A 144,179-nucleotide genomic window follows, 5' to 3' on the forward strand; every position below is an offset into this window, starting at 1 on the left:
AGCTCATTTGCTTTATCCTGGTTTTTTTGTTAACGAGACACCATTTTTAGATATAATTAGTACATTTTATTCCTTAAAAATGTTGTAAGTGAATGTCACTGGGAATGTAATTTTTACGTCTGGCTTCATAAGGGAATAAGCTTTCTGTAACAGTTCAGCATGTGTGTCTCTGTGCACTGGTCATCCTGCCACCTCAAAACATGTTAACTATTGACCAGTCTCCACTGAAAAGCACAGAAGAGGAAAGTTCTCAATTATTATTAAGCTCCTACATGACTAAGAAAATAAGCTTGCCATCAGTTAGGAGAGACTGACCAAATTATTTCTTCTTCCCCATCATCCATAAAGAGGAAGTAGCAAAACGATCAACTCGTATGAGAAATAGCGTGAGGAAGGACTGCTTATTAAACCTCAGTCACAGGAGAAGTTTGACTAGAGCTTAAAAAGAGACGAGAACTTACCTTACACAAAGCCACCAGGAACTAGGCCTTACAAATCACAGAACTGATTGTTTAATGTTGTGGTTGATTCTTCAGGTCCTACATTTGCAGCTTATCCATGAATCAGCAGTTACTTTTCAATATTCAGTATGCATCATTAGTAAGTTTTTGCCCCAGCTACTTCCATTTTTCTGATTGTTTTGAGATATGTGTAGAGTAACATCGTCATCAAGTCTTGCTATAAGGTGCCTCTACTTATTCAGTATAAGGTGTTGCTCACAGACGTAAGTAAATCCCGCTTCAGTGGACTCTAGAGTTCAAATGGCCTGGAGCGCTCCTGGGTAACTGTTCTGTCACTAACTGCGTCAAGATTCATAGTGATATGGGAGCAAACCACTTTAAAAATGACCCCAAGAATTCACTTACATGTAGTAGCACTGCTACAAGTGCTTGGAAATCCCAGTCATTCTAAATGTAGCCTCAAAGAGAACAAACGTGCTCAAGAGATGACCAAATATCAGCATCTTTTTATGATAAGTTATTGATTATTGAACCAGAAATGCTACTGCAATATCTCTTACTGACCTGCTTTCCTTGGTAGTAAAGGGTAATTATAACTGTCTTTTCACTCCAGGGTGAAAAATCACATTATTATGAGATTCTGTGAGAGTATGCAAAAAGCTGTGGTGAAAAAAAGGTGATAACTATCTGATTAGGTGTGTCATCATGGCATAGGAACCTGTAAATAAACATAAATTCTGGGATATCTAGTAGAATAAAGCATCACTAAGATCTTTGAAATTAAAGCATTTCTGGATTATTCACTGCTGCAATCAAATAAGCACCTACTCACTGAATCAAAGCAAATTCCTAAATGATAAATGCTTCTGGGAAAAAACTGAAGAGGAAATAAAGATGACTGTTTTGTTTCACATTTAGGTCTGAATTTCCAGCACTCTAATTAAGACTTACTCTAGTCTTGCCTACTTAGACAAAAAGCTGCAACTTTTTAAAACAAAGATCAAAGCTTGATGGTAGGCTTACTACATAAACTGCAGTTGTCACATTTAGAAAGGTGAGCCAAAGGACATGTATCTGAGGTGGCAAGCTTTCTCCTCCGAGTAGCACGGCTGCAGGGAAAAAATGTAGAATGGGTTACAATAGTAGCCTTGCTTCATTTTAAAAGTGGGGGCAATGAAATTTCGGGTTAGTGGCAGTTCACTCATATCTTCATGAGGCGATACTTTGGCTAGACTGTAGCACACTTTGTGATCTAACAATGAATACTTAAATAGAAAATATGCCACTGTAATAAGCCCCCACAGTACAAAAATTAATATTAATGCAACAAAAAAATTGTTCTCCCTTTTGAACCCAGGGAGGACTGCAAAGACAGTGATTATTAAAGAATTCAGCTGGTTTCAAAATTGACCTTAACCTGGAAAAAGCTAGGCAGAAGCAGAGGGAAAACTGATTAAAAATTCAATGCAGCATTTCATGGCCTTGGTAACCTGGGACTGGGGTACTCAAGAGCTACTGACAGCTTGCATTTCAAAGCTGATTTGTAAAGTTGCCAACAGGTCAGTAATCAGTAACTTTACAGAGCATGCAGCTGACACAGAAAGCCAAAAAGGAACAACAAAAGACATAATTGGATCTTAGGACCCAAAAGATGCCATGAATGCATTCATTTTTGGCACTACGTATGCTGCATGTTGCGACAAGATATGGTTATAATGAAGGTGATTTGCATATTTTTCATGAAGTTTGGATGCACTGAATTATAAAAATAACCCCCTAACATGAAGCTATTTCACTGGCACTTGGAAATCTCATTTGAAACATTGACAGAATCACAGAAGAAGTCAGTGATGAAAACAAAAAGGGAAAAAAAAAAAAAGTCCATTAGGTCGTCATAGGCATCTGCCTTCAAATGCTGAATTATTTCCTTCAGTTTATTTGTGTCTTTTGTCGAGATTTAAACGGCTCCAGTAAATAAAGATTACATCAGATCCAGAGGGAAACTTTTTAGCAGTTTAATGACATTCATATTTGCCAAAGGAAAGAAAGAATAAAGGAAATCACCAAAGTAACTACAGACAACTTAAAACTTCACAGCACTTAAATCTTCAGACCCAAATGGGAAAGTTCTTACCCAGCTGCTGCTGGTTTCAGAGAGTTACGAGGTCTGAAAAGGACTAAGCATGTCGTGTCAGGGCCTACTGGGTAAAACTCCTTCCCTTTAATGTCCCCTTGTCCTTCCTCTCCCCAGTTGTCATCAGCCCTGAGGTCTGGATATGATAGTTCACATGCAGAGGTTTCTGGGTTGATGACCATGCGCAAAGCTGCGTCCCATGCCTTAAGGCACTGGGGTCTGCCCTCTCATGTATTTATTTGGTGTTTTTGTTTAACATGGGAACTGCCAGCTCTACCATCTTCTTGCTTTGCACGGTACCGTTCCAGATTTCCAGACACCGAGCTCCTGGAAACACTGCACAAACAGACATGGCTTGCAGAGACTTGAATTGGGCATGCACTGGCATCAGACATGGGCTGTTGGACAAGGGCAAGGGGCAGCACTGGCAAACTCCTCCCTGCTCCCAGCCCTCTGTCACAGCAGCAAGTGCGTAATTAGCAGCTGGGGCTCGCACAAGGCTTGAGGCTTATCACCTCCTTCTCGCTCACGGGACAGGTGACCAGAGGCCTCTGGTTCCTGCTGAAGTGGGTCTGTAGGGACTGAACCTGTGTGCGAGCAACCATACGGCTCTTCCAGGTGGTCTGTCTTTCAGTGTGCTCGGCTTTGACAACCCTTAGCCTCAGCATAACTGGGGTCTACAAAATCTGAGGGGAATTAGACTGTGTTGAGGTATAACTTGGATTGCCATTGTGTATTGGGTTTGTGTGGCAAGATTTTGATAGAGGGGGGGCTACAGGGGTGGCTTCTATGAGAAGCTGCCGGAAGCTTCCCCTATGTTCAATAGAGCCAATGCCAGGCGGCTCCAAGATGGACTCACTGCTGGCCAAGGCCAAGCCCATCAGCAACGATGGTAGCGCCTCTGGGATAACATGTCTAAGAAGGGGAAAATGTTTCTGCACAGCAGCAATTGCAGCCAGGAGAGAGGAGTGAGAATGTGTGAGAGGAACAACTCTGCAGACACCAAGGTCAGGGAAGAAGGAGGGGGAGGAGGTGCTCCAGGCGCTGGAGCAGAGGCTCCCCTGCAGCCCGTGGTGAAGACCATGGTGAGGCAGGCTGTCCCCCTGCAGCCCATGGAGGTCCACAGTGGAGCAGATATCCACCTGCAGCCCGTGGAGGACCCACGCCGGAGCAGGCGGATGCACCCGAAGGATGCTGTGACCCTGTAGGAAGCCCGTGCTGGAGCAGGCTCCTGGCAGGACCTGTGGACCCGTAGAGAGAGGGGAGCCCACGCTGGAGCAGGTTTGCTGGCAGGATCTGTGACCTTGTGGGGGACCCACACTGGAGCAGTCTGTTCCTGAAGGACTGCACCCCGTGGAAGGGACCCATGCTGGAGCAGTTTGTGAAGAACTGCAGCCCATGGGAAGGTCTCACATTGGAAAAGTTCATGGAGGACTGTCTCCCGTGGGAGGGACCCCATGCTGGAGCAGGGGAAGAGTGTGAGGAGTCCTCCCCCTGAGGAGGAAGGAGCAGCAGAAACAACGTGTGATGAAATGACCGCAACCCCCATTCCCCATCCCCCTGTGCCACTGGGGGGAAGGAGGTAGAGAACTTGGGAGTAAAGTTAAGCCTGGGAAGATGGGAGGCGTGGGGGAAGGTGTTTTTAAGATTTGGTTTTATTTCTTATTATTCTACTCTGATTTGATTGGTAGTAAATTAAACTAATTTCACCAAGTCGAGTCTGTTTTGCTTGTGAGGGTAATTGAATGATCTCTCCCTGTCCTTATCTCAGCCCATGAGCCTTTTATTATATTTTCTCTCCCCTGTCCAGTTGAGGAGGGGGAGTGATAGAGTGGCTTTGGTGGGCATCTGGTGTCCAGCCAGGGTCAACCCACCACACATTGTCATGGCCAGCCTTTCAGTTCCATGAGCAGCAAGTCAGTCCCACCACCATGAAGAAGACCCTCACCCATGCTCCCTATGGATGCCTCTAACCAGCCCAGGGACAGAAGTCATCCCTTGAGAAGGCAAAACATGGAGAGGTATTTGCACCACACCAGATACCCTCGTGTGGATGAGACTAAGAACAAACAATATTTCTGTTATATTTATAACAGATCTGGATCTTAAAGGTTTCTTGTTGTCATGGCTGTAGCACTCTTGGCAAATCATTTGGTTCTTCTCCTTGGGAATTCTTGTTACTCCTGTGCCTGTTCTTTCCAACATTCAGTTTGTGAATATCTACCTATCTATCTATAGCTATCGTGTTTCCACTAGGATGTTATAGCTGCATATTTGCTGTATTCACTTCAAAGAAAAAAATGTATAAATATTAACATAGAAGTGCATATTCCTCTGGTAATTTATCATTATTTCGCTCTTTTCAATACACTAGTGATAAATATGTGCCAGTTTGAGGATTAAATAATTTATTTTTAGGGATTTTTTAAAGTTCTTCTTTCCTACAGGTTCCCTGCAGGAATTAAACTGTGAGTATACAAAATTTGAATATGTAATCAATCTGATTTGTGTATCCTTATTTATTAGAACAGCAGGCTTCTTTACTGGGGCTTCAGAGCAAGTAATGGTCAGCTTTAGGTTTTTGCTCTTGAAGGAGTTTTCTCGCAGGTTTATAGGAAAAAAAGGCTTAAGTCAGTTTGTTGTTATTGGATAGAAACTGCTACTTGTGCCTTTTGAACTGGAAGGATTTAAATGGCAAAAGACAACACCATAAATGCAGCAAAAGACCTGCTGGTGACCTATTGCTATGGGCATCCCACTCCTAGGAAACTAGGGTATTATACCATGGTATAATACCATAGTATTAGCCATGAGTTTTTCTAGATGTGCACCTCGGATGCAGCTTCTGCTTGGTTGTTCTGCCAGGTACGCTGCAGCAGAAATGCGAGACTCATGTAAAAAGAGCCGAATGTCAGAGAGCATCCATGGTTTCCTCTACATTTTTCTCAAAAAGTGTTAGTTTAGCAGAACTTACAGGAGGGGGAAGGCAAGGCAAGGCAAGGCAAGGCAAGGCAAGGCATGAGGGGAAATCTGCATAATCTTCCATGGTTGTTGTAAACTGAGTGGTATCAAGGCTTGATGTAGTTATAACAACATGAAGTGTCATGAAATGAATATAAGTAATACAGTTCTGTCATTACAATGCCAGACTCACTCTTCTGTCCCTACCAACTCATTCTGAATCTAAATATATTCATACCAAGCTCTTGTGAAGGAAGAATGTGATTTATTTTTGAATATGCAAGTGCCAAACTTTAGAGATGGAAGAGATATTACACAAAATACGGTCAGAGGATATAGCTATAATCAGTGAGGGAAAATAAAAGAAACCAAAATGAATTTTTTATTGGTGAAATCTTCCTATCTATCAGTAGGAACCTTGTACTTCCATAAGCCACACGCACAGGCCTAGGCATTGAAAATATTGCAATTTCTGGAGCAGTTGGTTAATGAAACCAGTGCAAACACTGAGCTGAAGGTACTTAAATCCATTCAAACCTGGTTTTAATTGAACAGGTCGTAGAACCAGTTTGGATCTAGGGCAAATAATTTCTCACTCTAGACATATTCTTCCAGGTCAGAGGGCAATTTGTTGACACAAAAGGAATAGGAGGTCTGGTAGCAACTTGCTGCCTACACTACTGCCAGGTGTGACACGTAATTCGCAGTGACTTTTTAACCCTTTCTACCAGCATTTGGAAGGAAGGCATGCTGTGATGTGCATGCATGCATGGCTAACTTAGCCACCTAGGGGATGTTCATATCTTGTCAGGTGCTCAGTGAAAGAGGCAGGACTCCACAAGAGGCATTCTTTGCTTGCCCTGCACCACTCGTTCCTATAATTTAATAAACTGATGGCCTGTCTCCCCCGTTTTAAAAACTGTTAATAACTGATTAATTCACTAGCATGTTCACACACACACACAAATGAACAAGATTGTGTAAAAACATGGGAAAAAGTCCAAGCTTACAAACCCTCCTTTGTTTCAAATACTAGTTGATGTTGCTAAGAGACAATTAGTGTTGTTATCTATTGCATCGTTTCCAAAACCAGACACTTAAACTCAAAGAAATTAATAGTTGAGGGTATTAAAAATCTCATACTCCCACATAATAAAATCTGAACATACAATTCCTATCAAATAGAAACAAACACACTACAACTCCTCCCCTACTCTAACCCTAAATCAATATTATCAGCCTGATTTTTCAGAAGTACTTAGTTCTTGCAGCTCTGTAATGTTTCAAAAGTGATTCTTCACAATTGATGCTTCAGAAAGAAACAAGCTTTGTTTTCTACCAGCAGTCTAAATGAATGCACTTCTTTGAAAGAGACTGTGAGAAAGATTTATGTGCATGTTAATGTCATGTATTGATCAACCACCTAGTCATAAGTAATTTTACTATTATTTGATATTATGGTTATTCATTAAATATATATGATTCCAAAGAAATATCACTTACCAAATTTTAGCAAAATAACACATGGCAAATTGACTACCAGATATTTCTCAGTTAAATGCATCCCTTAGAAAATATTTGGGAGGGATTCATCTCACCTAATTTTTAGCCATCTGAAAGTTGGGTGCTTAGCCTAAGCTAGTCACTTAAGTTCCTCTACAAGCAATGGAGAGAGATTGTGATAGAGAGCAATTCATCCAGTCTATCTCAGACACCTATCTTAAAATGGGATGAATTGCCATTTGGAGGAACTTATCGTTCTCCATTTACTATAAGGGTAACCTGGACAAATAGCTTAGATGAAACCCCTAACTTTAGATGGCTAAATGTAGTGAAGATGAATTCTACTCTAAATCAATATAATAAAAATAATACATAAAAAGCACAATGCACAGGTCAGAGTTAAGGCAGTTGTGATGAAATATGTATTTTCTTGTTCTTGGTAAGAAGAATGTAGCAGTTTTGCATGCCAGGAAACTTCAAGATTTGCAAGGACCCCAAACTATTAATTTCCTTGCTTTCGATTCTGCTGGTTCTGAGTGAATAAGTAACTAACTACACTGTTTATCATTGAAGTCTTTTCAAAGTCTTTTCACGTAGTTTTTCAAAAAAGGATCAAGTTCTTGTTATGTGTATGGGAGCAGTTACAAGTCCTGAAGCAAGAATAGCAGCACCTCTTGGATTACCTGCCAGTTATGCTAAATACAGTTGCATCTTTGAAGGCATGGTAGTGATTGTGCTATCCTCATTTCCTTTCAAAACAGTAATTTAAAAAAAAAGTCATTATTCTTCTATTGTAAGTAGACTAGAAGGTCTCTCTTCCCTCAGCTTCAAATTTTTTGTGTGAAAGAGGACTTGTCCAGCAACATTAGCTTGGCGCTACGCAGCTCTCTGCCTCGCATATTGAGACCCCTTCCCTGTTCCAGCCGTCTCCTTCCTGAGACTCTCTTCCCACAGGATTGTCTCTCTGGGCCCCAAAAGCCCTGCTGGTCACCTCCTCCTCCCCACTTTTACAGTGAACAATGAAGAAAGGATGCGGCTTTTCAAATACCAAGGAAAAAATGAAGCAATATCCTGAGGACAGTGAGTTATTAATTGCTGCTTCCAGAGGAAATCAGAGTCAAACTGGCCAGAGGAGCAGATCCTGCAGGATCATGCAGAAGTGCCAGCTATTTTACTGGTTCCCAAAAGCTTAAATTACAGCTTCTGTAAATCTTTGATGGATTGAATCAACTCCTTTTTAATTCTTAAAATTTTATAAGTATTTATTTCTATTGCCATATTAACTGTTCAGAGGTAAAACAACAAGCCTGAAGTTTTAATATCTCTAAACAAAAGTACTTTAATTTGTTTAAAAATGAAGGTTTGAATGGGGCAGAGAGATTTAAAACCAATATCACCAGTTTTAGCATCTCCTATGTAGTCGTTCACTCCATGTGGGTACTACCAGTATTAAAAGTTTTACTCTGCCCACTCTAAATGTAACTTTGGGATAGCAGCTACTGTTTGTTCAGCAAATACGTCTCTGTGTGTTTTTCAAATAGACTACATATACATAGACTGTGGGTAAATATAAATAGGCAGTATACATAATAGACCAGAATGGTCTTGACTACACCCTCTCCTGAAGGAGATTTGTTGTAAATTGAAATTCTGACTATCGAGAAACTTCACAAAAGCTGCTTGAAGAGGAACTTCTTAAACCATCAGAAGGATCCAGAGAAGACTCACAGCAGCGAGGGCAATACTGCTCAATGTGGCAAAGATGATGCTACTAAAAAGACAAAGACAAATATAAACTAGTGAAAGCAAGTATTTTTCTAAAAATTGCTACTGATGTAGGTATCCTGAAAGCGATTGATAGAAAGCCTGGTTAAGTCATACTAAAATCACATTCACTGAAGATGGAAAATACGTCTTTGATTACCTACTCCTCTCATTACAGGTGATCAGAGAGGGTTCCCACCCTTTGTGTATAAATTATTTTTGCCTGATGCAAAGGCAAAGGCAGTGGAGCAGGCATGGAAGTGGGAGGCACTTTGCAGCCTGAGAGAGGCTGGGCAACAACTCTTACATAACTGAACGCCTTCAAAGGGAGACTCTTCGGCACGCACGTGGAGCAGGGCAAGCATCACTATACTGTCCTAGTGACATTAGAGTAAAAGAATTTTGGTTTTACATTCACACCACTAATATCATCAAATGTTTATGGAAATACCTAACAAATAATTAATAACACATGCATGGGCTAATGAAGAAAAAAGGAATGAGAATCTCTGTGAATTTTTAATCTGAAACCTAAAGAAAATTTCATGAATTAGATTTAATGACATTAAATATTTAAAGTTACTTTCTGTTTGACATTTTATTTTTAAATTTTTAAAAACATGTCATTTTTGTACCATATATCTTTTCTTCTTCAAATTATCAGCAACTATTATAACAAAAAATCTTGGACTGAATTGGCAAAACTCCTTCCTGCTGGAGACACCACTGATTAATTTGTCCCACTATCCAATTCATCACATCATTGATTAAAAAATCCTGTTTAGATCATCATTGGAAATATTTCTACTGTTCACTTTTACAGCACATTAAATCCCAGTATCTCAGAGTATTCGGAAACATTAATGAATCTTCACAGTTTAGGTACTAAATAGGAAGTAATATCCCCCATTTAAAAAAAAATAGGTAAACTGTGTGACATAAAGACAAGCTTTGGTCAAATACCAGTTGCTCCACTCAATACAGGAGTAACTAGATGAAATTCTCTGACCTGTTTTATGCAGAAGGATAAAGGATCAGACAAGATGATCTAGTGGTCCCTGAAGGCTTAAAAATCTATGGAACTGCCAAATGACTTCTGCAAGGCCACAGAGTGAGCGACTGAGAGCTACTGAATTGTACGTATCAATAGGAAACAATTATACAATTACTATGTTCTCCTCTATCAGTATAAATACAGCAGGAAATTATTTGCTAGGAAAGGGTTCTCGGGTTATTATACAACTTTGATTACAATACACTGTTTCCAAGGGTGTTGTTCTTAACAAGCAAGTCTACTGGTTAATTGTTAATATTAACATTTTGTTAAATCCAGTCCATCATGGATTCAAACCATATCAACTTTACTCAAAGAACACGTCCACCATAAGAAATAATGAAGTAAATATCTGGATGCATAATCCCACTGTTCTATTTGCACATGTAAGTGAAAAAAAAGCTCTGTAGTCCTCTCTAAGAGGAAAATATGTTAAATAATTTTATGGGACAGGATGGTCCCTAATGACCTGGACAGTCAGACATTCTGACAACGTCAGACTTCTAACAAGGTCACCATGAAAAAGAAAAGCACTGTACAGTAAAAGAATGAAATAGTTAAGAAAATATAGATTAGCATTTTTACTTTTGTTCTTTCTTTATGAGAACATGGTATTGATTATTAAATGTACACTATATTTTACAATAAAGTCCTAACAAAGAACACAGCTCATCTACTTTGAAGGACTATATTGGGTCAAAGTGTTGAACTGTATAACCAACCTGCAATTATTCTTGCTGTATTGTCTCCCAGCCTCTTAAGAATTCACTTGCAAATTCACTTTATAATATATATATTTAATGCAGTTTGCCCTAGACAAATCTTTACAAATATTTAACCCTATTTTCAAAACTTTCATCAAAGAGAGCAACATCAGAAGATATCATTATGTAATCCTCTGGTGTACACATTACATCAGTTCTGCTTTCAGATGGAGTTTTGGATATGCCAGTATAACTTCTTATTTTGCCTGTAACATATAGCTACATGGCTGTGATCCTCCATTTGCTGTTATCCACTATCTAGCTATCCTATTTTGGTATGCATTTGCTGAAAAGTTTGGGTGACAGAAATATTATATCACCATTGGAGAACCAGTTCTTGAAGAAGATATAACACTCAAACCACCTTGCAAACAGCCTGCTCAAGCCTGGCTGTGTTTGAAACCTATCCCTCTCTGAGGCTGACACCATGCAATCCTTTGCAGAGGGCACAGATGTCATCCTAGTGTTGAAAAAGAGCTGCTGCAAAGAGACCATAGCCTCTACTTGTCTGTTAAGTGATGGATTGCTATTCAAAGCTGTCAAAATCACACTGCACCTGAGATTCCCAGCCTGCGCTCAGAGGACATGGTCTATTGTCCTCCCTCCCCAAACGTTAAGGGTAGATTAACTTTAGAAATAAAATATAGCTTCTGAAGTCATAGAAGGCAAGGTGTTTTACTAGGTCCAGTGATTAGTTTTAGGTCACGATTAGTTTTCTACAGTGTGCAGCAAGAGATATCATAATGAAGTTGTCATCATTTCTAGTATTTTACAGACAGCTGTCACAGAGATAGCAGGAATTGTTCCAAAGTGTGGGACAACTTTCCATGGAGAGGTGAAAGCCAGTGAGGCAAGCAAGGGTCATTTATTCAGGATCTGAGGTCAGTAAGTAATGTTAACATTTTGTAAGGGTTTCACTGGAGCACAGTCCCACCAATACCAGAGGAAAAGTCCCATTCTCAGTTCTCCCTGATCTGACCTCTGTTGACCTCTGTCAACAGCCTCACCAGCCTTCATGTTTTCACTCAAATCATAGAATAGATTAGATAGAGGGTTTTTATTAATATATTATTAATTATTTTTAGGATACGACAATTATTAATAAATATTTTATTTACAAAATTGTGAAATTTGATCTGTAAGTAAAATGCCTTCCATCTCCCATTACCAACACCGGGACTAGGCCAAGCCTGATCTCAGAAGGTTGGTTGCCAGATCCATTTAAAGTTTCTGGGTGAAAGTGAGGGTAAACCAGTGAAGATGGATGCCAGTCCTTGTTATTTGCAATCGGGCAGAAGACAAGATGCCATCAGGGAAGCTAATGGTCCGTTAGCTACTCTGTGAGGGCCAGGCAGGGGACAGGAGAATATGGACATGCCAGAGATGGTGGGAGCAGCAGGGAGGGAAAATGCGTTCAGAAACGGGACAGCAAATTGAGTGAGACTAATGTGGGGACCAGGAGGGATGCAGAAGAGGGGCAGACAAGCGTGAAGATGAGGACGCGGAGTCAGAGTGCAGGCGAATGTGCTGTAACAGAGTGGAGGAAAATGCCAAGTAGGAAACTGTGAGGAGGAAGTATGGAGGTCAAGCAGATGCTGCGGCATGGGAGCTATGCGAAAACATGCAAAGAAAATTCAAGCAGGTAGCTGCTCCTGCAGCAGGGATAGAGAAATCTGAGTCTCAGGGGTTCCTAGTAGATAGACTCTCTTGGATCAGTGAGCTGAGAGGTTGCATTTCTGCGGGGGTTTTTAAGGATAAACTTCAAACCTGCAAAAATGCCACAGACTGGGAAGGGAAGATGGGAGAAAGAAGGAAACGGGAGTTTCTCACTAATGCTAAAAAGGAGAGAAAAAGGGACAAAAGGAAGTTTGATTTAGATATAAAATAAGAAGCCCCTAGTGATTTTAGGCAGCCACAAATATGGGGGCCCAAGCTCATTGTTTTCAAAACCTTGGATATGGCAAAACTACATTGTCGTTAAAATTATTGACTATTTTGGAAGCTTATTTTTTACAGATAAGCCATTGTTCTGAGAACTGGAATTGCCAGGCTTTGCTTCAGAGCTATCATTACAGTATATAAACCAATATAAATCAACTAAGTAATTGCCATTGTTGCCTTTCTAGAAGGAGCTCACTAAAGATATATGCACTTACACAGGATAGTTGTAAATTAAATTAAGCCAGATGGATTTCTAAGGTTAGACAGTCTTCTTCATTCTATTACATGAGAAAAATCACTTGTAGGATCCTTCTCTGGAGTTTCGGAGATCCAATGGTGTCAGAGTGTGCTAATATTGTACAGTCCAGTGGCTGCCAAGATTTATCTTTTAAAGGTTTGCCAGTGTCATAGCGTACTGCTATTTTACAGTCCAGCAACTTCCAAGGTTTATCTTTTTGCAGAAACCCATATAAAAGTTACAGCATCTTGGACAGTTTTGATAGGAAGCATCCATAATCACTGAAAGATTGAAAAGTATTTGAAGTTGGACACACTAATAATCTTCATTGCTTTCACAGCAGGTGTCACCTTTTACTTTGTAAATGCATCGTGTCAGAGTCCCCCAAGAAGGGAGACAAAACTTCTAGACTGATGGAGAGTGTTGAATAGGATTGTGGGCAGATGGTTTGGAAAAGGCTTTATTCTTTGGTGACTTTTTCAGTTGTGGTCCATGCGTTAAAAAGAACAAAGTTTCTGCAGAGATCCTGCCTAACTAGCAAGCCCTTTTGTGCCAGGGAGGAAAGCCTTAAACACCCTGTACTCTTGCTCCATGGCACCATGAGTCAAGCAGAAACCTGATCGAAGGCCACTGCATCTTCCTCTGTGAAGGAGGGGAGAGAATAAGCAAGAAGAGCCGGGAAAGCTTTGGTTCTAGTTTCTTCTCCCTTTAGGCAGACCTGTGCCTCCACAAAAGGGGAAATAATCTGTACTAAAAGCAGGTCTGGTGTAGGGTGTCCTTTAAGCACTGAGAAATCAAAAAGAAATGCTGAGCCACAATCGGATACCTGTTCTGCTGTTACAGTCTCAAAAATACTTTGTAACTTTGTAGCAAAGCCAAAAATTAACTGCTTTATTAATATCTATTTTTAAAAACTCAGGCAAATGGATTTTCAGGACTTTGCATTTTTAGTATGTCCAGCACATAATCATTCTAAGCTAGTTATCATGATAGTTTTGAGTTTTCTAGAATGACTTTCTATTTTCTAAACATCTACAGAAAATTAAAATTACACAAGATATACTTCATCTTACTGTGTTTATGTAGTCATTCATAAACCACTGGCTTTATTCCAGTTAAGGAATAGCTGGACTTTGTTAAGGACTTCTCACAGTCCATTAGTCAGGATGTCATCCAATAACTTCTGAGATAGCAAAACTTGAATTGGACAACTTTATTTACATGGTTTAGTAGAATCATTTCATATACTATAATCTGTCCACAGAAATATTTTTTTCAAGATTTTTATCAAAGTGAAAATAGGATGCCACAATATGTGGTTTTATTCATACATCTGCTACTGCTGCTCTTACTTATCTGATTCTTGTAAGCTTTTTTCTGCAATGTCTTAACTTTTATGGTAGGTTTGAAACATAAGCTTCACAAATATTAGCTGAGCAGTGAAGGAGGAGCTCGTGAACACTGTTCTAATGGACCATACATGGAATTCAAAAAGCCCAGACACCAAAATAGCCTTGTTTAGGGCACAGATTAATGAAATGCTTCTCTGAGATCAGTCCACAGACAACATACAAAATGGTATTTCCTTTCTGAAAGTTGGCAAAAACCAAAACGAGGAGGAAAGAGGCAATATAATTGGAAATTATCAGAAATCTCAAGACACTTCTGGAGCAATTTTAATAGATTACCTAATTTAAAAGATACCAAATATAGACATTCAGATTCCTACAAAATCTGTAATCTCAAACTTCAGGTTGCCTGTAGATGCCATCTGTCCACTATTGGTGAAAGGAGCCATGTCAAAGAAGGATCAGCGCTAACAAGGCATGTGCAGAGCTTACTGAATCCGCCTGGTCATTAGTGCCACATGAGAGGGTGGCCAATTGTAGAACTGATGTCAAGTTGGATGTTCACTGAGGGGTATCAGTACAAGGTGCTGAGACATGCAACGGGGATCCCAATCAAAACATTCATTTCAAGAACACAGCGGCAAGACAGAAGTCCCCAAAATACAGATTTTTCTACATGTAAGTATCCTCATGAGCAAGTCAGGCCTCATCAAACTCTCACTCAAAGAACAGAGAAACAAAAACAGCTTACAGCAATAAGGTATACGGCATCATTGTCCTTTATGTGACTCCCTCTGTTTCAAGCAACTAAAGACACCTGTGAGGAAAATGAACAATCCAAGATCATTTTGCAATAAGGCAAGATATGTATTATTGTTTGAACTTCATGACTCAAACCATATGTAGATGTCATCATCATTGTAGAAGACAGATATCCTTGACCATGAAGGAAAGATTTAATCTCCAAAATGTATGGGTTGATTTGAAAGATTTAATCTCCAAAATGTATGGGTTGATTTGTCCTAAGTCCCCAGCACTTCAGCTGCAGTTCTTCTTATTTACCCATTGTCCATTAGTTTCTACTAATTCAGTCTGTATGAAATCCTTTTCTTTGAAGTCTGTTGCCAACTCATTAAATGTTCCAAACTTTCCAGTACCTGGATTTATGAGCAATTAAGAGTTTCTCAGACTCAGTATTCAGGAAATATAGCTCATTATCTACTGCAAAGGCATTTGGCCAATTTAAGGAGATTCTTCAACAGAAAATTTGTTGTGTCCTAACAATGTTGCCCAGTCTCTTCCTTTTCAGATATTTTGTCCTGAACGCTTTTTTTCATACCCTACAATGGCTCTAATCTGAACAGCTATTCCATTGAAAAAATTTTTTATATTTTACCTAGGTGTCTTCAAACGGTAAATTTACTGAGCTCATCTAATGGCTCTGATATAATGGATGAAAAAACTCCGTTGTCTGAGTGCAGGTCTTGAGACATATATTCAGACAAATGTTTTACCTTATTGCCCTTTTCTCCTTACTCCTGGCAATATGTACACAGTAGGTTCATGTTAACATATTTTCTCCAAAATCCAAGGTCCTGCAGTTCTTTCTGCCAACTCTGCCATTTGTTCGAAATCTCTATTCTTAAGTGGCAATTTTCATTTTAGACCTACAGGAAATGGATCTGAGCGTGCCACTATATAAAAAGTTAGATTTTCTGAATCTTTCATCTTCTACCCCTTGGATAATTTTCCTACTTGTGCTAAAGTAGTGTCATTTCTATTGAAAGACTGCTCTTTTGAAATTTGTCACCGGGTGTTCTCTAAACTTTATTAGCAGTTTCTAGCAGTACCTTTTATTTACTGGACAGTTCTTAAGTACTTTAAGTAGCCAGTGCTATAGCAAAGCAATCTCACAAGCAGTTTTGAAAGATTTATTGTCTGAGTGCAATTTTTTGTGAATGGACTCGCTGCTCAGACTATGTTCAACGCTGTTTGCAAAAGCATCACAAAGAAGGGTATCTGAGTTAAGGTCTGCAGGAAACCATTTTAAATAATGCTGGACTCCAGCCAGGGCCAGCTCTCAGCTCTCTGATACGAGCAAAAGATCAAGTTGTGGTGCAGGGCAAATCACATGTACCTACTTGGTCAAGCACAAATCTCAGTAAAGTTATTCATGTACATAAGTGTTTGCTGTTTCAAATCCCATTCTTGGTGAATGCATTTACCATGCTCATCCACAGTTCTAGGTAAAAATCTCAGAGCTCTTAAGAAAAAAAGCAAAAAATATGCAAACTTCTCTTTGGCTTAAAACAAATCAGCATTAAACAATTTATTAAACTATTTTCTTACCTGTTTCATGAACAAAATTTCTGGGTTTTAAGGCTTACTCTTTGTAATCCTTAAACTACTGCCTGAATCTTCCTTAGAAAGCTGGTGAAAAATGTCATTTTATATATTTCCAGAATATGTTCTAAACTGTTGACTAGTACCTACATTTTAACTTCTTCCAACACTGTGCAAGACTACCTTAGGTTTCCCCAGAGCTACTGGTATCTGTATGCAAGATGATTAGCTATAATCTCTCAATAAAAGACGTCAAATCTTTCATTTCGTCAGGGTTGCATTGTGCACAGGCAACTCATCACTATTAAATAAAAAAAAAAAAAGAGAGAAGAAAATAGAATATAAGTTAGTCTATTTATAGGCAAATTAAATGTCTGTAACAAAAAAAATGACTACTCACTTTCTGAACTGCATTTTCAAAAATAATAAGGGTTTCACAGTTTATTGTCCTTCTCTAGATGAGACAAGAGCCTGCCCTCCATCACAAGCAGCTCCTAACTCTAAAGGCTATTGATAGGCAGTGCTAACAGCATTTTACAACTCTCGGTGATTGTGCTGTCATATACATACCGTATATATCATATATACATATTGACATATCATCTAGACGTATATGAGTATAGATGAATATGTGTGTATGAAATATGTACATATACATGTGTATATATGTGCTTATATATGCAGAAAATCAGGAACATCAAAGGGTTATGAATGGTTTCCCAGCCCTCTGCAGTACACATAATATAGGGTTCAACCACCAGCTTTTAAGCATTTCCATTCTAGAGAAAATAACATTCTGTATATAAAATGTTCCCCTTCAAGGTAGATTTTCTTAACAGCTCTTTTCACTCAAAACTCCTTGCCTCACAGTAAGATCTTTCAGTTTCAGTTCAGATTAAAGAAATGAACCAGTGAAAGAAGAAACAAAATGCACCTCTACACAGCCCATATATTCATGTAACACATATACCACACACAAACACTGTCAACAGCCTAGCATCCTGTCCCACAATATTTGTATCATGCAATATGCATTAATAAAAAGCCCCCATATCAAATGACAGCACCTAGTTAAAGCTCCAACATCAATCATGTTTTTAAAAGAATTTTGTTTTGTGTTCCCTAATTGAATCCTTTGAAAATATGCCAGAAAGGTGAGATACTTTTTTTCTTCTTTTCTCTTCTGGCTTTTAATTACCCCTCCCTGAAAGGAACAGACATCAAATAATAGAAAGACTATTACAGGAAACTTTCAATAGAAAACAGAAATCTCTCATTACTGAGATTTTTAAGGGACAATATTTTTAGTTAAATTATCTGGGAAAGACACAACTTTGGAGACTGCAAAGGTAAAACCACTGGCAGAGCACTTGCCTGTTTGATGAGAGGTGCAAGCTTGAGAGCCACCCACGTGCCCCTGCCTTCAGAGGAAAATTCGCTCTGACAAGTGAAGGTTGGCTAAAACGTTTCTTCTTCTCAACCCACTGTTGGGTCTCACTCTTTATGATTCTTCTCTCCTACCACGACAAACAGCCTTAATTGTGACATTTTTGATGCATATGAAGCAAAAACGGCCCAGATTAGCCCTAACTGCTGCAGTCCAAAGGGGTTAGTATATAGGAACCTGGTTTCTGCTGAGAAAACTTCAGCCTTCGCTGCACAAAACAAAACTTAGTTAAGAAATTTAGGGTTTTCATTCCAGTTAAGCAGAAGTGCAGCACTCAGAAAACCATGTGCACTGCAATATGAGCACTTAAGTAATATAATTACGTCAATGCCTACCAAAGAATAATATAGCACGAGTCAATTTTCTGCATCACTCTGTCACTGTATCCTGTACCTTTGGTGATCTGCATAACTTTTAGCTTTATCTTATTTGGCTGCTAAGCCTTCTCAAACAATTACACAGTTCAGTTATTTTAAGTAAAATAGATTTGTCACAATTCTCTCGCTCTCTTTGCTGTTGCTGAATAATGGCAGGTGCGCAAAGGCAAGAAACTGCTTCAAACTCCACCTTGGCTCAACACAGAACGCATGGAATGAAAATTGAGAGATGGAGCCAGATGCCACAGAGGTAACATCCTCTTTCCTTTATCATCTCATCTCATTCCTCAAGGCAGCCAATCTCCTATCCCCTCCGCGCCAGTGACAGTAATCCTGTGCAAAGCAGTGTCACCATATAACCATTAAAGGGAAGCAGCAGTAGCAATAATACTCAAGGTGCCTTTTCTATCTTTCCTTTTAAAAAGATCAAACTTTGGGACATTCTGGGAAATAAGAACAGTTAGATGCGCTCTGTGAAATTGCATCTTCGTCAGAATAGGAAACAGGCAGAGACAGAGCTACTGGCAACTGTTCTGATTAAAAAAAATCATGCTGGCAGTATTACAGAGAAAGATTACAGATAGTTATGTACATGTGTACAAGCACATAAACAGATAATTGAGAGACCAGAACTACATTGGCTTTTTTTGAGAAAGTACCATATGAAAAGATAATGAGTAAAAACTCCAGACAAGTAGTCCCTATAAACCCCCACACCTGGTAAGCCACAGCTCCCATCTGCCATTCTCCTTGCTTTTCTCAGTGCAGTTTTCTTTGTACAGAAATAGGGTATATTAGTGTCATCATCAGATCCAAGCACACTGTTGGGATTTAGATAATAATGCAACTGATCCCTCTTCGGGCTGTCAGCGTGAATGTGTGGCACACTGATGTGCAGACGTGCAGAGATAACGCAAAGTCAGAGGCATGGGCAAAATGTCTGCCTGAACACCAGCCTCTCCCAGCTTGAGCCCTCCGTGGGCTCCTATAAATAGCCATATCCTGACGAATAACACACGATGCTTTCCACGCTCAGACAGTGAAACTGTCATGGGCACAATTGCTTTAAGTGTCGTGTGAAGGAGTGTACCAGCAACTCCCACCCCAACCCACCAGACAGTTTACAGATTTTGCAGGTCCCACTTGCATTGGCAGTGCAAGTTTTAAACTCATCACCTCACTTCCAGTGACATCTCGGGGATCAGTGCCCCAACACTCACCCACAGTCAGGAGCAGGGCACCATTGCCCCTGTCCCAGTCCTGGCTGCGCCAGGCTGCTCCTTCCTGCTCCTACAGCCACCCTCAGGATCTCCAGTGGCTTTTCCTCCAGCTCCTTCCTCTTTTTCCTCCTTCTCCTAAGAACATTCCAGCTGCTGTTACTGCTCCATGTTGGTCCTTGCAGCCTGCTAAGCCAAGCCTAACCAGCTTCTTCCCATACCTTCCTTCTTCTGGAGACATCTACGGGCCTCATGTTGAGCAGTGCCCCATAAAGAAACTTCAGTATAATAATACTGAAGCCACTAGTCATCAAGATCAGTCTCTGGGTTGACAGTCTTCTTTTAAAATCCATTTGTATTTGCTCCAGTGGCAGATTTTGTCCCTTGGGACAACTTACCAGTATCCCCTTTCCCTAGATAAAATACTAGGATTCGACACACTGGTCTCTATAAATATAGACCTCAGCTGCTCATGTATTTTCTTTGACAAGAATGGCTATTAGGATGATAAGATCTTAAAGCTTAAACAACCAGAGGACGGCTTATCTGAACATGCTAAATAACATATTTCCTGTCAACTAAAAACTATTTTCCACCCCTGTGGAATAGAGCTGAGAAGATCTTAATTCCTATGAAAATATTGGTGCATACTTTTGTGAATCAGTTCAGAAATGCATCAGAGAAAAATGTTTCCACTAAATATTTTTCTCAGAAAGGCTCAGCCACATAATTTACCCATGCAAAAAGATGTTTAACTACAGTCAGTGAAGAACCAGATTTAGCCACAATACATTCAGTGCTTCTGTTAGATTCAGGAAGAACATTCTTAATAAGTCAATGACTCTAAATAGTTGAATTCTTTCTAACCTTCCCACTTTAAATACAATTAATGTTTAATTATTTTCACATTGGGGAAAGGTAATAAATACTCAGCTCCCCAGGGAATTATTTGGTTGGCTATCAATTTCAGAGGCAGCCAGCCTCAGGACTTATGACTAGCAAGTCAATCAAAATAGCTACTTCATTTAGGTACTGCCAAAGTTCAAATCCACCCAAAAGGCTTGTTGGAAACATTGTTTAAACACTGAGATAGAGGTGATGATGGTGTCTTCTGCTTGGGCTTACCTTCTCCCAGTAGGAAAAGCAGCACTGCCACTGGCCTAGTGGCAACATGTCCTGGTGGGGAGCAGATCTGCACCCTTCTCAAGGGTCCTAAGGAGGACCTAGTATACTAATTCTCACCTGGTTATAGGTTATGATTTCCAATAGGTACTATATACGCGCCACCCTGACAATGCTTTAAAAGAAGCCCTAAGGGCCAATTTATGCATTTTATATTACTGAATTCCTGTATTTAAAAATAAACAAACAAAGCAGAAAGAATCCAAGTGGAAGAAGGCAGATCTCTGTCCCTTCCCTTTGAATTCCCTCATACCTTGGCTTCTGAGCCCAGCTCCACGTCTGACCACGGCCTGGCCCGATGACTCCTGCAGTCTGGCTTCCACCGTGTCACAGCTTGCCAGGGAAGCTGGAAGGTACTTTCTTCTCCTCCGAATTTGTTTAGTCAGCAAATTTAATGTGTACCCCAGGGACACATAAGGTGGGACCCTTGAGGAGTTCTATCACCTGCTTCCATTCTCTGCAGTCACAGAATCACAGCATGGCTGAGGTTGGAATGGACCTCTGGAGGTCATCTGGTCCAACTCTCCTGCTCGAGCAGGGCTACCTAGATCAGTTTGCCCAGGACCATGTCCAGATGGGTTTGAGTATCTCCAAGGAGGGAGACTCCACAACCTCTCTGGGCAGCCTGTGCCAGTGCTCAGTCGCCCTCACAGTAAAAAAGTGTTTCCTGATTTTCAGATGGCACCTTCTGCATTTCAGTTTGTGCCCATTGGTTTGTGTCCCTCTGGTTCTGTCACTGGGCACCACTGAAAAGAGTCTGGCTTTGTCCTCTTCGTACTCTCCCTTCAGGTATTTATATGCATTAATAAGATGCCCCCGAGCCTTCTCTTCTCTGGACTAAACAGTCCTAGCTCTCTCAGCCTTTCCTGCTATGTGAGGTGCTCCAGTCCCTCAATGATCTTTGTGGTCCTTCACTGGACTCTCTGCAAGAGCTCTGTATCTCTTTTGTACTGGGGAGCCTGGAATGGGGCCCTGTACTCCAGGTATGGCCTCACCAGTGCTGAGTAGAGGGGAAAGGTCACCCCTGTGATAGCTTATACAGCCCTTGCTTTATCCATCTTAAAATTCTGGAATTATTTCTACATCTTCTCCAGCTTAATTAATAACTTCCTGTAACATAATTCAGTGCAGTTCAGATAAGAACACAGGAGTATGAGGATGGTCATACTGATCAGACTAGAGGTCCATCTGTCAATAGCAAATGTCTATGAAGAAGAATAAAAATGGACTGAGTATACAGCTTTACTTCCCCCAAAGTGTCTCCTTACCTCCATAAATGTATGGCTCACAGAGTTCCTAATTGGAATAGGTGTCTATATATTTAATAGCCTTGGAGGGACTTTTCTTCAATGAATTTTTCTGATTGCTTTATGAATTTATGTAAAATTCAAGCACCAACAACATGTTGTATCAAGGAGTCCTTCAGGTGAAGTGTGGTAGGTTAGATCAACTGTGTTTTCTGTGTCTAAAAATAAGCTGCTTTGCCAGGGATATAGAGCAGACTGGTCTGGCCAAATTTATCTTTAGTAAACCTTTTTGCCTCTTTACCTTCCATTTACCTCCATGTCTTCAATTTTTCCTTCCTTGAACTCGGACAAAAGTGCCTGTCTCTGTTAGATCACTTTTTCTGTCTACTTAAATGTAAGGGCTACATTTGCTATTCTACAAACCCCTCATACAATCGTACCCTGCTTAAAAATCTTTTACAGGCTGGATCACGAACAATCCCACTTCTGACTGTGCATCAGCTCTTTCAGAACACCAAGCGAATTCAACTCTTTGAATTTTGCTCCCACCACATATATAGTAACTTCAATTTCATCCTTATTGATAACTAGTTCTCAGAGCAGCAGAACTACTGAATCCTGGTCTCCTATCGTTTTGTGGAGCCCAATGTTAAGATCCCATGATCATTTTCTGATGTCTAATAGGTGCTGAACTCATGTTGCAGATTGGGAGCAATAATAGGGCTCTTCAATTTTATCCAGTCATCTATTATCTTTGACAGTTCTATTCTCCTTCCAAATGTGGCTGAAATCAGCCAGTGGATTCGAAAGCTGTCTCACGGACAGCTGGAGTGAGGCACAGGACTTAGAGATAGCAACATTTAGGGGTTTTTTTGTAAATGCAGAATTGAGTTTTGACTGCTGTCACTAGGAATCCCTTCTATCATTACAAGATTGTTTCTTTTTCAGATTACAGACAAACTATTTGTGTTTCATTAATACTAGCACTGAAATGGTAGACTTGTTGCAAAGGCTGAAGTTTATACACCCTAGTATTATCATCTGGAACATCTGGAAGGGCTAGTCTTAAAAAGTTTATAATTAAAGACAAAAATTCAAGATTTATATCTTGCATACATGTCTGATCAAACATTACGGTCATTATCTCATGGAATGAATAAAGGAAATGCTAAGTTTTATAAAACTTTCTAGCTGGTGAGAACAGCTCTTTTATTTATGTAAAATCTATATCAAACTCTACCTAATACTTAACTGTTCGTAAGATTTAATCTAGCTTTAAAATATATATTGCCAAGAACTCCTAGAAAACTGGTCTAACATAAAAAAATGAGTATAATTATTAGAAATGTTTACTTTATTCCATCTGTAGCCTTGCTACCCACTCTAGGTTATTTATGTGCCCATCCATGCGTTAAGGATAGGTTAAAATGATGGTACTTAAACACACCATCTGCAAATACAAAGTACTAGTATGCTATAATGCTAGTCCTGCTAAGTAGGACAAAATAAACCCAATTTTACTGCTACTCACATAGGATAGTGAGCAGATGATAGTCCCAAGGATTCAGTCTACATTTGGTTGTTAAAATGATGTTTTATTCCTTGATAACTGACAAAGGCATTATTTGTGAGTTTTGAGTCATTATTTATGTATCACTGAAAGTTAATCTTTTACCTACTGCTATATTAGCCTAAAATGATAAAAGCTGGTGATTATTTCTTCATTCATTCCTTGATATTTTTTAAAAGCCAGATTATTTCTACATGTTTATGGAAAATTCCTCTATAGCTGTCGGTGGAAGGAGTGAAGCTTGTTAAGTAATTCTGAATTCATTTTAGCAAACTTCTCTTTCGCTACATAGAAGCATATTTATGTTTTTAATTAAAAAATAAAGAGGCTGTAAATTGCTGGTCAATTTTGCAATGTTCTGTCACCTCCCATTAATGCAAATATAGAAGATATAGTTCATAAAATAAATATACGGAGCAAGGATGCATGTGGCAGTCTGATAGTCTCTCTTTTTACAGTACCTAGCACAACATAGCTATAACCTAGCTGATGTCTCTCAGCTGTACAGAAATATAAATGTTAATAAATTCCACCAGTTAAAATGTGATGTTCAGAGAAGGATTACTAAACAGGTACTTACATAAGCATTATCCAAGAGTTGTACCTATTTTATATAACTGATCAGTCATTAAGCACAATAGGGAAAAGAACAATACACAGGGGACTTGCATGGCATTTCGCTTTTTTATATGTAGGCTAGCAACTCGGATAGTATTCAGAAGAGACACAAAGATTATAATAATCAGATTTGCTTTTTCAGTGCTGTCACCGTTACTGGGTTAGCTGCTCATCAGATCCCTCCTTAGTCCCTCCCTGTCTCACATGTGCCTTCCTGAGTGGCGGATGAGCTGCTCCGTCCCCCCCGAGGTTAAATCCTGCAGATTCCTGACTCACAGCCCCGTCCCCAGCTGCAGCGGGCTACCCGGCCAACTGTGTCTCCACAGCAAACCCCGCTGAATTCAGTGCCTGAATGGGACCTTTTTTCGGTTCGACTTCCAGTAGGGGATGCAATGACTCAGAACAGCTTTTTCAACACAGAAGTGCAGCACTAACACCATGTGACGATAAAAAATGTCCCAAAACCAGAAGCAAATGAGTAAAGGTTATTTGATCTAAACCTTAAGTAGGTCTAACTCATGTCAGACACTATCCCTAGAGGATGGAAAGTCACTAGGATGTAATAACAATCTCTCTATTCCTCTTCTCTCCCTTCCCTGTCAGAGCTCAGGATTTTTCAGATGTGCAAAACCCCTCAGAGCAACCGAGTTCCTAGTTATTTCTCAGCAAGATACTCCAGCAAGGGACACATGAAAATCATTGAAAAATACTATTTCTTCTATTTTCTTCCCATCTTAAAATTTGTTTAAATCTGAAAAATTTACTACATAATCTCCTTACCATTCCCACAAAATTAATCTGAGTCAACTCAAAAATCTAAAAAAAATAGAATTTAAAAAACCCTGCAAAATAAAACTAGACATAGACTCTTATTCAGCAGGTAAAAAAGTGCCCTAATCTTAGCATAATCAGAATTCAAGGATGACAAAAGGGTCTGTCAGGTTCAGACAAATAGCTATGGTTCCAAATAGAAATTATCAAGGAGTATTAACTCACACTTTTGCAATTACAAGATTTTTGTTTATTCATATACAATGCAGGAATGTAAACCCACAAAACTCAGGGTCTGGAAGAACCATCTCATCCTGCAAGATTTCTCAAAGCGAGGAGTGCAGCCTTCTGCAAAGGCCACAAAAATGAACAGAGGCTGGCGAAGATGGGAGCAAGACACACATCTCTGAGTTGTTCTTCAGGGTCCTAAATAGTATAATGCCAGAATGATTGTTTCAGGCTCTCCCTAGTTAGAGAAAGGGAACTTTGAAGTATCATTTACTCAATAGCCATGAAGCCCCCTTCACCTTACGACCCCCCAAAAAGTACAAGAAAAACCAAATCAATGGTAATTTATTTAATCATGGACCACCTCGACTTTTAAACCATTAGACTGCTCAAAGAACGTTCATAAGGGAAGGCAGTAATCCCATTATTCATATCTGCACATAGTGGTATGGTACACCCAGTATTGTTTTTGCTAAAAGTGACTAGCATATAAAAATTGTGAATTGCTGCCCAAAAGGCAGATTCTTCCATAATTGATCATTAATGTGTTTCTTGTACCTTCTTCTGAAACAGCCAGTATTGGCTGCTGTCAGGGACATAATAATCTATTAGACAAACTTATACCGATCCAGTGTAACACAGTGATTCCTAAATGTTGGTTTTGCTTAACTGAAAACAGAATATTAAGTATTTATTTAAAGACATAGGAAAGCAGTGTTTAATGATATCCTATGGAGTTCACAGACAAACATGTTTGCTATTATTGCTGTTGTTCCTTTGTGGAGGCTCCTGATGCTGATTGTAAGATATCCAGTCATTTTTCATCCCCTGCCCTTAGCTGTAACTCTTGTGCTATTTCTAACAAAAACCAGAAAGCACTGACCCCCCAGAAACAGAATGTAATTTGGGATGACAAATTCTGTCATCGTATTGTTGTAAAGACACAATTTAAAAGCGTTAAAATAGATATGCAAATCACAATGTCTAGTATTCAGAAACGTGCCTGCAGGAACATCAGGTAGGTGCAATCAAGGAAGAAAAATGTTGCTGTTCTAGGGATAGCACCTTGAATTTAAAGACAGGGCTCCAGTTGAGGGCTGCAGAATGCAAATTCCTTTGTTAAACTGCTCATTTATATATATTTAAAAGCAGATACCATAATTCAGAAAAGCACCGTACATATTCTTAAGTCCATTTCTCCTGGGAAAGAGGAAAGGCCATTCACCACGTGCCTTCCATGACTGACGGCGGTCAGTGAGAAGAGTCTGCTGCTGATATCCATTGACAAACCCGTGCTGGCAGAGCTGGGATATTTGACTGAAACAGCTATGCTGGCAGTTGCTCCCAGTATTGATGTAATTATCCCTCCTTTCCAATGGTATAACTAATTTCTTTTCTAGGATGTGACTTTGCTAATTTTACAAGGTACACGCATCCAAATCTCACTGCAACCGTACAAATATACCAGCATCTTTGTACTAATAAAGGCCTGTAAGAGACATTTTCTCAAGTAGTTTGCTATGTAAAGACACTTTCCAGAACTGGAAACAAAGAAATGAAAGCGTAGAAATATAAATATATTGTTATTTAATGCCAGCTGAATTCCAAGGATAAAGTAAAAGAAAATATACAGCAGGCTGCTTTTCTTTGGTGAAAATCTTTCAGTTGCCTGACAGAGTTTTCCTGCAGAACAATAAAATACATATCTGTTAAAAGATGAATGGCCAAATTTGAATGATTTACCAATGCCAAGATTCACAAACTCCTTTTTTAACTGCCTGTTTGTCAAGTCAGTCCTGCCATATAAAAGAGGCATAGATGCCAGCCCCAGCCATGTGCCCCAATGCACAGGCACGCACTGGTCACACGCCAGCCCGTACCCACCAGTCCAGGCGCCTGCTCAGGGGGCAGACACGTGTCTCCTCATGGCACTGGAAAACAGGCAATGCACTCTTGGGAGAAGACTGTTGGAAACAAGCCTACAAAATTAGCAACATGGTCCGGCCTTATTCCCAGTTTGCACCTGAAGTCCCTTTAGTGAAAGGGAGTAATGGAGCAGCTCGGGCTGGCAGACGAGCAGTCCTGGTGTGTCACACAGCTACAGAAGTTAATCTGTGACATTGTAGGACTTGTATAACGGAGATCTTATTGGTTCCTTCTGGCTCTGAACCTCCGGAAGGACCTGTGATACACAGATAATATAGACTTTATTTAGAAAATAGCTCCCACTTCAGTAATAACAATGGCTTGGATGAAACCAGCCATAAATGTGTGTCTGCAGTCACTATATTCTGCAACTGGCTTCAAAGGAAGCATTAAAGAAATTATCACTGTAAAAGTTCTTTTCTTAGTGTCAACAATTTCAATAAATTCCATTTACTTGAGTGCTTTTGTCAAAGGCAATTAATGTAATCTATTTCATTTTTCTGTTAACTGTATGTTTACAAGACTATTTTTTGTATAGTAAAATACAATTTGGTTTGAATAAAATGTTATAATTTGAGAATTTTCTGCATAGTCAGTCTTGCAAGTTGTGATGGAAGTCTTGTCAGGCTTTAGTGTATTTTAATACTTCAGAAAGGTTTGGTTTGCAACTTTTTGTGACAAATACTAATATCACACATTTAACGTCTTGAAGAGACTTAAAAAAATAAAGAATGGAAAGAGTTTGTGGACAAGAAAGACACAATTTCCAAGGAAGGTATGTACTCATGGAGGTAAAGAAAATGGTAAAAGAACAGGTTTTATAAATTGAATTAGAGTAATCTTTCCAAGAGTAGAGTTAATGATGACACACATAATGTCTTAGTGTGCATAAGTGTATATATGTATATACATACATACATACATACTTGCTATTATCTTTCCCTTATTCTCACGAAGGCATGGAAACTTGTACAGAAGTTGGACGGTTGGATAGTGCCACCAAAAGAGCTTGCTGAAACTGACCCGTCTGGGCTTGGACAAAGCCTGGATATTCTGAGATTGGAAAATAAGGAGAAAAAGGCAATATTTTGTAAAAAAAAAAATTCAAAAAAGGTTTGTCATAAAAGATAAGAATATTTGCTTCTGCTTTACTATTTCAATTTCTATATTATAAATTATATCAAACACAGAATGCACTGACCTTTTAAAACCAAACATTTTAATAACTTCCTGTGAGACTGGATTAGAGATACATATATAAATATCCCTTGTGCAACCTTCCAACTTTGTTGAATCAGCACTGTCTGTCAGAAAAGCTGTTCCGCAAGAATTTCTTAATTAGCTGTAGCCCCACACATCACCCACACCTTAACAGGTAAAAAAGTGGAATGGCAGCATTCTCCCCTGCTTTGGCAGGTGTAGGCAGTGCAGGTGGACAAGCAAGTGGGCAATCGTACATAGTTTCATGCTTCTCCTTCACTCTACTTGTAACAAATAGTGAGGAGTCCAAATTACTCCCCACATATAATGCCCCAATATCTGCTTAATCCCTAACATAGCCAATCCAAGTACTAAAATCTCTTTGATTTGCAGTTTTCTTTGTCAAAGTCATAATGACAGGTGAGCACCAGAACACCACTTTTGTCTTTTATACAGTAGCAGAAGGTGTCATTCCCAGGGATATCGGACAGCTGAAGGCCTATGCAATGACAGAAGTAAATATTGGGACAGAGAAGCTGATCTTCAGAAAGGACTCAGTGTACAGGAAAAACTCGTAATATCATTAGACCCTTGAGGGAGAAGTAAGAGTGGAAGAAAACTGACCATGAGGAAGAGCATTAGGAAGGAGGGCAATGTATAGTCTATCTTCTCCCTCATACTTGGGGTTACATGAACAAGTGCATATGAGACTTAATATAAGGATTAAAAAGAGTGGGGATAGGCAGGATGTCACAGGTCTTCACTACTGTTGGATTAAACTACCACAGAGCACTTAGCTTAATAGTTCCTCTATTAAAAAAAAAAAAAAGAAGGAAAAAAAAAAGAAAAAGCAAACAAAACCCAAGCTAGTAAATTTCTTCCCCCAGAGCTGACAGATGCATGGCTGCTTTTACCCTAACTTCTGTGGGCTGTATAAGTCATTGGGAGACTCGAGAGCAAGGCAGAAGGTGTGTAAAGCAGTGTAACAGTGTGGGGTAGAAAGGACATAAATTATCCGGCTTCTCCAAGGCACATCATCAAATAACAGCTGTTTGGTGGTGAGGTCACTCGTTGACATGCTCAGGAGCTCCAGCATGCTTCCTCCCCTCTTTTGAGCACATCAGAACTTTTAAATTATCATCGATCTCATTATATTTGATTACACATCCTATGAAAAAATAGGGCAGTGGATTTTACTAGAATACAGTACCTCTGGGAAAGTCATTCACAGCAGGTTTAAATTCAAGTTCCTTCAGTTTCACAACTACGAAAGCCACTGCAAAGCAGACCCCTGTCTTCTGCTGTTGGGTTCTGCTTCGCAAAGTACAGAAAGCTCACAGTTGCTGTAGCACTGCATCTTTATGGAAGAGGGTGGTATAAATGGCCTCTCCACGGCACTCTGGCTGAAAATATCATAGAAAATGCGGAAACACCCCTAACAAATTCAAAGCACGTCATTACTATTTCTATCAGTCAATTTTGAATGAAACACATGGTCTTGGCCCAGACACGCAACATCTAGAATTTCTGCCTCTTTCTGGAGACCCAAGATCTAATTTAGCACAGGCAAACACATAACACAGACTTTCATTTTTATGCTCTCACACTGTATTCACTTAGTTGTAAGAATCTGACAATAGCAATGTAGAAAAGCCATAAAGCATCTGGTTTCTCTGCAGTCTATCAGCAAACTGCAAATGTCATAAGAATTGCTTAATACTAGGAACAGGACAGATGCACAAAGTTCCTGTTTTAGTAGCCTTTACCAGCTTGAGGAAGTAATACTGGTAGGAGCCAAAAGTGGATATCAGCTTTTGCCCAAACACAAAGGCAAGCTTGTATCGGCAGAATGCTCCCTTTAAAATATTTGGAGATTTTAGTCTCAAAATTTCTTTTACTTCATCAGATTATCTTAAATACCAATTAACAATACAAGCCTAGACACATAGATGTCTTGAATATTTTTTGGGGTAGCATAAAATTTAGGATTTGTCCTTACAGGAATTTTTTTCAGTGCCAGTATAGTTAATTATACTGATACAGTTAACTGTTAGCTCTTCTAACTGTCCCATGTGGGCACAGTTACCTGGAATATGAGTATTTTAAACCTTTTCAGATAGCTTGAAAATTGCTTCCCAAGTGGCAAACTGAAGTGATTGGAGGCAGCCCTGTGCCCATAGAATAAACTAATTTTAAACTCTTGTCCTACCTATATGACTTTCTCATGTAGAAAAGCTCCTGGGACAAAAGCGCTTTAAAGTCTATTCCATAATACTTACTTCAGTATAATTATTCTTAAATGCTAAGAGTGTCCACATGAGGATTTAGCCCAGAATAGCAATTTCAGTCAATATGCAAGTGCAGATAGATACGGACACTTGTAGATACTTTACCCTTTCACACCTAATGAAGGCAGCAAGGTGGTGCGGACTGCGGTTCCAAGGAGGAGATGCCGAGCAAACTTAACGAGCGCACACCCCGATGAACGATGTATGATGAAATGAATTAGGCTAGCTAAAATAGGATAAGCCATGTCTCCACAGATCCAATTCTTGTACGTGTCAGCAGGAGACTGAATGAAGTAATGTAGTCTCTTCCCTTGTACTGGGAATTTCAAGCCTTCGACAAATCCCTCATAGAGACTAGTAAGGAAACTGGGTAGTCATTGGGCGAGCGGCAAAGAACTGCTATGGATTAGACACTGCCAAAGTAACAAAACAAATAGTCAATTTTCACCTTGGCAAAGCCTCTATGCTAAGTCAGTGTTGAAAATATTCATAAATAAATCAGGAATTAATGAACAGCAAGATGTAATCGCTCTTGTAATGCAAATAGCAATTAACAACAATATTTGCATTTGACACAAAGCTCTGAGGATAATAGAGGCTGGAAGTGCCTGTAAAGAATCCCACCAGTAGACAAATGGGAAGCACAGTGGCAGATAAAATCTAGCACTGACAACAGTGTGGCACTACAAACTGGGAAGTATACTGGTTGTCAGAAATTGATTGAGAGCCCAGTAACATGCTGGATTAGCTCAGTCTCCTGATGTAAAAGGTCCACCAATGGCTGGGTGAAAACAGGGCTGCAGAGGTTAAGACAAGGCACAGAAATAACGTTAGCTTTCCCTGCAATTAGGAAAGTAGTGTTGGAAGATGTTAAAAACGACCTGTATAAAAAGGTAGGTATTAAGTACTGCACTACTATTTGTGCAACATGGAAAACATTTAGCAAAACCAGAAAGCATCCCAAGATGAGTGGCAAGCCAAGAGGTCTAGGTGACCCTGATGGTGTTGACGAACATGTGGACAGACCGCCTAGAGCTGAAAAGTAAGTTAAAACTGGTAACAAACATTTACTCTCCCTGCTCCCATGCATCGCAGAAGAACTTGTGGAACTCACTGTCCCAAAATCATCATCAGGCCTGAAGGGATTAGTCGCATCCAACGTTATTTACAGCTGTCTTGAGGAGGGGAATCACAGCACTCCTTGCCACCATCCGCTGTGAGTCCCTGTGGAGGCCTGGAGGCCACCCGGTCTGTGCTGGTTTTGGCTGGGATAGAGTTAATTTTCTTCATAGTAGCTAGTATGGGCTATGTTTTGGATTTGTGCTGAAAACAGTGTTGATAATACAGGGATGTTTTAGTTACTGCTGAGCAGTGCTTACACTGAGTCAAGGCCTTTTCTGCTTCTCACACCACCCCACCAGCAAGTAGGCTGGGGGTGCACAAGAAGTTGGGAGGGGACACAGCTGGGACTGCTGACCCCAACTGACCAAAGGGATATTCCATACCATATGACATCATGCTCAGCATATAAAGCTGGGGGAAGAAGAAGGAGGAGGGGGAAATGTGGAGTGATGGCGTTTTGTCTTCCCAAGTAACTGTTACGTGTGATGGAGCCCTGCTTTCCTGGAGATGGCTGAACACCTGCCTGCCGATGGGAAGTAGTGAATGAATTCCTTGTTTGCTTTGCTTGCATGCGTGGCTTTTACTTTACCTATTAAACTGTCTTTATCTCAACCCATGAGTGTTCTCCCTTTTACCCTTCCAATTCTCTCCCCCATCCCACTGTGGGAGAGTGACCAAGCGGCTGTGTGGTGCTTAGTTGCCGGCTGGAGTTAAACCATGACACCATCCCCAGCACCCAGGCTTCCCACGGAAGGAGACAAGGAGCACAAGCCTGGAGGGAGAAAGGGGGGCTTCCCCTGCTGCGGAGTGGGGACATGGGCACCCCTCTGTGTCCCTCAGTCACAGAGGGGTATGGGTGCCACCACTTCAGGCTTACTGACGGGAGTTAAGAAGAAATTTTCTTTTTGAATAAATTATTCCATCAGGTGACTTTGATACCTTCTCTTGTATTAACTAGCACCAGCCACTGTGTTGACTCAGAGGGAAGATCTATGCCATTAATGCCATACTCCTCTGACGAGGAGGATGACATGGAAATGTCGCAAGTCCTCAGGGACCAGCAAATTGCTGCCAGAAGTCGTTCTCATTCCAGTTGGTAGCAGCGACACCAGACACTTGCCATTTAGACTGAGAGACATGCAAAGGAAACAGTCAAAAGTCTCACAGGCTGGAAAAGGCTAAAGTGCAATTTCACCTAATTAAAAACTGAGACAAATTAATAGTCTACAGTTCCTTCAGTGGCCCTTTGATTTTGAGACATCTGAAGAGGGTTATAATTTTTAGAAGAGGAGTGCTCAGCGCCTTTGAAAAATCCAGCCCTGCAGAAGGCAGCCTGCACCCCCTGAGGTGATAAACCTCCTCCATCCCTCCATTACCTGCCACATCCCTACTTATATATTAAAATGTGAATCAACACCCTGGAAAGAGAAAAATGTCAAAGTGCTGACACCATTAACAAATATCTTGAGCTTACAATGAATGAAATGGTCAAACCACAAGTACTCCAGTTTTTGGGATATTATCAGCATTCGACCTCTCTGCTGTACGTACATCTGCATATGAACTGGAAGACCAAAAAAAAATATACAGATGTTCAGTTATTATCCAAATAACAAAAGAAAGCCCCAAACAAAGCTTATAAATATTCTGAAAGCATATCACACCTATCAGAGAGCAAACTGCCCCCCTCCCTCCCCACCGCACGTCCTAATGGCTCCCTCCTTTCCCTGGCCTGCAAAAGCAGGGGTTTAACAGCACTGCCATTGCCCACGCTGCCCCCAGGGGCATTGCTCCATGTGTCCCACCGCTGCTGCACTGGGCAGAGCCTGCCCGCCACCGCAGGCAGCTCCGGCTGGCAGGCAGCAAGCCTGGGCGCCGTGTGGCAGCAAGCCAACACAGCATAACGCTGCCAGGGCGAGATGGGCAGGTTGACACCGGCCGGGACGGCCGAGAGATAGGAATTACAAACTTTGCCTTGTTGGATCGTGCTGTTCTCCTCCCCATGCCCTACCTGTGGGAGAGGAGCAGGCTTTGATCTAAGGTGGGAGACACTGAACACGGGACGAGTTGGATTTTAAGGACCACACGTCAAGAGGATTCAAAAGTGCGAGAGAAATACTAGTAGCAAGACTAGAAAAGCTCGGGGATCTGGAGCGGGGCAGGGGGTTGAAGCAGCTCAGGGCTAAGGGGGAGGAGGGAGGAAAAGAGTATCAGAGGGAATAAGAGAGGATAAAACAAGCTTCTGTCATAGTTCAAATATCATGGTCAGAATAATAGTGCTCTGAGGTGAGACTGAGGTTTTCTACATAGCATTAAAATGAAGCATTAGATAAAGTTTGAAGAAAAATGCCAGAGAAAGCCAGGAACTAAATGATGCCCATCTGCTGCTTCAAAGAATGCAGAAAAGGATGGATCCCTGACTGTTAATCATGATATATAAGATGACAGTGTTTGATTGAGTTCAAATTGTAAAAAGCATATATATTTGACTTGTGATAGAGGCAGGGAGGACTTACCTCATCTCTGAGCTATATTTTTAAAGCTATGCCTTAGGTGAACCTTTAACAAGGAACCCTGTTACCAAAAAATCAGCTGAAATGTAAATATTGACTAAATACTTTTTTAAGTGTTTTGAGCTCGGAAACTAAAAGTAGTTCCCTTTATTAGTAGTCCAAATTTTGTTAATTAATTTAGTAATTTCACTAGCTTTATATGTCAGGACAATACCAAATGTAAATACATAGTGAAAAAAATACCCTTTCCTTGCAGAAAACCCTTTTCAGCATGCAGGAAAGAAAGGCTTCCACAGATGAACTCTGGTGGCTCCTGCAGTTATCACTCCAGCTGTGTGTTTCACCTTTTGCAGAGGTTACCTCTCCCGCAGCAGAGCAAGCAGGAAAGGAGGACGTGTCAGCGCCTCGGCCAGCCCAGCGCAAACAGCCTGGCTTGCACGGGGAGGGAAGAGGAATCTCAGCTACCACACCAGACTTTGCCTGCAGCAGCCGAAGCGTTGACACACGATCCCTTCTGCCAGCTCTGTTACGGGGATGCGATCTCCAGCAGCGAGAAAATTAAAAATAGTTGGGGACTGAGCCATAAAAGCTCTGCAGTTCATGGGGGTTTGTTCTTAGCACTCGTTCATTCATTCATTTGTAGGCTTCATTTCGTTTTAGATGTTGTTATTTTTTTATGAATAAAAAAACATTCACACCATTCCAATAGTAACATTTCACTCTTGCTGTCTGCAGATTTGACAAAAACACTCTTCTGTCTGTATAGGCAAGGAACTCCTCCGCACAGATCTTTTCTATACACATACTTTGTTAAAGAAAAATATTTTATAAATTAAAGTTAACCTTTGCCTTGCCAAGATAAAATATGTTTTTAATGCATTACAATCTCAATATAGATGAGGCGCTATTCATTTGGACACATTTCATCCAGTCTAAGTAATTGTAAGTGAGGAACCTAACACCAGGCAATTGATGGGTATTAAATTACAATTCGCGCACCTACAAAAGGATGGTAACATGGTTAAAAACACACCTTTTCCCAGGGGAGACTTTAGTAGAATTCAGATAGTAAATCGAATTATGGCAACTAATGAGTTACAGCGCTTCAGCTCCAGTAACTGTTTCTCTGCCTATTTTCCACCAGCGCCCGGGGAAGGACACGTGCCTCTCCTCAAGCCCCGGCGAAACCCCCGTGCAGCTGGGGCAGGCTAAGGCCGACAGCCCAGGAGGGCATTAGGCACCGCTACCCCAGCAGCATGCGGGGCTGAGCTCTGCCTCCTCAGCACACTGCTGAACCACCGAAGAAACGTCACCATGGCAAGCCTGGTAATTTAGACTGTCTGGACTCAGCTACACCCATTAGCTAGACCCATTAGTCCAATTTCAACTAAAACACTTACGCCAATGAAATTAAACTGGTTTATACCTGGTTTACAGAGATTTAATTGAAACCTGTAACAGACTGGGGAGAAGGAGGGTTTTCTACCATGCTTGGCATAACGAGAGCATCTAAGGGGCAACTGGGTAATACCAGAATAGAAATGTGACTCCCCCAGTAACAGTGAAAGTAAGCAAGGGACACAATGGATTTATACCGCTTGAAAATTTTGAATAAGCTATCTTCTTCAAAGGTATGCTCTAGTTTTAGCCTGGATATGGGAATTTTTGGCTGAAGTCCCCAGGCTTGTGCTATATGGAAAACTGGAGGATCCAGTGATTTCTCTGCCTTCAAACATTCATGTTTACTCGTAATTGAATTAAGAAAAAATGAAGTGGTCATAAATTTATTTAAATATGCCCATAAAGGGTCAGTATTCATTTAACTAAATGTATACGCATTAATAATTTTTCACAATTAATGTGAAAAATTGCAGTTACAGAAGAAATTGCATTTATCATGTACCTTACCCATGGTATTTTGTTCATTAAATCATCTCCACCATGATCCTGTGCACATTACAAATCCGTATATGTATATGTGCTATAATATGTGGTGGCAGAGCACAGTTTTATACACCAGTCTCAAAGCTTTCAGCAATGTAGCCACGGGAGAGCTATAGAAATGTTTGTCACAGCCAGGACAGGAGCCTGAAGACAGGTGATGCCAGCACCTTTGCTCCTCCCCAGCTGGAGTTCCCTTAGGAGAGTCGCTGTTTAAACAAATCCAGCCAAATCCTTCCAAAAGGCACCAAGAGCAGAAGCAGACCTGGGGAGAAGGGGAAAAACGCAGCTCCTTCCCCATCATCCTGCAGAGCACGGGCTGTGATGACACACGTGGTCCCCACCGCCTCCCCCTTCCAGCAGCACCAGAAGTAGGTGCAAGAGGGCACCTCGCAGCCTCCGAGGTCCCCCGATGTCAGCAGCTTTTTGCTCTGATAAAGGTCAGAAGTGCTCACTCCTGGGCCCAGCGCTGCGCTGCTAAGGTTCGCTAGCCAGACTCTGCTTGAGGGAAAGGCAAGAGGCACTGCAGGGCACATATGCTTTTGTTTATTGAACTCTGCCTGCCCGTGACCCACTTGCTTCTGCTGCTCAGACAGGCTTTCTCATCCCAAAGCACCAGCATCGTATTTTCCTCCATCAGCCTCAGTTTCCTGGATACATGCAATATTTTAAATTAATTAATAAAATTAATACATAAAATTAAGTTATATTTAGATCTCCAAATGTCAATAATTTTTTTCTGTGGCTATGCAGCTTTTGGGGGGTAGAAATTAAGGGGTTTTTTTCCCAGTTTGTATTATTTTCCCATGATGTGCACAACAGCTTGGCTTTAAACTCTGGCAATCACACACCCCAGCACAACATTGCCTAGAGACAATCAGAATTTCATCCCCTGATTGGAAAATGGGCTGAAAAACACTGCATAACCTTAACTATGGAAATTCAAATTCCTCTGATACCACGGAAATAAACAGGTAGAGACAGAGGGGCGGGGGCAGGGGGGCTCCCCCCTCCAAGCCCCTAAAATGAATATTTGGAAATATTAGCCCTTAACAGTTTCATATGTGATATAATATTCATAACCCTTTTTATCACAGTAATCCTGTTTATTTGAGCCATTTTCATATTATTTTCATCTCCTACTTTATTGGAGAATGGTTGAAAGAAAAAAGGTCCATAGAAACCATTCAAGACAATCCCCTTGACACTACTGTAACCTGCTGATAACTGCTCTGACATGTCTCATAAACCCTCAATAAAAAAGGAGGAAGAATGTGTCACAAGAGCCCATGGTACCACTTAGAATTCTACCTGCAAACTACCAATTTACAGTGAGAAGGGAAAAAATCCAAACCAAAAAAGTGGTAAAACCTGTGATATTATTATTATTATTATTATTATTATTGTTATTATTATGAGATACTCTCCAACCTAAATCCTAAAATCTTCTTTGTGGAACAGCATAGACCTATTATTTAATCCTAACTTTTTTAGTTGGTCCAGGTATAGTATTTAATTTATGATAATATAGGATGTCACATGATAAACATGAGAGATATAACAGGGTAAGAATATGAATAGTAGTTTAACATATGTGAGTTACTATTACAGGCACTTTAGGTTAATTTAGCATTAGACTAAGTGAAAGTTATAGGATTAGGAAATGTCAGAGGTGCAAGGCAGAGATGAGGTGGGACTTTCTTTGCGTAAAAAGAAGCAGCTCGGCTGGCAAGTCGCCAACAAAGATAATTTTTGCCTTTGCTCAGCTGAGATAATGCAGATTGATTATATCCAATTAATTTGTATAGATTGAAAAGTTCTGTTTATTGACCAAGATAACCAAAAAGGGGTTCAGCATTCCTTGTTCAATCTTTCCTTGAAATTTAGTTGCTGAACACAAGTTAGGTGAAAATTCAACTTAGCAACTCCTTTCTTAGTTTCTCTGAAATAATCTTAATTTTGATCTTCAGTATCTTCCTCTGTTTTTTGCTTTTTCTTCTCTTCTTCATTGACATTATCATTATTGGTATGTATTTTGTATCACTGTTGCATATTAATTTTCCATATCAAATCTATATTGCATTATTCTTTATTTATTTACTGTGTTACATGATTCAGTTATTAAATAAAACTCGTTTCAACTGTTATTGTGAAAGCCTGCTCTCTTTTGGTTTCTTGAACTTCTCTCGTTTCCCACATAATGTCTCAGGGTCAGCAGGAGAGGGAAGCAGAGATGACTTAAGCTATCTGATTTTGCAACGTTTGCATTGTCATGGCCACAATAAACTGTCCGTACTGCAAAAGGGAAATTCCTCAGCGTGAGAGTCAGTCTCTGCTGCTCTCCAATGACTCCTCTATTGGGGAAGAGAAGGATGTACTTGAGCAGGGCATGAGCAGAAGGGGAGAGAAAATTCCCTTCAGGAAGACACCACCTACATCAGTCCCAACATTTTAGCCACAAGTGCAAAGGAACAATTAGCTCACAAAGACAATTAGGACAATTAAAAACCAGTATCTACTCTAATATCCCATTTTACATGCCTCTATATGGAGAAATACATACTTGTAAGAATAAAACCAAACATTTTAAAGCGCAACTATTATGCAAAGTGCTGCTTTAAAAAAGGAGCTGTAATCTAGCCCTTACATGTCGTTTCATAAGTGAGATTCGCTGTAGTTTTCAAATAGCTGAATGAGAAGAATCACGTAATACAGGCAGCATTTCCCACACGCGGGCACATGCTTCAATTAAAAAAAACCACAACAAGAAATCCACAAACACCTCAAAACAGTGAATAACTTTGAAGTCAGTTATTATTTCTGCTATTGCCATCTGAATATTCTATTTCTTCCTCCCGTGCCGTTGCCCGTTGTCACTGCTGGCACGAAACGGGAAGCACTACAGAAAGCAGAACTAAGACAGATAAAAGGGTCAGTTTGCTGAGACAAAAGATGATATCACGTCGAGACAAATTACAGAGGTGCTGTGTCTAAATGTGTTGAAGCAATAACTGCTATACAACAGCCATATCAGCAGGGCTGCTCTGTGCCTCTTGCTTACGCATGCTGCATGTAAAGCAGGGCCCACAGCCCAAGCGCTGCAATTCAGGTCACACACATAGGCAGCTCCCCGGCAGCTTGGGAGACAGCTAGCTACTAGGCCACCTGCAGGCCATCCTGCTCAGACACAGAAATCGCTGAAGCAGAAGTCATTAGAAGTGACAGGTAGCCCGACGCTGGAGGGCAGAGCCCCATCCCGGCGCCTCGCAGCCGGACCCGCATCCCTCCAGCGCATCCCTCCAGCGCATCCCCACTGCCCGAGCACCCGCTCCCGGGCCGTCTCTGTGCTTCCGTACACCCTGTCCGTCTGAGAGTCGAGGGGGTAAGAGAAGGCAAATATCTTTTCCTTTTTTTTTTTTTTTTTTTTTCATTTAAAACCAGCTAGGAAAAATACAGGAGCTTTCAAGCATGCAGCATCTTCATCAGGTCTTGCAAAATTGCTGATCAGCTGAGCAACTTGAGAGGTAAAGGGTAGTTAGCACCTGTGAAAGATCAAAAACTGCTAGCAGGCATGCTGTTAACCTTGACGGAGAGAAAACTGGATAGTTAGCACTCCTAGAATAGCAAGGTGCCATGGCTGGAGTATAATGGTCACAGAAGGAAAAGGAAAAAAAAAAAAAAAAACGGATACATACATAGATAGATCAATCAATCTCACAGTACATTGTTATCAGCTTTCCTCTCCAGTTGCTGTTTGGGATCTTCCTTTCTTGAAAGAGTATCAAGCTTCAACAGCAAATGGTTATATAGCTTGCTAAGGCAAGGGGGGATTGTATGAGCTCTCCAATTCTTTGCTGGAAAAGGGAGATCAGCCTCTTCCACAGGCAGAGCTAGGACAGGGACACCTGCCCTGACATCATTTTTGCCCCAAGACACAAAGCTGCCTTGTTTCTGGCTCCAAGTTTAGGCTGATTTGATTTCCCATTGCTGTGCCAAGTTGAACACTGGTGGCACAACCTCCTGAAAAGGGACCAGAGTTTTTACGAGCTAGTTCAGAGTACCTGTGATTTTAGCAGCTGTCGTTACCAAACCAGGCTGAATCGCCTTCAGTGCTAAAATTGCTAGGGCTAGAGTGAGTTATCTATAGGATTGTTGCACAAAATTGCAAAAGGAGCACCAGACTACCAGAATATTGCTCACATGACGTGGTTCTGACCAACGGGGAAGGTCTAGAGCTGAAATCTTCACCCAAATCAGTCGTGTTGTTATAATCTCAACCCTGTAGAAAAGATCAGCACCACATTTTCTGTGCCCTGCTGTGCTGCCACTCTAACTGGCAGGATTGCTGTGTAGCAGCAAGTACTAGGATGTATTCAGCACTGCTGATCTAGGGAGGACCTTTTCCAATTTTAAAATGGTTGAAGACTGGAGGTTTTGGGAAGGTTTTGGGTCCTCAGTAAATGAGTTATTTTAGATGCATGTCATCTAAAAGATGTGGAGACCTTTTTTTCCTTTAGCTGAAGACACCTAAGATGTCTGGAATTATCCACACCTCCAGATGGATAAGGCAAGTCCAAAAGATGGACAGAAATTGTTGGTTTAGCATAAGAGGCCTCAAAAGAAACTAATTTGTGGAGATACCAGAGATTTCTAAGGAGGGGAGGAAAGAACACGCTTTATGCTTCATCTCTATGGCCCTGACATATGGATTGTATTCTCGCAAAGCCATGAAAATAGATACAAATGCTTGATCCCCCAAAAGGAAAGTGTGTTAATTGCTAATATAGGCAGGATGCTTTGAGGCCTGGAGAACTCCTAATGGTCCTTGGAAGACTCCATTACCCTTATAAGTGTTGTAATTATTTGCGGAGGGGGAAGAGGATTTAATCTGCGAACAAAGAATTGTTGGTTACATATTGTGATTGCCTTGAAAAACATATTTGTTTCTAGAGCCCTACGTTCTATCCACTGAAGAGTTTACAATGGGAAATTCAGAAGCACTGAAATCAATTTATCAAAAATTACTGATATATCTGGGGTGATCAGAATATTTTGAAAACAAATGCGTAGAGCACTAAGTGCCTATTTTCCAAGTATTTTCTGTCAGTCCCTGTTCTTTTGTCTTATTCTATCGATCTTGAAAGCATGATAATCAATATCTCTACTTTTAAAAACATTCCGTATGAGGGGAATGACTTCCATTTACTTTAGATAAGTAGTTTTGCCAGTGGGGAATCCTCTGGCACTGAACTGCCAGTATCAGTAATACACTTCAGTATACACCGAGGGTTAACGAGGAAAAGAAAATGCAACCAAATCTAGGAAATAGCAGAGTAACAATTTCAAAGGAGCAAGGTGGCATATTAAATCTCATCCCAATTCTTTGAATCCTAGGGTGGAATTATTAACATCCTGGGGGTTGTTAAAGCGTCTGGAGAAATGATCAACATGAAACACGAGACACTGCATGCAGTGTATAGGTCTGTGGAGTGAAATGTTTCGCTGCTGTGACAGATCTTCAAAACCAATTGTTTCTTCCTTTAGAAAAGGTTTCAGGCTTATATAGTCACCTTGAATTCTGCAGGTTCTGAGACTGTTTTTCAAATCATATGCAATAACATAATATAACTGGAGTCTCTGCTTTTCAACTTGTGGTAACCAGAACATGAGACAAACAAGAGGTCAATGGTCCATCATGGAGACTCACATCCAAAACCAAATATTTAAGACACCTATTCAGGAACCAGATGCACAAACCCCTCTCTTTGCCACTCCCATTGGGTGTAGAGGTGCCTCTCATTCAACTGAAGGAACTCTTCAGCTGTTGTGTATCACCTCCCAGAGAACTGAATTGTCTCAACCTTGGGGAGTTGGGCGCTTAATTCAGCATGTTGAATTTCATGATTAGAAGTGGGTGCTCAAAAGTTATCTGTGAGCAAGCTCAACGTTGTCATCCATCTCCCTGCTTCTACTTTATCTCTGAAGTCTTCACAAAATGAAGAAGTCCTCTAAATTTCAATACATGTGACACAAAGATGTAATGCTATCCTGTCATTTAAAATTATGCAAAATGATACTCTTGTAACATAAAACACACCGCTATACAAGTCCTGTTGCATTAATGAAATATCAGTCACAAGGGTAGAGGTAAAGGACAAAGGGTTATAACTTCCATATGCTCTGGAAAGCTGGAGATATCACGGGCTTCCTGTAGTCTCAGGACTGTTTTTATTCACCCTGTTAAATGTTTTTATGTGACACAAATAGGTACACCATCTAAAAAGACCTATTCATGAGTGTAGCCCTTCAAGGTGGGGGGGAGGGGGAGAGAATATTCCAATAAACTACTTCACTATATTGTTAACTTTATTTTTTGTAAGTTTTATTTAATAGATTATTACCTAAGTAGCAGTGCCAAACAGAGAATCTGGATTCAGACCTTGAGTTCTCAATTGCAGAAAAGCGTCATTGCCTTGATAAGTTTGTTATGTCATCAGGTTTAAATGAATAATTTATGCAGATTAAGAAGATCCCTTTTTTAACCTGGAAAGTTTTCACATTAGTTTCCACAAAAGTTTTATAATTTTGCTATATTGCAAAAGCTGATACGAATTTCTCTTGCTGATGAGGCCAACAAGCTTATAATCAAAATCTCTTGACAAACATTAAAAATTGGAAATCATTCTGGACAATGTTTATGTAGCCAAGCTTGCAAAGCAAATTCCACCTTAAAGACAGAGTAGCTTCTTTGGTTCTATGAAGATACTTGTTCATCCTTCAGTCAAGCAATTTTGGCAGTTAGAGGCTGTCATCAGAATTTCTTGGGACTCAAACTCTGGGATAGGTTAACCTCCATTTCCTTTAGGTCTCTTACTTTTTAAAAACATAGTTTGAATTTTCATATACAGGTGTTCTCATCTATGTAACTTGTATTGATCCTAGCTAATACTTCAAGAATCAGAAGAACTTGAAAAATAAATGTAAAGCCCTTCTACTGGACAATTATGTGATTTTTTTTCTGTCTCACATTTGTGTCAGTGGTGACTTTTTTTTATGTAAGTGTACCTCATGTTTTAATCCTCTTTTGTTCTTTGGTCTCTTGTATGCTGAAGCCACGTGTAGACGAGTTCCACAGGTAGTGGCACAATTGTGTCCTTCGTTTGTTCATTTTTCATTTTATGTCTATCAATTTAGTTGATAGACACTTTTTAACTTTGTTCTTATGTAAGAAAGGCTAAACAGCAATACCCAATTTACTTTATATCACAGTTAACATGCCATTGAGATGAACAGGAACAATTCATATCCTTTTGGAAGTATTTTATCTCAGTCTCTAGGGATTTGTTTAAACAACACAACATTCTGTTCCCGTTAGTAACCACAAAAAATGAGAAATTTAGATTTCAGTGACAGTTAAGATTTTGCATAATTTTCTTTTTCCTGCGTTAGGAGAGAGATTTGTCAGACAAGTAAGACAAAAATGTGGGGAGTCTTACAGGTAATCACAGCATTACAGACATACACTCATACTTAAGACAGCTATGTTTTGATATAACCTTGGGTATTGAAATTCTTAGGTCAGACAAAAGGAAAAACAGAACAAATTTCAATAATCTCTTGAAACAAACTGTCTAATACTCCAAGATTAGCTTCTTTTATACCTGTAAAACTTCTAGTTAAAAAAGGAAAGTGTAAGTGACAAAAAATGTTTCTCAGTTGAAACATCTGTTTTCTACCTAGTCTTGCCAAGGACCTGACCCATTCTGTTATCAAGGTCTTCCTGTTAATTACAAATTCAAAATTATTCCGAAAGAATGAAATTATTTAAACAAAGCTTATTAATGGAGGCTCCCTTATCAATGCTGTCACTTAAAAATATCAGATGGCAAAATGAAAATTGTATATTAAAAGCCTACTGTTCATGAGACAGAGTAGTTGTTTTGCAATGGAGAATTAATGTTTTTGCACTTGATAGAAGTAATGCATTTGTTTATGATGGGCAAAGTGTAAGGATTTATTATATTGTCTACTCATTTCTTTGTTTTTCAGTGCTTAGCTTTTGTAAAGGGTGTGATAGATGCATAGCCAGTCACTCAGCACCTTCATGTGCTTTCAATTAAAATTTTGGGTTTTGTTTTTATAATTTACTGAAGATTCGAAAAGTAGAAATACAAAACTTAGCAAAACCTAACAGCACTTTTTCTCTTTTAGCAGGCAAACAAAGTAGTATTGATAAGAAAGGGAGACATTGTTGCTACATTGAATTCAAGGGCAAATTTCATGCTGATTTCAAAAGAGCTACAATTTCACCCATAAAGTCCTGCAGCGATGTGCTCTACTGCAGCTGTTTGTGCATACATTTCCCCTTCTCAATAGTTTCCCTGTGCTTATGGTTCTTGCAGTACCATGACTGCCTCCCAGGTTTTACCCTCCCATTGCTCCTTCCTTACCGCCAGGCTTGACAGCTCCCACCCTGGCTGCGAATCCTGGCCTTGCTCAGCACCTGACCCACATCTCCCGTCCGACCCCTTGCGCGTGTGAGATCTTGATGAATGTATAAATCTTTATAAAGCACATGCATATTGCAATAACGATACAACATTATATAAAACACTTAATGCAACATCAAAATTATAGTTATACATAATGATATAATAATTATAATTGCAAGGAACTAACCTAAAATGCGTTATAATTAATCAGTTAAGTGGCCTGTCACAGAACACTGGGTTTCTTGTGCTTTGCCCATTTTGTTAGTGCTAGGTTTCCGCAATTCGAATAGTACTGAGGTTACTGTTGGTCCTAGTCCAATTTGCTTGCCTGCTTTCAGTTTCCAAAGCCAAGGCACTTTGGCTTATAGATGTGGATTCTTTGTTTGTATCCCTCTCCTGGAAGCTGAAAATAATGGTCCAGTTGCCTGTCCCTTCTCATACTCCATATCCTAAACTCTCACTGAGATTTCCAGGCATCCATGTGGACCATGCTACCATTTCTCCCTTCAGGGACATGTGACAAGGGTGAACAGCCTTCATATTAATCTAATGAATCTACATTCTTGACTTAGAAGCACAAGAAAAAACATCAAGTTATTAAGATGTTTTGATCCATATTTCACTGAAAATGGCTCAAATCAACGTCAAGGATATAAGCAAAACAGGGCAAGATAGGTGAAAGCTGTCATGATTTAGGTCCAACCAGCAACAAAGCACCATGTGGCCGCTTGCCCACTCCTCCCCCCGCAGTGGGATGGGGAGGAGAAAATATAATGAAAGGCTCATGAGTCGAGACAAGGACACGGAGGGATCACTCACCAGTTATGGTCACAGGCAAAACAGACTTGATTTTGGGGAAAAATAAACCAATTTAATTTGTTACCAATCAAATCAGAGTAGGATAGTGAGAAATAGCACCATATCTTAAAAACACACCTTCCCCCCACCCTTCCCTTCTTCCTGGGCTCAGCTCTGCTCCCGATTCCTCTACCTCCTCCCCCGCAGCGGCGCAGGGGGACAGGAATGGGGGTTGCAGTCAGCTCATCACACGCTGTTTCTGCTGCTCCTTCCTCCTCGGGGGGAGGACTCCTCACATCTTCCCCTGCTCCAGTGAGGCCCCTCTCATGGGGGCCAGTCCTCCACGAGTTTCTCCAACACGAGTCCTTTCTACAGGCTGCAGTCCTCCACTAACTGCCCCAGCGTGGGCTTTCCCACAGAGTCACGGCCTTCTCCAGGCCCACGGCTGCAGGGGAATCTCTGCTCCGGCGCACCTCCTCCCTCTCCTTCTTCACTGACCTCGGTGTCTGCAAGGTTGTTTCTCATTTCCTCTTCACTGCAGCTCTTCTTCTTCTTCCTTCCTCAGCGGTCTTTTTCCCCTGCTTAAATATGCTATCGCAGGGGCACTGCCACGGTCGCTGATGGGTTTGGCCTTGGCCAGAGGCAGGTCCAACTTGGAGCCAGGGAAGCTTCTAGCAGCTTCTCACAGGAGCCACCCCTGTAGCCCCTCCCCTGCTACCAAAACCCCGCCACACAAACCCAACACAAAGCCCAACCAAATGTCAGCCTGGGAATATCAAGGTGAAGTAAAGCCCGTTAATGAAATGTTTGCTGCTTTTTGTAGATTTGTTGGGAGTTGGTCCAGAGGGAAAGAAGAGAAATTATACGTACATGGTTATCCACCTTCAGGTATGGTCTGCTCAAGTTTCAAATTTTAATTAATTCAATGGCTCAGAGTAAACTGTGGCTCACTTTCAACTATTATACTTAAGAAAAGTGAATTGGATCCAAATAATCCAACTGGAGACTATATCTTCCAGTCAGCCTTTCTCAGCAAAGTAAGAATAGTAGCTGAGAACAAGTACAATATGATGGGGTTTTGAGCGTTGCGGGAGGTCGATTGAAACCGAGTCATTCCCTTCGCTTGACCTCCAGGGATTAACTCTGGGTCTTCCAGAGTTCTTCTGAATGAATGAGGCATCCCACATCACCTATTAGTTAGGTTTTTTGGGTTTTTTAAATCATGAGTCCCAAAATTGAAAAATTGACCATATGACCCCAGCCTTCCCTTAGTTTTCCTCCTGCAAGTCCATTTAAAATTCTCCATCTTTGTTTCTCTTGCTTGGGAAGTTTCAGGTTAAATGTTCTCCATTATCTGTAGTCTAGTGAATAAGTGTTAAATTTTTAATTTATACTGAGACATTTTCTACTACAAATAAGAACACTTCCATGATATTAGGATGTAAAAAGTGAATGAACAAATGCCCCAAATCCTCCCATGGGGCACAAGCCATTTCTATTACCAACCAATCTTACACTGCATAAAATCCCTCCCCCCCTCTTTTTTTTATCTTTGTGATCCCATCCCCTATTTACTTTAGCAAGCTCTACTTCACCTTCACCATAAGTCTCCTGAATGACCGGTCCCAAACTCTTTCTTAGACTTGCTGCTGCTGCTGCCCTTACAGGTGGAGTGTGGGAAGTCACATTCACCACCCTTCAAGAAAATTCTGCAGGAGTAGCATTCGTTCAGTCAGGTTTATCAGGTGCAGCCTATCCTCCTGTTCTACAGCATGAGTGAACCTAGATCTGTCCCTTTTCCAGACTTAGGCGAGAGCTGGGGGCAGCTGGACAGTGAGACTGGAGGCAGGGTAGATGGTACATGGAGATTTTTCCAGGAGACAGATTTAAGTACGGCTATAGGCAGATGCAGTGAAGGATATGGTGCAGATCTGTGAATCTTAAAAGTGTGTGTGCAGCAAGGAGGGAGTAAGAGAGGATAAAGAACCCAAACTTCAATTCTTCCTTCTTTGCCCCCCCTCTGACACTCAGCCAGTCCCTGCCCTGTGGTTTCCCAGCCTCCTCTTCCCTTCCTCTCCTAAACCCTGCTGACCTCTACTCTGTTTTGTTAACACCACAAAACAAATTTTGCTAACTTGGAAGAGCAGAATTAAGTTTTATTCATAATGCTGAGATGACTCTGATGGGATCTAGACACTGGTGTAAAAAAGGGCAGGATTTAGCCCTTTGCCATTATCATTCAGAATCAAAAAAATATAAATATCATCTGCCATGCTACAACAGCTGTTTGCTGCCTTTTTGCCCTCTATGCTTATTGTTTGAAAAATTAGAGGAAAAACTCAGAACATATTATTGCTGGAAAGAGCCCCAGGGCCTTGTGCAGTGGTGAGCTCCCCTGCAGCCTCTCTGTAAAGTTTAAGCATACGATATGAGGCGCTGCACATTGTTAACTTCCTGGATATAGCTCTTGCTTCAAGCATTCATACTGATGCTACTTTTCCTTCTATTGACTTTTCCTTTGCTATATTTTTTTTTTTCTGAGAAGAAAACTTATCATCTTTTGCAAGAATGGATGATAATTCCCCTTCTCCTCCTCCTGTTACTCAGATTCTGAGGTTCCTGAGATAACTTTGTTCTTATACCTGTTACTGCTGTCTCTGGCTCGCTGTTGGCACCAGAGAGTAATTTGACTGAATTAAGCTTATGATGAGCCTTTTACATTTGCTGTTATTCCATTATATGGTTCACTACCTTCCCCCCCCCCCAAATGAGAAAAAGTGCTCCTAAAAGGTTCTTCCTATTTCGCTTAAACATACTGTTAAACTTTTCTTTTTCTTGCAAATCAGCAGAGAAAAAAGGGAGAGTATAAACTAATTAATATCTAGCCACAAAATTTCACAAAGCTCGACTCTTCAGGCTCTCTGTCAGGTCTGGTTGAGGGATTCAGAAATTTTGGCAAGACACGGACTGATGCATATTTGCAATACAATTGCCTTGCTTCTTTCCTTCAAGCTAATCTAATTCATTAGACTTGTCTCAGTTTAAATATTAGGTCTTTGTTAACCCAGCTCATCTTGACTGAAATGGATAGAGTTTCACAAGTAGCTCCACCAGCAGATTTGAAGTTGCCATCTCCAAAAGTGTGGCAGTGGTAAGTACTTGAGAATAAGCTAAAGGGCAAGAACTTCTTCAAGGCAGTATAGCTGCAGCTATCAAAAGATACATGTCCACAGCCAAATATCAAAATACATCATGAAACACCCACTACATTGAAAGGGATAAATATAGACTATTTTGAGACATTTAAGATATTACATTTTCCTCTAAACTGGAAAATTTTTATTCTGCATGTGTATGTTTGAATATAAAGTGATTAGGCAAACAATTTGACCCATGTGGTTATAGTATGATAACCATTTGGCTGGGAGCCCATCAGGCTGCTTGATTTCTCTTACCATTTTGTAAAGTAAGATAACAAAATTCCTGACCCTTTGAAGGCATTTGCCTTTTGCTTAATTATAATAATCACCTATTTATTTTCTTATCAGGGGCAAGCACCCAAACTCTGATCTAGTTTTCAAATACTTAGTTATAATGGCAAATAAAGGTGTGGTTTTATTCTGGCAGAACTTTAAAGGATAACAGAATATTAAGTAAATAAGGTCCCAATACTGCTATGTAGAATAATAGTTTTATCATTAAAATAAATGAAACTATTTGTTAAAAGAAATAATATTCCAAGTGCACATGTGACAGATTCTGATTCAACGTGACAAAAATGAAACATGAGTTAATATTTCAACATATATTTTACAAACGGTTGCATGAATTTTCTATCAGAAAAGCCACATGATAACCTGAGAAATATGCCAAAAGGCAAAGCTTTGGCATTGCTGTAGAACTGAGTTAATGAATAGTGAAGTACATGGGCTTTAATCAAGGAGATGGACTGAAATCAGGCTCTGAAAAGTTGTGTACGAACATCTAAATTACTTACTAAAATTCTGACTGTGCATGTACCTACAGCCAAATATCAAAGCATATGGAAGGTGTCTGAAAATGACTAGCATACCCTGAGCTGCTGATTGCAATCAAATTCTGTATAACCTTTTAAAAGCAAATGCTTATCAAAATTCAGTTCATGTTTTGGCACTATCTAATGTTTCTGTCTTCTTAGATGAATATAACCTGAAGGCAGTCACTCTGCACCAAGAAAAGGATCCAGACTGAGGTGCAACTGATTTCACTGGTAATATACTCGGCATATACAGAACAACTTGGGAAAAATGCTTATTGTCATTTTGTGCCAAGATCCCAGTTCATGTGCTGCCTAGTTTCCTGCTGTTTGGCTTTTCCTAAACCTTATCTTCTCACTTTCGTCAAAATCCCCATCTTCTATAGACTCGTTCTTTCGCTCACCTTTGAGGTTGGCTCCTGATCCTTTCTTATTCTGCTTGAGTCAGAGTCTGGCAACTTTTGACACTCACTGTTACTTCCTAATTAAAACTGACTCTATTGATCCAGCTCAACCCTTCAAGTTCCTTCTAACCAAAGACCTGGAAGCCCAAGCTAGACTTTATTGCAGCATGTTATCCTACGATCACACCTACGAAGGAAGGGTGCCTACGGAGGACAATGCAGAGCGACATCTGTAGAACAGTTATTGTCCACACAGGGCAATTTGTTGCCTGCAAAGAAAACCTGAGGGTTTTTGTGGTGAAATGGTAGCTTTTTATGGTCAGCTCATTGTTTTTCCTACATGAGTTTCCTATGCAAATCTGTTGGACCCAAATGCCTATGGCTATCTAAATGGACACTGTCAAGCAATAGAGATAAAATAGTATGGTTTACATCAAATCATATTTTTTTAATTAATTGAACCATTTCCCTGTCAAATTAGAAAAGACACGGGAGTGGACTAGGAAGGCCAGCTGGCCTGTGTGTTCAAACTGAAGAAAACAGATAATATGAAACTGTCACTAACACAATAAGGTAGGCTCTGAATATGTTTATAGCCCACCTATGTAAATGTTAGCATCACAGCTATAAACCGTGAATTTAGGATGCCGCCAGCACTAGTTACATGTTGGTTTCCCAGCACCCTCTCTACTAAGTTACTGCTTTTAAGATTTGCACCTTCAAGAGACGAGAGCCTTGTGTTTACCCTTTAGGCAGAACAAGTGTCTACGGGTGTCTGTGTGTCTGCTATGTAGGTAGGAGGTGGGTTTGGTTCCTAGCAGTTTTTAATTTCATGCTCTCCTTGTAAAGTTAGCTGCCCCTCTTCAGACACACATAACCATGTGAATTTTTGCAGATGTCCAGCAGGTCTCTCAAATTATCATGTTTTTTAATCAGCCACCACCCTGATTCTGCAGCGCATTATCACAGAAACAGAAAGATAAATAATCTCAAACTTCTCCCTTCCTGTGGCACATCCCCCAAGACACATCAATCCATGTCTCCAGGCAGATGAAATAACCTGTCTGCTGCTGATCTGGGGCTCATGAAATAACCTGGAGGTAGGGGGGCACTGCCTGAAGCTGCTTTGTTTCCCCATGGGTCCTCCTGATTGCTGCCGCTCTCTCAGTACCTCCTGTCCTTCCAGTCCTTCCTGCCTGCCTGCACTGGCTAAGTGAGCTGAGTAAGGCGGTCTGGATTAAGAACAAAATAACCATACTATGAAAAGGTGGGGTTTGGGTTTTTTTTCACCTGTGTCAATGTATCAAGACTGTGCAGACAAACAAGCTGATAGAAATAAGAGGGCAGCTGTCTCCTAGAGAGAGGTCACAGGGGCAGACGAGTGGGTCCGCTGTAGGTGACGTGTTGTAGGCACGCATTGACCAAGCACCAAGGACATGAAGGAAGAGCTCAGGTCATCGTGACCCCAGCACCAGCGGTGCAGTCACTTCCCATACAGAGGTGAATGACTCCAAGGGGGCTGAGATAACAGCCAAAATGCAGCAATATGGGATACTGCTTCTTCCTCTCCTCCCCACTGCTAATTTGTACGCAGGTCCCTCATGGCTGCTGTGGTGTGCAGGAAAGCCAGCACGCTTGCTGCAGCATCACATCCGTTAGCATCCAAGCTGTCTAGCACTTATCTATGCATGATGCAGCCATCTCTCAGGTTGACCCAGCAAGTACCTTCTTCTTTTTACTCTGTCTCTGGAGAGCACTTGATGACTGCCCGTGACGTGGAGAAAAATCTGTCATTCTGCACTTGGCCCCGATGCCAGCTAGAGCTATCGTCTGGATGACTGAATTCAATCACTAATGGCCCATTTACTTTAAGGAGCTCATTCTGCAATTCAGAAAGATATTTTGCTTTCAGAGGGGTGATTTTGCCAGGGAATATATGTACAGCTCCTTTTCTGTTGGTATGCAGTAGGAAAAAATCATTTCTAGCACTAAGACTAAGCAAGCTTACAAAGCCCACTTCTTAAATATTAGATAATGTTTGGCCACATTGCCACAAATTTAAAATCATTGCAACTGCTATCAGCATTTTCTCATCAATGTTATCAGGACACTGAAAACCCATGACTTTTCTGCAATTTGCTGCTGTCTAGATTGTTGTACAATAAGAATTCTGCAGTTTGTCAGTCCATCTTCTCTCTCCCTTCTTTTCACTTGTATGTTGGTTTATTTACATATTTTCATCTCATTTCCAGAACAGAAGCTTCTTGTATTAAGTGATATCCCTTTCCATAACTTCATACAGGATCTGGTGCTCTAGAAGGCAGCCCTGACCCTAGGAGGCTTCTACATGCTTGAACAGTTTGCATTACTGGTCTGAGTTAACTCTGCTGGCTTCAAATGAATTGGGAACCACCTCAAACTATACCCTGCCTTTTCTGACTTTTAGGGGCAGCAGAAGATAACACAGGGCTATAACATTTCAGCCAGTGGAGACAGTGTTTATTTGACCATGGCCTAAAACATCGCTCTGCTTTTTATGCTTTTGAAAATTTCTGGTTTAAATTTTACTCAAGACTTCTATACAAAAGCTTTCTATAAAGTGGTCCCTCAGCAAGGCCAGGTGCAAAGATACAGCATGAGGAGCACTGGGAAAAAAAGGAGAAAAAACAATTCAGTAACAAGGAAGGGGATAGGGGAGAGAAAAACAGTTCAGTACCTTTGTGGTTAAGTCATTGGTGGGAGGGAGGGAATGCTGTGCCCTTCCCAGAACTGCTTCTGTATTGTTGTATGAAAGAGACTACATTAGAAGTTATGTATCAACAGGCAATGAAATGCAGCGTGACGCCTTCTGCCTGCCAAGTGAGTTTCTTGCCCACGAGGTGAAAAAGTCTTGCTCATCCTTACAATCTTCCCTCTCTGGTCACTGCAGCCAGTGCAGCCCTGACGAGCAGGGAGTGCGCTTCCTTCCCCGGGGAAACAACCACCAGGCAGCTGGAGTGTTTTCCTCGAAAAAAAAGGTGAACCTGTTTCTAGCTTTCTGGATAAACGTTGTGGCCAAGAGGCTATTAGAAGAGGAGTGCAGCGTAGCACCTTGCTCTGCTGCTCTGGCGGTGGTACAACAGAAAACCCCTGCTCGGTGTCAGCCAGAGCTGAGAGCCCCGAGAAGGTGAAGGCGAAGTAAAATCCATGCTCATGGCTCTGAGGAGGGGAGAAAAGATTTAAAGATTACACCCTATGTCTAATTTCAGGCATCGGATTTCTTTTTTTAGGACTTGCACCTACTAAATAGCCTGTGATTAATGCTAGTACCGCTGGAAAGCAACACACTAAAGCAAAATATAAGAGCTATCTCATGGTGAACTATGATCCCTGTATTCTGAAATCTCTCCTGCACAAAAAGGATTACGAGAGGCTTTCCCACATGGTTACAGAAATAGCTTTTCTTTTTCACCCCCTTCAGTAAAAATAAATAAATAAACACATTGCCTGGGTATCTGACAGCTTGACTAATTGCAAACAAGTTTTCAAATGAGGAACAGAACAGCAAGATTTTCAATCAGGTCTCTCCACAGTATATCATTTTAATTTGAAATTTATTGGAAATAAATTAGTGTAATTATCCACAGAATGTAGCATTCATTGACAATGAGAGAGATTTTAGGCCAAATGACTAGAATTTAGTATTTTAAAAAACAACACTTCCTGTGCAAAGCTGTAATACAAGTGAATTTACGTTAACAATCAATAGTGGCCTTGGGTTTAAGCAGCCAATGTATATAAGTCCCTAAGTTCCCCAAGATCCTTCATTGCACACATTCCCTGACTTGTCATTTGGCCACAGCCTCGATCTCAAAAGTACTGACCTTTTTGATATCTAACCTAATAGTCATGGTTGCAGCCTGTGGCTGAGATTAAATCCTGCTTTGCAGTCATCTCTGCTTGAGAAGTCTAGCCTCAGCCCTGCTACCTGGTTTGCAAACCAGCTGCAGTCCCCATAACATTTGCATGACACCTGGGAGTGATAAATGCATGCAAAAAACATTACTAATGTATCAACCAGCACATCAGGAGCTGATGAGGCACTGAAATGAAATAATGATAGTAGATCACAGCCTTCAGCGAGTTGCTGAGCAGCGACATGTTCCACACCGCCTAAATTAAAGCGAGTAGCTCAGGTCAGAGAAAACAGATCCTTAAGAGAAAAGGTGGCTGGAGGGTGAGGGGAAACTGGCTCAGGCTGCAGAGGTCTGCTTCGGAAAGGGAGCCTTGCAGATGTGATCCAGTCCTGCATCTGCCTAGTAAATCTTGCATTAGGCTCATTCACAAAGCAATTGGGATTGACTCTGGTCTCTCTGCATGCATTAAAAATTTCCAGTGAAACCCAAGATGACAGGGGACACCGGTGTGACATTCTTCTTTCTGAGTCAGAGCTGAACAGACAGAGCAGCACGATGCTGGAGAACACTGCTGCTGGACAAGACACAATGAGATCAGAAACACTGACAATCCCACACTGCTGCTTTACGAGACTGTTTGCTCAGCTATCCTCGTCAGACTCCAACAAGAAATTTACATCCTGCAGACCAAAGTCCCCCTTGCAGTTCTACTGCAAATGACATTTCTCATAATGTTCTCTCTAAAAATTTATATAGCAATGCTAAATCATTGCTGTATTTCAGTCTGGAGATGACTGCAACTCTGCACAGAGCGAAGCAATTCCCGTATGTTGTTTGTAGAGCTTTTGGGACTCCTAAAAGGTGAAAGAAGCTATACTGTTAAAATTTTACTCTATTAAGAATCCCAAGAAACTAACAGAGAAATCAGATTTTGCAATAATTGTGATGATGATAAGATCTTTAAACAGAAAACAACGGACTATAGCATTTCATCTCAGGATAACAGTTATCTTGAAAAGCTTTGGACTCTTTCATGGCCAAGGAGTGACATAAAAACTACTATTAGATGGTTGTTTTGGTGTTGTCAAAGAAACAGATGGGATTAGGACCCTTTTCCTCTCCTCTTACCACTCTTCTGGATACCTGGATATTCTCCCCTGGGGAGCTTACTTTCTAAATCCTGGCACTATGCAGCGGGTGCAGGAAAGAGCAGAACCCACAGGGCAGAGTGAGTATCACAAATGGAGCAAATACCTTGTTAATTTTCTGATACATCTGATTTGGGATTTTGGAGGTTAGGCTTAGTTAGGAGAGGCTAAACTAATGGAAAGTCTCAGTTTCCCCAAAGCAGGAAAGAAAATCCCACAGGCACTAGTGCTGGCCCTTTGAGTGCATTCAGCTTCAGTGCAGAGCACATGCTACACGAAGAACGAAACACTGCCAGAAGCAAACTTGCAGCCTAGGCTGGCCAGTCTCCAGCACTAGCGAACTCTGAAAGCCATTATGCACTTCGATACCACATTTCGTTATACACATCTTAAAAGGCAGTACTTGTTTTGCATAAACGTAAACCAAACTGGTTTTCGCATGGGTTTGTGTGGAGTTTGGGGCTGAAAGAGCAACCTTTGCAATCTCTGTTGTGGTAAGGACTCTGGTCTCCCAGCAGAATAAACGGGAATTCTTGCTACAAAGTCACAGAGAGAAGGGTGTGAAAATGGGGTGACAGCAGAAGGAGGCCTCTGTGTGTCCCAGCAGACAACAGGAACTTAAAGAGCAGCACAACAAAGGGATGTGCCAGCTACAACGTTTGCGTTGAAGATGTCTCCAGGCATTGTGGAAATTCTGAAATTACTGCAGATGTGGAGCATATGAGCTCTTTCAGATTAAGAGACAATATTGTCCTGTGAAGGATAACAAGCATGTGCTGTTGTAAATGAAAGAAGAATTAGAGTCTTTAATACAGTTAGCCAGAAATGCAGATAGGCCAAAGGAAGTTTTTGTTTACAAAACAACCAAAGGAAATGGGTGAGCACAGTATAAATGAGACCCCTGCTGAATCAGAAATGGCATATCTAGTTTTCTCAGCCGCTCAAGACAGAAAGAAATCAGGTGGGAAAACTACAGAAGACAACAGAAGAGGCTGCTATTTGTTCAGGAAGATGAAAGGCATCATGGAAATCAAGTTTCCACTTAGCTGAAAGGAGGGTGGAATAGGAGCAATGTGTAAACCTCAAAGAAGCTCATGATTCAGAAAACAGGCCAAATCCCTCTATGAATTCTTCCCAGACAACAGCATAAATCCAAAGAAGAAAGTAGGGTTTTATTTAATCTGGTAAGAGTTTGGTCCTTGGTCTTTTTCTAAGGAAATAGAAACCCAAACTACTATTCCTCTCAGTATTAGAGTTAAATTGCTAATGTTTCTTACATAAATATTTGCTTGGAAGATTTAAGCTCTCGCATCAGAGATGCCATGCCACCCGGAGGATGTGGAATGCATACTAAAGGCAGGAAAACTGATTGTAGTCCAGTATAGTATGTTGTCGATGGAGAGTGAGAAGTCTGGGACTCTGTTCTGAGCTCCATCGGAGACTCTCTTTCATATCCAGGTTTCAGTTTGGGTGCGCCTCAGTGTCTCCATGTAAACGTACTCAGTAAAACTGCTGTGTACCCTAGCTCATTTGTAAAGCGTTCGCTGCCCTTAAGACAAAAGTGCTTCATACAGAAAGGACAAATCATTGTCCATAGAAAATAGTTGTAAAACGTTAAGTTTTTCTCCCAAATGTAAAAAAAATCAGCTGTAGTGTTAAATACAGCCAGCAGATCATGTACAATGTATTTCAATACTTCACCATAACATTATGTTCCCGTTGATCCATGAAGTATAGTTCATAGTTAAAAGTGGATTATTTGTTAACTGATGTTGCCTGTGGGTTTTTTCCAGTTACAAAAAATGAAGAACACAACATTATTATACAAAAACCCAGAAATTTTGTTCTGATCATTATTTCTTGTGCCTATAATAGGCAAAATTCATACGATCTCTTGATTGCAGAAAAATGACTGTATGACTTTGAAAATCATTATGTATGGTGTCTTAGACACTGTTTGCTTTTAAATAGCAGACTGTCAATACTTGGATGTCAAGCCAATGATGGAGAACTCTGTTGTGAAAGAACTGACCTGTCATGAGGCAAGAATTAACTGACATACTAAAAAGTTATGAAAACCAGCAGTTATTGCTACAAAATCATTATGTAGAACTTCCCAGGATTTTTAATGAATCCACCAATCTTAGAGAAATGCAAACCAGAGACAGTATGTCCCATGAGAAGTGTGGAGGATCTCAGGGTACTTTGCAAGTCAGATGTATGTTCATTGTGGAAGCAACAGTGCATCTTCTGCGAAAATATCTGCTGCTTAAAAACATGCCACAACATCACACAGACATTTTGGACAGGAAATTAAAAATACATTCTATGAGACTGCTAAGGCTAACTAGTTAAACCTAATATAAATGCACTACTCAATCAGGCTTTGGTCTGACTTCCAGAGAAAACCTTGTTTCTTTTGAAAAAAAAAGCGTTTGATTAACAAACTAAAATACAGACACCCAATTTTAGTTCAGCCATTCAGCTCCTTCAGGATCCACGCAGCTAAGAGTCTCTGAGACCCGCATTGCCTTGTGGGATCCCCATCAGGAGAGCACACAGTAGCACAGAGGTAGAAACAGCACATCTGACTGCTTCCACCTGCCATTTCCCCAGCCTTTCTGAACCCACCAGCACCCACTGGGCCCCCCTGAAGCTAGCTGAATAATTCACCATTTAGCAGCTAGAGGCATAGGGAGTTGCTGGGGCAGCAGAGCAGCCCAGGGTGCTCCTCTCTCTGCTGCTGCCAGGGCCAGACCCCTGGACAGCCAGACAGACTGCACTGATGCTCCTGAGGAGGGGTCAGGGTACGAGCTATTGCTACAGGGAGGAGGAGAAGGAACAGAGACTGCAGCAGTTATTACCCTGAACTGTTTGTCGGCAGCAGGGACAGCAAGTATGATTCTGCAGTGTCTTCCCCCAGCATCCCAGTTCAGTCCCATCCCCCTACCTCTCCTTTTCCTGTGACAGCAGACACCCAAGCCCAGCCCATCATCCTAAAAGTAGAAAAAATACATTTTGGTTAAACTGTTGAAGAGCCCAACACATTTGTTAATTCTTAGGAGGAACAGGACACACACATTTGCATATCTCCGTAAAAAAGGCTTTGGCAAATGTCTCTGTAGCATCTATACTCACATTTATTTTTATGTTAGGACACAACTACATATTCAGTTGTGTGCTTGCCCAACATGAGTCACTCTGTGAGGAGCGATTGTACTCTCCCACCAGCACTATTCTGACTCTCCAGGCTGAGAGCAATGAAGCAGGCAAAGGAGTAAAAGCAAGCACCAGAGCTCCCATGTTCAAATCTAACAGATGCGTGTGGAAGGATTTTGGACACCTCCTTCCCTTTGTTAACCCAAGCTAACAATAAATAAACCTACTTTACTGTGGGACCTGAACCAACAGTGATAAATCTAATCCACTTATGTTGCGGAATAAAAATAATTGCTGTAATGTCTTTGCTTCTACTGTTTAAAGAAAAAATTTCATGACCTTAAATAGTTGGTGTAGCAGAGGCTTAAGGTCTGTTAATAATTTATATTTCATAGCAAGACAAAATTGTTAACAGATTTTATATGGGTCACGAGGGTATGATCCAGCTCTGGCAGTCAGGGTACTGAACGTGAAAATCACGCACGATCGCGTTGGCTGGGAGAGGATGGCTCATGGTGGGCAGCAAAGTGGACTGTTTAAGAGGTAGAGAAACAGCCAGTGGTGGCCAAGAGACAATGTTCCTTGAACAACAGTCAAAACTAAACAGTCTGTATGAGCAAACATTTCTTTATGGAAGTGTTAAAGTAATTCCTTCCTGACACAACAGTGAACTCTGGGAACAGCTGGAACTTGATAGCTTAAAGGATAAAGAAAGATTTTCTTAGTAAACAAAGGATACTGCAGGGTTGACCAGGGATTTTTTTCTAGAAATTCAAGATATTCATAGCTTAGTTGCAGAGAAAAGCAGAAGAGGAGATTCATTATATGAGATGTGCAACATTAATTGGGGGGAGGGTTGTTGCATAAGCCATCTCTTTTGGGTTACTATCACTACGTATTTTACGTTCTTAGTAGACATCCTGCTTGCATTTGTGACCATACCAAAAGAAGTAAATATCTTCAGGCACTCAGATTCAGTCCCGGCAAGCAATGTGGTAGGAGTGCTAAACCTTGATTCCCAGTTCATGGTTGTGCCTAAGCAGTGGTCAACACAGTGCAAGGACACCTAAGCTAGCTTCATATCAGAAGACTTTCCACATACACAAGTCTATTGATGGCAGCACAGAGCTTCATCTCAACAACATTGCCGGGCCAGGAGGCTCTCTCAGCATCTCTACATTGCAGCAGAGTGCTATAACCATGACCTCCCTGAGATGCAGGATGAGCAGAGGAGGGAGTCAGAAAAGGCTGAATCCCGTGAATGCAGGGAGGAGTCTTACAGAGAAGAAGCTGAGTTGGACAGATCAAGTGACCTCTGGAATATAACTACAGAATTTAGCATTCCTATCCTTTCTTGTATACATTCAAATAAAGTTAATAGCATTCTTATTGGTTGGCATGTTAATCACACATGTAAATTTAACACAAAGCATTGCACCTTTGTGCTTCAGCTCTGTCTCTACGCATATTCGTGACGCGAGGGAACAGCCAAATTCCTAATTATGTCGGCACAAAGACCCCGATGATACAATTCAGAAATTCAGCCTTATATCCCAGTAAACCCTTTTATGTCCTGTCCCACCACTACAGATAGTGGTGTTTTGAAACACACTTCTTAAATAAGGTAAATAGGTGTTTAACAACGATTACGTTTAGATCACAATGGTTTGAGAGAGAGATGGACAGACAGTTTTGTCCCTATCAAGTGACTGTATAGTGCATATACTGGATTAAACATATTTGTTACATTGTTGGAAGCCTCTAGCAAAAAGCAACCCATGATCTACACGAGCTCAACCATTTAAAAGTACAACATTTTGCTACCTGCAGGGTAACCTCTATTAGCAGGACACAACGCTGCAGTTATTGTGCCTCAGTTTCCTTGGAAGGATTTGCCAGCTAGTCTAATAACTTATAAGGGAGACCTCATGTAAGGTCATCAAGAAGTTCAAACCTCTCCCAACATAATAAAGAGGTATAGTCAAACACAAGGTTCCTCTGGCTCAGGTGGGCTAGGCTTTCAGATTCTGGACTGATTTATATCGTTGCTATATTGATTCATTACTTTGATCCCATTTTTGCCCTTCCAGTCCCTGTGCAGCTCTGACCAGTTCTTGACAGTAACCCCAAATGTGAATACTTCACCAGCATCCCTGTCACTCCCAGTCCCAAAGCGCCTGTTAGCCAGCCTGTTTCCACAGTCCTGACACCCACGTGCTCAGCAAGCAAAGCCAACAGTGCTTGCTACACTTCATTAACCCTAAAAGCACATACAGAATTTGTTGACAAGACCAAGCCTTTGTCTAAAATGGAAAAATGAATCTCTGCAGCCACTTGAGGTGACTAGATATAGCAGTAGAAAACAGGAGATAAGTATCTAGAGAATGTTGCAGTTAAATAGCAAAAAGTGGTGTATTACTGGAGAAAAGTGCACTGCTTTGGGATTTGGGTTAGGGTCTTAATAGTAACAGCATATTTGTGCTCTAGATATTTGCAGCTTACATCCACTCAGCCCTAGACAAATGTGATGTTGCAGACCTGGAGCCTTCTTGGTAGGTGTGATTACAGCTTGAGCCATGTCACACAATTCCCTATTGCCCTGAACTAAAAAATTAACCCTGTTACTGCAAGCTGCAAGGGGTCAGAGTGCCAGCACTAAAACAGGAAAGCCGTTATAAAACACTGAGAGCAGGAAGTGTTTATGAGATATCTTAGTGCAGAGCTACATATATGTAAGTTGATTTAACACTACTCAAAACTGAAAAGTTGGGAGAAAAAAAAAAGAAAAAGAAAAAAAAAAAAAGGTCTGCTTGAAATAAACATTGTCAATTTGCTCAAGAGACCAGAGGGGGGAAGGGGGAAGAATCACTGTGGGTCAGCCAAAACATTTTGTTTTGTGTGAGATTTTACAAAACCCTTTCTAAAAATCTGTTTCTAAGGACAATTTTCAAATATGTCATTTGGCAATACTAAGATGTTTTCTTTTGAAGAGACTGAAATGAAGCAGATTTTTCTGAAGAGAAATTTTCCTTTTTTTGTTTTGTTTATCCAAAATGGTTTGCCAAATCCAACAGAATTCATAAATATTTTTGGTCAGCCTGGAATCATTTTCTGGTCAATAGGCTTTCTGATGGAAGAGGGATGCTTGGTTCTACTTTAGATGCTAGCGCTTGACAGGCCTTCTGCGTTTGTATCCAAACTGAAGGCTTGCAGAGCCCTGAAAAAACATCTACCAGGAAGCCATGCCAGGATGCTTTTAGCAACATTCTGAAAAGACGTGGGCTTTATTACATATCAAAGTAGACCAGAAAATAAGAAAACACAGAACTGAGAACTCAGTTCTAGACACAATGTAAATAAGGTCTGATCTTTATTTCATCAGCTTCGTCTCTTACCCAGTTCCGTGTCTATCCTCTGGCTACATTTTTCTAGATTTTTAATTCAGAAGGTTGAATGCCTTCCAAAAGTGCAAAGCTCAACCCAGCCATAACTCCAGCCATCATTGCTCAGCCGCCATGCTGATACCTTTTTGGCTAGCATTAACTCTTGTTCCAACCTTCTCACCCACTACCAGTGCAAATAAGACTGCATTCATTAAAAAAAAAAGATAAAAGCCCCACATGGCTCATAAACATTTTGTCACATCACAGAATTTCACTTGAACTCAGTGCGGATAAGAACAGCTTATAAAGTGCCCTCAATAGTCCATTATTTGGCAGTCCAGAAACTTATTTGTTATTTGTATTTTCTGTAATTTCAATACAAATCGACTTCTCCAAGAGTGACAGCTACTACTGGGTCTCTGTGCACAGACCTGGTGAGAGTGGCAGCTTTCCTATGAGTTTTCCTAATAATAAATGCAACACAGTGGGTGGTCAGTAGCTTTGGATTCTGTGACCTATATTTTCTGTCAAGGCACATGTTATGAGATTGGTTAGCACTTACTTCCTTTGGTTGCCCAGACATATGTACAAAATAAGTACAAATCAGCTAAGTCTGACTGCATTTAAAAAAAAAAAAAAAAAGAAAAGCACTGATGTTAGCCAGATTTCTACCACAACCTGTGAAATATGCTACTACTTTGAACAACTTGAATAACTCTCTATTTCTTTGGCTGGAAATGGGAAAAAAAAAAAAAAAAGACAGCCTTTCTTTTGTTATCTTTTGACATTTAATATTACTTATAATATTACTAGCAACATGGGATTATCACACTTAAATTCTCAACCATGCTCCAGCTCCAGTTCTGAAGAGTATCAAAAGGCAGCTCAGAACATCTGAAGATTTATACAGACAGGAGTGAACTAAAGGGCTCTATTCTTCCTTCAGTGTTCATGTTAGCTATGCACAGAAATCCCTCACATATCACCAAGAGCCTCCTGAAAGCACTGAACGAGTGCAAGAAATTTAGATGCCATACTTTAGAAAATACATAATAGAACTCAGGGAGCCCCGAAATGCTCCCATGCTAAAAACATTTTATGTGGTTCCTTGCATTTTCCTGATATTTATCTCGTTTAGGTTAGTTTAAATATTTTTCATGTTATCAACTGAAGCAATGTAAAATTTCGTGACCAATCCAAATGGCTGGGGAAAACTCTGTAGTTAAACATGTACCTGTTTTTTACACAGCCTTACAAATCCCTTATCAGTGTCAAATATAAGGCAGTCTTTGGGGAAGAGGGAAGAATAGTGTAGTAGCCACATTGTAGGAAAACCCTGGGGCAGATGTTAACGTGTAGCAGATTGAGGTATATAACGCAAAGTGCCCACAACTTAGGAGGCTGTTTTAATAGTGTTTATGTATAAATAACAACTTCTCCTCCTGGCAATTCAGGGTGTGAGCTTCACCCATGTTGTGTTCTGAACTGCCCTTTGGAGGCAGCTCTCTTCTCCATCGGCTAGAGTATCTAGGGGCTACAGCATCTAACTTGGGTATCTAAATAAGATTGCTGAAGTTGGGTAGTGTGGAGCTCTCCCACAGAAACTATAACCACTCTCTCTTTTATGGGCATTTCCAAGACCATTCATGTTTTCTCTCCTGTTATCCTAGGACCGGAGCATCTCTGAGACTTTGTGCAATCCTATGTGGGTCAGAATGATATTTCCACCCTTGTTTTACAGAGATGGCACTGAGGTAGTGAGAAGAAAATATTTGCCCAAAATAACCCAGGGGTTCTGCTGCAAAGCAGGGCATCCTGCTACTGCCTTTCAAGTCCTACCCTAACAATACAGGCAAATATTCAAGCACAAATGATCATTACTAGAGCTGTCCTAAGCCATTTTGTCCTGGGTATATGTTCAGAAGAGACTACTTGCACAGGTGAACAGTTAAGATATCTCAGCCTAATTCATTTCATACACACTCACTTCAGAGCCTCCTTGTTTACAAGAGAAGAAGAAAGATTTATTTAGACCAAACGTGATAAGGAATTATTCAGCGAGTATATTTGATGTGGTACCAGGGGGAGGGAGTGCACAAGTAAATATGAATAAAAATAATAATTGCATCTTATTAAAAAGTCATGACATTACTATAGTCTAAGCATCATCTCTGATCCTTCCAACGTGCTAGAAGACTTCTGAAAAACAGGAGCTTTCAAAGAGAAAGTCCCATGATGCTTTCTGTCAGCCTTTCTCATAGTTATCACCAGGCTGCCACCTGCATATTTGTTTATGTCTCTTCCTCTGCCATGTCAATAAAAATAGATACAGGAGGATATATCTAGAAGCTAGCCCTGTCTTCAACCCACATATCAGTCCTGATTTCTGTGAGGCTGTTAACTACTAGCTGCCCATGGAATATTTGTTTCACGAAGTTCAGAGTAATGAATGTTGTACTTTCAGAAGGAATTAGTAAATTTCTGATCACTACACATAATAAATTCTGGTTTATTTAGTTCAAGGTCTTAGACACTAGTTTATCCAAGACTCTTCCACCATCAAAACCAGAACCTGGATCTTCAAAACAAACTTAGGTGATTTCAGTGAGTAATTAGGCACATAAATCTGAGGCTGTGGCCAAAATGCATCTTCTAGAGGTAGAACTTAAGAGCGCTTGAGTGTATGTTTGCATGGCACAATGTGGCACTGCCCATACTCAAACAAGAAACAGCATGAATACAGTCAATGGCAAGGCTGATTAACTTGGACTCAGCATTACGCCAACTGCACTTACATGGCTTTCAACCATCTTCCAGGACTGGCAGAAAAAGCCAATGTTTACCTGCAAATTTTTGTGTAGGTATATCATGTAATTTTCCCATGACCATTTAGGTAGCAGCAATGCTAAGCTCACATGTCCATTTACAAATTTCTGTTTTCACTCTTCAAGTGACTGTTTCTCTTCTAATCCTTATCTTCCTTAAACAGGAATCAAACCCAGAAGGATCTTTTTTCATTCAGTGATGGGTCCTGTTTTTCTGGGAATCAACGTTTACAGGATAAGGCTATATTAGGTGAGGGACTATTCTACCGAATAAGACTTTCTGCCAGTAATTTTTCTTTACCTGAATTTAGAATACATAAAATTTTGAATATGTCTGAATTGTTAGGGAATGCTAATATCCACATACAGGTAATTTTTCACACAAAATTGTGAAATATAGCCTTAATGAAACACCTGAAATATAATTCACTTCTAATATAGGCTGGTGTCTAAAACTGAAACAGAAAGCCCAGACAGAGTGTAATGATGATAAAACAACGTTTGCAGAAGTTGTACTGTCTTCATGGAGATGTCCATGAGGCACTGACTTTCTATTTGTCCTTCCATGAGGAAAAAGAAAGAATTCTGAGCTGCTCTTCTTTTGTTCTGTGCACACTTTGTGTAAAGAAGATAGATGATAGCTACCACACAGAATGGAGAACAAGGTCTCACTTCATTCTTATCCAGAGGACTGATCCTGCATCATACTGCTACTGTCTCAGGTTATCTTCTCATTTTCCTTGTGCTTACTTGATGCTCAAAGAGGTTTCACTTTGACTCTGATGGAAGTTTGTATATGATCAGATTTTAACTGTCTGAATGAATACACATGAACATAGCTAAAATATATGGCCAAGATGATAGGTTATTCTTTGATTCACATGAACTTCCTGTTTTAAATTACCCACACATATGCTTATTTAGCATAGGTCTAACCATAATTCCATATTTAGAGCAATCCTACAAAAAGCAATGGAAAAAAATAAATGGACAGACAGGCAGGCAAAGAAGACATACAGCCAGATAAGGCAGATCAATAATTAGAAACAAACCTCAGTAAATTAAAAAAAAAATAATTACCCCCCCCCATATGTCTGTAAATTATTGAGCTATTCTGTATTTCTCATGATATAAGCAAAAACTTCTACTGCAGTGTAACATTATCCTTACCACCCCGCTATAGTGCTTTTCTGAGCCAAACTAGTCTGTTACATAGCTTTGTGTTGGCAGTCGTTCCTGGTTGGTACATTGGTTCATGTTCAAGAAGATGACATTATGAAGTCTCTTCTCCTGCTCCTTTTCAGGTCAGGCATATTCCAAAAAACAGAGTATAAATCTGTGCAGTCACCAAGAATTTTAGTGTCTCCCACTAAGTAATTAAACCTTTGGCAACTGTTGATCATGTAATCACAAATGAGACAGGCATATAGAAAAAGGTATATCTTCGAGTGAAGTATCCAGGATTTGTGATTGTTCAGTACAGATTCTGACCCACCACACCTGCCAATTAAATGAACTTAAAAGTTCCTGAGACAGTTAAAGGGGGGAGGGGGGAAAGTAGCACAGAAGAGATAATTAATGCAAAGGGGAAGGTTTTTTCTGAGATTTCAGAAAACAATATCACACTTAAATTATTTTCTTATGTAAATCTATTCTAAATTGTATGGCTAAATGAGGATGTAATTGCTTCCCAAAGAAAATGGCATTTTATATTGAATATTTTATATATATACCTACAAACATAATACATTTACATCTGAAGTTAAATACATGACACTGAAACATTTTAGGGATCTGAATAACAGACTTCCCTAAGCTCATGTGTAAATCTAAACATCTCTTACAGATTGCTTTTATACACGTTTCAGCCATCCTAAACTTTTTGATGGGCAATACTATGTTTATAAACATGCAAAGAAGGCAGCTGAAGTGATCTAAATTATGTCTTCATTAAAACCTAGTTACGTTTAACAGAAAAGACATAACAATCTTATCATTAAACAACATCAGTAGTAATCCATTGCTAAATAAATACAAATAACATTAAAAAGGCAAGCAGGTTTTAAACCATATCTAAGTTTATATCACAGCTCAAGTGCAGACCTGATGTTTGATATGTCTTCTGGTAATAGGAACTTCTTCCTTCATCCGAATGTTAGGTGCTGAAATTGGAACTGCCTCTCACACCACTTCACCTGTTTGACAGCATCCCAATGAAGATGTGACTTTTCTGTTTTGTGATTTTATCTCTTCATGCACATATGACTTAATATAACAATAAGTTCTGCATTTTAAACACTTCTGCTTTCCTATTTAAGAGAGTAAAGGCCTGGACAAAAATCGCAAATTTTCATTAATTTCTTTCCTTCAGGTTTTTCCCTCCATTCAGACTGTCTTTGTGGATTATTGTCCTGGTTTCAGCTGGGATAGAGTTAATTTTCTTCCTAGTAGCTGGTATAGTGTTATGTTTTGGATTTAGTATGAGAATAACGTTGATAACACACTGATGTTTTTAGTTGTTGCTCAGAACTGTTTATACTAAGTCAAGGAATTTTCAGCTTCTCATGCCCAGCCAGAAAGAAGACTGGAGGGGACACAGCCAGGACAGCTGATCCGAACTAGCCAAAGGAATATTCCATACCATAGAACATCATGCTCAGTATATAAACTGAGGGGAAGTTGGCCAGGAGGGGTGGATTGCTGCTTGGGAACTAGCTGGGCATCAGTCGGCAAGTGGTGAGCAATTGCATAGTGCATAATTTGTTTTGTATAATCTAATTCTTTTATTATTATTATTGTTATTGTTTTGTTATTATCATCATCATCATCATCATCATCATTATTTTCTTCCTTTTTGTCCTATTAAACTGTCTTTATCTCAACCCATGCGTTTTACTTTTTTTTGATTCTCTCCCCCATCCCACTGGGTGAGAGGAGTGAGTGAGCGGCTGCGAGGTGCTTAGTTGCCAGCTGGGGTTAAACCACGACAATTATCTTGCTCTTGATCTCAAGACTAAGTTGAACACCCATACTGCCTCTTCTATGAAAATATTTTTGTCTCTTCTCTCCTCTCTGTCTCTGTTCATATCCCAGTGCCAAAATCCGGTTTCTTTGTTCTTCTACTGGAGAGGAGCATCCTTAAGTATCAATTATTACTGTTTATCAACAAAAACTGGTCAGAATAGTTATTTTCCTCTAAGCTAATTGGTATACAGGTAAACAAACGAGGGATTCTAAAACACAGCAATTCAATAGCAAACCTGTAACTTTGTTTAGAATATGCACCTAGAATGTAAAATCCCCGTGTCACCAGCATCCGACTAAACATAAAGCAATAAATGTTTTGATAAAGGAGAAACAAAAGGGATTTTTTAAAACAAATAATAATTTTAGTGACTAGGATAGATAGGATAGGATAGGATAATTCCAGTTGGAAGGGACCTACAACAAGCATCTAGTCCAACTGCCTGACCAGTTCAGGGCTGACCAAAAGTTAAAGCATGTTGTTAAGGGCATTGTCCAAATGCCTCTTAAACACTGACAGGCTTGAGGCATCGACCACTTCTCTAGGAAGCCTGTTCCAGTGTTTGACCATCCTCTCGGTAAAGAAATGCTTCCTAATGTGAGGTCTGAACCTCCCCTGGTGCAGCTTTGAACCATTCCCATGCATCTTATCACTGGATACCAGGGAGAAGAGATCAGCACCTCCCTTTCCACTTCCCCTCCTCAGGAAGCTGTGGAGAGCAATGAGGTCGCCCCTCAGCCTCCTTCTCTCCAAACTAGACAAACCCAAAGTCCTTAGCTGCTCCTCATAGGACATGCATTCCAGCCCTTTCACCAGCTTTGTTGCCCTCCTCTGGATGCATTCAAGGACCTTAATATCCTTCCTAAATTGTGGGGCCCAAAACTGCACACAGTACTCAAGGTGAGGCCACACCAATGCTGAATACAGTGGGATAATCACCTCTTTTGACCGGCTGGTTATACCGTGTTTGATGCACCCCAGGATGCCGTTTGCCCTCTTGGCTGCCAGGGCACACTGCTGACTCATATTCAGCCTGCTGTCAACCAGCATTCCCAGATCCCTTTCTGCAGGGCTGCTTTCCAGCCACTCCTCTCCCAATTTATACTTGTGCCTGGCGTTACTCCATCCCAGATGTGGAATCCAGCATTTGTTCTTGTTAGATTTCATGCCATTGATGATTGCCCAATGCTCCAGTCTCTCTAGATCCTCTACAAGGCCTCTCATCCCTCAAGAATCAGCACCTCCCAGTTTGGTATCGTCAGCAAATCTGCTAATGGTGCATTCAACTCCTGCATTGAGATTATCAATAAAAATATTGAACAGAACTGGCCCTAAAATTGAGCCCTGAGGATCACTGCTGGTGACCAGTCACCATCAGCCAGATGTAGCCTCATTCACTACAACCGTTTGAGCCCTACCTGTCAGCCAGTTCTTCACCCAGTGCACCATGTACCTGCTTATCTCACAGTTGGACAACTTGTGCTGTGAGGGACAGTATCAAAAGCCTTACTAAAATCCAGAAAAAATACGTCCACCGCCTTCCCTTCATCCACTAGGCAGGTGACCTTATCATAGAAGGATATCAAATTAGTTAGACATTGAGTTCTCAGGTATACAGCCAAGAGCTGGTTTTGAAATTTGAATTCATTTAATTTAAGGGGTACAGAAAGTATGCAATCAATCACAGTTGTACTTGAGTGACGCTGTAGTAGGACTAGGAACCAAGCTCGAAAGACAGCAGAAAGCAGGAGTAAGTACACGTAGTTCACTAGACTAGCAGCTCAGTTATCTCTTTTCTTGGCTCCCTTGGGAATAATACTCCCTCACTATCACAATGCAAACAGTGTTATTGGACACAGTCCAGTGGCACATCTGATTAATGCATATCTTCCAGACATGTATCTGAACTTGATGTGAAGATAGAAATGGCAATTCCTCCAATTTTCCTACTGGTTTGATCCACTGGTTAATCAACAACTGTGATAATACTGTGCCTCATTTCCCACTTTAACTTGTCTGGTTTAAATTTCCAGTTGGTTAAACTAAAGAGTCTTTAATATCTAATATCTCTTCTCTATGATGGCACTTATCCCCAAGGGTCAAGCCACTTCTCATTCATTGCTGCACTAATGGCGCCTGGATGGTGACAAAACGCACCTCAGGCTGAAGCCAGGTCATCATCTGTGGAGTTCAAAGGAGGTCTGCTGTTCAAACAAAACCAAAATTATCCTTAGGTGAGAGCAGGTGATCTGTGATAAACTTAGGAGCCATTTATCTGACCTGCTGACCAGAACTGAGCCTAATGAGAGAATGTTATTGTGAACTTTCAGAGAGATTTTGACCCTCTGCCACTCTCTGCCAGAATAAGCCCACTTTTACCTAAATTTGGGAAGGTTAGGGCATTTTAGTCAAGAATTGGCCCACCCTGATATCCGCATACTTCATGAAGTACAAGGGCAGATAAGCATCTCCTTCTGCTTTATCCTAGCTGGCAGCGGTACACATCTCCCAGGAGAAGTTCATGGGCGTCCTTCACCCCCTTGTAAATAACCACTTCCGAGAGCACAAAGGACTCATTCTCCACAATTAAGACCTAATTCAATACCCACTGAAATCAATGGAAGTTTTTCCACTGACTTCTGTGTGCTTCAGCCCGAGCCCTGAAACCGACAATCATCTGGTGACATTTGTGTTATATTAACCCAGCCTTTAGGAACTATATTGAGGTCTCCAACTCATTTCACATAAGCCACCAAACAGTAATAATTTTCAGACAGTGTCAACCTGACCCAGATTTGAACTGGCAATCTGGAGCTAGAAAGCACTATAATCCATTACTAGCCCCGTGAACCATCTGGTCACAATATCTCAAGCAACTTATATGGTACTTAGTAGCTGAGTAGTTTACTGAGACTTGTAGAGTAAAAAAACAGAAAGTGTGTATGTGTGTGCATGTATGCATTTAAATATAATTAGGAATTTTCTCTCATCGACAGAAATACTTATAACTGACACTAATTTTCTGTTCACTTATATAGACTAGTGTGCAATGAAAGAACTAATTTACAGTTTTTGTATTGGAGGGACAATCAGTAGGAAAAAACAAAAGGACATAGGATAAAATGCTAATAAAGGCATCGTGACCAACTACAGTCAGGCATACAGATATTTTTGCAAGAATCTCCAGCGCTATATGTGTGTGTTTCTTTTGAGTACATAAACACTTAGCCCGATACATTCTTTTTTACAGTTATACAAGGAGCCTGTTTTGCTTTTATAAACTTTTCCCACCAAGAATTGAGCTTGCTGGTTACACCCAGAATGTACTAATTTCTGCCACCATCTCATGTCTGTATTTCACAGAGAAGACAATGGATGCAGTTTTCCTCTGTTTTGCACCTTAAGCACTCATCTGTATTTAAGTAAAGTGAGTGTCAAAGGCTACTAGGTTAAGTGGTGTTATTTTGAATCCATTTTGCAGATGTGTAAATGACTAAAAGATGCAAGCCAGTGAAAAATAAGATCCAGAGGGAGCTTTGTATGAGGACGTCTTGGAGCATAAGTTTGTTCATTAAAGGTCATCTTTCAAAAAAAGTATTTAGTCTTGAAATAGCAACAAGAAACATCTTCATATGATTCAATGTATATACTTTGATATCTTAATAATCTGCCTGGTCTCAAAGCCACACTTCATTTAAGCTATATTTTACAGTAGCAGTCAGGGTCAATTTATAGAAGAAAACTCATTAACAATGTGATAGACATATGAATATAAATGCACCACAAGAAAGTCAGAATAGAAAAGCACAGACAGAAAGGCAGTATATTTACTGAGGTCTCATCTTTAAACTGGCTTTTACAAACTTCTTTTACTAGTGTTATAATGACAGTTTAAAATTAAATACTGATGCTGCTTGGCAGTCAGAGGGTTTTGCCTAACAGATGAACATGTACTTGTATATTTTACTACAAAAATTTTAAATAAAGCATGTGAATTTCCACCTTATATAAAAGAAGCTCCTAACATTCGTCCAAGGTCCTACTTTCTCCTTCTTGAGTTCTCCACACTAATGCCACAGTACACTGCACACAGGTTATCCACAAATACGTAAGAATAAGCCTTTTGATGTGTCTGACTTACTTACAAAACAGTTCAAGTGCTAATACATTTATTTTTCTACGCATTGCTCCAGGAAGCCGCAACAAGAGGTAGGAAATAAATGTCCTGATTTACCCCTTTACCACTTGTAAGTTCTCTTTGTGGCTAATCGAAGGTATTTGATACTCATCTGCTTAATTCTGCAAATACTGCCCACAGAAGCTATCTTTCTCAGTTTGTTTGCCATCCATCTGCTGCTGATGAAAAGATCCACTACATACCGAGCAAGGTGAGATCTGTAGAGAGAAAAGAAATAGCATTGTAACTAGAATAAATGACGGCAGGGGAAAACATTTTTGCAGACAACTCATTTTTCAGGACTTGCTGAAGGAAAGAAGCAACCCCAGACTCAGATGGATTCAGCCTCTGACTCTCAGGTGACGGAAGGGTAACAACTTTGGGTTACACCTCAAGTACCTGCTCATAAAAAGCAAAAAATATTTGAGTGTGAGGAAAGATTTAAAGATGTCTTGGCATCAAAATAGGATGTCATTAGAATGTTTACCTGCTTCCCGGTCAGACCTCATTTTTAACAATATTTGAAAGCATAATACATAGTCTTGGTGAAACTACCAAGGCACCAAATAAAATATCCATACACTGGGACACAGTGCAAAAAAGAAAAAACATACCTTATTAGGTAGTTGCTGAAATCAAAATTCTGCTTGAATATTCTAAGAGAGCAGGTGATATAGGGAAGGCTCATATTTGATACTTTCATAGATTGCTAATATGCTTCAATTAGCCTTAGTGTGTTTATTTCTGTGATAAGATATGGTAGGATATTGTCCTGGTTTCATCTGGGATAGAGTTAATTTTCTTCCTAGTGGCTGGTACAGTGTGTTTTGGATTTAGTGTGAGAATAATGTTGACAACACGCTGATGTTTTAGTTGTTGCTAAGTAGTGCTTATCTTAACTTAAGGACTTTTCAGTTTCCCATGCTCTGCCAGCAAGCAGGTGTGCAAGAAGCTGGGAGGGAGCATAGCCGGGGCAGCTGACCTGAACTAGCCAAAGGGGTATTCCATACCATGGGACATCATGCCCAGTATATAAACTGGGGGGAGTTGGCCAGGAGGGGCGGATCGCGGCTGTGGCATCAGTCAGTGGGTGGTGAGCAATTGCATTGTGCATCACTGGGATTTTTTCCTCCCCCCCCTTTTTTGGTTATATTCCTTTTCATTACTATTATTAGTAGTAGTATTAGTATCATTATATTTCATTATTATTATTGTTAATTTTATATTTTACTTTAGTTATTAAACTGTTCTTATCTCAACCCACGAGTTCTGCTTTCTTTCCCGATTCTCCTCCCCATCCCACCGGGAGCAGGGGGAGGCGGACGGGGAGCAAGGGAGAGTCTGTGTGGTGTTTGGCTTCTGATTGGGGTTAAACCATGATAAATAATTATTATAATTATATTTTTATTATTATTAGTTAGTATTATATTTTATTTTACTTTAGTTATTAAACTGTTCTTATCTCAACCTACAAGTTTTACTTTTTTTTCCTGATCCTCCTCCCCATCCCACTGGAAGCGGGGAGGGGAGAGTGGCTGCGTGGTGCTCAGTTGCTGGCTGGGGTTAAACCATGACAGATATTAAACAGAATTTCTTTATATTACAGCTTTAAAACATATTTCAAAAATCAAGATGGGGAGAAAAGTAGCATCCTCCTCTTCTTAAGGTTTCTCATTGTTTTAGTACATACATACAAATTGCATACATAGCATTGAGCAAGAATCAAGTTATTTTTCTCTAACACTTGCTGTAGTATTTTGTTTTATCTCAATTTTTATTATAAAGGCAAGAATAAGGCACTTTTAATATAAGGCAAGGATAAGAATTATTCATCGGTAGAACACCTTTATTCTACAGATCAGCAAATGCTTTACAAATATTAATGAATTGTTTCACATCCTTACTGAAATATTTTTTTCTATTGTACAGCAGAGAAAAGAGGCAGAACAACCTGAGATGTCTCACTAAAGATCACCTAGCAAGCCAATGTCCTAGCTAGAAATAAAGTCCCTAGGTAACCTGACTCCCAGTTATGTGTGCTAATCACTAGGCAAACTTCTGCCAGGAGATTCAGAGAATCAGTGAGAGCCGTGAGTTTAGCAGACACTGTTGCTTACTAAGGCCTGACTTCTGTGGCATTGCTGTGTCAGTCAGAGTTGCATCCCTGAAGCTATACCACCTGGACCTGTAGCCTTAAAGAAAGCAGTGAAACTAGACTATTGGTGTGTTTTGGTAAAGGAAGATAGATTTGCCACTTTGGTACCAAACACGACTTTGCTGATGTAGCTCTGTTTACATTCAAAACACCTTTTTGGTTGTGATGGGTTGACCTTGGCTGGCCTCCAGGTACCCACTAAGCCACTCTATCACTCCACTCCTCAACAGGCTCAACTTCACTCATAACTCTTCTACCTCCTCACACCAAGTAGTGCAGAGGGATGGGGAATGAGGGTTGTGGTCAGTTCAAAACACTTGCCTCTGATGCTTCTTCAACCTTGCGCTCCTCCCCTGCTCCAGTGTGGGGTCCCTCCCATGGGAGACAGTCCTTCATGAACTTCTCCAACATGTGTCCTTCCCACAGGCTGCAGCTCTTCAAGAACTGCTCCCTTGTGGGTCCTTCCCATTGGGTACAATCCCTCAGGAATGGACTGCTCCAGCATGGGTCCCCCACGGGCCGCAGGTCCTGCCAGAAAACCTGCTCCTGTGTGGGCTCCTCTCCATGGGCTGCAGTTCCTGCCAGGAGCCTGCTCCAGTGCAGGCACTCCATGGCTGCAGCTTCCTTCAGGGCACATCCATCTGCTCTGGCATGGGGTCCTCCATGGGCTGCAGGATGGATATCGCTTCCACCATGGACCTCCATGGGCTGTGTCTGTAAAGACCCATTTTCATGAATGAGTCCTGAACATGTTCCAGCTCAATGTTTGTCTGAGCTTGTCATGGACAGTAAAACATACTAGTACGCTATCAACAGCTAAGATTTCTCTATCGTTCAGTTACCCTGACCAACAATTAAAGATCAGGTATGAAGGATACTCTGTATTTTTTATTTAAGATGCCATATTCAGATCAGTAACACCTGTCTATCTATATAGATATACAGAATTATTCAAGATAGGCTTTGACCTACCAGAATTAAGTATACAATAAAGCAGTTCAGGATACGTCTACACAAAGGGCTGCCAACGGTCACATTTCCACTCTGTCCAGTTTCAGAATCATCCAGATACAATCCAGTTCACATCAAGATGTGTGTTAAAAGAACATTGTTCCAGCCCTAATTAGCCAAGCTAAGAACAAGGATATGCCAGCCTGGGGTCTGCAGCGTGCTTGTGTTTTTAGGAACGCTTTGAACCCGTGTAATTGTTCTTCGCTGGTCTCCTCCTCAAGCTTTGTCTCTTGAGCCACTCTGGACACCTACCACTAGGAAAACCCAGACTCGTCTGACATATATTTCACTTTTGACACTGACAGTGACATTGTTCTATTGGAAAAAAACACAGCCAAAAAGAAAAGGAGGAGAGAGAGGACAAATGCTGTTTGAAAAACTCAAGATGCCAGTATTTGTAAGTTTTCAGATGTAAGCCTGAACAATTTACACAAATGTCAGTGGAGCTGGTTGATTCTGAGTTCTGGTACCAGGATCTCTATGTCTCTTAAACAGCTGAGTTGTCACACTGGGACCTCTGAGATAGAGCTGAGATAGTGCTCTGAGACACAGCTCAAAACTGGACTGGATGGCAGAGATCAGTCCTGCAAAATCTGCTACAGAGACAGCTGAACAAGAAACCAGGTTACCTGAACAAGCCCAGAAGACTGAAGTATGGTGGAAAATTAAATGGGTCTCTGTAAACTGCATTCTGCATCCACATCTAATGTCGGCAAGCGAATGAGAAGGTTGAAAAACTGGAAAAGTTTCTGATTAGAGGTTAGATGATCACAGTTGTCCTTTCTGGCTTTAATCTTTCACTCTATGAATAAACAATGAGAGCATTTAGAGTGCAGAAGGAAACAGGGAAACCTTACCAGCAGGTGCTCAGTTGGCTTAGCAATAATATTCACTGCTGGATATCCTTGCTGGTCGGGGTCCACTGTTAATTGGATGGTGCTGAGAACACAAGGATGGGCAAGAAATGATCACATTTCCCTTGGAAGCCTGCGGAGGGCTATCACCCATTGCAACTGGGGCACCAGGAAACTTTTAGCAGAGTTGGCAGCCAGGGCCCTCAGTTGACAGCTTCTGTGTTTGAGGGAATTAGTGGAGATGGGTGAGTGCTTTTTTTTGGGTCTGAGGGAAAAAGGTGAGTGGTACTTTAGGGAAAGCTGTGAGAAGTGTGTTTTTGCTGTTGATGCTTACTATGCTTGTGGCTGCAGTTTACGTGCCTGTTTATTATAATGCACTTTTAAAAGATTAAGCAAACTGTATAGCTATACAATTATTAGGCAAAGGTCATTGCACTGTGGATGACTTTTAGGATCCATGAATGCTGAAATGTAAGCCCACTTAAGCATTCACTTATTTTCACAGTGATCTCTGTTCCTCTTGACGATGAACTAAAAAATTCCATTTATGTAAAGGTGCAGTTCTCTTGCAGGTCCAGTCCTTGCACAGGAATCACAGCAATGCTGAAAGAAATGTGCAATGAGAGGGAAAGCTCTTTCTTTCAAAAAGTTGACTCCATTTGCATGTACCTTTTAAAGTAATATGCAGTACGTCTTTAAGCAGATAGTATTGGTACAGGATTTCCCTATGTAATTTGCTTGTGCAAGACTGATATTTTATAGGGAAAATAAAAGACAAAGAGAAGGGTTAAAACAAAAATGGCATGTATTACATTCCTTTTTGGCATAAGACTGCAGCCAGATTGAGTGTCTGAGCATCTATTTTTCAAAAAGCCTCCTGCAGTATTAGCCTGAGCATCTTCTGAACTAGGATATGTACAACATGTAGAGAAAGAGCAGCATCTGCTTAGTTTTCATATCTTCCCTCATCAAAATAGTTTTAAAAGCTATTTTCCAGGATTAAAGGGTTTATTACAAATAAAAGTATTGATGAACAAAAGATACAGTTTTATTCTGCTGTCATCATTTCAACAAAAGTACGTAGCCAAATGAGGTGAAAACACTTCCCTTTGATTCCATCAAAGGCTTTTCTTAGTGTCATATTAACCACTTTATCTTGGGTTTTACGTATCACACTAGCTGAGATTTAGCTTTCACAGTTAAGCATTGTAATACCTTTGTGAGTTTGTCTATAAACAAATGACTGGACACCTTCAGTTGTTAAGGTCAACATTATGATTAATGAGCATAAAAATCCTCCCAGGAAATGTATTATCCAATTTTGGAACTGAACATTAAAGGACCAGTGTATACAGAGTGTTAACGGAAAAGGAACGAAACTTACGCTGCCATCACAGTGTTGCTAGCTGCATTTGTCACAGAATTTTCTCTTCTTTAACTCACTCCAAATACAGCTTGGGTGGGGGGAGTAACTTTCTGTGGGAAAGTAAGGTAGATCCAGTATAGCACACATTTAAGTAGCTTTAGCTTGAGGATTACCCATAGCCTGTTTCCCATAAAAGTGTTGAATTTCAGGTTTGAGTTTTATTAAGCAATACATCACTTATAAGTTCCAATTTATTAAGAAGTAATACATCAAAATATAATAAAATAAAGTCTTAGCTAACAACTATGTGATTACTCAGCTACTTACACTGGATACTTGATTTTATATATATGTAATCATGGGTAGTGCTAGTCAACTCTGCCAAAAATGCCTATGTATTGAAATTGTAACTTTTCACAGAAGTGTACTAGTTCAGATGAAACTTTCATTGAGAAAGGTTTCTTTGCTCCAGGACAGAATTTCTGATCAAAATGAGAGACAGACAGGAAAGAGAATAGCCTAGTGGTTGTAACAGCCACAGAAATCCAACTCCCTTAAAAAGACCCAAGTCAGGAGTCTGGTTCTCTTGCAGTCCAGGTTCCCCGCTGGAGCACTGTAATCCTGTATCCTCTCTCTCATCTTCAAAAAGTTGCGATTTTATCTTCTGGAATAAGAAAAGTTTTGAAATTTCACCAAACCGCAAAGGCGTTTCCCACACTATCCTATTGCTTCTTTATCATTTTGTAAAGAAAGCTTTGTAAAATGAGGAGTCCTGAGACCAACAAGGAGTTCAACCAAAAATAGTTTCATGTATGAAATTAAGTAACCACTTATTAAACTAGCAATTTAGTTGTCAGATAGTGATGTATCATGGCCATGCATACTTCAATATATGCCTAACTGTTGTACCCAGTTTTCTGTGAAGACAGGTATCATAATACTTATGTTTGTTAGTTGCCCAACACTAATTTATACACCAAAGATTAGCTAATTAAAAAGAAAACTCATATTATTAAGATGTATCACTCCTGTGACAGATATCAGAATTTAAGCAAAATTATTCTTTTTGTCCATTAGGTTCTGTCTAGAAAATTCATGACAACTTTCAGAATTCATGTTGTCACGGTTTAACCCCAGCCAGCAGCAAAGCACCACGCAGCCGCTCCCCCACTTCCCCCCCACTCCCCCCCACTCCCAGTGGGATGGGGAGGAGAATCGGGAAAGAAGGCAAAACTCACGGGTTGAGACAAGAACGGCCCGATAACTAAAGTAAAATACGATACTACCAACAATAACAATGAAATATAACAACAATAACAATAATAGTAATGAAAAGGAACACAACAAAAAAAAGGAGGAAAAAAAGGGAAAAAAAACCCAGTGATGCACAATGCAATTGCTCACCACCCGCTGACCGATGCCCAAGCAGCGATCCGCCCCTCCTGGCCAACTCCCCCCTGTTTATATACTGGGCATGATGTTTCATGGTATGGAATACCCTTTGGCTAGTTTGGGTCAGCTCTCCTGGCTGTGCTCCCTCCCAGTTTCTCGTACACTTGCTTGCTGGCAGAGCACGGGAAACTGAAAAATCCTGAACTTAAGATAAGCGCTACTTAGCAACAACTAAAACATCAGAGTGTTATCAACATTATTCTCACACTAAATCCAAAACACAGCACTGTACCAGCTACTAAGAAGAGAATTAACTCTATCCCAGCCAAAACCAGGACACATGTCTTCATAGAAATTGTGTTTCCCATTACATGTTTTAATCATTATTTTCATATAAAGCTTAATTGTATAGTTCAGTACAAGGCAATTAGAAAAACCAGGTTATTTTTCTTTTTCAAACTTACTGGGAGTTTGCTGCTAGTAGAACAAAAGAATCTGGAGGAGAAGAGACAAGCAGAGACCTGCCATTTCCCATCTGAAGCCTACAATGGAGATTGACCCCCCCATGCTGGAGAACTGCTAATGAAATGTATTACTCAGCAGGTACAGGTTCTTAAAAAAAATAAAACAAAACTAAAAATCAAAAAGTAAAAAAAAAAAAAGGAAAACAAACACCATATTAACACAAAAATAACTTCTCTTTGATTTACATAATCTGCTGGTACATCACTATCACTGCCCTTCACTGTACGATTAGTAAATTATAACTATGACTAACGTTGTCATTAAAAATTACAGCAAAGGACAAAGCATATCAAAGGAAAGCAGAAATATGGTTTGATCAGAAAACTGGGAAAGGTAGGGGGTAGGGCTGGGAACATGGATGACACCAATTATTTTTCTGTTGCTATTCCAACTTAGAATTCAGCCAATCAATAAAATAGCTCTAACCGCAGAAGTTCATCTCTACATTGAAGACCAGATGTTCATAACATGTCTCAGGCATGCCTCTAGCTTTTCTCTCTTTACAGTATCAAATTTATGACTGGGCTTAGTATACCCTTCTTGATACAAACACTGTTTCTCTTTTATCCAGTTGACATGTTGAAGGCAGACAATCCTAACTTGTTTCTTTGCCTTGAATAATTAACAGCCTTCGTACAATTTCCAAAAGCATCTTTCAAAAACAAAACTATATTTTCTGTGATGGTGCAATTACTAGCCATCAATGAAGAATCTATAGGAAAACTATATAAAATATTTAAATTGGAATTAAAATTGAAAGAGTAGGCTAGGTATATATTTAGGCTTATGCTTCAATAATTTATTATAATTGCAGTAATGTAACAGGGGAGCTGCTACTGCAAACATAGCTGTAGAATTACTGCTAGAAAGTAGCAAGAGTTTATGTAATAAATAGTTTCTTAAATACAAACGAAGAAAAAGAAGTTGTAAATGTTACTTATAGTTTCATGCCCCAGCTCTTACAATGTTTCATCGCAAGCCACGCGACTGAAATCAGATGGTCCAAATGAAAGATGGTGACTGTGTTTCCTTTCAGAGAAATGCCATTTATCTCATGATTTCGGGCGAGGCCTCTGCTCGCAGATCCCTTGGGAGCTGGGTGAAGCCCAGGGAAAGGCAGGATGAAGTGGCTGCGAGCTCCGGCCCAGAGGCAGGAAAACCACCTGCAGCTCTGCAGCTGTGACACCCCCCCAAAATGTTCCCACTGTCCCCACGCTGCGCCTGGCATACATCCGAACCCGGGACTGCAGGCAGAGCCTCGCAGGAGAGCTGTGGCTGCCTGCCGCCTGCACCGGGGAACTGTCACTGGAGGAACAGAGAGATCATCCAGAAAGGAGAGCAAGAAGCAACGGAAGGATGGGATAACAGAGCAGGTGTGAAAGGACAGCCAGTAAAACAAAAGCAAAGACCAGAAAGCAGAGCTTAGCCCTTTTATTTAGCATAAAAGAACAAGGGGAAAGCTGAATCACTTTTCTCTTCTGTCCAGCAGTCACAGGCAGAAAATCAGGTGGAAAACACGACTGTGCTGGGATGACACTGATTTTCTGGACAAACAATACATGAAAGGTCACGCAGCTCTGGACGTGTCTTCACTGAAAAATCTCTGGTTTTTTATCTCATGTAATGAATGCACACCAGTTGTCCTGAGGTAAATATATAACGATGGTACAGTACTGGAGTTTTAAACACAACTTGTATCCAAATCACACACACACACGGTAAAACTAAATGGACCCTGAGATCTTCCTTAGACAACGTCGCCTCGAAGCTGCACACCTATTACAGGGATAAAGTGCATTACTCAAGGAACTGGAGAAGGGCTGTATTTAGGCTGCATTCTGCGTCGAATGCACCAAAATTCATGCTGAGGCCATGTAAGGGACAGGCCCGAAGTGACTATACTGTAAGCCTGGGAGACGCCCTGAGAAAGCATTAAGTCATGCGGAGAGGCCTAGCGTCACTTCTCTTGACTTGACTGATGGATGTCTCAACCATCTCTGTCTGGAGCGGGGTGGGAGAAGATTCCAGAAGTGGGAGGAGGAAGCCGGGGAGGAGGCCTGGTGACTGACTGGTATCTGAGCCACTCCTGAAACTGGAGTGAGTGAAGGTTCCAGAAGTCCAGGGACTGGGCCAATAAATAGGGGCACGCCCGAGCCCCACGTGGGGACTCTCCACACCGAACACTCCCTGTTGGCTGGTTCAACGCTGGATCCAGGATTGGTGATCTCTTTGTCTTTTCCTCTGTTTCTCTCTTTCCTCTCTCTCTCTCTCTCCCTTCTCCTGAAGTTGTTAACATAAGGCTTACCTTGATTTCGTGCAAAGCCGCATAGCTTAGGTATGCGCATATCTCGTGCATGGGCCAACGCTTACAAAATACTTGTTTTATGGAAGTTTCTCAAGTTCTTCATTAAAGTTGATGTTTTTGTACGGACCTTGAGTGTTGTCTCACCTTAGTCCAAACCGAGGGGATTTGCGAATCTGAGTCACTCCCCCCTTCCCACAGGTGGGACGTGACAGGCCACTTCCTCACTCTGGGGGAGGAAGAGCGAGGACCTGGGGAGAGGCATCATCGAGTGTCAGCAGCCAGTGATTTCAGGGTTCAGGGAGACACGCAGCACCGGAGACGGGCTCGTCTTTATCCAGCCTCTCTCTCGCTTCCACCACCGGAGTAATTACTGAAATAAAAGGGGATGTTCTCAAATTTATGGCTATGCAACAGAGATCACAATTTTGCCCAAACTTTAACAATTATGATAATTTAGAGCACAATCCAGCTTCCACTGAAGTCAATAGTCTTCTAATACAGCAATCATCTCATGGGCACTTCCACACTGTTCAGAGTAAGCTAAATAAGGTCTGTAGCCCTTTCTGAAGCCACAGAGAAGGTAATTCACTCAGCTTACTTCTTCCTAATGCCAAACTGAAGATCTGAAAACTGAAAAAAAAAAGAAGTCCCACAAAATAGCTGTCTTCAAAATAATCCCTACACCCAAACATTTTTAAAACAAAGCAAAATAACTTGCAGAGCAGGAAGCCATCATCATTTCATTCTCACTCTGCAGTGGGATGATTGGCAGCGCTCACTGAGAACACACGCCAAAAGAAACGTCTGTAGACCCAATGCAAGGAAAGCAGCAGGGGGAAGAAAGGGGTCTCTGGAGCAGCCTGGTTTCAACGGGTCACTTCACAGCTTGAAGTGACTGTGAGACAGCACCAGGACAGAGTTTAAGCTGGAAAGAGGAGGTGCCAGTTTTCCTTAGGGAGCTCATACTCAGCCTTAGGAAGCATCACCCCTTTCTGTCTGGGACTGAAAAAGTACTTGGTTTCAACTGGTCTTCTAAGGAAACAAAGTTTACCTGGTTTGTATGTCTGACTTCCACTTCCCCTCAGTAACTTGTGAATCATTTTGCCTGCTTAAGCTACCTCTGACACAGTGTGAGAAGTATCAAGGATATTAACTTCCTCCAAGCATCACAGAAGTACACAGCCGGAGAGAGACTCAAGTCTGAGTCCCCACAACAGGGACTGGCAGGAGCTCAGGTATCATTTGGACACCAAAGCAGCCAAAGAGACAAAAAAAGCTCTTAGGAATGCTCCAGCCATAGGAAAGTTCAGCGCTTGTCTCTCCTATTAGCTATCTGACAAAGCAAAAATGAACAGAGCACCACAGAAAACCACACTGTATATTTTTTGCTATTGCTAAAGTGTTTTTTCCCCCAGAAAGCCCTTTGAAGCCTTAGAGCTGGCAATCCTCCCTGCCATGTAAGCCTGATGAAACACCTTGCAAATTCTATAAGCCATGATAATTTATTTTCTCCAGTTGGTTGTTCCAAAGCAGGAATTGACATTAAATGCACACATTTCAAAATTTCATATTAGGCAAGCCTAATCTGTATATATTTACACAAAATGTAATAGGTTCCACAGCCCCAAAGGTTACATACTCTACGAACTCAGTTGCAGTAATTATTTATATTAAGAAGATATCTTCACAGCCAGAAGGACTAGAAATAACTTAGATTCTGTTCAAAACTTTCTAACCTCTAGCAAAACAGCTTCATGACCCTAAAGTCAAAAAGGGTTAAAAAGCACAAATACGTAAATAAAAAACCCTACAGTTTCAGAGATTAGTATAAATGACATTACAGTGAAATCTGTAACTTCTAATGGCACTTCAGCAGTGCTTCTGCCAGCACAAGCAATAGTGATTGTATTTTAAAGTACTATACTTTTCCAAAATATAGCTTAAATAAGAAATTCAATCATGAAATTACAAGTTTACAAACATCTGACCTGGACCTATTTGAGGCAAGCAATAGAAAAGAACAGCTAGCTATTTTTTCTCTTACTACTTTTTATGGCATTATGCAAGAGTAATTTCCCTAGATTATCATAATTAAGCAATACAGATTGTACTTTTGTTTCAGCAATAAATATTTTCACATTTCCATTTGCACCAATAAGTAGCTCGAGCAATATTTGCATTCTTTGCACTGTGCCATGTAAAAGCTGTAACAAGAGTAAAACAAATTGTTGGGATCACTTTTTAGAGCAATAAAAGCTGACAATATTATTAAATGAAAAGTACAATTTTCTAGTAGCATTTACAGAAATCCAGACCAAAATTTTGAAATGCCACTCTGGGTTTTGGGAGCCCAATTTGCACAATTGTAAAGAGACATGAACTGTCAGTCTTGCATTTTGAAAATGCACACTTGCTAGATAGATACCTCAGCTCTGCACATCCAAAAATGGTTATTATAAAACAGTGGGAACTACCAATAATCCTGACCCTATACTGTGCATTACCTGTACATAATACTCTAATGTGGAAAAAAACAACCAAAAAAAATGTTTTCTGGTATATTTTATTTATTTCACTGACCGGCGAAATTTGTCATCTCACTTGCTTGTAACTATTTTCAGCTTTGATTTTTCACTTAAGCAGATGATGGTTTCCTGCACCCTTTTAATCACCTATTCTAAGATGTGATTTTTGGTTGGGATCATTAATATAATGTAAAGACTGGAGCAAAGGTATTCCCCTTACCAAATTCATCCTTTCAACCTGTTTTTCTAAGGCATGTGTTGTAATTATTATGGTTTTGCTCCTGAAAATATACTTGTTCACTTAGCAACAGTCTATTATTATTAAATATCTATCAAAAAGGTAATTGAGTTCCTTGTGTTTTCTTATCTTTTCCCTTTTTCCTTTTTTCTTCACTGATGACCTTAGAAAATGGTAAAAAGTGTTACTTCTTTTGATTGAAATGGTCAAGCAAAATATGCAGTCTTCCAAGAGAAGAAACTGATAACAAAATCAGGCACTATACTTACAGAAAATACATCCCTTTTCCCCAACAAAAGTAATGCCAAAATAGCAGAGAGACTTTTTCTTGGCTTACAGATTCAGGTCTTTTCAGCCAACCCCTTGCGAAAAGCTTTCCTTTCTCATTTTTTCTCAAGACCACACTATAAGAGCTTTCTCTCTGCGCCCCTGTTGTGATTAGCTGCCTCTCTGTCTCACACAAAGCTGGCTTCACATAGTTCCTTGTCTCTGTATTTTTTACAAAATCCTTGAAGAAAAACACCCAACCGAATGGTCTGGCTCATTGTCCAAATTTCTGTGTGGGTAATGGTTTTCTGTTGTTTACCAAAACGGCATTTCATTTTTCCTTTATCTACTCTAAATAAAAGGTGGTTTTAAAAAGGTAGTTCAATGCATCCACATCCTCTCTCCTCCTCCCCCAATATTAATTTCATCCTTTGCCTTCATAGAAAAAAAAATAGCAATTTCCCCTATGGTGTGATGAGAAAGAAAGTCACGATTTCTAGATGATACAAATTAAATATGGATATAATTGCATGGGGGGGGATTATATCAGGGCAATTTTACCTCAGCCCAAATTGGTTTTGTGGCTCTCCAAGACTGCCTCACTGCTTCCCACCCAATTTGCTTTCAACCACCCAGGATGGGCATCTTTCACTGAGCCCCCGAGGAATGCCTATTGTTGCTGTGAATTCTGCTGCCTGAGACAGGTCTTACTCATTTTGTTCTAATGGAAAATTCATCTCTGTCACAGGAGTATCCTGCCATCAGACTGTGCCAAGAACTCGCATCGACATCAATGGGAGCTTCGCGTGCATTGTGCAGGTAGGGTATCATCATCATTATTTATTAAACACTAATGGAATCCCAGACCCAGATCATTAAAAGTTACAGTCGAGATGCAGTCAGTATAAAATCGGTGGTTCTTTAGGAGTGGTGGTATTTTCTTTTATTCTCTGTTTCTTTGCTCTGTTTCCACTATATTTAACATGAGAAGTGGGTGGTTTTTTGCTTCAACACTAGTCTAAGTGTGACAGTGAACTACTGAAACTATTTGGGCAACCAACTAGAAAAAGTGTATTATAATGAGTCTTCTAGAAGATGACCTGCATTAAAGGCAGAGTCGAGTTAGTCTTGTGTTGATATCTGTACTTGTTTGATAGGGATCAAAATTTATAATTTGTCTATCTCATATTTACCTCTAGTAGGATTATACAGTGTTCTGATCAACCCACCAAAGTCTTCCAAGACAACCAGACTAAATGAGACAACTAACATTTATTTTATTAATCTCATAAAATTCATCCGCCTCATCATCTTGTACAAATCGTGATTTTTTTCCTCTTGTTGTTTCCTTCCATTTAAAAACCAAATCAGTCTGTGAAGCTCCTGATCCGTCCCCAGTTTTCTGTGCTTTACTTTATATGCCTTGGTGATCACAGGACTTGACTAAGGTGAAGACAGCAGCTCGTGATGTGGAATTATTTCAAAGACTGTTTAGTCCAGAAATTAGTCTCCTGAAGCACCGAGCTGTTGCAGAGTCTTAGCACATTGCTTTTGATCCAGCCAGATCTACTTTTTCTTGTTCTGTTATTAATGAGGAAAACCAGACCTGAAGCCTTATTTTGTGCTATTGATCACATTTTGCACCACAAATCACTCCTCATGCACAATCCTTCAGCTGCCTCCTGTGAGGAATTCAGCGAGTACAGAGTGAATTTCTAATCAGCTGCGACTGTTCAACGCTATGGCTGGTAATTATGCTACCAGTGCCTGTATCTGCAAGTGTTATACATTTGTATTTGCTTCTTGCTGAGATCACACAGTTGGGAAAGCGATCATGCTCCATTACTCCTGGTTTTGACTCTTGGCCCATATGGCTGCTTGCGGACAGTCTTTCAGCGCTTTGCTTCATTTATAGCTAACACGGTTAATGACTCTTTGCTTTCTGCAAGTCTCCTGATCTGCTGAAATTTGCAGCTGTTCTTTGTTAGCGGTGAAAGCTTTCCCTCTCTTACGTTGCAGACTTCTGTTCTACCTAGTGATAACTGGACTAGCACTCTGTTTTGGGATGTGAGGAAAGGAAAGATGAAGCAAGTGGTTGCCCTTTTACTACCAGCAATTTTATCTGGGAATGGATTATATGAGAGGTTTCAGTCTGGCTTCAGGGAGTACCACAGTCCTGGGATTGCTTTACTTAAGGTCACAAATGATTTATCACCAGCTGCTGATTCAAGTTAAATTACAGTACTGCTGCTGATGGATCTTTCTGCAGCTTTCGATACAGTAGATCTTGGAACTTTGCTGAATCGTTTGAAGCAATTGCTTAGATTATGAAGCACCATCCTGGATCAGTATCGTTCAGAATTGATGGTGTATTATCAGGTTGTAACTTGGCAATTGTGGATCAAGTTCTGCCTCACTGGTCACATTGCTCCTCAGAATATAATATCCTATAATTCTCTCTCTTTTTTATTTGCTACAGATGTGGACAGAATTCTCTAGCAGCATAATATTAATTTTCACTGCAACACAAACAACATATAGACGTATTTGTCTTTTACAGTTTAGCTTCTTGCTGCAGTTTGGACCACATCTGTTTGTTTTACCAAAGTGTGATCTTGGATGGTCACAAATGGTTTGAAAGCGAACTGAGATAAAATATAATTGCTTTTGGCAAATACTGTCTGTCTACTAGGTGGTTCTTTCTAGGCAATCGAAACTATCTATGCATATCTAAAGTATGCATCCGGAGCTAGTCAGAACATTTCCATTAAATGAAATCTCATCAAAATATGCTGCTTTGTCAGAGCCAAAACATTTTGCAGAAAACATGTCTTTAGGTGAAGGTTTAATCAGGGAGGTATTCAAGATTCAAGGCTATTGGTCACTTCTGATGGCAGAGACAGAGAAAGCATGCAGTCCAGTTTGAAAACCCAAGATTTTTCATCTCAAACCAATCATTTCAGAAAAACATTCCAGAGGTTCTGGTTTTGTTCCCATGCCAACTGAAAACAATGTTGACACCACAAAAGCTGCCATGAAACAGAATTGCCATCCTCTGAAAGGGATGCTCAGAAAAGCTATACCTGCATTATCACATCAGCTGTGCAGTCCTCCTCCACAGAGCACCACGTGTAGGTTACGGTGAGTTCAGAAGCTGGAGGGCTGGAACGGCATGGGGCTCTGACGTGGTAATTGGCAGTTTGCCGCTGGTCTTTCACTGCCCGGGAAATTGTAACCAACAGGAACATCTGCTTTGTGATGAGAGATTCAGGAAAAAACACTTTCCATCCCTGAAAAAATAACTCCTAGTCAGAGAAAAGATAAAAATTCAAAATCTAATATTTTCCAGAAATTAAGATCTGGAGGAAAATTATGTGGCCAATCAACATGCACCAGTACTTATAAATTTTAAATATGTTTTTGATATTCCAGGGCTTTTTAACTGCTTAATTAAAGTTTTAAAACTTGTTGTTATAAACTTTCAAGTGAGAGAAATTAGCATATAAAAATGCTTAATCGCTCAAAATCTCTACCAGCCTTTACAATTTGCCATCCTTTAGCATTTATTCTTATAGGTTTTTCCGTTTCCTAATCTCAAGGGTAAACCCAGCTGAATTCTGTCAAAGAGAAGTAACAGACACTTGTCTCCAGGAGAGGAGTCTAGCCATGACTCATTTCCCCAAGCTCTGGACAAACAGGACTCGTCAGACACAATTCTGTTTCTGCTGCTCTTCATGGAGGCCAGCTTGGTGAGCCTGTTCATCACCCCATGAGGCACACCACCCTCCCTAGGCCCTGCAGCCCCAAACATGGACCTCACGAATCCGTGTGCCAGGGCCAGGCACTGCAGGGTGCCGGGCCTGTGCAGCACTGCAGTGCTTCAGGAGCTGCAGCTCTGTGTCTGGAAACCCAGCACCATCTGTTTCAATAGACCTCTGAGTTCTTCAGGTCAAGCGCTCACCTTCAAGCAGAGGAGCGCGTCTGCTTCCCAGTGTTTTAGGTAGATTTATCTCCTTTAGAAATGGAAGGGAGTGCTTTTAGCAAGGCCACTTCAAGATCAGCCAGTGAACAAGAGACCTGCGCAGCAGACAAGGGTGGACACAATCGCTGTTAAACGGCAGAGCTGTTGCTTCCCCGGACCGGTGCATGCTCTTGAGGCATGGACATACAGATGTTCCTTTTCCCCCAACACTGGGTCAGTTCCCTGTGGGAAACTGAGGCACTTTCCTTGTGGGACACAAGGGCATGTTGGGAGAAGGGCAGGAAATCCCCTTAATCCCCATCCTGCCCCTTCCCCAGGCTGGGTAGAAAGCATGCAGGTGATTTGCTTTGTTGTAAACTGCTTGGTAACAAAAATGTCTGTATATCGGATTAAATCACGTAAATAATTGCCATTTGGAATGCGTTACACAATGCACAGCAACAGGCTGCTCGGGCAAACAGCGCTCTGAATAATTTGGTAAAACAAAGATTGCAGAGGAATGGAAAAATATTTTATCTTTACATACATGCCACCCCCACATAGCTGCTGCTGGTCACCAAATGCACAGTTCTGCTTTGCGTTAGCCACAGTCTGCAGGGTCAACTGGTTGTTACACACTGGAAAAACATTGCAGATGCCTCATTATAACTCGGTGCATTAACACTAGCAGTCTGCCACTAATCTCCAGTTATTCCCATTGCTCAGCACCTGACCTTGAAAGGATTAGGAACACGAAAAACAAACTAAAACAAATTGCACTAAAATATTTAAATAAAATGATCAAGAAATTCATAAGACCATTAAAATATTGCAGGGGAAATACCTCTAATGCATTTTTAAAAATTCTTGCAGTGGCTTTATTCTTTATTCTTTACTTTATCTCGACTGTTGCACAGTCCTGAAGATCCTCATATTTTCGTGGTTGTATACAAGGTGCTGCAGAGTCTATGCTTAGTTTTAGGTTGCTTGATGTCAATCACTTTGTTCTTGTAGATCCAGAAAACACTACCCACACCTACTACACTATGAAACATAACAAGTGCCAATAGTAATGCACTACACTTATTAACAAGCATTTGTATTCTCCTTTACAACAATTTAAGTAAGCATAGTTTAAACAAACACAAACTGTATAGGGGAACAGCCATATTAGGTTTATTCTAAATACTGGATTATTAGACTAGCTATAGTAATAGTCTAGAATATTTTGGAAATTAAAACCTCCTTTCTCCCACAACATTTAAATATCATTCTGTACCAGGTTGAACACACACTTTCTTTTGTAAAAAAACAAAGGAATTTTAAAATCTAAATTAGTGAAACAGCAAGCATCTACTGAATTTTTTTTTGCTATATGTATGTAGAAATAAACAACAAAACATTTTGATTCTATGAAATTAACAGCAACCTGACATGAGATGAATCAACAGGAAGAAACCTTTTTATTGGAGATAATCCTTACCCACCAAGTACAAATTGGTTAGAGTAGATATATTTTCCCTATACACAAACCTTACTCTTACTACATGATGGGAATAAGTCCATTAATATCAGGATGCATGGGGTTAGTCCTGCCAAAGACTAGAACACAGCTGTACAAGTGGAATTATTCAAGTGGAAGATTGCACAGCTCTCTTGTTGCCCAATACTATATTGTATTTCAGCAGCAAAGCTCATGTCTTGTACCCTACGTTACCCCATCTTCCAAAACAGTTCAATTTTTAGTACTGAGTAGATTTGAATGGTTATTTTGACTCCAGACCATCTGAGTTATCCAGTTCGGTGCACAGAACCATAAGCATTTACTAACACATCTGAGGGGGCAGTGAATTGGTCATGGATCTTGGGAACTTTCAATCCAGCTTTGCTGCCAAAGACAACATATCACATAGTGACACCCTCACATTTCAAACCATAAAAGCATCGGAAGGGCAAAAACCTTACAAAATGTCTCCTCAATTAGCTCATTGGCAGAAATATTTTCTTTCCTTATATTTGCTCCCCCCATTCTAATTCATAGTTTTCCCCTTCAGTCTCTGAGATGATGCTCTTGCTCACTGGCTAAGTCTAGCTTGATAACACACAGTCCAACACTGCTATCAAGAATACTGATTTAACTGCTACAGACAAAGAATATATTTTATTTTTACATCAAGTGGTCCTTTCTGCCTCTGTCTTCGCTGTTTGTTGCCTTGCTCTGGTTTTACACTCCATTGTTCTATTTTTATTATTGCATTGCCTAAAACTACTTCAGAGAGCGCAATATTCCCTGTTCTAATGCCTCATCTTTACAAAGTTTCCTACTGGAATACGTACGTGGGATTTTTCAGAAGCGTTTAACATATTGACAGTATCTTTGGCATCATAATTTGAAAAAATAATTTTTATATTTTAAATCTTAGCTATGTACTTATGGGCATGAATTGATCAAATCTGGTTTTTGTCTTTTGTCTTGCATTTTGATACTCCAGTTAGGCACTCTGCTGATAATGACTTGACTTGCTTATTTATACAAATGACTTCTTATACATTTCTCAAAGGCATCAAGCATTATCATGGTCTCTGCAGATGTGGAAAGGAGCTGGTAAGACCTGACTTTGTTGCACAGTGCCTGAGTAGGAGACTCCAGCGCTATTGCCGGTACTTTAACAACTTTTGATCTTAATTTGTAAAAGTCCTTCCCAGGATTTGGGTATGTCAAGAAAACAGAAATCAGTGAGACTTTATCCAGTTTGAGAACATAACCAGTGTATTCAGGGCGGCTAGGTGAACAGAGTAATTTTCTGGAAAAAAACTTATCACTGAAATGCCCAGTGGAAATAAAGTCCACATAGGATGTATGAAATGAATAAAAAACTACATACAATTAGGACTTACATTATAACCATAGCTGTTCCTCTGAACAAAATAAACTCTCAAACATGGGAGTTTACAAATCTCTGAGAAAAATTCTGGAAGCAAATTAATCAAATTCCTAGTCTACTGCTAGTCAAGCCTCTCCTGCTGAATCTTCCCTCTACACACTGTTTAAACCTAATTGTTTTATAGGTTTTGGGGAGCGGTCATTGGGTTTGGAGTTGGAGTTTTGTTTTGCTTTTGAGTTTTTGTTTGGGGTTGTTGTGCAAGGTTTTTTTTGTATTATTTGGACCAAGCCAGATTCCCATTGAAACTGCCTCCACACTGTATCTGGTGAGGTTCCTTAAGCTTCTGTTGTGGTTTAACCCCAGTCAGCAACTCAGCACCACGCAGCCCCTTCCCCCTCCCCCTCCCAGTGGGGTGAGGAGGAGGAAAGCAAAGGAAAAAAAGTAAAATTCGTGGGTTGAGATAATAACAGCTTAATAACTAAAGTAAAATATAAATTAACAATAGTAATAATGAAATATAACAATAATAACAGTAATGAAAAGGAATATAACAAAAAAAGGAAGGGGGGGGGGAGAAAAAAAAAACAGTGACGCACAATGCAATTGCTCACCACCCGCTGACCAATGCCGAGTTAGTTCCTGAGCCGTGATCCGAACCTCCCGGCCAACTCCCCCCCTGTTTATATACTGGGCATGACGTTCCATGGTATGGAATACCCCTTTGGCTAGTTCAGGTCAGCTGCCCTGGCTCTGCTCCCTCCCAGCTTCTTGCACACCTGCTTGCTGGCAGAGCATGGGAGACTGAAAAGTCCTTGGCTTAAGATAAGCGCTACTTAGCAACAACTAAAACATCAGCGTGTTATCAACATCATTCTCACACTAAATCCAAAACACAGCACTGTACCAGCTACTAAGAAGAGAGTTAACTGTCCCAGCCGAAACCAGGACAGCTTCTCACCCAACTGCTCTTCTAAAATTTGTTTCAGGCTGCAGAATTACTTGCTATGTAGAATATGTGCCAGCCTTTTGCTCCACGTCATTTGTACTTGCATCAGTTTGCTTCTGACAGTTGGATGTTTTGGTACCACAGCTGCCTCTTTGAGTGCAACTTCATCCGTGACATTTTAATTCTAATATTTTGGGCACTAATTTATGTAACACCAGCAATATCAGTATGCTGACAGTATAGCCTGCCACAAACAGCAGCTAGGGAGTGGGGAAAGGTAGGAGAGAACTTTCACAGTGACGGGAAATGGTGGTGAAGAGGTGATTGCAAATGAAGTTGCTTACAGAGAAGCTGGGTTGCAGTGTAGGAGCCCAACGAGCCCCCGACGTAGCTATATGGATTTATAGACTGTGGATCTGAGTGGTCTGGCAGAGACCTAGGACCTACCACTATCACTGCCCAAAAGCACTGAGGGGAAATTCTAATTTGTGACCCAGCTCCCCCGGGTTTGCAGCTTGACCCGCCTCACAGGTACCCAGGGCAGAACGGCCCTTTGGGAAGTCATCGCATGCTTGGCTTGAAAACCAGCAGCCCTGCAGCACTGGCAGAGACAGCACAGCATTAACAGCTTCTTTCTCAGAGATTAGGGCCAGGGAAGATTGCTTGATCTGAACTCCTGGGACCTCCAGCCTGTAATTAGCCTGATTTCCTGCCTTAACCTTTCTGCCTGCATATTCCCAACTAGTGAGGCTAATTAAAGCTCCTGAAGATGGGAAGTTTCAGACTGGCCTGCAAAGCCTACTGCAGCTTCCCTGTACCCATCCAGCCCTACAAACACTGGGGTAAGAAAAGACATGTATGGGAAGACCCTCCTCCTAGCTGGGCAGGGCCAGCGGCAGGTTGTCCTCCCTCCAGCCGATCTAAACGTCACAGAATGGAGGTAAAAAGCACAGAAGGAATGAGACCTACAAGGAAGTGACCCAACTGCCAAAATGTACAGTGGCTGTGACTGGAGTGGATAATTTAGTCATATTTTGCTTGATATCCTCCACTTTTACTCAAAATGGGACATGTATGTATATGGTCATGTGAACAGAAGGGGACAGAGCCTGTTGTCCCCACCTGCCACTATGGGCCCATGTGGCTCACCCAGCTGGAACAGGTTAAGCATCACTGTCCTACACAAAAGACATAGGAAAAACCCATCTGACAAGCAGTTTTCCATACTCTTCTCAGTACTGCTTAGTAAAATAAGTACGGGAGAAGCATAAGACCTGAAACTAAGCAGCACTTCACTCCCTTCTCCCAGATACTTTTCCCTTTGGGATCTTGACTTAAAGCACAAAGCACCACAGGGCAGGCACTGCTTTAGGGTGATCCTAGTATGTAATAGTGCTAACGGCTTGGAAATGAATAGCATATGCCTGGCTGGATCAGGCTGGCCAAACAGCTTTGAACATCAAACTACCTGACCCTTGACACTAGATAGGTTGATTTATTATACTGTTAGCCCTCCTGACAACATGCACTGTGGGCTTGGCACTGTCTGGTCATTTTTCAAGCTCTTTGCACATTACTGGCACCTACATCCTCTAACATATTACATCAGACAGCTCAGGTACAGAATGCTAAAAGCCCCTCTCTTCCTCCATCACTCCCTCCTTCCCTCTCTCTCTGCATCCCTCCCTTCCTCCCTGTCTGTTTTCTGAAGTACTGAATGAATATGTGAATCTAATGCAAGATAGGAGGTTAATGTTTGTATCAGCAGAAAGAATAAATATGCATGCTGTAGGTAAGGTCAAAAGGGTGGAGTAGAGGGTGTTACAATATTAATGTATTTGCAATTATGCTTATTAAGTGATGTCCAATTACCCATAAAAGATGTTCCCTGGTCCAGGAAATAAAAAGTTCTACTTTTTGTGTACCAGGGAATAACCCAAGCTAGGGGACAATCCAAGAACAGATGTATGAGTAAAAGAGTCACAATATCCTCTACATTTCTAAGGGTTAAAAACTGCTACTGTTCTGTAGGAGTAAGGAACTACATTTCATCAATGGCCACAGCAAGAAGCACCAAGTTTGCAGACCTCAAGGACAGAAAGGCTTACCTCTACAGCAAGGATGAATAACTCATAACCCTTGAACTGCACGCAGCTTGTAAATGTGGTTTCAGTATTCATCATAGGCACCATGTTCATGTGCTACATCACATGCAGGGCTGGCACGGGGACTGCTGAAGAATATCAGTCCACAGCTGCAGGAGGAAATAAGTCAGCTGTAGCTGTTCAGACAACCATCATTGGACCATTGTCCTATTCGTTTTCACATGATCAGGTCAACTGCACACCACAACAGAGTTGTTCCTTGTGTAGCCACTGTTTAGGCAATGAACCAGCCCAGAGGTCATTTGCTCTCCTCACTCTCTGAAGCAGACTTTGCACCCGCCACCTGACCAAACACTGACATCGACTGAAATTCTGGCCACTACTTGCTACAAAAAAGACACAAACCTTGGTGTGGTCCTGGATAAGGCATGCAACTCAGTTTAGGAAGTCACTGCCAAAGAATTGTTCTGTAATACCAGGGTGAACTTCAGCATCCTTCTAAGAGTGAAAAAGAAAAAAGAACCACCCTCAGTCTAACAGCACTGAGATTAGAAATAGGGAATTGCATAGAAATAAGGAAGTCCACTGAAGGCAAAAAAAAAGCAGCTAAAGGACAAAATGCTTGTAAATAGCAAAGGAGACTGTTTTAAGACATCACAGTGAAAGCACACTACACAGCAAAAAGATTTTAAAAGTCTTTTTCCCTCAGCCCCACACATGTACATATCACAGAAGGGTGGTGAGAAGACAGCCTGCTGAAAATAGAAACTTTGTCCGAATAAGGAAAATAGGAAATGGACTAAACTAGAAATGTAAATGTAGAACGGCCATAAGGAAAGCCAAAAAGATTAAGGGTGCAACCTGTTAAAGGCATAAAGAGTATGAAAAACCACCTCTTTCCCAACATAGAAGTAGAAAGCTTGCCAATGGTCACCCAGTGGTGATCAAAGTGTCAAGGCGAGGTAAAAGAAGACAAGACCATAACAGACTAGTTAAATGAATGGTTTGTATTACTGTTCATTATACAAAAGGTTTCCATTTTGCAGCCCTTCACTGCAGGGGGAATATGCCAAAGAACTGCTTCAAGGCTGAGGGTCAGCAGAGGGACTCCCAGAACAGACCAGCCCAGACCGTGCTCATTCATGCCTTCTTAAAAATCTGGGTATTGTGAGTTGTAATTTAATATTTACATTAGCTTTGGCACTGAAACATCATGCTAATTTTTTTAGAGATCTCAGAGGAACTGGAAACTGCACATACCGATTTTCATGTTGGGTAAAGTGGTTACACCGAGAAGAAAGCACAGAATTAGAACACGTGTTCAAATACAATACAACGGGTAAGTGTCTAATTGACTTTTGTACTAGGAGTCATGTCTCACAAATCGATTAAATTTCTTTGAAGGAGCAACGAGCAGGTGGAGCAAGATGATACAAAAGGATCTGAAGACATCCGTTTGCAGAGACTCTTAAAGAAACTAAACTGCCACACGTTACAATGGAAAGTCCTTGCATACATAAATTATTTTTGAAATGACAGGGAAAAATGATCAGGAATAAAAGGCCATTTACACATTGGAGGAATTTTACTAAGGTAGTCTGCCAGGGAGCTACGATAGAGGCTATGCTGCTCAATATACATGTAAACGGCCTGTAAAAGACCATTGATAGTGATAAAGTTTCAGGATGACAATATGTTCACTAACCCTACAGGAGAGGCTTTCAAAAGGTCTCCAGTCTTCAGCAAGTGGGCTGTCAGCTGAACTGCAACACTGACAAACGCAAAATCATCATCATGGGAAAAACAGCACTAATATATTGATGGTCTATCTATTAATTACTGCTGCTGAGGAACATGGCATAAGAATGGCCTTTCTGAGTCAGGTCCATCTAGCCCAATATTCTGCCTGACTGAGGCCAATAGCAAAATTTTAGAGAGAAGTACGAAAAGGCAGTTAATGGTCCTTTCCCAGTATACTCTCCCAGCTCCTGACAATCTGTGATGCATGAATCTCCTGAACCAGCAACATTCCCTCTGCATTATTTAATAGCCACTGATGAATTTTTCTTTCATTAATTTCTGTAATTATTTTTTTAATCCATGTAAATTTGTGGTATCTGTACTATGCTATAGTAACAAGTTCCTCAGTTAAATACTACATTTCATGAGAAGAAATTGGGACAGTTCTCTGAAAATGACAGCTCAGTCACCAGCAGTCATCAAATGAAGCAGCTGCTATTAAAAAAGGGAATTAACTGGAAAGGTGTAGCAAGCAAAACAGGAAACATCATAAAGCCACTGTGCTGATGTGTGGCGTGCCCACATTTTGATCACTGGACCCAGTACTGGTCATCCCAAGACAGATAAGGTGGAGCCTGTAAAAGAAGAGTGTAGTTCAACAGAAAGATTACCATATGGGAAGTCTTTCATAGGAGGACATTTTAAATAAAATAAGATACTTCAGCTTGTAAGAGAGATGAGAAAGGAATGATGTGATAGAAATCTATCAGAACAGTTTGAAAAGGGAAGAATTCAAATGTAGGAGTGAGAAACATCTCTTTGGTTTCCATAATTCTTCAGTTTTCACTTCTCCTAGATAACATCTATAGCGATTGGAATTTTTTGAGATTTTTCAAGAAGAGCTGGAATAAGAGGAGCACAAAGCTGTAAGTAGTTGCCCCTGACACTTCAGATTCTACTGCAGGAATTGGGAAAGTGGAAAGAAATCCTAGCTGTAGTTTCTGCTATTCCAGAAAGCTCACAGTGAGACAAAGGGTTTCATTAACATGAATTTTAAAGATATTTTAATATACCACATGCTTCATTTAACAAATCCCCATGCCTCACTAAAGGAATGTGCCTTCTGATTTGAAAGTTCTTGTCCCAGACAGCAACAGCCTCACAATACTTCTAACCCAACAGTGTATACAAAAGTGTTTTGCTTTTTCATTGTATTTTTTCATTCTGTAATAGGCAAGCAAAGCGCTCTAACTGGAAAAAAAATTACCTGTTTTGCTTGAAACTTGGGTACCGTGGTTATATTTGGAGATTCCTAGCATGAATCAAACCAGACAAACCACAGGATACCAGCTAAGGCATGGCAGGGAAGCCAATAATTCCATCATTTATGTAACACAAGAATCACTATATGCCTGAAAGAACTGAGGTGAAATTCTTTGCTGAAATCCTTATGAAATACCCATTTTCTGTGTTTAGAAATACAGCATTGTCTCTGTTCATGAACTATTATACTAACACCATTTTGTTTCTTCATGAACAAAGTAAATTATCTAGCTAATCTAAAATTCTTCTGAGGATTAAGTGCATTTGCACTACATGGAAGAAATAATACCATCAAAAGTTATACATACTAAGATATAGAAAATATGATAGAAATCATAGACATGTTTTCGTAAAAAATGAACATTCAAGCCTTTATCATTTAGGGACAAAAGTGCTGAGGAAGAGATTCACAACTGTGGATTTTGGTGTATGTGTGGGGACAAAAAAGGAGTATCTAAGTATCTTATCCCCTGTCGTGGTTTAACCCCAGCCAGCAACTAAGCACCATGCAGCCAGCTCCCCCTCGCTCCTCCCAGTGGGATGGGGAGGAGGGAAAAAAAAAAAGGTAAAACTCATGGGTTGAGATAAGAACAGTTTAATAACTGAAGTAAAATAAAATACACTACTAAGAATCATAATTATAATATAATAATAATAATTGTAATGAAAAGGAATATAACAAAAAAAAAAGAGAAATAAAACCCAAGAAAAGACAAGTGATGCACAATGCAATCGCTCACCACCCGCTGACCGATGCCCCAGCAGCGATCCCCCCCTCCCGGCCAACTCCCCCCTGTTTATATACCAGGCATGACGTTCCATGGTATGGAATACCCCTTTGGCTAGTTCAGGTCAGCTGCCCCGGCTCTGCTCCCTCCCAGCTTCTTGCACACCTGCTTGCTGGCAGAGCATGGGAAAATGAAAAGTCCTTGGCTTAAGATAAGCGCTACTTAGCAACAACTAAAACATCAGCGTTTTGTCAACATTATTCTCACACTAAATCCAAAAGACAGCACTGTACCAGCTACTAAGAAGAAAATTAAATCTATCCCAGCTGAAACCACGACATCCCCTTTTAATAAAAAAGACTCTTAACTAATTGCAAGGCCTACAATTTAGAAAGCAAAGCAAATCCAATCCTTGTTTGGACTGGGCCCTGCCAAAGTGATATAATGACACTCTGCAAAACCTGTGCTTTAGCCCTTGTAGACATGTGCTAGTCCATTAACCCCATTCTGTTGACAGTGGTCCTTATGTCCTTGGACCACTGATTTCCACTAGCTATTTCATTCCTTCACACGTATTGCTCTGGTCACCCTGTGCTGCTGAGTCACAGCCCACTTCTGCATCTTGTTCCCTCTTTTGCCCTTCAGCTTCTCTCTTTTACAGTTTTCCATGGATACTTGCTAATAGCTGACACTTAACAGTTTAACCTGGAGCTTGTGCATCTTTCCTGTACACTTCCTCTTCCCTAGTTCCCTCTCCCTGATAAGACCTTGATCTTTAGAATAGAATAGAATAGAACAGAGTAGAATAGAATAGAATGGAAAGGAATGGAACGGAATGGAATGGAATAGTTCAGTTGGAAGGGACCTAAAATGATCATCTAGTCCAACTGCAACTTTGTTCTTCTTTCTTCTGGATCTGTCATGGACAAGCAACATCCAAATCGTATTACTCCTCTTCCTAGTCAGATTCAACCCCAGTCCATGAATGGTGCTTAGAACTGCCTCCATCACTTATATTTCTGGCATCCTCGTCATCCCTGTCAGCCCACCTAGAACATTAGCAGTCTTTCCTCCTACAAATACTGACATATTTTCCTCCTCCAAAAGGTCACACTCTAAAATTTTTGTTATGGTCCTTTGTAATTCTGCCTCTGCTGATACGATAGACCTTCATCTCAGTCTATTTGTACATGTGCACACAGATCTTCCTGGGCAATGTCACTTTTGAGAGCCTACTGTCTGTCTTCACTTTCGATTGCAGTTTTCCACACTGCCTGGACATGGAACTCCGTCATGCCCTCATGCTCTTACTGTCCCTTTCCCTCTTAATAAGCTGATTTCTGCCATGATGAACATAAGCAGCAACTTTAGAACTACATGAAAGTATTGCTAAAATCTAGATTTTTCTCTATGTTCTTCCCAAGAGTTCAAGCGTAAGCTCTTCAGGGCAGAAATTAACTTTGTGTGTACTGGACAGATAAAGCACTGCTTAGAACAGTGACTGATAGCAGTACTAGTAGTAGTAGTAGCAGCAGTAATAATAATAATAATGAGAAAGATTTATGAGAACTCCATTCATTTATACCTCTACAGCTCTGATGGTAGGCAGCTTTTGAAAATGTTTCACTACTTTTATCTGGTCTCAGCTTTGTTCAGTACATATTTTAAAATACCTAGTTTGCATTTCTCATTTTTGTAAACTAAACCAAGTTCTTCTGAATGTGTTATGTAGTCATGGATCCTGTATTTTCTACGTGACAGATTCTTTCAAAGAGTTTGTACAGAGCTCAGTTCTCCAACGGGGTATTTGCTGCCCTGGTTTTCTAGCGGGCACCCTCTTGATCCTTTGGGAAGAGAAAAGAGGTTGGGAAATTGAAAAAGGAAATACCCGTATACAACTGTGTTATGAAATAAGGACTTTCTGAAACATCTCTATAATCCAGCTGTCCTCTACACAAACAAATATTCAGAGAAGAATTAGCTAAAGTAATCTGTAGCATTACCGTGATGTAGTAAGAGGAAATGTTTATGTATTTAAAGAAAATTTTTTCAACGTAAATTTAGTATTAAAGAGGTATGTTTCTGAATCATTGCCATACCAAAAGCACAAAGCACTGGGGAGGAGTGTATAACCAAAAGGTTTTTTGCTGTCCTTGTTAATTTAAATTCCAAATGCATTTAGAATCACTCTTTTAAAAGAGTGCAATATGGTCAGGAAAATATGTAAGGAAACATTTGATTCATGTCAGATCAGGATGTGACTCTAAGAAGATGTGTATGATGTGAATGTTGTGTATCATGTGTGATGTGCATCATGTGAGTGATGGATGATTGTGACTCTAACAATCCAGTGTATCCTATTTCTCTTCCCCAAAAGCTACTGATAACATTAACACAATGGTGCTCCTTACTGCAGTCTCATGATGCTTTTCAAAATGAAGAAGATTTGTGTTCACCAAAGAGTCTGATTTTTCATTAACCAACTGCCAATTGGCTGAAGGTCCTTTCCATGTTTGTAAAGGTTAGATTCTCCCCATATGTTTGTTGCAAGCTACAACCTATTTTCTTTTTTCACTTTTACATTTCCTTTAGCTGCTTTTTTTGAAAGGGAAAAAAAAAAAAAGGAAAAAATCTACTGCAGATGAGCCACAAATGGAAGCTTTGAACACTGGCCATCATAGAGCAAGTTATTCATGTGCTAACGTTATAGCAAAGCAAGTAAGAAGAGTACAAAGAGAATTCATAATGCCCAACTTCCATTAACTAAGTCTTTAACTTTCTATACATATGGCTAAAGCATGTCTTAAACTGTGGTGATCCAGCATGCCTCCTAACCCTTTGGTATATTACTTCATCCTGACAATGTGTGTTACGACAGGATGGGGATGGTCACCATCCCTCTGCATGCCTCGACAGAAACTCAGGTGTCTAAGTTGGAAGCAATCTGTAGTCCACCAAGGAAAGATCCACCAATCTAATAGGACTGCAGGATACACAGGAAAGTGTATCCAGCGCACATGTTAGAGAGAGACAGAGATAACCTGAAGTTACTTCTAAGTAACTATAATTATGAAAAAAATACCAAAGAGTCAAGACTTTGGAAACTTGGAAAGCCTGAAGTTCCATCAGATAGTAATATATGCCTATGGTGCTTAGCATCAGACAGATATTGCTGTAAATTTTACTAAATTATATCAAATGTTTTAAGAACTGATCCATAAGGTAGAGAGATTAGTATTTCCTTCTGAAACTTCTGCTAGTGATTTCTCACATTATATAGCAATCTATGTCTCTCTTTCTCCCCCCACTCTAGCCAACCTTTTTCTTTTTAAAGAAATCACTAGTTGTATTTATCCTACTTGTCATATAAAAACACTAGTCAAATTACAATGATCAAACTGGGTATCAAGACAATATTCTATTAAGTCACCAACAAAGAAAAAGATAGGAAAGTAATGATGACCAGAATGGAGCCTACTATTTTTCAAAATAATTACAATGTTCTTGTTTTCAAGCAAAGAAGAGGCAGTCATCTAACATATATGGATTTCTGGATCATATGGGAAATTGTTCTTCAAATTGAAATATGCGTGGATTGCTGTGAAGTCTGTAAAGTTGTCAACACAGTGATTTCACTTCATCTGCATTTTCTTCCAGGTTCATTTGAATGGGATGTTAACAAGCCAAAGAGAGAGAGAGAAATAGCAGAATTCGCTAAGGGTAAATTTATTTAATAAGACCGATCCTATTTAGTATCTTCATTAATGACTTTTAGAGGGGAAAAAAGGAGGATAGTGGTCATGAAATTTGCTGATTAAACAAAGATAACAGTCACCATTGAAGCAGAAGAGGACAAGGAGTGATGGATGACCCTGGAATAATAAAAAAGTAGAACAAAATGTAAAAGACTAATGACAATAATTTTTGCCATTAGCCCATCAGCTGGATGCAGTGAAGAAAGAGCAGGGTAGCGATATATTGACTGATCACAGAAGTATGAACCATCTGACAATGCATCTCCATCATTTGCAGTCTACAGGCAGATGACATCTAAGGCCTGATGTCCACATTCCCTCTCGTCCCCCAGTTGGCAGCTCACAAGCCCTGCCAGCTGCAAACCGACTCCGGCAGCCCAGTGGAAGTGCAAGAGACCACACAGGTACTGCACCATGCTACATGGCACTCTTCAGAGGCAGAAAGAGATACAGGATATGAATTCTCTCATTCAAGTTAAAACTGAAACTAAGGCTTCACTCCCCTGGCAAGTGCTGCAACTACAAGGCTACTGCTTATAGAGGGTGAGGAGGACGAAGTATCTGGAAAGCATCTTTGTAGATGTCTGTTCTCAGGCAAGGACTATGACCTGGTGATAGCAGCATGACCTGGAGATGTGACCAGGCCCATCCATCCTATGTTTTGCTCCGCTCCACCTTTCACATTATCTTGGATGCTGCATGACATGAACGTATAGAAGCAGACTCTGTGCTGACTGGTGCCTGAGACAGTACACCCTCCCAGGATCTACCTCAGTGGGACTGTGACATGGGCATACAATTAATCATCAGGAATCATTGACTCCAGGAAGAATTATCATCTCAAGCTCAATTCTGTCAATGGCAGACCTAAGCTGGCAGTATACAGACTTATTCAGAGGTCTCTCTCTGCCATGTGCTACACAGTACCTGCGATATCCAATTTATACCATTTTCCAGGATAACCTCCTCATTACCAGAGATAACAGAGATTGATAGTATTGTTCCAAGGATGTCAAACAGGTTTTGAACTTATTAAGAAGTTGAAAAGAATGAAGATGGCAGAATTTGAGACACTTGATTTTGGGATATTACATGTTTCTACAGTATTGCACAGAGGCTTTCCTTACCAAATATGGGAGAGCTTATTTATTCCTGGTATAAAACATATCAGAAGACAAAATACATCCTTTAGCATATTTGATGATATTTATTTGACTGATGAACTGATAGCTGCGTCATAGTTTTTAATACCAAAATCATTTTAAAAATCTATAATTTCTACTTTATCTGAAATGGGAAATATAGAGCTCATTTGTCATTTGCTAATCTAACTTTCTGTTGCTGTCACTGTACAGAAACGGCATGTGTTCCAAAAAAGAACAGTGAGCATCCATTTAAGGTCTCTGCAAAGGAGATGCAAAAGGTGTAATTCAAACTGGTGTAAACCACTGAGATGATTGCGTTTCAAGAGGAAACCTCTTGTTCAAGGCTTTGCTTTCTACCTTAGTTTTTCCAAAGGGATGGAATTCTTCAGCAGCTAAAGAGAATCCTGCCCCTTCTATCCAAAAATATGTCCTCAGAGATGGCAGTCATCACAGACACAAATGCATAGAAACCCAATGATTACACTTTAACCTGTCTTAGAACATATGGATGCCAGATTAACAAGGACACACCAACTACTATTCACAAGGTTTCACACCTGACACTGTGGTTTGGTAATAAAAAGAATGGGCCTCTATGACAGTCTGCCAGATCATTTTACATGTATATTGAGTGAGGGGGATAAAGAGAGCCCCTACCTAAGTAACTGGGTTTGAAATTCCCCTTTAAGACTGTAGGTTTCATAACCCATAACAATACTCCAGCACATTTAACACTTACATTAACTAAAGCTCATGGAAACACTTTCTAACTTTTTTTTTTTTTTTTTTTTTTTTAATGTAGGGGGGGAAAAAAGCAGATTTGTCAAACCTGGAACATTTTGCAGAAATCTTTTATTCCAATAAAAGAGTTCTTGGCCTTGGGATAGACTCTGTCCTTGTGGCCCAGGACATCCCCTCCTGAATGGCCAGTGGGCACTCAAACACCACAACCTCCATGGAATCCCACATCCAAGTCCCTGTGCTATCATCAGACCATCTCTAACTGAACTTTTTGAACATCAAATATATAGTTATTAATTGAAAATGAAACAGCACTGACAAAGATTTGGATGTTCCACCTGGAAAACCCAGAGATGGTTTCCCGACGGGGAAAACCCATTCAGAGGCATGTTCCTCTTTGTGGAAATATTGTTCTAATTATCTCATAGCGAGGTGGCATCACCTAAAACAATTTTTAAATGTGCTTTTTATTCCCTTCCAACAGAAGTGATAGAGCAGGTGATTAGATTAGGCTAGATTTTAAACCAGATAAATAGTAACCATTTTACTGATGAGATGTCAGTCTTAGGTAGGGGGATTTTTACTCAGTTTTGAAATACACTATTTACTTCGACAGTCAGTCTCAGATGTCACTCAAAATCCTAGACTGGGAGTGGCAGTAGAATTTCAATTTGTTTTTGAGGTATGCCACAGCTACCCTTATCAGAGCAAATGAAAGTCAGAAACACTACAACCACAAGAAAAACGAGAAACTGCAATACACTAATTTGTAATAGAGCAAGGAGGATTCAGAAGAACGCTATTTAATGTAAACTGTTATGTGAGGATATTTCATTTTGATTTACTTAATTAAAGAAGATCCTAGAAACTCAGTAACCATTATTTTCCTCCTAGAGAACTCCAGCAGAAATTGTAATTGACTGTTCACAAGAGATCATAATTTCTCTCCTTTTGATCAAGTGTAAGTCATACATCTAATTTGTCCTTGTTTTGGTTTATAGAGAGAGGTCTGTTTAATTCCTTTAGGTTTTAGAAGGAGGAATAACTTCCACTGACACCATTTAGTCTGTTTTTAAACCATAATAGGGTTTCATTGAAACCATTTTGCCATCATAACCTTACATTGTAATGGCTTCATAATGGCACCGTCAAAAAGGTCCTTATAGACTTGCTGTGAAATAGTTTTCCCATAATAACTTCATATCTCTGACTGCATTGTAATGATTTCATCATGAGGTCATGGACTAGCAATGAATCCCTTTTGCCATTGAAATCTTACAGTTCCTCATTATAGCCTCAGTCACCGTGGCATTGTTATGGGGGCTCCACTGGGTAGCAATGAAACCATTTCCTTGTGATACATCAGGCTTAAATAATATTATCACCCTAATCATATAGTCAGGGGTTAGGAAAGAGTAAGCCATCCCCTTGCTCATTTCAGCGTCTCAGTTCCACATTTGATTCAGGGGGGTGAGGGTGTGCAGTATGGCTACTGAACTACCATCCCTTCTCTCGTAATGAAAGTGAATGGTGGCTACACACCTTGCAGGAATAGGGAATTTTAAAAGAAGAACAAAAAACGTAAAAGAGCTTCTTTACTGCTTCTGGGCCCCAATTCAGCAAACACTGAAGTTCATTCCTCTTCAGCAACAAGTCTAAATATGTGTTTAATTTTGAACCTGAATTCAAATCTCCTTAACTCCAGTGAGATCTAAACACATGGGCAGGTGCTTTCTTGTATCAAGACAGGCTCAGGAACATTGTCTGCAGCACTGAGCTCATGTTCTCACATGTCAGACATCTCGACCTAGCTGGTGCAAAACAAATCCTGAAAAGTGATGCAGGTTCTGGACTCCCACCAGGTTCAGTGGAATTATCAAACCCTACAGGTATGGATTTACAGGGAGTGCTCTGCAACAGCCTCAGCTCTCCCATCAAATCCACAGCCCTCTGATCCCACAGCTCTCCTACAGGAAATTGTACCTACTGTGTTTATTCAGCTTTTCTATGGCAGCATGAATACTCCTGATTGATAAAACATATTTAATCAAGCTGACCTAATGAAGCAGACTATTCCCTCTAGCCTCTCACCACAGGCCGTGTTCTGCCAAACTCCTAAAATCCTTGCTGTCCTATTTGCTCTTCCTTGTGGACTTGGAATAATATGGTTTCAACAGACTTGCACTTTATGCTACTGAAATCCTGAATTACAATGGCTCTGCAACCTTCCCAGCACAAGTTCCACACAGATTGACGTTCTTTATGCTGCCACTGCTGTTGCACTAAAAACCTTCTACCTTCACATCACTTGTTAATGCTGACTAGTCTTAAAGAGGAGGAAAACCAATTCCCAAGTCAAAACACAAGTTATCTATGCTGTCTGCTCCCTCAGAGAATAAGAAAGTACCCCAGGGGTGCTGCTGCATGTGAAAGCTCCTTAGAACTAAGAAGGAAAATCGGAACGATATCATTGTCTTAACATCTCCTCAGCTCCTCTAAAACCGATGACAGGGGAGCCGGGCAATGAGGGCAAGCATGGGCACAGCCACTCTTGCCATTTTCTCCTCCAGTTTGACACAGATGGTATTATTAATGAAAGTGGTAATGGTAGATAGTCTCTAGCTGTTTTTTTTTTTTCTTTTACTGTTGCAGCCATCTCAAATGTTATTTTTCTAGGGGTAAGCATGGCTATGCAAATATGTCCAGAATAACTTTGCAAACCTGTGGATGCCTTTACAACTGGCATCCACCAAGAAAGTGATAATCTGCAGAATACACTGTGAATAAGGAACTTTTTTAGTTAGCTGCCAAACTGAAAAATAAAACAGAATCAGATCAACTTGAACAGAATATTTTTCAATTATTTAACCTAAAAAAAAAAAGTAAATGTTGTTTCATCCAACACAAAATGTCCTTTTGAAATCAAAATGAAATGCTTTCTTTTCAGACACCTGCTAAAAAAATTACAAAATTTATTTGAGGGACAGCTTTAAAAAACCTGTGTTCTCATCCTCCATTTATTTGCCCAATGGCTTAGCAGCCGCTGGATGAGAAAAGCTTGGTTTGATACCTTCCATCACCTCCAAAGAAAATGTTGTCTACCCAGTTTCACTAAGTCCACTCAGGTTTTCCCAACTTCAATGCCAAATTTTCTCCTTTTTTTCTTCAAACTCTTTCCCAACACATTTCTAAACAAAGATGAAGTGGATATCTTACCAAATACCCTCATTGTCTCTTCTGCAAGCTGCAAACTTCCTGAAAAAAACATAAATAAATTTACCAAGGACAGTAACTCACAGTTACGTCTCTTCCAGAATAAAAGAAGAAGCAAGAAAACTAATATTTCTCCTGTGGTTTAATATGATCTACTGGTCCACTTAGAAAAAGATTATTTTAAAGAAATCGTATGTAAATCCATAAAATGAACAAAGTCTCTTTTCATGAACTCCAGTCAAATAATCTGAAAATAATCCCATGAAGATTTTATTTAGAGAGCTGAGCACTTCCCTGAAAAAACACACACACTGATGCAGACAAATGACTTCTAGTTTCAAAGGTGTATCTACACAGTTTTAATCTTTATATTGACTTTATAGCCAACAACCTTAATTCTGCCCTAATATTCAATAAAAATAGTCAATACTCATTATCGCCATGTGAAAACGGTCTTCCTGGGCCAGCCATCTACTTAATATAAGCTCTTACCAAACCCTGTTACTTTTGGTTGCATAGCTTTAAATATATACGGTTTAAATCTTCACTATAATTTATAGTGCATGGCACATATATCCAAGTCAGAACGGCTATTACAGAAAATGGTATCAGCAATCAAAATCCCTAAAAAATTGGATAAATGAAGTCTGAAATCCAAAATCCTTCTGAGCTAAGTGAAAAACACTTTCTCTTTTTAACTGTATGCAGTTGTATTGACTCAGGTGTTAGCATTCTTCACCTCTGCAATTTTTATGATTCAATATATTTTTAAACAACAAAAAGAATATAGCCCCAGCTGAAAAAAGCCTGGAAAACTAAGGGTCAAAATAATGCAAGATGCCCAAAAGCTGGAAGAGGTAAAACGTATTAAAAAAGGGGAGTGGAAATTCTATAATACTTCCAAGTATACAGAGAATATAAAGCACTGCTAGACAACAGCATCACCCAAAGAATATTACACAAATGACCTTATGGCAAAAGCACCTGTAGTGAAACTTAATACCAGCCTTTTCTATGCACTCCATGGTATTAGGTAAATTGGGGAACAAAAAGGAAAAAAAAAGACCTGTAGGCCAGAGTATGGGAATAACCAGATAAAGAATAATTAGATAAGCAAGACATGTTGAAGAAGCAAGCTGCATATTTGCTGCAAGGTTAGGGAATACCAGTGCCTTCCTTGGAGTGTCTGCAGGGAGTATTACTTGCATGTAATTTTGCTTGAGTGTTTACTATCTCTGAGCAAAGCAGGCAAGACTTACGAGAATCTCCAGGTTACTAATTTCTCAACCAGCGGAAGCTGCCACTGGGAAGTGCCCTTTGATACCACCAAGGAATGTTCTGAAAAAGCACATTCCAGAAACAGAAAATATTCGAGACTGTGTCAGTAGCTGACATTTTAGTCCTGGAGGAATGATATACCAAAGCTCTGCTTCAATTTGAGCTAAGCTACCAGTGAATCCAATATAAACAGGCATATCAAATATGCTTTAGCAGCCTAGAAGCACAAACTTCTTCGGTTTTCAGGGAGACCGTATATCTTAAATCATGTAGTGCTTTTAAAAATCTCAACTAAACAGACTTACTAGAGGTTTATTTTGCAGATTAGATTTGTTGTTCTTTTTTTTTTTTTTTTTGAAGCATAGACCAAAGAAAGAATTGTTTTCTTCAATATAAAACCAAATATATTTTATGCCCTTCCACCTTTCTGCCCATGTATATGTACTTCAACACACTGGGTTTGGTCCCAGACTACAAAATCAAATGAACTGAGTCTAAAGTCATACCGTAATGAATGAGAAGTGACTTTGCTGACATCAGAGCCATATAAAAGTAGCTTGGGGAAAAACTGACACCATTGCAGACATTTTGAGCTCCATATTGCATGTATGCACAGCCACCCTTAATTCTGCACCTTTTACCAAGAAAAGTATCAAAGTGAGGAACAGACATTGAAAACCAATCCCTCCATGTCTGCCCTAAAGCTAAAACAAAGACATGACTTTTCTTGAAAAAATTGACATCTAAGCAGCTCTAGTTCTGGCAGGTTCTTCCATTCCATGATGCTGAGCTTTCTTCACCTCTCATTCCAGTACCCACTGGGATGAGATGTAGTGGATGTGAGCAGAGGTTGCAAAGACAAAGTATGCTGTGTATTAGATAGGAAAATACATTCTTTCTTGTCTTTTCCACGCCAACCAATCCTTAACTTCCCTTTTACAGACACTCAGTAACCACCTCTGCTCTGCTCCAAAAGATGGATCAATGCATCCCTGCCAGGTGACCAAACATGAGAACACACATCCGAGAAGAAGCAATTTGAGGCATCCATACCTTTCCCCTATTTTAGGAAGCAAAAAAGCTGGAGGGAAAAAAGAAGGGAAAGATCTCCCCAGGCTGAAAGTACAGATCAGATCCCTTACCTTTACTATGTCTACTGTTCTGAATGCAAGTGGTTGCTACTAAAACAGTGATCACCCAAAAAAACACTCCACAATAATATCTTGAGAGTAAATATGGAGAGTCCCTCCATCCAGAGGGACCTTGACAGGCTTGAGAGGTGGGCCCGTGCGAACCTCATGAGGTTCAACAAGGCCAAGTGCAAGGTCCTACACATGGGTCGGGGCAATCTGAAGCACAAATACAGGCTGGGCGATGAGTGGATTGACAGCAGCCCTGCAGGGAAGGACTTGAGGGTATTAGTGGATGAAAAACTGAATATCAGCCAGCAATGTGTGCTCGCAGCCCAGAAAGCCAACCATATCCTGGGCTGCATCAAAAGAAGCATGACCAGCAGGTCGAGGGAGGTGATTCTCCCCCTCTGCTCTGCTCTCGTGAGACCCTACCAGGAGTACTGCATTCAGCTCTGGGGCCCCCAACGTAAGAAAGACATGGACCTGTTGGAGCGAGTCCAGAGGAGGGCCACAAAGATGATCACAGGGCTGGAGCACCTCTCCTATAAAGACAGGCTGAGAGAGTGGGGGTTGTTCAGCCTGGAGAAGAGAAGGCTCCAGGGAGACCTTATAGCAGCCTTCCAGTACCTAAAGGAGGCCTACAAGAAAGCTGGAGAGGGACTTTTTACAAGGCCATGTAGTGACAGGACAAGGGGTAATGGCTTTGAACTGAAAGAGGGTAGATTTAGATTAGATGTAAGGAAGAAGTTCTTCACTATGAGGGTGGTGAGGCACTGGAACAGGTTGCCCAGAGAAGTTGTGGATGCCCCATCCCTGGCAGTGTTCAAGGCCAGGTTGGATGGGGCTTTGAGCAAGCTGGTCTAGTGGAAGGTGTCCCTGCCCGTGGCAGGGGGGTTGGAACTAGATGATCTTTAAGGTCCCTTCCAACCCAAACCATTCTATGATTCTATGATTCAAATATAAATATTAGAGAGAGATGCCAAATCTGCAGTGACATGGTGGCCTTTGCAATTTCTGTGAAGTCATGATGCTCACCTCCTGGAAGGTAAGTGTTAATTACAGTATGTGGACAAAAGCTAATGATTTGTTTTGGAGTTAATGTCCCATTCAGAAAGGATTCCTGTTGTTACCAATGACATCAAGCAATTAATGGCACCCATAATGCTTAAAAAATTAACAGTGGCAGCATAGTTGAGTAACTATTTTGAAAAACTGGTCATTCCTTGGAGATTAATGAGCAATTTTCTGTCAGAGTGCAGGATGCACTCTGGCAGAAAACTGACAAAAGAGGCACCATCCTCGGGGGATTACTTTTAACAATCCATTTTGTTGTGCATATTTAAAAGGAAATTTGGTAGATATCACTGCTATTCCAGAAGTATATTCTCATTTATTTTTCCCTTTAAACTTTATAAGCCAATATATGACAAGTTACACTGGACTGGATATGTAGAATCTAAAATGACTAATTACAAAGGAATAACCAACAAGGTGTAAAACACAGCATAAGGATTTTTTTTCCAATTGCTTTCATTTAGGTTTGTTAGACAAATAAGTATCAGCAATGTAGGCAATTAGGTTTCACTTAAATCAGTCACAATTGATTAATGTGACCTGTTTCACTATTTTTGCTTAAGTGTCTCTAAGCAGGTACTCTGTTTTAAAGGACAAAGTTTCAGAAGAGGCCTGTCTGATTAAAGAAATGTAATTAGGACTATAATGAATGTGATTCTTACTAGAAACTTGAAGTGTGATTTTTAATAACATCCATATATTCTTTCTATAAAGAATTGCCCTACTTTAAAACTTTGATTTTTTTGTAAACCAAAACAGCCAAGATTCTATTTTGTTTCCCCACTTACCAAATTGACTTACACCTGCACAGAGTAAGACTGATCAAGTGTGTAGCATCCGATATAGACTTAGCACGAAGTATAGAATGGGCCAGCAGCTCCCAACCATCCCAGCTCACAGTGATATTTCATACGAAAAAACTGGCTGTGTCCCACAGCTTGTGGCTTTACAGTTCAAGTCCAGGTCTGAGTCTCTTTTTTTTGCCTGAGGGCTGCTGCCGCTCCTACCTTATTTCTCTCCCAGAGCTCACCGAGTTCATTAGCTTCAGCTCTCCAGTCCACCTCTAATAAAATTACACATCACCACCAAGGGCATCCTCTGTGGGCCTGGAACAGACTGGCATATATAATCAGTTTACAGGCAAGAGGGAAAAAAGTTTCAGAGTGAACATATTGCAGATCGATTTCTGTTGCATAAAAGTCTTCACAAATTAAGCTCCTCTTCCAGAGGCTGCAGAATTGTTATAGCTGTTCACAATGTTCACCTGAGCAGACCCCATCCTGCCGTTGAGCCTAGGTCACAGGAGAAACAGTAATGAACTGGCTTCTGGAGAAAGAGGAGTAAGGGTAGAAAAGATGAAATAAAGAAATCAGGAGCCACTGACTCCCTCAGATAAAATTCTGCAATGGTCTAGGCTTTCCTGAGAATGACCAGGCAGGTGAAAAAAGGAAAGTATAAGTGAACTAGGCAAGTTTTAACAAGGATGTTCAGGGCCACTTGGGAAAATGACTTACTTTTCCGAGGACCTTTCTGAAAGCAAGTAATTTTTCCTTCTTTCATTCAGGATTTATACATTGCAGTCCCTAAAAGTAGACCAGCACAGGGTCCCTGACAGTGTGTTTCTGAGCAGTTTCCCTCCACCCCTCGCCTTGGCTGCCGTGGCTTTAGCTGCGAGGCTTGGCAATGGTCCACAGCTTTGTCCCAATGTTCTGGCGGCTGCTCTCCAGCATATGGCCTATTCATTTTTCCCCAGCTGTTACTCAGCCAGGGAGACCATGCTCTCTCCTAGCTACAGACCTTTGTTCAGAAATGGGGAATCAATTTTCTCCTTATTAAAGGGGCACGAGGGGCAGAGGGGAAGTGAGCAGGTATTTGCATCAACCTTACACGTTGAAGCTGAGTGCTGATATAGAAGCTTGCTTTCACTGAATAGTCAGTCAAGCCTTCAGAGGGCAATTCAGACTCTTTGGTGTGGAGCACTGTTTAGGAGTATGTGGCAACCAGTCTCCTCCCCTGTCCTTCTATTTTTCCAACTCATTTATCCTTCACATTCTCCTTCCTCCACATCCCTGGTTGTTCTGGAGGCTCCAATGACTCTTCGGGAGCTTAGATTCCTTAGGGACTAAATTGCATGGTGCCTATGCCAAAATGTGTGCTTATATGAACTTAAAGTAGAGGGACCTTCTGCGTCTTTCAGTAGTGGGCAAGATCAAATGACCAGAAATAGAAAATTGACTCACCTATCCTTGAATTGTGGGGGTGTGATTTGACTAACCAGTTAAGGTAAAACCTTACAGCAACAGTGCAGGAAACATATCAGACCTTACCTAAGAATTGCCTTAAGTACTCTGCAAATAAGGACCAGCTAGTTAAAATGTGTGAGACCATTTGACAGGTAGAAAAGGTACACTGAAAGACTCGGTGATTGGCCCACACCTCACAAAGCCAATGGAATAAAACTCCAAGGAAGAAAAGATTGGGGTGAGTTGAAGAAGGAGAAAAAGTTGGTGCAGCAGCAAAATCAGATCAGGTCTGGAGTAAGGGTGATTTTTACAAACTCCCATTAGAAAACTGGTTATCTACATGAAAGAGATATTTCATGACTCGCTCACTCGGCAGCTTGCCACCAAATGAGCAAGACCAGTAGCTACTGGAGTTGTTGGAAACTTCTTTCAACCAATAACCTTGTTGTTTGTTTTCTGTTCCTTCTAAGTAAAATAAAACAAAATATTATCAAGCACCAACAGCCAAACAAAAAAGGGGGAAATTTGCACATAGATTAATAGGGTGCTGAATTAAGGAAGAGAAATTACAAGCAACAGAATAAATCTCCTCCTTCTCTCAGCCAGAGAACAGAAGGATCAGAAGTACAACAAACATCAAGAGACATTTTCATTTAGTACAGAATCTGGGATTTTTGCATTGTCTGGGACAGTGCTGTAAGAATAACAGCATAAAAGTCTGCCCGAATAATAGATTTATGAACAGAAAAATGCAAGGGAAATGGATCACAAGCTTTACAATCAGTTCAGATGTAGCTGGAGTAAGCTTTTACTTCCACTCCTAAATTTTTCACATGTGTAAATCTGTCTTGGATCATACATGGCAGAGGATGAATGGGAGTCAAAGGGAAAGCCCCTAGTATCTCCCTGCAACTCCATCTGAGGTGACCCAGAATATAACAGTACAATAGTTTTTCTAGCACTTACTATATTGATTACTATCTGGGAAATGTTGCCACTCTTGCTGCTGTTTCTTCAGTAACAGTCACAAAGATAGTGGCAGCCATTTACTGGTCTGTGACTTTGACTCTGCTGCTTCTTTCTCCCATAGATTTGTCTCCAGCAGGTCCTCAGTATCTTGCCCAGCATAACTTCCAGGTCATCAGGTCATGTCAGTTCTGTTTCTTCTTCCTTCCTCCTCCTGCTATGGGACTCGCCAGTGTTGACCCCAGATCTTCATCTGAGAGAGCAGCCCCAAAGTTTGTGGATGAGGGTACATGGAAGAGTAAGGAAAGATTGTGCAAACTCTTGGTGGATGGTCAGTTACCAGACTTGCCCATTGCTGTGGTTTTCAGAATTTACACCAACCCCTATTTCTTTTGTCCTGAAATAAATTGAAGCCCCTTTACCATCCACATACATTTGTGTGCTCTCACTAAATACATACATTAGCATGACACTAGGCTTTGCATTGAGAGTACACAGAGAGAAAACAAAAATACCAGGATAAGAGAGCAGGACAGGTCTATATGAAGTTGCAGTGAATGAAGTTGCAGTGAATAAAGCAATAACTCCAGAGGTGAGTGCATGCACTGAAAGGACACTTTGCTCTAGTTTTCATTATTACAAGACTGCAAGACCACAAGAGTCAGTGACCAGTAGAAAGTCAGTGGGGAGGAAAGAAATCTTCTCCTTGGAGTGGCAGATTAATTTGTGCTGCAAGAACCACATCAGGGTCATGACTCAACAGATAAGGGGTTGCTACTGAAAAGCGTGCTGGCCTTTTCGGAGGTGTCTTGAAGCCCTTGGCAGGATGCACAGTGACAAATTTTGCCTAGGTCCCTACATCCCTGAATTAGGAATCTTGGCCTTCTGTACAAGAATCAGTGGAGGGTCCAGAGGACAACTCAAAACATTTTGTTATGAAATACTGTGTGGGGGTAAATGGCAACAATTACCTTTAATCATGAAGTCTTTTTTCCCCTGTCCTTCCTTTCACTCTTCTTTTTCCTGCCCGCCCTCTGGCTCATTTGCTGCCCACCTCCTTCTGGATGTTCCACTTGGGAACTCAGGCTTCCAACTCAGCTTTCTAAATTAGAGGGCACAGATAAGATACTTCAAGATGTGCTTATGTGTGCCTAGTGCACAGCCCAACTTTTGTCTTTCCTCCAGAGGTGGGCAGAGTCATTCACATGCTCTACCTATGAGTATCATCATGACTGACTTAACAGTGTTCTGGTGAGCAGTCGCCAACCTCAAACAGATTTTTTGTTTGTTTGTTTAATTTCTAATTTCATGAGGCAGAGCATCTGAAATGAGGATTTAAATGGTAACCATACACAAACATATGCATGTAGTTTCTGGTGCAGGAGGAAGGAAAAAGGTCAGAATTTCTCAGATATAGAACAGAATTGGGGAAACAAAGTGAGTTTCACTCACATGCTCACTGCAAAGTAGATGGGCTAGAACCATTCTTAAAGCACAGCACAGACTTTATCCTATAGCTCTGTCTGAGCGAATATGTCGATATTCAATGGACAGGCAGGCAAGGATTTAAGGGGATGTGAACAGCAGGGGGGGATTTCGGGTAAACCTCAGATAACAATGTGGATTTCACCTACTGTGAAGGCCTATCCATAGGAACCACTAAGATTTCTTCCCCTCTGTACTTTGTTTTGGCTCCATTCCTTTTCAAACACAATTAAATCTAACTACCCAAAGTGGACCAAGACTGTGGAAGTCTCACTGAAATTAGTCAGCACTGTCTCAAGTAATTCCACTAGTCTCAGTGAATCTGTCTGCAGGAGCAGGCGTTTGTTAGCAGGAAAACGGATTTCATAATCTGAACTCTACTTATTGAAAATCAATCTGCTGCCAGGGTTATTAGAGTCCCTGTGCTGAGGATACAGCACAACATCAGACCCCAGAAAATCTGTTTCAGTTACAGAAACAACAAATATACAAGTTCACAGGAGATATGTAAAACAACACAGAGGTTCCTTTCACCTCTTCCAGACCAAACCATTGTATCTTAGATAACGGCTCAAAACTTTCAAATTTGTGTGTCTACAATTTTGGGGCATATTTCCTAATTTCTCCCTTGTAAGCTAATCAATGAAATCTATTCTCACATCTCTCCAACCTTCTTCCTTTACTATCCAGAAATCCCAATAGTAAATATACAGAAATCATCTGGAATTCAGCTCCATGTCCAGAGTCCATCACTTCTGTGAATCCCGTAGTTCTACTGGAGTATTAAATGTCTGGGTAGGAGTACACGTTCAGCAACATTGTCTTCTTTCATTCTCTACTTACACCTGGAGTTTGCCATGGCCAGTCTATTTTCTAAGGTTCGCTGCTAGAGATATTCTAGATTAGGCATCTCTGACATATACCCTTGTTTTACTGTGCACCATAATAATATGCTACTAAATCAGTTCCCTCCACCAGTTCTACCACCCCAACCCAGTCCCTCGGGCTTTAACACTACTCATTGAAGGCCACCTTGCTCCGGCTCCTCTGGAGAGACTTCACTTAACCGATTGCTTCTCAGTTTTATCAGAATGAGTATAAATACAGACTATCTCAACCCAGCAGCCTAGCTGTTCCTTAAAGTACTGAATTATCTCTGTTGTTCACTGTGTCAGCAGATTGAGAGATAGCAGCTCTGAGAAAATGAGTCCATCACAGTATAACTCCAGTTTCCATGAACTCTTGGTTCCTTGTATTTTGAATTAAATTAAAATACACTGATTGATACTGGCATACTGGAAAAAATCAATATTTGACCCAAATCCCTTCAACAGTAACATGTTCAAGTGTTACAGTGATTTCCTCTGGAGAGCACAGATTAGATTTCGTATTCATTCAGTCCAGAAACTACAATATTAATGGAATATAAATGTTAGGAGTTGAACCCACAAATGACAGGTAGATCAGAAATACAATTGCTTCAGTCCATGTCCTTGCTTTCTGTCAGATGTCAGGGTCTGAGAGAATGTAACCACAAACCAACAAGCATGGAGTTCAGTAAAACCGAACAAGCACTAATTGGTTTATCAAGTTAACCAGGAGAAGATATAGGAGTACTTCTTGTGGTAAACATGCAAAACAAGTAAACTAGTGTAGAAAGATCCCTCTCTAGTTGCCACTTGATGATTAAAACTCAAGAGGAAATAAACACATCACAAGAGAGGGAGGAGGGAGGCACAGGGGACCACAGTGTGAAGAAGAGACAGAAAAAAATCCATCCTTCAATAAAACTCTACAAAATTCCTCTGCCCGCTTTGCCTCACTGGTTGTGCTGTTTTGCTTTGTCTTTCTTAGCAGTTGTCTTCCTTTTCCTGGTGCCATTCTTATTTCTTCTCTCCCTCCCCTTTTTTTGTCACTGCCACAGTACACAGCCTAACAAATTCCGCTCCCTGAGGTCTGGAGCACATGTTTTTCTTTCATTTTTGAGTAATCAAAGAAGGGGGTTGAGTTTGGGGCTTGGGGTTTGAGTATTCAGCCCAAGTGGAAGGCATTCACATAGCGTGTGACACATCTACAACTTATATCCTTTCTCTGCCTGATTCAGTCTCTCTCTTTGAAGCCTAATGTATATTTATTCACACAGAACAGAACAGCTTTGATAGAAGATAGTGAGGGAAGCATAGTCTGCAATAGCAGCAGGTGCATGATTAGGGCACTTGTTTTACCTGATGTGTATCACTGACTTGACCCAGAGACCAAGTCAGTCCCACCCACCACTTCTTTTCTCACTCCCAAGTTGAAATATTTTTAGTTTTGACTTAGGTAAAAAAACAGCATTTCCATTTTTTAAAAGAAATTTAAAAATTAATGACCAGCTCTATTCACAGGAGGAACAGAAAGGTAAATTAACTGCTGTTTTTTAGATTCTTGTCCATTACAGAAAAGATTAGTACAGATATTGCAACCCCAACATTTTTTTTGCCCTAAAAGTCCTCTGGGATTGGCTGGTGTGCTGGAGAATTAAGAACATCTGCCAATTATAAAGCGTTAAAACAGTCTTCAAGCAATATTCTATCACACTGTTTTTGATATCAGAATTACTTAGCTAAATTTAAGTGATTGCTTTACAAGTGGTTAGTAAACTTTTCTAACATAATTAACTAAAATCAAGTTCCTCAAAAAAATCTGAGTTCTTCAAATCAGAGGTAGGCACAGACATCTTGTGAACTCCTACCCAGGCTGCCTCATTGAGGACTTCCACAGAATCTAAGCATTATATATATATGATTGCATATAAATAGTAACATATTTGTTAATGTATATTGTATACATTACTATATATATAGTATGGTGATATATAAGTATGTATATTTATAACCTATATGTCTTCTAAAACATTAAATTTACCCAGGTACCTATGCTCTGCTCAAGAACCATCCTATGTGCGGTATCATTCAACAAACGCTCATTAGTTTGGGTCCCCTAAAAAACGCATCACTGAACACTCCTTTCTTTCACACAAGAACATGTTTGTCACACAAGAACTATTATTCACTTGCCTTTCTTTAGGATTCAAAGCCTGGCTATGCCATGATCTGTTAAGTGAGTTTGGTGAAGTCATCTCAGCTCTGTGCCAGTGTAAAGGTAGGAGAATGACACTTACCTTCCTATGCAAACCACTTGATCCAACTCAGTAAAGCAGCCTACAATAACAGAAAATTGAAAGCCATTAACAAAGAAAAATAAATAAGTAAATTCCACTTAAATATTCATTTCCTTTCACAAGAGCTATTCCTCATCTTTTCAGATTTTGGACTGTATTGTAGTGCAACCTTCGAAACAACTCTCAGATTGTTTTCAAAAAAACCCTGAAGGATTCTCTTCCTTACTGCTGGTGTGATCCTGGGTTCTAACCACTTCTTCACATTGCTCTGTCATCCTGTCAACTGCAGCTCATAATTACAGAAAGCCTAGTGTGTTGGCAATAAGTGCTATTGGTGAATAGATCCCACCAATATGCTTAACTGCATCGGTAGATCAAGGCCAAAGTAGCGGCACCCTGTAGGATCACATTCGGTAGGCTTTAATAATGCAGGAATCCTGGAAGCCCAGGATGCAATTGATAACAGGAATGCCTTTGCTGACTTTCCAAAAGGCACTTCTGCACTTGCATAGCAGCTTAAATATGTTCCAACCTGCAAATAGAAAGCAAATGGAAAGCTTAGCTTATATATGTTTATAAAAGGTGAGGTGACTGTTCTAATTTTTTTGGTTTATATTTTTCCCTACATAAAACAGTAAATGCTTTGGTGCAAAGGACTTTAAGAATAAAAAAAAATAAGTTCTTTGCTTCAGCTGTTGTAAAGAAGCATGATTTGGGAAGGAGAAATTCCCACCACAGTCTCAGAAGGGCATTCAAATATTGTTTGGATGGGCACAAGGTTAGACCTTCTATGCAGGCATGCATACACGTTAAGTGAAACAGGAATTTAGCCAGTGTGAGAGCTCAGTCATGAGAGTATGCAGAATGAACATCAAAAGGAAATTGAACTAAATAGAGCTGAAATTTGCAGACAGCTGTACAGGTTTTTTTGCTTTAACTTAGATGTATGGATTTTTAGGGATTTTTTTTTTAATGTGATATATCCGAATTAGTTGAGGATCACTGCCTTATAATGCCAATGACCACTTGAGACATTACATAGTTTTCCTATTTGATCAGAGAAGCGTCCTTTCTACAGGCTCCTGCTCCTGTCAGGAACAGATGTATCACAGAAAGGGGAACAGTCCCAAATTATTAATTTGTGGAATAAAGCCTCATGGGAGTTTATGCCTTTCACAGCCTGCTCCTTTACAAAATTCACACCCACTATATGCAAGTCTTTCTGATTATTTAGGATTTAGTGGGTTCTTTTTTCTTTTTTCTTTTTTTTAATGTGGAAGCAAGCAGCAATAAAACTCCAGCTCCAGTTCTGTTTTGCCTAAAACTCCTCTCAGAGAAGTGCATTACCCAGCTTCCTTGGTTTTCTGAAGGCCTTCATTCTTTAGGTCACTGCTGCTTCTCATGCATGACAAGTAATGAGTCATCAGGAACCTACCATTAGTATATCTGGGTGAGAAATTACATCTTCTGCCCCTTGACAACTTCACGATTTCAATAACTGTTCCACATTTTAGGGATGAAATTGAGATCTTTATTTTTTCCTTATTTTTCTATATGTACTCCTCCATAGCTAATAGGCCAGCGATTTAAGGGGACCACAAACTGAAAAAGGAGGGACACCAATACTTTGTGTCTTCAAGGAGACCTGGAACACCTGCTATGAGCGTAGCTCAGTATTCACACATGTGCTGCTATTTTGAATGAAAGAGAGCACAAAATACCTACTTGCGTGTTTGAAACCTTATGGTATCAATAAAGTGTAAAAATCTCTGCCATTTTGATGCAATGATGTTGCAAGTACCACTTGTATTATTTTTGTGCAACGTCTGTTTTTTGATATTCCTACAGTGCTGTTTTACTTGCAGCAACAGACAATATAACTGCCTCTTTAGGAGTTTCTCAGCAAAATCCCATACTAGTAGCACCAGCCTGGCTCAAAAGTACAAGGTCATTCAGATCCTTTGCAAATATATTCTTCACCAAGGGCAACCACTACCAGAAGCAACCCCCTAGGTTGTTAAAACAGCAGTTCATCCTTATGGTATGTTAGAGGCACAGACATTTGGGGGAGGAAAAAAAAAGACATCCTTATTACATTTACTTGCATGAAAATCACAAGTCTTTCCTTTGTGCTTCTAACAGAAATGTTTTAATTCCATTAAAGGAATTGCATTTAATATCTGCATATTTATCAGCTTCTATCAGTTCTCCTAGCATATAAGGGCAGAAGATGCAATATGTTTTTATATCCATATCAAATAACATGAGAGATCTGGAACACCTGTTATGAGTGTAGCTCAGCATTAACTTACCAAAAGGAGTTAAACTATGCACAGGTCACTTTGAATACCCTGAATGAACACTTGCCAAAATGGAAAAGATGCAATATTTTCACTGACAGGAAAGAGTTGTTACAAAAAAAGGCTCAATCTTAAAATCTACATAATTAGAGTAAACAAAGGAAAAGCCAAGATATTGGAATTCTTTTCAATTTGAGGACCTTTTTATTTAGGGATTTGTATTGAAAGTACTTAAATGCAACAATCCAGGTATGATCTTTTTAGTGTGTTGTATTTCATATCACAAAAACATGATGTCCTGGTTTCGGCTGGGACAGAGTTAACTTTCTTTTTAGTAGCTAGTACAGGCTGTGTTTTGGATTTAGTGTGAGAATGATGTTGATAACACTCTGATGTTTTAGTTGTTGCTAAGTAGCGCTTATCTTAAGCCAAGGACTTTTCAGTCTCCCATGCTCTGCCAGCAAGCAGGTGTGCAAGAAGCTGGGAGGGAGCACAGCCGGGGCAGCAGACCCGAACTAGCCAAAGGGGTATTCCATACCATGGAACGTCATGCCTGGTATATAAACAGGGGGGAGTTGGCCAGGAGGCGCGGATCGCGGCTTGGGAACTAACTGGGCATCGGTCAGCGGGTGGTGAGCAATTGCATTGTGCATCACTGGTTTTTTTTCTTTCCCCCTTGCTTCCTTTTTTTGTTGTATTCCTTTTCATTACTATTATTATTATATTTTCATTATTAGTATTGTTCGTATTATATTTTACTTTAGTTATTAAACTGTTCTTATCTCAATCCATGAGTTTTACTTTTTTTTCCTTCCCTTTCCTCCTCCTCACCCCACTGGGAGGGGGAGGGGGAAACAGCTGCGTGGTGCTGAGTTGCTGACTGGGGTTAAACCACGACACATGAGCACACGAAATAAAGGTATTATCAAGGCTGATATGTGATATTTTAGGCAGAGCTGGTGTGGGATGATGCCTGGGTATTCATTTTAATGTCGGGGACAGAGTGCCTAAAGAAAGACAAGGGTAGCCTGAAATAACCAAGTTAGAAGAGTTACGAGCATTGTCCTACTATTAAAAATTATCTACCAAGCCCACTGAAGCTCATCTCCTACCAGCCCCAGTCACATGGCAAGAGTCTGTTACTGCCATCTGCATGCTGTTTTCTTACTGTGACACTGCTCATATTGCCTGCTTTGGATAAAACAATCCCATACAAACTATGCTTTTTTACAGACATTTTTTAAAAACACATGATATTACATTTTTATATTACAAAGAATTATAAAGAATTTCATATAAAGAAAAATCTAACACTTTTTCCCCACCAATGGCACCTCCACTTCATTCAATGCCAGCCCTCTACCAGTTCGAAGGGCTGTGGGGTGAATCAGATTCCCACTCACATCACTCACTGCAGAAGCCGAAGTCTGTGTAATGAGTGTGACAAGGGAGTGCAAAGAAAGAATCATAATTCTGCATGCATTACCTTGAAGAGTTAAGTTCTACCCTTACTTCTGCTACAGAGTTTCTGTGTTACACTGTCAGTGTACAACAGAGGTCCCTTAAATCAGACTTCTCCTAGGTGATTGCATGCTCCTCATTTTATGGCCCTCACATGGTCCGTGGAATCTGTTTTATACATAAGGTAAGTGCTCAGGTTACTCCTCATAGTCCATGGGATCTTTGCTACCAGCACACGCAAATTATGAAAACAAATTATGAAATTGTATTATGAATACAAATAATGAAAAACCACCTCTTACCTTGTTTTAAGCATGTTTGGGAATCTTGACAATAGTCTTCCTTTACTTTAGTTCTTCCATCTGTAAAACAGGGATAATGACATCTTTTAACACAGGAACACACTGAATTTAAATTAATAAACAGCTAAGAAGCACTGACAAGGTCAGTATTTCTACATTCAGGATTAGGTTTGAATCTTGCAAAGGAAACAAAAGGGAGGGCCACGTCTCAAACAAAGAAAACCGAAGTTTTCTGAAATATCAAATATTTCAAAAATCAATATTTCTGAAATATCAAATTACTACTCATTTTGTGGGTACCAACCACTCAGGGTGTTAAATTAGGCAGGGACTGTGACAAAAATTATATGAGATCTTGTAATTAAAGACACTTTCTCATTGCATACGTTGAAAGAAGTCATATTAAGATTGCAAAGACTTCTAGCATTTTCCAACATTTGTGTTCTTGATTTTGCATCCTTAAAGTTCTCCAAATGAAATCTTTCATAATGCTATAGGACTATTTTATTCCACCTTTATAGAGTGTCTTGCAATCTTCTATTCCCAACATCCCAAGAGATAAAACTATTTCCATTTTATAGACTAAGCAACAAAATACATTGAGAAGACTAGAGGGGCAAAGGTGTTAGGTGCCCTACCACTGACGGAAAGTCATAGACCAAAGTTTGGCATTAGGATCCTAAACAACATATGGAAAGAGCCTGCGATGCCATGCTGGGATTTGTTGGGTCAATGTCCTAGTCAGGAGTCACTTCAAGCTAGCTGATGCTGCAGAGGTGTGCTAGGCCCCACCACTCTCTAGGGATGAAGGAAAGCTATTCTTTCTCTCTCTGACTGCATGTCATGGTCCCTTTACCTTCTCCTGGAGTAAAATCAGCCTTTTCTCCAAAATACAGTTGGAAGACAGTTGTACTGCAGCTTCTGCCTCCCTTTATCCAATGTCAGTGGTTAAAGCATTCAGCTAGTCTGTGGGAACATACTTTCAGTTCCTTTCTCTAATTGTGAGGAGCTTGCAATTCCCAGGTGAATTCTTCTGCTATGGGTTTGCATAATGTCGTGATATATGACGTTTGTAGCACTGTCTGTTGAAGCTGCGTCATTTTGATTGGCAAAAATAGAAGGAAATAGTAAGTGTAAACATGGCTGGTTAAGTGCACTCATAGGAGGAAAAGCTATGAACCAGTTTCTGCTCCTCTGAATACTTAATACAAGAGACTTAAACATTCATTGAATTCAGATAATATTTACTTAAGCCATTAGTCAATATTTTCCTCATTAAGGATGGCAGAATTTGACCCATTCTACAATCAATCCAGTGGCACCATGTAAATAACATAGTTTTTAAAATCACATCTTTCATACAGAAGGATTCCTTAAGCAAATGGAATGAAATTTACAGATGCAGCACACATAATATTTGGATGTAATATTAGCTCCATCAAGACGAAAAAATCCTGAAAGTTAACAAAAATTGATTGATGCTCCCTGACTGGAAGTGTCTGTAATTTTTTGCACAATAGCAATATGGAATGTGTTAACTCCGTGAACACCAGTGTCTCCTTTACAACTGCTGTTGCTATTCTAACCACATTATCAACCTCACACATGTTTACCTCAGGGATATTTAGCCAGCCATAATTGACTTTTGCACAAAAACAAAGCTGCAGGCAAAGTTTAATCCTTTTGGGCTTGCCTTCTCACTAAAATAAATAAGTATCTAAGAGAATTGTAACTAGATCAAATACAAAATCAGAGGATGGGGTGAACCTGTGTCGTGGTTTAACCCCAGCCGGCAACTGAGCACCACACAGCCACTCGCTCACTCTCCCCTGGTGGGATGGGGGAGAGAATCGGAAGGGTAAAAGTGAGAACACTCATGGGTTGAGATAAAGACAGTTTAATAAGTAAAGCAAAAGCCGTGTACGCAAGCAAAGCAAAACAAGGAATTCATTCACTACTTCCCATTGGCAGGCAGGTGTTCAGCCATCTCCAGGAAAGCAGGGCTCCATCACGCATAACGGTTACTTGGGAAGACAAACGCCATCACTCCGAACGTCCACCCTTTCTCCTCCTTCCCCCAGCTTTTATTGCTGGGCATGACGTCATATGGTATGGAATATCCCTTTGGTCAATTGGGGTCAGCTGTCCCAGCTGTGTCCCCTCCCAACTCCTCGTGCACCCCCAGCCTACTTGCTGGTGGGGTGGTGTGAGAAGCAGAAAAGGCTTTGACTCTGTGTAAGCACTGCTCAACAATTATGAAAACATGCCTGAATTATCAACACTGTTTTCAGCACAAACCCAAAACATAGCCCATATTAGCTACTATGAAGAAAATTAACTCTATCCCAGCCAAAATCAGCACAGGTGGCTAAGACTAGAGTTTATATACCTGGGTATAGATAATGGTTTATATAACCATATATATAATGGTTTAAATAGATCCTTTAACCTGGTGCTACCAGGGAAAGAAAGCAGTCCTGCACTACTTTTACTCATACCCCCTTATTCCCAGTCCTGCACAGATTTGTCTCTTGTGCTGATACCAACATTTGTACAGCTGTGTGGTAAATTGTTTCAGGGAGCTGATCTGGCTGAAAACTAGCCATTTTTCCCCCAGGTTAGTTTTAACTCAGATCCACTGATTCACACTTTGTGATGAATACATGAAGAGGGGGGAAGACTCCAGGACTGCTTCTTCTGACACCAGGGCCAGCTTAAACTGATAATTCATCCTTGTCTTCAGATAGGTGGAATGAAGCATATTCTGGAGTTGCACCTCCTTTCTTCACTGACAACAAAAGAAGGTCAGAAAACTAGCTTGAGCTTAAATTTCTAATTGCAGATAGTTGAAGTGAGAGGGATCTCATCCATGAGCACAGCAGTCCATACTAGGATAAAAACTTAAATCAAAGTATTATATTAAGAGTTAACACCCTATATCAGGTCAATTATCTCAAGTGCAGGTAAATGCAATGAGTGCTAGGCTATGCTGTCCAATAGATAAGAAGGTAGGACATTTGGGATAAAATCGTTGCTCCATAAAAGTGGACAGCAAACTTCTCGTTGACATAAAGCACATAAGAATTTTATCCTAGTCTCCTATGTTTGATCCTACTTTTATCCTTTGCTTGGGTCTTAACAAATCAATTAATATTTCTCTTCTTTCTCCAGCTGTAAAGTGGTCATTACTGGGACTGTAGTTGTAAAATGCTTTCTAATTGTTCATATGAAAGAATTATTTAAGTGTTAAGTATATTATTATCTACTGACAAGTCATCTGCTGTGCTAGGAGAGCAATTACAGAAAATGTTCTATATATTTATATGCAGATAAATCTAGAATTAAATGAGAAGATTGGAGGTGAAAAAAAGTGCTTTCCTTCATTCACTCTTTCATATATCAAACTTTGTATAAAAGTTTTTGTAAACTGTTATCTGACCTATGTTAAGAATTCTATTCCCTGCAGGAAAAAGAAACTTGGCCTTAACTCAGGCCATAAACTTACTCAGGCATACGGATAACTTTCATCGCTACAGTCAAGTAACTGTGGTCCAACTGAATACATATGTGGAAACAAGCAGCAGGTTAACCAAAGAATGATATTCTACACTCAAAGAGATAGGAAGAAGTCTTATTTTCTAAATATAGCAATTTCAGGTGTTCCTAGCAGATATACTATTTTTAAGCAAACGTGTGTGTAGGGGGGGTGTTGTAATGAGTCATGGCATTACTGTTTCAATCAAAAAGCAACAATCATGGTATGAAAGCCTATGAAGAGTTCATAGATACTGTGGGCTTTTCCTATTTTGTTTTTACTCATTTATTCCTGAAAATCTATGAAGATGTCAATGAGTAAAAGATCTTTGAACTGGACACCTTAAAGTATTACTCTTGCTTTGCAGAATGAAGAACAATTTTGCTTTATCGTTAGTATATTGCACTCACAGTGTTAGAGCAACTGAGTAGTATTGGGAGAGGGAGCAAAATGCCAGTTCCACGGCAAGTCCATGACAAAATTCTGCATCCCTTCAAGGAATTCAGATGCTACTCAAAGCATGACAGGAAAGGGTCACAAACATCTCAATATTCAAGACTGGAGATGGCTGAAACTAACATGAGTTACATTTATATTTTGATCTCACTGAGCCTATTTTTCATGTAGGTTGTAAAACATCTAGTCCATTGGGAACTATTCTATGTATGAATAAATAATCAATTCTCTGTATGCTATAATATATGTCTGCTAATGGCACCACAAATCTATTGATCTCAACCATCTACTTATCAACATGGTTTTCTATGTCAACATGTGTGTAAAAAATTGCAGTGGACAATGACTGGCCAACCACTTAAGACAGAGCGAGAAGAAACTTGTAATGAAAGACTGTCCTGAAATTTGTATAACTACAAGCTTCACAAACTGGTAAGTCTCCTGTCTCTGCTTCTCTTTTAAATTTCTGCCACATAGCATGATCAAGAGGTTATGCATCTGGATCCCAGTTTTCCCATATGCTAGCCAGAGTTCATCTATTTGTTTGTGGGGTGGCTGCTGGCCTTCCCCTCCCTATATCCTTTATTCTACTTCCAGCTGCCCTGAACAATGATCAATAAGTTATGTCTATGCTGCAATCAGTTTCCTAGCTCATTTCTGCTCCTACAAAAAAAAGATCTTTTTCTTATTCTTTTTAAATTTTTTATTACCCAGATCAATACAATCAGAGTTCTGTGTCTGTCTAGCCTCCACTCACCAGAGCCAGCCAGTGTGGGGACCTGCCGGTCTCTTAGTAATGTTCATGTCAAGAGGGTGATTTTTTTCCCCCACACTAAGTTCATCTTAATTACTTCCTCTGAGATGCTAGGGGTGGCCTCGCTTCCCTTCGCCACGAGTCGCTGTCTCTGTCCTGCCATGTCTGCTTTATAAAATGACGCCTTCCAATTTTAGGCCCATTTTTTTCCCACAAGTAGTGAATGCTCTGTTAATCTTTAGGAATGATCCTCCCAAGAAGGCTGTAACTTCTATTTTAAGGAAGATTTCAGTCCGGGTGGATGATTTTTATGACCGCAGTTAGCACTATTTCTAATCTGCCTTTGTTATCTAAGGTTTGGTAGAAGGTCACGGAAGTTTAAATTCTGGACCACCTTGTCAGAAATCATCTGCTTGAAGAATTTTAAACTGCCCATCCTGTTATAGAGCTGACTCTGCGTTACTCTGGGTGTATTCTGGGTTTACAGAAGCCCTCATATCGATGGCAGAATTTTCTCTTAATATTCCATATACTCGTCAGACTCGATATACTTACACATTTGGAAAAGCTACATTTTTCATAATTCCAATACAAGATTTTGCCTAACAGATGACAACAACGGAGAAATATAATTCTAGGCATTTAACTCAATGTGTACAGCGTTTTTATCAGAGAAACTGCGTAACTATAAAAGCAGCTGAAAAGAATCCATGGTGTTACTACTCAAAATATTCTGGAACAAAATCTCCTCTTCCTCTCTTCCAAAGAATCCTAACATAAAGTTTGCAAAAAAAAATAAGTTCTTCAAGTGTTAAAAGCATGTCCTTTATTTACAAGCATTTAGGGGAAAAAAAGGAGAGAGAGCGCACTTAGAACATTTAAGTAGGAAGAAAAAAGTGTTTTCATTGCTGTCCCAACAAACAGTAAACAAATCATCACAGATAAAATGAGTTTCAGTTGTGTTAAAGCACTGTCAAGATTACTTCCAGTAACATGAAAGCCAAATTCTGAAATTAGAGTTGAAATTTAATTGGGAATGGAGTATCATTTTCCCTGAAAAAAATGTACATTTTCAGCCCACACTAAGGAAGGGAGGAAGCAAAGTTAAAATATCTAAAAATTAAAAAGAAATCTGTTTGAAATAATGATCCTGGATTTGTATAAACACCACAGTTTGTTAAAAATGGGGTCTGATTTTTCCCAGCATCAGCTTATTCAATGAATTATAACTCCTTTCTTATATAGTACATTTAAAAGAGATCCAGTTAATCTAGCAAATTCATAATATACTATTTTTTAAAATTTTGGTGTTAATATGTCAATAACATACCAAATATATTCTATAAGTTTTTGCCTGCTGTATTCCCAGATTAAATATAAGGCTATAAAAAGTAAATAGCTCATTTAATGCTCAGCTTTTCTTGCATAAACTTGATGAGATTTGAATTATATTTTAAGGAAACTCATTGGAAACCCTGTAACTTCCTAAAAAAATTCAGTTCAATTCAATGTTTAATAAAAAGCAGAGCACTATTTCAAATTTAGGAGATTAAATCTACTGGACATCTGAATCTAATCCAATATTTACCTGATTAAAATGGATGCTCAGAAACAACAAGTAATAATTTATGTACATAACTTTAGGTACCAAAGTTTGAAAAATGACCTAAAAATCTACCTAAAAGGATGAAAAAAACCCCAATCAGTATGCATAAACCTTGGCTACCTCTGATAGATGACTGTGATAAAATAAAGGCACTAGGTCAGGAGAATATTTTTGCCCTGAGCTGTCCGCTACCAAACCGAAAGCCCAGGTGGTAGTTTGAGGACCAGGAAGACAATTTTTTTCTGTGTCAAGTGCAATTATGCAGTACAGGTATTCTCAAATGCGTTGATCTCGGATTAACAAGTAATTGATTTTGAGATGAAAAGGGGGAAGTAACCTCCAGAGCAGCACAAGATCATTGTTTACTGCACGTCATGGTGAGCACAGGTAAACACAATTCAAAAAATTACTCTTCCAAAATCAACTAGAATCAATCTTTAAAATGATGTAACAGGAAAGAAAATTTCTCATGAGCGGCTAGACAGGATTTCCTCTGAGTTTTATGTAATGAAAAGCAGCAACTGTACCCAGCTTCACAGAAGTGTGTGTCACTATACAGGAGAAACCCACATCTAATTATTCACCAGAAAATGGCCTCTCTGACATAAACAGGGAAAATTGTTTCATAAATCAATTTTGCGCTAACCTTCTAAACAAAAATGCACCACACATTTGAGATGCAATTACTTTGCCTTGTACATTACAGGATAAGGTGACTTGATATTCAAGGGAAGGAGAGGTGAGAGTTGCTCTTTGTTCTCTGCACTGAACATGACAATCTATTATCAGAGAAATTATAAACATTCACAATAAATACATCGTCCTCGACCCTCATGCACAGGCTCGCCTGTAACCCCTCTGCGTAGTATTTCTTCACACCAGGGCCAGTGACAAGCTCGGCACCATCCTACAGCAGCAACTGTTGGCTGTGCTTTGCTTATCGCCCTCCCACTGATCACACGACATTAATAATTTAGGCCCAGCCCTTTCTGTTGTGTATATGGTTAATGGACATTTGCATCTGCTTTCCAGAAGCTTCTGGAGTGAGGACTGCTTAAGTCAGAAGCCCTGATTTTTTACTATTTTATTATTATTATCTTATTATCTTCTTCAGATAAGAAAATAAGCATAAGGACAAATCCGTGCTTGCTTCTAAAGAAAGAAGAACGATGTAAGCACTACTATTTATACTGTCTTAATACTACTGTACTATTTTTCCCACTTCCTAAAATTGCATTAGGGAGTTCACAAAGAGGTATATAAATGAAAAGCTCTTGCCTGGATTTCATAGAGCGGTATGAAAAGATAACCAGGGATGGGAGGTGGGAAGTCAAGCTAATGGCTTACAGCAATCATGCCCTGCAACTTCAAAGGGGTCTGGAATGCTCTTGCTTCTTCACTTTCAGTTTAGACACATTTGTTTTCTGCGAGTGTGCTCTAGTCATCACTACCGCTTTTGCCCCTTTACCACATTTGTTTCTTTACATCATATGGAAATTTGCTCGGCTTGGTCCCTCCACATGACAGGGATGGTTTGGCTCAAATTCTCATGAAAGTGAGGTTATTTAAAACCTGTTTTTCTCTCACAGCACCAACAGCACGCAAGAGCAAGTCCTTTACTCATACCAAGAGCCAGCCATGAACCCAAGTGCAGCAAGTCCAAGGCTGCCTCGGGAAGAGTTTGCTTTTTTACCAACATCTTGTAGCCAGCAGAAAAGAAATAAGCTGTAAGGAAGTGTTTTCTTGATGAGATGGCTTTAAATCAGTAAATAAAGGATTAGAGGGATATTCAAAATGAAGGTGTCAACACGGGAACGCACAGACAAGTCAGCGTGGATGAAGGAAGCTGGTGGGCTTACCAAAGATGATGCCATTTGCATAATACATCAGTTTATACTTTCCTAAGGAAAAACATAAACAGGGAAATAAATGTTCGTGGCAAGCTTTGTATTTGCTTAAATCCGAGCTCATTAAATAGTAAATATCAAATTACTAATAGTTAGCTTAGGTAATGTTTGTGGGGGAGGGGTTAAATTTACAAAATTGCTCGGGTTCATCCTGACAAATCTGACACCAGCACACTAACAATGTCTTTACTTCATTACTAATTTTGGTTTTAAACTTTGAGGCCATGATTTCTTTAGTGCAGTGTTGTGATAAACCCACCACTGATTTTCAATATATAATTCTGCATCCGGCTATATTATTTGCAAGTTATAATATTAATCTTTTTAATGCTGAAGATAAATTAATAAATACCATTGCTGGCATGAAATAGGTGAATGACAAGGATTGAAATATATGGATTGTGGCCACTTCATCATCCGGTGTCAAAGCAAAAAGCATTGTGCCTTTCTCCATAACGTCATCCTATTCCACTTTTGTCCTTATATATATTATGTCTGCTTTTTTTGGCACGTGATATGCATTCAATTAAGTAATAGCACTCCAGATGTGGTAAGTGCTCTGCTCTAGTTTTACATTGCAGTACAATGTGCCATGTATTAGCAAACTAGACAATGATCTGATTTACTATGTGTATTACTCTAAATGTGAAAACACTGCTCATAAATTGTATTTTTTGTATCTATCACTTAGTCTTCCACTGCTCTTACCTGACTTTAAAAACTGTAGCAATTACACAGTGAAAACAACTTGAAAGTTCACGGCATCCCGCAGGAGACAACGCATTGTAATGCATATCCTCAATTCTCTGCAGGATTCAGCAGACTGCAAATCTGTCAGGACCGAGTCTGCAGGGAAACTGTACTTTTCAGCTGTCTCTGCTGTATATAATCCACATTATATGATGCAATAAGATATAAAATTGTCAGAAGAGCCCAGAGTTCTTCTCTCTTTACTTAAAATTATATGTGCAAAGACAAGGAGACTAAAGTAGAGTTTGTATGTTTTTGGAGCTGAAATCATATTGGCAACACGATGCATCATAAATTTTAAACCATCAGCTGTCATGGCTGATCTTATGCAGGTGCTGAACAGTAAGCATTTGTGCTAAAATAACACCACGTTATATATCAGCCCTGGTAAGTGTTGGTCCATGCTTTTATCTAGTCACAGTAAACAGAAATAAACAAATAAATAAGCATACAGCATTGTGAACACTCACAAGTAGATACATCTTTAAATAAATAGTTGAAAATAAAACCTTAATAATACTGACTTCAGTAAATCAATAAAGAACTTTACAGATCCTGGACAGATGCTATTGTCCTACAACATTTCTTCAGAAAGTACACTGACACAGCAACATCTCCAAATTTTGGCAAATGCTCATTGTGACAGAATCATCAGCTCTGGCTATAATTCAGGTTTTGCTCCTTTCCTGACTTCCGTCGACAATCCCTAGCTTAGGGCTTTTTAAAGTAGGATCATCTCTCACCCTCCTTGGAAACCTCTCAAGCAGTCAAGCCCACGGAACCGTGACAGCTGCCCTTTGGTACCAGGAGAAGAAATGAGCAGCAAAGGATGGGCTGGATAGGAACTGCGTGCTCCAGCCCTGCTGCAGCCAGAACAGCCATGTCTGGCCATGCCTTTACGCAAAACTTGAAATGTAAACTAGTTGGACCAGGAGGGGTGGGGTTGCTGGACCTGTACCAAGTAATGCTTTGAGAGGACAACAGTTTCAGTTAAAACAAACATCAGCAAACCCGTCACTCCATGTTATGCATAAATTGCTCCAACTGCCCAATAAAATGCTGTGCAGAAACACCCTAGTTCACTTTTTCAGACCTGCATGGGGTATCTGACACAGCAAAGGTACATCACTGTTCGTAGGACTCATTAGCTTAACCGGCACTATTCTGGTTTTGATGCTCCTTCCAGAAGTGCAGACACCACCACAGTGCAACCCCAGGCAGCCACCCTCACTCCTGCATCTCCCAAGCTGGGCCAGCTGCAGCCCAACGCTATCACAGAGAAGGGACGCCCAGTAGGAAACATTTCATGCTCACATTGCCAGTTAGTGTCAGAAAAAGAAATTGAACCTTGAAATAATGGGAACCAGATGACTAAACAGATCATTAGAGGTAACCAGCTTGTCGACAGGTGATCAGACTGGGGGAGGTATGTGTAAAACATACATGCACACAGAGTATTGTAACAGGGGGTTGGTTTTAGTAGAGTTAACATATGCTGCTTTTCAAATAAGAAGAGACAGGAAAAAACGAAGGTTAAACTGAGGATTTTATTAAAATAAGAGTATGTTCTTTAAAAGTGTATTCTTATATAATGGTGACCATGCTCCAGTTCAGAGGCTTTTCAACTTCTTTTTAACATGACTGAATAACAGACCTTCTCTTCTATGTATTTATAGCTTGACAGATGTAAAAATTTTAATTTGAATGACTTCACATTTTTGGCCATTATTTGAGGGTTAGAGGTGCAGAGGCCAAAAGGTGACAACTTCCATTACATGGTTATTATCCGCAGCTCATGCTGAGAAAGTGGCTCCAGAAATGAAAAACTCGGGGCCACACCTCATACCTGTCCTTCACTTAGCTGCTGCTCCCTCCCACAGAAATTTAAGCTCATCCCTGTCCCAGCCGAAACCAGGACATACAGTAAATTATTTATAATACAACAGCAGTGCAAAACTACAACCTGAGAAATGTTGTTGGCACCAAAAGAAGATCTCCACTTCTCTCTCTTTCCTTTTAAATATTTAACAGTGAATTCGGTGCTTGTCAAAATTACTGGAATCACAGCCCTTTTACACCCAGGTCAGGCACCCTGGCTGCAGAACTGGCAGAAACCAGGAGTTTCCACACAGCATTCCACTCACTTTGATCAGGTGTAAGGAATGGCCACAGGAGTAGTTGTTTATCAGGCTGGTCCAGGACAAGTGTTTATATTCGCTGCACTGAGCACTTTTGCATTGTTGTAGATCAAAGAATTACAAACTCCCTCATAATTTAAGAACTAACCTCTGATTTCACAGAAAGCAATGATTATTTGGTTGTTCTTGCAATGGGACCAAGGTTTAGTCTTAATAGGTTAAGCCACAATCATTAACTGACTGGTATCCATAACAGGAAAATTAAAGGATGATGAGTAAGGCCAAGTGGGTGATTTCTTACTCTGATTTAGTCTGTGGGAATGGGTTTGGAGCTATCACAAGAGTGAAGAAAGCAGCTTAGTATTTGTAGATCCCCTTCGATCCCCTTCTAGGCACAGTCTGTGCTGGCTGTACAGGTTACTGATCCCAGCCCCATCCTCCTGTCCCACTGCTGCAGCTCACTGGCTCTTCCAGCCTGCTGGCAGAAGGGCTTGTATAGCCACCTCCCAGCCTTCCCTGGCAGAACCAGGCAGGTTAGCTGAGACTATTTATTTCAACTTCTTCAGGTTATTTGGCTCATTTTGACCGAGATGGGTTTGGAAACAATTACATCAGCAACTGGGCAGCAAGCCTGTGGAAGAGGTAGCCCTCACTTCAGCAAAGGGACGGTTACAAGGAGCTGGGGGCTGCCTGGAGGCATCGACCTCTTCAGCCACCCCGATGCACCTGGGGAGGGTGTACAAACACCAGGTGAGTCTTGCTGGGGGAGCCCGGTTTGAACTAATTACTTCATAGGCAATCAAACAATCATCAGCTGATAACCACTTTTGGATATTGTGGATGTGACTGATTCAGACAAGAGACCAGAGCTGAAATTCTCTGTATTCGATAACCAAAGCTCTGAGCCAGCTAATTCCCTTCTGTCAAAACTGCCTACATGTGCACACACATGTGTGTGCACACCACCCCCCCCCCCCCCATATGTTTTCTCTCTCTTTTTCCTTTGTCTCGCAGCCTGAGCTGTAGTTGCAGATCTGAGACAGGGCAGGCTGAGCACTATATTCTCTGCAATTACCCTGACATGTAGTGAAACCTACCGCTAGCTATTAGGGCCTGGAACATCAGTGATGGTAGCAAAATAAAAAGGTTGATGCCGTATTTGTCTAACCCAGGCAAGGCAAAAGCACTTCTACAGTAAAAACCTTACAATATATAGCATCAATGAGCACAATATATATTATATTGGTAAGCTTATTCTTTTAAGATGGGGGGCTCTTGTGTGTGTCTGCAAAGCAGAGTACTTAGCATAAAAAGGTTATGTCCTGTTTGTGCAAGAGGAAATGGGCCATTCTTTACTTTCCTGTGGCATTACAATTGCCAGCCCTAATTGTCTATCACTTTCTGGGTAGTAAATTACCGCTGCTTTAGCAAAGATTCAGATCCACCGGCCTTAGCAGCTCCCTTTTAAACTTTCAACAGTGTAATTAGCCTAAATCATATAATAAAATTTACATAGAGTGGTAGCGCACAAGTAACAATGGCATTACTTCTACATGGTCAGAAGTTTTAGAAAAAGTCATTTTTTTAGAAGGATCCAAAATTCAGTTGCAAAAGTGAACAGCAGCAAACAGTTTCCGTAAGAAAAGACAGGGCCTGGGTGATGAACTCTTGAAGGTGTCAGCTGTGACACTCTAGGTAACACGTATGGAGCTTTAGCAGCTAGGAAAAATGCAGGCACCTCCCCAAAGAATTTAACAAGGTAATCTGCTCCTCAATGAAATTAAATTTAAACTTGCATATGTGAGGAATCCAGGTTCAAGACCTCAATAGTGGCAAAATCTTTGTTAATTTTTTCCAGCTTCAGCTGAAGTCAATCAGAAAACACTCAGACTTGGATCCCAAGTCTCTTCTCCTGCAGACATGAGCTGGAATGCCAGAAAAGGTTTCAGCCAGGAAGTCAGGAAAATACAGAGCATCTTTTCAGTAATACTAACAGGGCAAGCCCTATCACTGGTTTAAACCCAAGGAAAATCAACTTAGAAGATGGTTGTGGTGGGAACACAGCGATCCATGAGGTCACTCCCAGCCCGATGTCATTTCATCTGTGCAAGCTTAAATTTATTTACTTTGAGGCTGCAAGCAACTCGCATAAGCATGTGCCTACAGCTTTGCAGGATGAAGGGCAACAGGTTTGATTCAGCTCCATTAAAAGCAACCAGTAGATTTACATAGCCTTGAACAGGAATAACATAGCCCTAAGTTACTAAATCAAACAGTCATTAAAATACTTGCAAAAGAGAAAAAAAAAATTATCATTTTTCAAGGAAGCAACTAAAATAGCCATAAAAATAGATAAAAAATTACCAGTAGCTTTGTTAAATAGAAAGCATTTCTTTGTTTAAATACGGATGCATGAATGTCTAGTAGCATTTCAAAAGTATTTAAGTGAGTCAGGAACTTAAGATCGTTACATGTTTTTGAAAAACTTTTTATTCTAAATCAGATTGCAGAAAAATCTGTGAAAGTTTCAAGAGATGGACGGACAGATGGCCGAATGGGTTTCTTTTCTGTGTTACTTGCCTGCAGCTTCTCCCTCCGTTAGCTGTCTTTTTTACTCTCACTTTTTGGAGAATTAAAAAAAGAAAAAAAAAAAAAAAGCAGTGCTCAGACATGCAGCCTGTTTCAAAGCTCCGGTGGGTAGCAGGGAAATACTTTAGAGATCAGGTGAAATGAATTCAAGATGAGTGAAAATGGTCCTTGGTTCTGCTCTGCTACCTTTTACTGAAGATTCACTGCAGAGACGTGAATCATCTCCATCCACACTGTACTTTGCTTCTTGCAGGCATTTTTCACAGATCCCTCCTGCTTCTTTTGTCTCCTAGTGTCAGACACGGTGATTTACCATTGGTCACTGTGGCATTAAGGGTTTACTACCAGTTAAAACAAGTGTAAGAGAAAAGGAGCCTGCTGCAAAATAAATAAATAAAATAATGGCAGACACCTTGTAATAAGGAATAACAATTAGGTAATAAAGTTGGGGAAAAAATGGGAAAGCACAGCTTCTGTTCACTTGGCTTACAGCAAATAAACAACATTTTTTACTTTAGATCAAGTAAAATCTCTGCTTAAAGTAAACTGAGAATACAATTACGTTCAGGCAACTGGGTTCTTTGTCTTTTTAGAAAGAAAACTCCTTCCCAGACAGAACAAACAATGAAAGAGAAAAAGGGTAAAAAAAATGTATTTTTATGAAACCATTAATAATCAGACATAATTGTACAAGACACTAATAGAAACCATTGTTCAGGGAAGAAGACAAACATCAACATGATAAAACACTGTTTTTATAAAGTATATGAAACTTCAGCTCACTTCTCCTGGTTACCCCCTTAAATAAAAATCATGTCTTGAATATCGTAACTGTGATTCCATTTAGAAAATCTAAATCACTGTTTTTCAGAGAATTGGAAAAACCTAGGAGTGGTATCTGCATTCTTAAATTTGATTCCTTCCTTTGGGGACTGTAGCTAGTTTCCGTGTTTATGATAAAATAGACGGCAGAAAAAATGAGGAATATATAGGAGAAATATGCATATTCTGAAGTTATGTATTTTACCTGAAAAGGAGTTTTGTCTTCTTCATTTATGTATAATAGCGCAGAGATCCCCTACATGATATTAAATTTTAACACTAATGGTATACTAAGAAAAGAATGTACCCCTAACTGTTAAAGCCAGTTTCCAATCTATAGACACCACAGTACAGAAGAGAATCAAAATCACATTTAAAGAGCTCCCTTTTTTTTCCCTACACTCTGTAGTTATGTAAAGACTTTTAGAAGTATCTCTGAAGTCTCTTAGACTCTCCAAAAAGAGTTCAGCCAAACACGGACTGCACAAGGGCCTGAACAGAGCATTGGGTAAAATAAAAAATAAAAAAAAAACCCCAAAAACGAAGGTAGGCAATTATTTCTGAGACTTCTGAGACTTTTTTTTTTATTCTGTTGGACAATAAAACTAAAATTACAGATGATACTGAGTTCCATTCCAACAAATATCATCACATCATGGGACTTTCTGATACTGTTTAAAACATTTTCTGATGTTTCAAGGAAGCATTAGATAAAAAGGGCCAGTATTGATGTGTCATTAGTAAGATGGCCATTATTTTCAGGGCAATTCATTGTGCTTGTGATGGTTTTAAAGTGTATTTCCTGAAACATATTCTGCATACCGTCATCCAAGAAACTATTCCAAGAGAAGAAATTTTGGATGTATGAAAGAAGCATGTTTTCCTAGAGCTTTTATCACTCATGGTTTGGGCTCTTTTAATAAGCACGAATGACCCAAGGGTTTAGTTTATTCTGTCCCTAAATTAGGTGAAAAAAACCCTTTTATTATATAATTCCAAAGGATCTCTGAAAAGAGAGGTTGCACTGGAAGTCAATAACTTTTGTTGTTGTCAGACCAATCCTTGACATATTTTGGGCATAGCCATGACTCAAGACAGCATCAGCCAGAAATAATTTCCAAAGACATTTTTGAGGTAGCCTCTGTGTTTCAGAGCACAAGAGAGCTCTTTGTTTTGTTTGTTTTTTCTTAAATCAGCATGGACATGAGCTGCTATGTGCCAGATGCTCTCATGACCAAAGATCGGTCCTAGGCATGTCCCTTTTACTAGTACAGATGTGGCCAGAGGCTCCCGCACACCACAGCCAAGCCCTCCCTGGGGTCCGTGACATCCCTCGTGGGAGGAGGCTGTGCTGTTCCTCCCAACAACTGCTCGCTTCTTTTTTTCTGTGGACTACAGGAACTATTACTGAAGGCTAGCACTTCGGGCTCTGCTGTGGAGACAGATCTGAGCCTTTTGTTCAGCCATAGAGTATATTGTTCCTATTTTAGGTAATTTTCAAATTATTTCCTAACAGCAGGAAAAGCAGAAGATGGAGACTGCAACACATGGCACGTGTATATCCACTTTCAGTCCCCAGGACCCCCTTTGCAAATGAGATCTTGTACTTTATAGAGCTTTGTTTTCCCAGTAGTAAACTATTTAAATGAATAACCACATTTAAGCTACTCCTGGGGAAGAGCCAATTTAAGAAAAACCATCCAGGAATTCACTGCAAATGAGATGCTGCCTCTCCAAAGACTCTGTTCTTCACCATCATGATGACAGGCTTGGGATTGGCTTCTAACAGAGAATACCAGAAAGTTGGGAATTTGCCCATTATATCTTAAAATTAAGATGGTTGGAATGACATAGACAAAAAGGGGGCTTCCCCCCCCAAAAAATAACTACGTAAGTATCTTTCACAGCAAATAAAAAACAGTAACTATATTATAAATACTGACTACAGCAAAGTAGTTAAACTTATATTTTACAGAGCCTTTCCTTAGAAAACGGAACCATGTAATTAAGGTACAATTCTTTGGTGCAGTTAGCTATAAAAGATTCTTATGGATTCTGTATTGCATATCGATCACAGCGAGGTGGTCGATGCCCCAAGCCTGTCAGTGTTTAAGAGGCATTTGGACAATGCCCTTAATAGCATGCTTTAACTTTTGGTCAGCCCTGAAGTGGTCAGGCAGTTGGACTAGATGATCATCATAAGTCCCTTCCAATTGAAATACTCTATTCTATATCTAGCTTTCTTTCAGATTTTTATGATTTTCATTAGAACAGTTATTTTAATGCTGTTATTATCATTATGTATTTGCACTGCAGTTGATGTCAGCAGCAAAACTGCTATTGATTCAGTATCTGGAGTTCTGGAATATCAGCTTTAAGATGTGATTTGCATCCACAGTGGCATCTATTCACAGATATTCTACAGGCGTTGAAACTTATCAGTGTACTGCATAACAAAAATTAAGCCTAGCGTTCACACAAAATTTCTACAGGGCACTAACTCGTCTTGTCAGGATCTGTCCATTCAGCTGTTTGAATTGCTACAATGCAGAGGAAACTGCTGTTTAATAGAATCCAAAAAGTAGTTCCACGCAGTAACTTGGCTTTTTATCTTGGGGGAACAAATGTAATGCTCATGGTGCACCATCTAGAAACAATCAATCTGTACTGATGGACAGAAAAGTTTCTCTCAGTGGTCACGCACACCCACAGTTGCACAATGCGTTTAGCCTGGAAAATGAGCTGATGCATAAATATCTAAGAACTTAGGGAAAACTCTCTGTTAAGTGATGGTTTTCATTGCCTCTGTAGGTCTTGTCCGTTCATTCCAGCTTCCTCTTCCTAAGTGTGTACAGGCGCACATTACGCAAGAAATGAGAATACTATCTACTGCAGCGGTGAGGTGCCTCAAATTAGCCCAATGACTTAACTTTCTGTTCTGGTTGTTCTAAATTCAAAAGTCAGCCACAATGAATATGTTTATTTTTGATGGATTCAGTAGTCATTACCATTGCATTCATCAATTGGAGGGATATCAAGGGCACCGAAGTGTATTAATTGCAACAGGTTAAATCAGCAGTCATCTCTGGAATTATTCCTTTTCATTTTCTTTCTTGAACTAGCTGGCCTTGATACCTTCGATTAAATCACTTGAATAGTATTTTATTGGTATTTTTAATTTATGCCACTATTCTGCTAACATCCATCCATAAATGATCAGGGCTAATTTCCATCTGTGGACATTTGAGAAAGACTCATTTATTCTTTACTGTTTGCTCTTCAAAGAGTGAAGGTGCTTCTACAACGGTTTGCTAACTCTGGAAGCTTGCCAGCCTTACTACAATTTTCAACACCATTCATGTGAAGAAGAGTTGGGTATAGTGAATAAATGCATGCCAAACTGGCTACAAGTCTATGCAGGAGGTCCACTGAAATAAAAAAAAAAAACCTTGTAGGTCAAATGTAAGTAATTCAAAGAGTCTTTCATTTCTGCACTTTCAAGGTTTTGATTACAGCTCCCTTATCTACCGAACTGAAACCCCACTTGGTACAAGCAGAACTTCAAAAAGTAGAGCTCCTACTTGGCATAGGTATAACATCTGAGCAACTACTGACCTGCTGGCCCTAGTGCCAGGAAGAAATATTAGTTATATTCCCACTTGTAATAGCATCAAGGTAGAGGTCAAATCTTAAATAGTACCATAAACAGCTTTATACAAATCAAAGCCTCCATGTTTTAGAACCTGTTAAAAATTTTAAGTAACACATTTGCAAAATCTATTTTCTATTTGATTGTGGTGGGAATTCGGGAATGCTGCTATACCACTGCACATTATTTGAAAATCAAAAGAACATAGTTTTACATCCAGAGTAGAGTGCTTGTCTACTGGTATACCATAATAATTAGCTAAGGATTCACCAGCCTGGCCAAAGTCAAGAGCCATCCTTGGAATTTAAGAACCTTTTTGATGTTGCCATTTGACTGACCTTTCTTGTCTTCTTAATGTCACGCAAGCCAGTGAACTGAAGAGTAAAGTTCATCTAAATCCAAAACTGTGCTAAGAGCACTATACACGCACTTCCTTCAATTTGGTTTTCTTCCTGTCAAGCATGACGAATTATTAGAGCACTCTGAAGTTTACTGATGCAAAGCAGTCACTTGGATTCTCTTCCAAATTCAAATGAACAGTATTCTTCTCTAGATCTTGATAACACTTTTATGAAATTATGAAATTATTACCCTTCTGGTTTCTCTGAAATAAAGGTGAAACCAATTCAGAAATACACTTCAGTTCTCTATGCTAAAGCCACTCAGCCTCTCCTGCCAATCACCAAGAAGAAAGCTTATTTCAAGACCTCCCACGTCACATATATTATAATCACAGCTTATTCTTTGTCAGATATGGTAATTGCAGGCACAGCACTGCAGATAGATACAGACTGGTAGAAGCAACCCTTCTACCTGTACCTACCTGGCTGGACACAAACCAGCATGAGTACAGAAACTGTCAGGCTAATTGTTAGCATCACATGCCCAGACCAGTAAACCTTGTATAGTAAACCTTGCTTTTTTTCACTGGTCATGTCTTCTGAAGTATCCTTTCAAAGAATAAAGCCAATATGATTGAGTGAGGCTAGAGAAATTAAATACTCAGCTACTATTTTATCAGGACATGACAGCCAGATACTGGATTAAACTACACAAAACCCTAGAACTGAATTCTCACTCTGAAATATTTTTGCTGATATTCTTCTGATTCAGACATTTTAGGAGTTCTGCACTCTGAAAACTGGTTTGTTTTGGTTTGTTTTGTTTTTTCCTTTAACAGGCAGGCTCACAGATGTGATACATGGAAAAATGTGATCAAACTTATTGACTATCCCATGGGAATCTGTCCTTTTGACAATTCAGCCCAGGCTAAAGTTTACAGTCACCAAAGCTGCAGAAGGCTTTACTCAAAGCTCATAGGCCACGTTTTAAAAAAATAGTCATAAGCTAGGACTTTCTTTGCTTGTTTCTTTCGCTGCAGAAGTCTAAGTCCTAAATGCTGCAAGATATAGAAGTGTGCTAAACTTTCAACGGTCCAGCAATACCAAGGGAATCAATCTTGCAACTATGGTTTCATTCAAGCTTGTTCAGCTTGCGGTCCACCAAGACCCTCGGGTCTCTTCACCAGAGCTGTTCCCCAGCCTGTACTGTTACAAGGGGTTCTTCCTTTCCAGGTGCAGGGCTTCACATTTGTCCTGATTGAACTTCAAAAGGTTCCCATCAATAAGGTCAATGAAAGTTCCACAAAAACTGTAACTGATAAATACCAATACACGTTTTCTTTTTTCCTTCCTTCTGGTTAAGTTCTTGCTAATGTTATCTGCTCTTACAGTTTTCATAATCAATTTAAATTATAATTTCTTAATTTTGCAAAATAAAAAAATACTTTAAAATGAGAATCAAACACCTATTATTCCAAAATTGTATTTAAAATAAAACCAATTCCTTATTTATAAACTTGTTCATACCTATTGTGAACTTATGCTAAGATTCCAGTTGTTTAAGGAGGGAAGAATGAGAGGAACCCAACTACCGCACACAAAAAAAAGTAATACTAAAAATATTATGGTTCTTATAATGAAATAATTTAAATATCTCCAATACGGAAAACAAACATTCAGAAACTTTCCCTTTACTTCTCAGTTCTGCTGCACATTTTAAATAAGGCTAACTTAAAACAGGAGACAACCAAACTATCACCAAAAGGTTCCATCATAAAATTATAGTTTCAGGTGTTTGGGGATTTAGTAAAGCCATCTGAACTTTCACTGCTTTATTTCTGCTTCATGCTGCTTTTACCTGTCCATACTTGGGTATTTGGGCTTGAATTTGAGTTCTTCTGTGGGGTTGGAGAAGAGAGGGCATGGGGTGATTCAGTCAAGCGTATTGGTCAGATATTTTGTTCTAGTTAAGGAACTTCTGTTATACAGGAGCTACAATACAGTGAAATACTACTGTCAGCACATGAATATCCTGATATTTAAGTGAAAGAATCGTAATCCATCTTCTCTTCCACCCTCTAATCCAGTTTAAAAAAAAAACAAACAAAAATACTTATCCATGAAAATGTAACCATTTTAATAGGAGTCAGTAAGATGTTCCATCTCCAACATAATCTGCTGATAGGGTAGAGATAATCCCTGAGATATCAGATAGGTTTACAAACCCTCAGGAAGAAGAAAAATAAGAGCCCATGTCTCAGTCTAGGTGGGAATTGTAACCGATAGCACACTGGATAGAAAAGGAGATGCAATTATTCCTCCCTTGTTTGAAAGATGGTATCTGTCACCTTCAGGAAGTGTACATGCTACCTACATTTTCAGGAGAGAATTCAAGGCTCAGAATATGTCCTGGTTTCAGCCGGGATAGAGTTAATTTTCTTCCTAGTAGCTGGTACAGTGCTGTGTTTTGGATTTAGTGTGAGAATAATATTGATAACACGCTGATGTTTTAGCTGTTGCTAAGTAGCCCTTATCCTAAAGTCAAGGACTTTTCATTTTCCCATGCTTTGCCAGCAAGCAGGTGTGCAAGAAGCTGGGAGGGAGCACAGCCAGGACAGCTGACCCGAACTAGCCAAAGGGGTATTCCATACCATAGAATGTCATGCTCAGTATATAAACAGGGGGGAGGTGGCTGGGGGGGGCTGATCGCTGCTCGGGGACGGGCTGGGCATTGGTCAGTGGGTGGTGAGCAATTGCATTGTGCATCACTTGTCTTTTCTTGGGTTTTATTTCTCTCTCTTTCTGTTATCTTCCTTTTCATTACAATTATTGTTATTATTATACTATATTTTATTTTATTTCAGTTATTAAACTGTTCTTATCTCAACCCACGAGTCTTACTTTTTTATTTCCGATTCTCCTCCCCATCTCACCGAGGTGGGGGGAAGCGAGCGAGCAGCTGCATGGTGCTTAGTTGCCGGCTGGGGCTAAACCACAACAGAATGTCAAAATTCCATTTTGGATTTAGGTTTCCCCAGTAATCGGAGTTCTGGGCCAGTATCGGACATCTCAACTCCAGGTCAGAGAGCAGAGACCTTGTCTCTCTGTGTCCTCATCGTTGATCCCAGACAACAAGGAGAAGCTGTCCAAAGGAAGAGCTGCGCAGAAGTCAGTGGGCTTTAGTACTGTAGTTGACTCAAATACCAAGTTGTAGATACCTCAGATTGGATGCTCAGAGTTAGCACACTTCAATGACAACAATTTATCTCTATTCCCCTTTATAGAAAGGTAACAGTACCAACCTCTCACATGTGAAAATACATTCATTCTTATTTGAAAGACACATGAAATACAACAGTGATAAACACCACTGAAGAGACCCAATGGAATTAATAATTCTCTCTCCATAACAAGACTTGGCTAGCCAGCAATGAGTGAGGCCTGGAAACGTCTAACAGGGAGAAGAAGAGTTTTGAATAGCTACTTTACACGTATACAGGACTGGTGGTGCTCACTGATTGGGAAAGCGCCCTGTGAAATAAAAGGGCCATGACTATGTAATTAAA

This window comes from Gymnogyps californianus, chromosome 3, assembly GCF_018139145.2.
Source record: "Gymnogyps californianus isolate 813 chromosome 3, ASM1813914v2, whole genome shotgun sequence".
In the NCBI taxonomy this organism is placed as follows: domain Eukaryota; kingdom Metazoa; phylum Chordata; class Aves; order Accipitriformes; family Cathartidae; genus Gymnogyps; species Gymnogyps californianus.